The sequence below is a fragment of the Cololabis saira genome, chromosome 1 (assembly GCF_033807715.1).
Source record: "Cololabis saira isolate AMF1-May2022 chromosome 1, fColSai1.1, whole genome shotgun sequence".
Taxonomy (NCBI): Eukaryota; Metazoa; Chordata; class Actinopteri; order Beloniformes; family Belonidae; genus Cololabis; species Cololabis saira.
In genome coordinates, this window is record NC_084587.1 from 35,783,510 (window position 1) to 35,911,610 (window position 128,101).

General features: G+C 39.6%; 7 protein-coding genes and 2 non-coding genes across 21 annotated transcripts in view; 5 read left to right on the forward strand and 4 right to left on the reverse strand.

Annotated features, from left to right (window-relative positions):
- LOC133452670 (phospholipase A and acyltransferase 4-like) overlaps positions 1-4,943 on the forward strand; it is a 10,792-nt gene extending 5,849 nt beyond the window's left edge. Inside the window, exons 3-7 of the mRNA XM_061732188.1 lie at positions 531-599; positions 1,669-1,712; positions 2,412-2,520; positions 3,522-3,769; positions 4,308-4,943. Of these exons, the coding sequence (XP_061588172.1) occupies positions 531-599; positions 1,669-1,712; positions 2,412-2,520; positions 3,522-3,769; positions 4,308-4,403 (566 nt within the window). The 3' untranslated portion in view covers positions 4,404-4,943. The remainder of the gene's footprint in view (positions 1-530; positions 600-1,668; positions 1,713-2,411; positions 2,521-3,521; positions 3,770-4,307) is intronic.
- A 1,022-nt stretch (positions 4,944-5,965) lies between these two features.
- LOC133452671 (phospholipase A and acyltransferase 3-like) lies at positions 5,966-13,690 on the forward strand. The gene is made up of 6 exons (XM_061732203.1): positions 5,966-6,166; positions 6,290-6,353; positions 12,161-12,204; positions 12,350-12,458; positions 12,652-12,917; positions 13,460-13,690. Exons 2-6 carry the CDS (start codon positions 6,347-6,349, stop codon positions 13,526-13,528), a joined length of 495 nt encoding a protein of 164 aa, XP_061588187.1. The 5' UTR covers positions 5,966-6,166; positions 6,290-6,346; the 3' UTR covers positions 13,529-13,690.
- A 2,453-nt stretch (positions 13,691-16,143) lies between these two features.
- Positions 16,144-25,637, forward strand: LOC133444206 (phospholipase A and acyltransferase 3-like). 3 transcript variants are annotated; one of them, XM_061721798.1, is made up of 7 exons: positions 16,144-16,249; positions 16,360-16,416; positions 17,942-17,970; positions 19,525-19,568; positions 21,812-21,908; positions 22,884-23,140; positions 23,250-25,637. In XM_061721798.1, the coding sequence occupies exons 3-7, from the start codon at positions 17,949-17,951 to the stop codon at positions 23,343-23,345; spliced, it is 516 nt and encodes a 171-aa protein (XP_061577782.1). In that variant the 5' UTR covers positions 16,144-16,249; positions 16,360-16,416; positions 17,942-17,948; the 3' UTR covers positions 23,346-25,637. The 3 variants fall into 3 exon arrangements, with proteins under 3 accessions (XP_061577782.1, XP_061577790.1, XP_061577799.1); XM_061721806.1 differs by lacking the exon at positions 17,942-17,970; XM_061721815.1 differs by lacking the exons at positions 17,942-17,970; positions 19,525-19,568; positions 21,812-21,908.
- Positions 25,638-28,333: 2,696 nt separating this feature from the next.
- On the reverse strand, positions 28,334-35,066 carry nsmce1 (NSE1 homolog, SMC5-SMC6 complex component). 3 transcript variants are annotated; one of them, XM_061732222.1, is made up of 9 exons: positions 35,017-35,066; positions 34,339-34,412; positions 33,080-33,201; positions 31,670-31,791; positions 31,460-31,537; positions 31,085-31,231; positions 29,207-29,323; positions 28,836-28,962; positions 28,334-28,503 (listed from the first exon to the last, which is right to left on the reverse strand). In XM_061732222.1, exons 3-9 carry the CDS (start codon positions 33,195-33,197, stop codon positions 28,466-28,468), a joined length of 747 nt encoding a protein of 248 aa, XP_061588206.1. In that variant the 5' UTR covers positions 33,198-33,201; positions 34,339-34,412; positions 35,017-35,066; the 3' UTR covers positions 28,334-28,465. The 3 variants fall into 3 exon arrangements, with proteins under 3 accessions (XP_061588206.1, XP_061588199.1, XP_061588215.1); XM_061732215.1 differs by lacking the exon at positions 35,017-35,066 and adding an exon at positions 34,754-34,986; XM_061732231.1 differs by lacking the exons at positions 29,207-29,323; positions 35,017-35,066 and adding an exon at positions 34,754-34,992.
- Positions 35,067-36,338: 1,272 nt separating this feature from the next.
- On the reverse strand, positions 36,339-50,376 carry vps37a (VPS37A subunit of ESCRT-I). 3 transcript variants are annotated; one of them, XM_061721837.1, is made up of 13 exons: positions 50,184-50,376; positions 49,932-50,068; positions 47,165-47,239; positions 46,043-46,160; positions 41,626-41,729; positions 41,232-41,463; positions 39,570-39,640; positions 39,257-39,384; positions 39,109-39,167; positions 38,926-38,994; positions 38,072-38,215; positions 37,853-37,941; positions 36,339-37,719 (listed from the first exon to the last, which is right to left on the reverse strand). In XM_061721837.1, exons 2-12 carry the CDS (start codon positions 50,036-50,038, stop codon positions 37,861-37,863), a joined length of 1,188 nt encoding a protein of 395 aa, XP_061577821.1. In that variant the 5' UTR covers positions 50,039-50,068; positions 50,184-50,376; the 3' UTR covers positions 36,339-37,719; positions 37,853-37,860. The 3 variants fall into 3 exon arrangements, with proteins under 3 accessions (XP_061577821.1, XP_061577830.1, XP_061577811.1); XM_061721846.1 differs by having other exon boundaries at positions 41,232-41,460; positions 49,932-50,376; XM_061721827.1 differs by having other exon boundaries at positions 49,932-50,376.
- A 329-nt stretch (positions 50,377-50,705) lies between these two features.
- Positions 50,706-50,922, forward strand: LOC133454561 (small nucleolar RNA U3). The gene has a single exon (XR_009783385.1). It is a non-coding gene; the product is annotated as a small nucleolar RNA U3 (small nucleolar RNA).
- Positions 50,923-52,317: 1,395 nt separating this feature from the next.
- On the reverse strand, positions 52,318-52,533 carry LOC133454556 (small nucleolar RNA U3). Its single transcript, XR_009783384.1, has one exon. It is a non-coding gene; the product is annotated as a small nucleolar RNA U3 (small nucleolar RNA).
- A 1,561-nt stretch (positions 52,534-54,094) lies between these two features.
- Positions 54,095-100,126, reverse strand: micu3a (mitochondrial calcium uptake family, member 3a). Of its 7 annotated transcripts, XM_061721867.1 has the most exons (15): positions 99,846-100,126; positions 94,341-94,488; positions 85,697-85,728; positions 85,260-85,338; positions 82,750-82,797; positions 79,672-79,754; positions 76,877-76,948; positions 75,723-75,764; positions 69,855-69,950; positions 62,099-62,193; positions 61,852-62,023; positions 58,469-58,577; positions 58,200-58,357; positions 56,944-57,008; positions 54,095-55,352 (listed from the first exon to the last, which is right to left on the reverse strand). In XM_061721867.1, the coding sequence occupies exons 1-15, from the start codon at positions 100,098-100,100 to the stop codon at positions 55,346-55,348; spliced, it is 1,461 nt and encodes a 486-aa protein (XP_061577851.1). In that variant the 5' UTR covers positions 100,101-100,126; the 3' UTR covers positions 54,095-55,345. The 7 variants fall into 7 exon arrangements, with proteins under 7 accessions (XP_061577851.1, XP_061577843.1, XP_061577867.1 ...); XM_061721859.1 differs by lacking the exon at positions 56,944-57,008 and having other exon boundaries at positions 54,095-55,349; XM_061721876.1 differs by lacking the exon at positions 54,095-55,352 and having other exon boundaries at positions 56,940-57,008.
- A 7,992-nt stretch (positions 100,127-108,118) lies between these two features.
- fgf20a (fibroblast growth factor 20a) lies at positions 108,119-111,149 on the forward strand. The gene is made up of 3 exons (XM_061732254.1): positions 108,119-108,683; positions 109,670-109,773; positions 109,930-111,149. The coding sequence occupies exons 1-3, from the start codon at positions 108,356-108,358 to the stop codon at positions 110,173-110,175; spliced, it is 678 nt and encodes a 225-aa protein (XP_061588238.1). The 5' UTR covers positions 108,119-108,355; the 3' UTR covers positions 110,176-111,149.
- Positions 111,150-128,101: the final 16,952 nt, after the last annotated feature.

Here is a 128,101-nt window from a genome sequence, read left to right on the forward strand (position 1 = left end):
CCTGTCGGCTGCAGTGCCACCAGCGCTGCCGCGGCGAACCTCAGGCGTGGCGCTGGGGTGGGTTGCTCCGCGGGCCCCGCCGCCTCGGGAGCCGTCGCTTGGCGGCCCGCAGCCTCTTCTTCCCGGCCTGTCGGCTGCGGCGCCACCAGCTCCTCCCCCGCTGCCGCGGCAAACCTCAGGCTGCAAGTCATAAACACAAGACCAAGCCAAAGGAAAACCCAGGAAAAATAACCCAAACCTCCAGAAAGCAGAGACACTCAGAGGAGATGTGTTTTACAGCAGTAGTACTGAGGACAGAAGAACTCGAGACAACACAAATAACCGAAGAGACAACCTAAATCAAAACAATCACACTGTACAAGAATACATCTACTAATCACAGGCAGATAACATACGATCACGAAGCATCTGAATCTGCAGCAGGTCTGGTGGTTCGGTCCACTCACCTGAAGGTTGAACATGGTTTGGGACGTGGAGCTGACAGATGCTTCTTTGTCATTAAATCCTGGTATTTTCTTCTTCTGTTACAGATTTATTACTGTTTGTGACACTTCTGTCGTTCCACGCGGCAAACGCTGCTTCTCTGAATCAACCACAAGGTAACGAACTGAAGAGGAGAACGTTTCAGTCTGCTGGCTGGAAAAGTGAAGAAACTGATGTGTTGTTTTACCTCAAACTTTACATCTCCATCCATCCATCCATCCATCCATCCATCCATCCATCCATCCATCCATCCATCCATCCATCCATCCATCCATCCATCCATCCATCCATCCATCCATCCATCCATCCATCCATCCATCTGAGCACTCACCAATCTTTTCGTCCATCCATCTGTTCATTAGTTGGTCCGTCCATCATCCACCCACCAATACATCTATCCCTACATCTATCCATCCTTCCACCCATCCATCTTTCCATCCCTCCATCTTTCCATCCATCCGTCAATTTGTTTGTTTGTCCATCCATCCATCCATCCATCCATCCATCCATCCATCCATCCATCCATCCATCCATCCATCCATCCATCCATCCATCCATCCATCCATCCATCCATCCATCCATCCATCCATCCATCTGTGCGTACGTCAGGTGAAATATAAACTTAACCTGATTATTACAGTAGAATATAAACCGTCTTCATTGTGTATAGACAACTGTAATTTACAGTTTGGGTTTTAAAACTATGAAACCTCTTTTTTCCAGTAGCAACAATGATGTACCAAGGCTGATGTAAAGGAATGTAATTGTCTCAAATATTTAATGACAAATGACTAAAATCCGGGTTATTTTGTTAAGACACCTTAAATGTCATTTTATTTTCAGATTTTACTTTGACATTTCTCCACATATAAGAGTATAATATTTTAGAATGAATCTGCACTTTTAAAGTACATCAGTGATAGTGAGGTCTAAATCATACTGCAGTTATTTTGTAAAATTTCATATACTTCCGCTGTACTGTCCTGGTAAACAGAACCAGGTGGTTCATAAAATCCTTTTGTACGTCTAACATTCACTTATGCAGATGATGCTGACTTCAGTAAGGAAAAAGTGAAGTTTATTTGGTTGAAGAAGACACTTTTATAGCTGCTGATGATGATGATAAATATTTGAGTCTCCAGTTGTGTAGAAGGTTTTTGTGAGTAAGATCAATTGTTCTTCCAGACGCCACCAGTCAAGGATTTTCAGATGAAAGAATCACTGACATGGTAAGGAAACCACCATTCATTACATCATTAAATCCATTCTTCTGTTATAATCTAAATATTGTGTATTTGTGTTTATTTCTTCATGGAGGTCTGCTTGACCTGCTTTGCATGCTCTAACTTAAAAAAATCACCTGGCCTGGTTCTGGTTCTGCAGCAGCGTCTCCATCACTTTCTGCTGGAGACGCTCAGTTTTAGCACCTGTTCTTTAAAGGCCCACCTCCCAAAAGACCAGGCTGCTCTGATTGGTCACCCTTTTCAAGTCCTGCTGTTTGTGTCCATAATTTATAACATCCATATCCACTGCTATGCCGATGACACCCCCCTTTGCCTCTTTATCTAACACCAACTGTCCTCCTTTAGGACAGCTGTTTATGTCTAAACTTTGCCTATAACATCTTAGGACAATTTTTCACTGAGTCAGTCACTGAATAATGGTAAATAACATCAACGGATTGTCCGAGTTACCAAAAGTAACAGCTGAGGGGAGCGGGACCAACCGATAACCATCACTGTCCTTTTTCTAATGTGTCTTTACAGGTGTGTTTCAGATGTCCTTCTTTGTTGAGAAATGTACCTATAAATAAAATTCACTGTTATTATTGTTATTCAGTTAACAATAGATCCTGTTCTTTAATATCATTATTTTATGCTGTTATTACATTAATTAAAATGATTTACTTTCATTTCTTTGATTTGAAGAATGGAAAGGAACCAAAGCCAGGAGACATGGTTCAGATCCTTCGTGGCGTTTATGAGCACTGGGGTGTTTATATCGGTGGAGGTTATGTTGTTCACTTCATAGCCAATAGTGAGATTTACACACACACACACACACACACACACACACACACACACACACACACACACACACACACACACACACACACACACACACACACACACACACACACACACACACACACACACACACACACACACACTCCTGCTCTCCTTTTTGATGCTGTGGAGGAAGTGACTAAATATACAGCCCCTCATATGACCACTAGGGGATGTCAGCAGTGAGGCCGTCTCCATCAACCCAATTACTAAATCATGGTGTTGCCCGAACAAACAGATCATCTGAACCCCCTCCTTTAGTCCTTCCAGGGCAAACAGGTTTTTCCAGGCCATCTGGGAGCTATAATCTCTCCAGTCCGTTGTGACCTCTTCGTGGTAGGACATGTATGAAACTCCTCCTCAAGAAGAGGAGCAGTGAATCGCCTCAGTCTTTCCTAGATGACCGAACCTCTGGCCTTATTTCTTATGGAGAATCCAGTAACCATGTGATCACTTGTCCTACCTTGTTATTTTGGTTACTACCCATGATTCATAACCATGAGGGTAGGAACAAAGATCGAGCCTTGGCTGTGAGCCTTGCCTATTGGGTCAAATGTCCAGGTTTCAGGTCCGTCTCTTGCACATCTGGCTGCATAAAACAAGAATAGAAGCAGGTAAATTCCAAACTTTAAGCTTTAACATGGTGTCTTCCAAACCAGAGGGATGTCATGGTGGCTCGGTTAACCCACGGTCTGAGGTGACCTCATATGTTGGCATTTAACGAGTCATGTAAGAACTGTGCTCTGAAAATAACACATTTGTAAATGTTTAAGACAGTTTAATCCTCTGCTGTCCCATGTGCAGACACATAATATGAAGATAGTGCCGACAGACTGCTGCAAATGTATTATAAAATTTAACATGTAATGTTAGAGTTAGGATGAGATCTCTGCTAAGACTGCTGCCCCTGTGACCCGAGATAGGATAAGCGGTAGAAAATGGATGGACATGTAACACTTTTTGTCCCTGAAGGCTCCAGGCTCCTGGTGTTCTCTGGGGAGATGGGGATCGTCAAGAAGAACAAGCTGCGAGACCTGGTGGTCGCTTACCCGTGGAGAATCAGCAACAGCATGGACGACAAATACAAACCTCGCCCAGTCGAGGACATCGTGAAGGACGCCTGTGAGCAGGTGGGCATGAAGAAGCCCTTCAGCCTCATCGACTACAACTGCGAACACTTTGCCAACGAGCTTCGCTATGGCAAGAAAAACTCGTTGCAGGTATGTTGAGCTGAGTTAGTATTTATATTTCTGCATAGCAGCCACGCATGTAAGCCTGCATGGGGCCAAAGCCGTCTTTGGCTTTTATATTTCTGCGTTATTTGCGTTGCTCTGAAGTGAACAACGTTTCCACCACCAACAAAAACAGCCCATTGGTTATAACCACCACGGAAGATCTCGATCAGGTTTCCAGGTTTGGCCTCCTTTTGATCCTTCAATTACAAAAAAAAAAATATCAAGAAATCAATTCAATTCAATTCAATTTTATTTATATAGCGTCTATTACAACAGAAGTTGTCTCTAGGATCTTTCCTTTCGGTAATTACACCAACAACCACTAGGTGGCAGTGGAGGGTTTTTTTCTACAGCACCATAGCTCACAGTACCAAGTTTCTTTTGTTTTAGTTCCTGTATGTAGCTCAGACTTAGCAAAATATGTAATAAAGTATATTTTACATGTGTCTGGATAAAGGCCATGCAAAGTTTTTCAGAGTTTTGAACTTCCTCCAACTAAAGGACTTGTGTCTCATCTGTTCAGGTGCAGAATGTTGGACAAACTGTCCTGGCTGCTGGTCTGGAGGCCATCATCTGGGTGGGAACCGTGATCACCTCTGCGGTTCAGTCCAAAAACTAACTGGTTTAATTACAAGCATATACACGCCCACATCCATGATTCAGAAGAAAATGAGCATGATGTCAACTTAACCTCTATCAGGGGTTTGGAAAGCAATTAAGGCAGGGTGGTTTGAGTTTTAAAGACTTTTTTGTTTCCAATGTTTCTAAATTCAACAGAATAATAAAAGATACAAGTTTAACAAGGTTTTCAAAAGTGAAGGTCCTTAGATATCTATAAATGTATAACATACAGTCCTGAAGAGTGTAATGTGACACTGACGTGACCTTTACATGACCTTGAAATCAAAAGAACTGCAGGCCTTAGATCCTGCAGGTTGCATCATTATTACATTCTTTATTATTATTTCTGTATATACTCCAAGCCATGTTAAGCTGTGATATTTATTTATATTACGGCATCAAAAATCCCTAAAAAGGAGTTCAAAAGAGAAAAATCCATAATGATCAGTGAGGCATGATGACATCATCCGTCACTGCTGGAGACACTTCCTGATTTTATGCTGTTTCTTTCCCACTAAATGTTTATGTTAGGAATAAAGACTGATGTTTGTAATATTTAAGCTTGTTTCGTTTTTGGCAAGAAAATACAGCACAGTACTACTAAAAGTGAAGTTGTTTCAGCCACTTTTCTCTCATTTCGGCATCATCTCTCCCGGTCTTAGTGACGACTCGGGTCTCTTGTGTTGTGCCACAAAGGGGGGGCTGGTTCAGTTATTAGAGAGTTAATAATAATTTTCTTATGATAGTTATTTATAATTAATAAATAATAAATGGTAATTAAAATAAGTTTCCAAAGGCTGACAAAACATCCACTTCTGCACATAAATGGAGAAAGAGAGGTGGCATAAACCCAATTCATTAAACGTATCCAACACACTCCTGAAATATTGATACACCCCCCTCATTTATTTTCCTCGATAAATGTTCCTTTCGGGACGTTTACTCACCTCCGGCCGAAAAGCTGCGAGCAAATGGAAACTGAAACTTAAGTCCTGATCTTAAAAACTCCCTCTTCATCCTTTACTGTAAATACATCGAAGAAGATGAAATATTTGGACAAGATTTTAGCAGATGGGACCACGTCGGGTGACAGTGTATTTCTTCAGACGCTCATAATAAAGGAAATGCGTGTTTTTATTGTAATGAAAAACATTCAGCTTGTTTAAATAAGCAATTTTCTTACGACATTTGTAGTCAAACTCAACGATCACTCGCTTCACATTGATAGTATGAAGAAACCGTTATACAGTAGGTGGACACGCATAAAGTGTGGTTATTGTATTACTTATTATTATATTATACATTATTTATTTTATTTGAGAGCACGTCATATGTACTGACATGGATATGTGTTTTATTACTGATGAGAGCACACATAACGTGTGCATATATTATACTGTTAGTAATGTTGGATATACGGTACATGCTTTTAAATGTTTGTGGAGGTGTAACTTTCAGTTTTGTTTTAAAATAAATGTGGCACACCCAGTCTTTGCTGGCTATGCGCCACTGATCTGGACTTCCTCAGGAAATCTTCTCCATCAACTGTGAACAAACCCCTCCTCTTTCCACTCAAGTGTGTTTCATCCTCCATCTTGTGAACTTAGTAGAAAAGAACTATAACTATCGTTTTTCCAGACAATTGGTTCTGTGTTTACTTTTACTTCATTGTTATAAATCATAGCCGGAGTCCGTTTTCGGACCCGCCTCTCCCGCGTGTTAAACGACTCGTCGACGACGACCATCTCCGAGGAGCTTCTGGTGAGGAAACTTCCATAAAACAGACTTTACAACATGCTGAATGATTAAATGTTTATGTATTTAATCTCGTGTAGAAACTGTTAGTGTTTTAATTAAAAGCCAACCTGTTTTCTCTTATTTCAGTTCCGCAAAATCCAACCGTCGCTCTCATCTTGAAGTGTCAGGTTCATCAGCAGCACCATGTCTTGTAAGTCCAAGATCATTTACTTTTAATCTTCAGATAAACTTATTTGTATTTTTTTATTTAGTGGGGTTTTTTTTCTCACACAAAACAAGCCGTCATTGACGCACAGGTCAAACCCGACATTCCTGCAATCTTCTTTCGTTTATGAAACTTGATAAAAGTCCACAATTTACGGACATTTCTTCTTCCGGGGCTCCGATTCAAGCCCTTTCTGAAACTGAAGTGTGCTTTCTTGTCTTATATTATTATTAGAGCAGCAACAGGCAAGAAGCCTAGAGTTTTCTCATCATTGTATGAAGCTCATTTTTATTGATATATTTATTTAGTGAATAAAGAAAGTGAAAGTGATAAAATGGTATTTGAATGGGTTAGGTACTAATTTATGACCCCAGTAGCTCCAAGAATTCTTTCTGTTTATTAGAACATCATCTTTACAGGTTTACCTACTGATTTTGTCTGATTTTAATCTATTTATTCTTTCTTTCTTTTTTTAAATTTTAAATCATGGTCTTTATTAATGTTTTAATGTCTTTGTAAAGTACTTTGAATCATGTTCACGCCGTTGAATTGTGCTATGGAAATAAACTGGCATTGCCTTGCCCAGGCTTTTGATGTTTTGAAAAGTGGGATAACTTGTCACTGCCAAGGTCTATTTTCATCTAGCTTTACTCCTTTTCCTGTTACCAGTGTCCCAGGAATCTGAGTTTGTCTTTCATTAAGTGGCATTTCTTTAAGTTCAGTGTGAGGTTTGTGTTGCCCAGGAGATGGAGAATAAACAATATCATCAATATACACAAAGCATATTTTTCCTCTTACATCACCAAACACACTTTCCATGAGTCGTTGGAATGTTACTCCCACATTTTTCAGTCCGAACGCCGAACGGCATGGCTTGAAACTGGTAGAGTCCCAACGGAGCGATAGCAGCAGTCTTGACTTTCCTGCTGGGATCCATGGCCACCTGCCAATAGCCAGAGTATAAATCCCCAGTACTAAAACACTGGGCTCCATCTTCTTCTACTTCGGCCGGGGCTGCATTTACAAAATGTGAGCCTTGGTCTGGACTAATTAGGGCCCGAGCACTTGCAGTGCGAAGGCCCTACTATTGTATCTGTAGGAATTCTTCTTCTTCTTCTTCTTCTTCTTCTTCTTCTTCTTCTTCTTCTTCTTCTTCTTCTTCTTCTTCTTCTTCTTCTTCTTCTTCTTCTTCTTCTTCTTCTTCTTCTTCTTCTTCTTCTTCTTCTTCTTCTTCTTCTTCTTCTTCTTCTTCTTCTTCGTGTTCTGACAAAAGGAAGGCCTTTTTGCCCCCCTAAATGTGCCCAAAAAGTCACCAAATTTTGCACGCAAGCCAGGCCTGGCGAAAAATTTGATATTTAATGGTTTGCATTAATGGGCGTGGCAAAATGGCTCAACAGCGCCCCCTTGAAAACTTTGTGCCTCAAGCCCCACAATACGGTTTGACATACATGCACGAAAATCGCTACACACCTGTATCATGGCGCAACTTAAAGAAAAGGAAGTCAGCCGTTTTGAATGAATCGTGTCATTTTGCCATTCCTTCGGCAGTTAATACGGCCCGAACCGTAACGTGCACCCAGGTGTGTTATACATCAAAAAGCGCGCCCACCCTTCATCTGATTGGTTCAGACAGAAAAAACTTTGTACCTCAAGCCCCACAATACGGTTTGACGTACATGAACGAAAATCGGTACACACCTGCAGTGGCGATTTTGGTCTGTAAATTTTGGTGGGGCCATGCTGGAAAATCTTATGCAATCAGTATCAAGTGAGAGAAGGGACCACACCTTTGACCACAAAATTGCAGCTGAATAATGCCATCATCACACAAACAGTGCCAATCTAACGACATATATTATCATATCAATAGCGCTACCAAATGGGCAGTGTTCAAGAGCTCATATCAAATACTCAAGATCGAAACAGCAACGTGACAACAATAAAAACACAATGCACAAGCACGACCGTGCACGAGCATGGCGTGTACGGCGCACATGCAATACACAGCAATTAATAAAGCCACCACACAGAGTATACCACAGCCAAACAGCCATTTCAGCACCACAGACAGGTAAACAGCTCCATCAGCGTCGGGGAGCCCACGTGAGGTTGTTGTCTCCCCCCCACACCCACACATGTATCGCCAGTTGCGCATTACACAAAGTCCACTATAATTCAAAGAATATAAGTACATGGTCAGTTCCACTATAAAAATCTGTTAGACTCACCGTTGACGCTCCCGGTTAACCAGAGTTTCCTTTTGAACCATTCCTTATTAAATGTCCTCGTTTTGTCTTTTCCGGCTTGACAAATGGTTAAATCATCCGGTCGATGTGGTCCCAAAGTTTTATTTCCAACTTCTGCTCAATTGATAAAGTGCTAAATCGCACACGCACCAAATAGTCAACTTCATTCATTTTGATAGAATGAAACGTCACCTATCAATCAAAGTACGTAGCCGGCGTACGGCACGCATCGCCGCGTAACCTACGCCGTAGGTCTGCGTTGGTGTAACGCAGAACCATAAATAAGCCTTTATTCTGGCGCGGTTTGAAAAAGACAAGCAAGTGATTATGTACATTCACTGAGTGAATATTATGAAAGTAAAATATTTATTTCTCGCTAGAAATAGTTTTTTTTTATTCAGTCCGCAAATGACGGCGAAAAGCATTCTGGGAAATTCTGGGAACAGCCAATCACAAAGTGAGCTGTTTGACCGCCGGCCGACGCCGATTCAACATGTCTGCTTCAGTTCAGAGCAGCCAATGAGAGGCGCTCTGGGGCCCTGAGCTCGCGGCCCCACTGTCCAAGCTAATGTGTGCGCTGTACACGCGCACGAACGCGCAGCAGTTCACCAGTTAACAACATTACAGGCAGAGGGGACATCTCCGCTGTGCCCCACCGAGCGGAAACAGAGGAGGGGCTGGATCAGGCAGGGCGAACTATTTACACACAGTTACACTACAAAAAGTGTCAACAGATGAAATTAAGTTGCATCAAATGAAAACTGCGGACATTTCATTGGAGACAAATTTATTATGAACTTATGTTTAATGACACATAATCTTCCCCTGCGCAGCAGCGCTACCGCACAAAAGCGTTACCGTGGCGACGCTAGATGCCAAAAAGCGCGCCCCCCCTTCATCTGATTGGTCCATATTTGATAGTTCCCCAAAAGGCACCAAAATCTGGCACGCAAGCCAGGCCTGGCGAAAAATTTGATATTTAATGGTTTGCATTAATGGGCGTGGCAAAATGGCTCAACAGCGCCCCCCGGAAAACTTTGTGCCTCACGCCCCACAATACGGTTTGACGTACATGCACGAAAATCGGTACACACCTGTATCATGGCGCAACTTAAAGAAAAGTCTCTTGGCGCCATGGCCGAAACCGAACAGAAAGTCGGCCATTTTGAACATTTTGAATTAATTGCGTAATTTTGGCGGAATTTATGCCATTCCTTCGGCAATTAATACGGCCACAACCGTAACGTGCACCCAGGTGTGTTATACATCAAAATGTGCGTCTCCACCCTGCGACTACGCGCATTACTTTTTTCTCTTTCAAAAGTGTTACCGTGGCGACGCTAGACGCCAAAAAGCGTGCCCCCCCTTCATCTGATTGGTCCATATTTGATAGTTCTCCAAAAGTCACCAAATTTTGCACGCAAGCCAGGCTTGGCGATAAATTTGATATTTCATGGTTTGCATTAATGGGCGTGGACTAACGGCTCAACAGCGCCCCCTAGAATACTTTTCTCTGCCATAACCTTTGAATGATTTGACATAAAGAGTCGTGGGTGGTGTCATGGGACTTGGTATTGAGTCCTTGACCATAATTGGTGAAAATTAGCCCCGCCCCTTCTTTTGATTGGTTGTCCCTATTTCCTGCTATAACTTTTGAATGGTTTGACATAGAGAGTCATGGGTGGTGTCATCAGACTCTGTATGGAGTCCTTGACCTTCATTGGTTTGAATTAGCCCCGCCCCTTCTTCTGATTGGTTATCCCTTTTTTCTGCTATAACTTTTGAATGGTTTGACATAGGAAGTCGTGGGTGGTGTCATTTCTGATATGCTTATGGGGGCGGTGGCCGTGAGTGTGAGGGCCCGTTCATTGCTGCTTGCAGCTTTAATTCTGCTTGGAATGTCCCATCTGTGGTTAGTAGGGCAGTTAGTAGGGCCTTGGTAAAAGCATTGGCTTTTTTGGACGCATGGTTTTGGAAGCCATGTGTCAACTTAGCAAAGTGAGGAAAGAAGCATTTGGGCTTTTGATTATCCAGAGAAAACAGCTCGATTTCACGTCCATAAATGATTCTCTGACAGGCGAAACCGTGCATGGCACACTCAGCGTCTGGCGGGGGAGTCTGCAGAGGGCAGTAAGAGGATTCTGGGTAGTGGCCTGATAAGCAGAGTTTGGAGGAAACACTCCCACTGTGCTACATACCTGGTGTACTTGATAAAGCATCTGGTGAGGGTTCATGACCTGCGTGACAACGTTGGGGGATGCGGTGGGAGGAAGTACTTGACTCTTGTGGATGTGGATCCTGACAGGAAACGTCTGTTTAATGAAAGAAGAAATTCAACTTGGAAAGACAAAAACAGGATGTTATAGGGTTTTTCAGGAAATATTTGTGATAGAAGATTACAGTTAGGTGGTTCTAGTCATTACAAAACAATTAAATTAAATGTACAGTGGGGAGAACAAGTATTTGATACACTGCCGATTTTGCAGGTTTTCCCACTTGCAAAGCATGCAGAAGTCTGTAATTTTTTATCATAGGTACTCTTCAACTGTGAGTGACAGAATCTAAAAAAAAAATCCAGAAAATCACATTGTATGATTTTTAAGTAATTAATTTGCATTTTATTTACAAACTCACAAAATTGAAACAAAATTGAATTTTTTACCATTAGAATGCACAAGTGAAAAAAAGAACCCTTCAGGTCACATCACACATCTGAGTAGTAATGGAAATACATGACAGCAAAGTATCTAAATAATCACATTTAGGACGCTTCAAATTAATATATAGACTATAATGAATAATCGACGAAGCATGAAGTCACTTGACCTTTGAAGCGTCTCTTTCGTCGTACGGGGGCCCAGCCATGTTTCCCAGGAAGCTGATGGGAACACGCCCACAATAGGTCAATCAAAGTTAGCTTTAGTTACCAACTCTTTCAGCTGATCCCGATCGAAATAGACATATTCCAGTGGTGAAATCAATAATAACCGTCACGTTTAACTGACAATGGGTTAATATAAACAGGTGCTTGCTTCGCTAAGCGCGATAGTGTGATGATTACAGATGAAGAGGGGATAACTAACTATTGACTGAGCTGACTGTCAATCACTCACCCTAGAGTTTTATCTATTGTTTTTTATAAATTCTACAAAAGAAAAGAAAACATTTACCACGACATTTTAACATCAATGGAGGTTGACTTGCTTTTGCAGCCTCTAGTGGTCAGTTGAGGAACTGCAACACGTATGAGTTCAACATGAGACTCAACCTGTAAATTAGAAGGTTGGCCTTTGGACTATATGCAATATCCCAATTACTGGATGTTGCTTGGCTGAATTTGTAGCTTGGGGGGCCCCTAGTGACTAGGAGGACTCATGCGTCTGCTTGGTAAGAAACATTTGGATGAGAATCCAAGCGGCAACATTTACACATTCCTGATTTCCTGATTCCAGTTAGAATGAAGCATCATCCTGCTGGAGATCACAAGCTTAAAAGAAGAGACTGTTCTGAACTCATGTTTGGTGTCTGATTTTGTTTTTCTTCCAGTTTCTAGCAGCTCGTCCGCTTCAATCAGGAAATTCTTTGACACGGTTTGTAAATTTCATTTTTATTGTGCTGGCGTGTGTGTGTGTGTGTGTGTGTGTGTGTGTGGCGGTTGACAGTTTTGATCATTCTTTCAGTTGTAGTCATACAATCTCTTTATTGATTGCTTGAATGTTTTTTTTCTAATTGAAGGATCAAAGGGAGGTCAAACCTGGAGACCTGATCGAGATCTTCCGTGGTAGTTATAAGCACTGGGCTGTTTATGTTGGTGGTGGCAACGTCGTTCATCTCGTAACAACCGGTGAGTTGCCTCGTTCCTCCAACCTCCAACATGACAGACTGAAACAACCCCAAACAGCGTTTCAGGTTGTTCACAGCTGCTCAATGGTGTGAATCAGCAACAGAGCAGACGTAGAACCATGTCAGCATCTTTAAGTGTCAGCATCATCTCAGTGAGGTGCTGAAACAGTTTTCTTCGTGGTTGATCTTTTTAGGGGGAGGAGGCTCAAGCTCCAGCATCGCTGGTCGTGGCGATGACAGTGTGGGCGTCGTGTTGAAAGAGAAACTGGAGGACGTGGTGAAGAAGGACAGGTGGACAGTCAACAATCTCCTGGATAATAAATACAGATCTCGCCCAGCTAATGATATCGTGAAGGCTGCCTGTTCACTGGTGGATACAAACCTGCAGTACGATCTGTTGAAGTACAACTGTGAACACTTTGCCACTGAGATGCGTTACGGCAAGCCTGAAAGTCGGCAGGTACGTTAAAACTTGGTGGGTTTCTGTTAGTGAGGGTCCGGGGTGAAACCCAGGAGGCTGGACCTTTAAATGCTCTTAAGAGCTGCACGATATCTGCAGTTTTATTGCATTATTACAACTCACAGTACGACTTGGATCTGCGCAATGTTGGTTAAGACGTTAAGGTATATGCATGATGAGAGCTCTCGAGTCGCACAACAAACTAGCACAACAAACTACAACAATGGAGAAAAATGATGGTGATGAGATACTTCTAATTAATAACTGAGGGTTGATCTGAAGACAGGGGAGAGAAGAGGCTAGCACAAAATGTGCAAATCTCTTCCTAAGGTGTTTGGAACCAAAAACAACAATAATAATAATAATAATAACATTCTTACAATGGCAAGAATTACGTTTCTATATGGTCAAAACGTACAAAGACCGTTCAAATACAGTATTACAAAAGTAATCTGTAACAATTGGTACGGCCACAAGCAGCTGCAGACTAGATTTTGATGACTCTTTTGTCCATGTGAAACATGTTCTTGTTGCTCCTGCAGGTGCAGAACGCAACAGCGGTGGCCACCACCCTTGGCCTGGGAGCTCTGGGAGCAAGCGCCATGAGTTAACTTCGTCCGTTAAGACTTCTTCTGTCTACAACTTCAAGGACAAATATGTTTCTGTCTGTTTCTGTGTATGTTTCATCTTCTTGTCAAAGAAATGATTTCATATGACGTAAACAGGAATATTCTCGAAAGATGAATCAATAAAATTCATGTTTAAAAAATGAATCCTTTATTTCTTTCTATGTTATTTTAACTCACTTCAACTTTATATTATGATGTTTTTTGATATGTTCTGTATTAATCCTGGATTTCCTTATTATGAAAATGAATTTCCAACCATGTCCTAAAGTTTTAACATTTTTAATTCTGCTGCATCAGCTTTTACGTTGGGAATTTGCGTAATCTTCAGAATGTTATTTATAAAAATTAATTTCGACCTAGGACAGGTGAGATGAGGACAGGCGAGATTTCCCGCTGTCCTGCTGACCGAGTCTGAATATCAGAGGTGGTGCTTTAAATCAATGCTCTCCCTCTGGTAACCACGGTTCCCTGCAAGGAAACATGCAGTCATCATCATGTTGCACAAAAGGGCTTCACAGGCTCAGACATTGCTTCTGGTATGTTTGCACATGAATCCTTTATTGGATCCTCATGAACTTGGAGCAGAGCCGTGTTGTACAGAGGGCTTCAGGAAGCAAAGCTCTTCTACCCCTGTACATGGGAGGAAACGTGAATGGGAGGACTAAAAACCAAGCTCAGCAACTGCAGAACAGATTTGCTCCACTATTTAAGGACTCTGGATCCCTATCGGATGACCATCCATCCCAAATCAGCAGGGCAAGGACTGAAAAGTTCTTAAAGAGTAAAAGGCCACAGAGGCTAAAGGCTGGGCCTGAGACTCTGGGTGACTGCCATAAATGATAAGAACACCAAGTAGTATAATACCTCTAAAGCACTTAAGTTGGCTTTACTGAGGTCATTTGGTTTCTAAACAGGAATACAGTGAGCCACAAATATGTCATGTTTACAGAAAGAATTAATGAAAAGAAGGGAAAGAAAAATAAACATAATCAGATATAACATTGACGACTCAAAGAGCAGCAACAATGTGGAAGGGAAATAAAAGGGGAAAAAAATAAGCATTTTCATTCTGGTGATCAAATTGAAAATGTTCAATGAAGACACAAGTGTTTTGTGTCACAGAGGTAACAGTGAGCGGGCCTCCTATCACTGAGCACCCCCTGGTTTTGACCAAAATAACAGCGCTGCTGTGTTCATGGAGTGGACCCCTCCTGGTTATGGTTTTATCAGTGAGGCCAGTGTGAGCAGGAGGAGGGGGTCGCAGTGATATCTGACGAATCATTTCAGTGGAAGCAGTTAACTCCTGGAAGTGTTCAGTCTTGAATACACTACATTAGACAGAAATTGTCAAAATCTATTGGTATTATTTACAAAACAAGGGATCTGTTGGACAAAAAATGTTTGCATATATTGTATTTCTCTCTTATAAAGCCATACATGTCATATTGTGTGGGGATTTGGGGAAACACATACAGAACTTATACATACATTTTCTTTTCTTTCTTTTCTTTTGTATTACTGATAAACTGGGTTATCTTTTGGAAGGTACAGGGATAGGCAAAAAAAAAGCTTCGGCTTCAGCCTTCTCCTTATTCGTTTACACAGAGTTCGTGTGTTATTGTTTATTGTGTGAAACTGATTAGTGTAAATATGTATGATAACGTTTTGTCAGTTACATGCAAGTTGTATATAATGTAATGTAACAGAAATAAACTATTAATTAATTAATTCATTCATTCATTCAATACGTGGCTGTACAGCTGAAGGCCTCATCCAGAGTCCTGTTTCCGAATGTTTACAGCCCCCCCAAATACTGTGCAGACTTCTCTGATGACCTCAGTGAACTGCTGTATGTGATCTGTGTTGATGTTGACCATGTTGGTGAGTTTAACATCCATGTGGACAACCCTCAGGACAAAGGGACTGAAGACCTGAGTAACACTCTGGACAACATTGGGCCGACTCAGCATGTAACAGGGACAACACAATAGAGGGCAAACCCTAGACCTGCTGGGCTCTGAGGGTCTGAGCATCTCCAAGGTTACAATGTCTGATCACTCCTGGTGTGGACAATTTATATTGTCTTTTTCTTTCTTCTTTTTTAATCAATGTGTGCACTGTAAAGGACCTTAAATAAATGTAATGTACTGTCTGAAAAACCAAAGACAAAAAGTTGACTTATTTTTTAAGTAGATCAAGCACAATATCAGTGTATGCGCTCATGAGTCCTCCGAGACAAGAATAAACTACAACGAACTACTTTCGTTTCAGCCTCCATCTTGGCAACAGTGGGAAATAACTAGAACTATAGTTTTTCTAGACACTTGGTTCTGCGTTTACTAACATTTATAAATCCGACCCGGAGTCTGTGTTCATCTCCCGTGTTGAACAACTCGTCGACTGTTTGTGTATAATAAATGCGCCAGAGACACCAACACAGCACTCCCTGCTTCTCAAGCCTGAATTATGGTTCCGCGTTAAATCGACTCAGAGCTTACGCCGTGGCCTACGGCGTCGGGTACGCAGCCACGCGTGCCGTACTGTGCGCGTCGCCGCTTACCATAGGGCGTAGGCTCTGCGTTGGTGTAACGCGGAACCATAATTCAGCCTTCAGTCGGGCCATATCATTTCCATGCAAACGCTGGGGGGGCAATCACTAACAATCCCATAACATCGAAGGAGACCTTCTTCGAGGAGCTTCTGGTGAGGAAACTTCCATAAAACAGACTTTAAAACATGCTGAATGGTTAAATGTTTATTTATCAAACTGTTAGTGTTTTAATTAAAAAACAACCTGTTTTCTCTTATTTCAGTTCCGCAAAATTCAACAGTGTCATCTTGAAGAGTCAGGTTCAGCAGCAGCATGTGTTGTAAGTCCAACATCTTTCTTCTACTATCATAAGTGGGTTTTTTCCACGTGTTGTTTTTGAGTAACTGAGTTCATGTTCAGATAGATTTGGGGTGTGCGGATGTGCGCAGATACAGACGCGTCCCCGCACCGCTCAAACCCGACATTCCTGCAATCATTAAACACGATAGATAGAAGTCATCTATGGACGTTCCAGTGGCTCCGATTCCGCCGCACAGTTCTGCAACTAAAGGGTTGTTTTCTTGATCGGTGCTCGTCCAGAGCAGGAGCTTTGTACTAACATAAATGTAAAATTATGTTTTAAAAGTGGTCAGAAACGGAAAGAATGCACGTAGAAAATTAAATGTCCCAAGTAAAAAAATATGAATAATACGTTTGTAGTGAGGTGACACGTGTTAGTTTTTCACAATTGTTTAAACACATTTCCTGATAGACTTCACTAAATGGTATTTCCTTCTCAAATACATATGTATATGTGTGTGTATATATATATATATATTTTTTTTTTTTTTTTTTTTTTTTCTAATGTAGTTATTTTGTTTAGTTTTTTCAAATCTTGCACTATAGTGGTTACATTGTGTTACTGTAAAAGGGCAGACAAAATAAGCTTTGGCTTCAGTCTACACCTATCAAATCAAATCAATCAAATTGATGGCAGCACACATTGTTATGTTCCCTCCACGTTGGCCAGGGACCTCTGTGATGGCACGCTGGCCGATGATATTCCTCCCTCGGCACCTTCTTTTTACAACGTTGAACCCCGCTTCATCAGTGAATATGAATTCAATGGCAAATTGCTGATTGCATGTTGCACAACAGCCTTTGGAGTTTAGAAATGTGATTGACTGTGTGTTCTGTGTGAACAGCAAGAGAGGGAATTCAGGAAGAGTGTGCAGGATATTGGGAATTGTGTGTAGTGTTGTGAGAAATGTGTGGTATGGAATGGGAATTTGAGTCTAGAGCAGTAAATGTGCTTGGAGTTCAGCAGGATTGGTTCAGCCACCTGAAACATGAGTTTCAGGTTGTGCACATTGTGTCTGATGTTCCAATAAATGTGTTTAAACAATTGTGAAAAACTGTAATTACCTACGACCCCAAAAAACAATAATTAACAATACAAATAAGTGAAAGCATCCTGGAGTGATTTCTGTTGTGGAAAAGAAATATCTAAGTAGAATTACTGTTTAACCGCCAGGTGACTGCAATATCTAAAAAAATAAATAATAATATTGATGACGACTCAAGAATATCTCCTTTTACATCTTTCAGCAGTCACCCCATCACCCCATCACTCCATTACCCCGTCACCCCGTCACCCCGTCACTCCATCATTCCATCTCTACCCTCCGCCTGCATCAGTATGATCACGCTCGCCAGAATCACCCCTCGATCTGTTATAGTTCAAGGGTTTAGAGACACGTGGTTTGTTGTTACTGACGAGACTGTTTTGTACCGTGTTGCAGCCATGATATATGTTTGATTATTGATTGTTTGTTGTTTATTTGTTGTCGTTTATTGAACGCTAGGTGGTGTATGGGTGCAAGAGGTAATTTAGGTGAGCTCATGGGTGCAGGTGAGATTGATTGCAGGTGATTGAGACCGGGATGAGCACACAGTTTGTGACCGCGTAGCCATGCACACGTCTTTGGATGTTATACTGGAATAAACACTGTTAAAATGCGACAGAAGTCATGTGTATTTAGTTCACGCGTCCAATCTTTTGTGTCCCAGTAAAGCAATCTCTTAGGGACTGTTCGAGTAGCAATAGTCATCACATACCGTTATTAATGTTAGGGTGGAGACAGATGATGTTTTTGAATGTTTGTGCAGCTGCAACCCTCAGTTTCTTGAACATCAATTTGGCACATCCAAAATCTTTTTTCTGACTTCGCCACTGGTCAGTACAATAACCCCAGTAGCTAAAAATAAACATTCCAAGGGTTTATATGATTTTAGGTCTGTTTCTCTGACTTAACTATGGAAAGACATTTCATTCAAAATTAAATAAGTACATACTTATATTATTACATATTCAATTAAATAAATAAATACTGTAAATATGACAAATAATTCAAAAATGTATCTTAAATTAATATGAAATAAGTTGGCATGACAATGAAATAAATGCAAAATAAACGTTTATCCTGACTGCTAGGCCAATGCCACGCCTCCGGATCAATGTTCTAATTATTAATTAAATGTATTATTGAATATTATTGGTGAGCTGCTGGGCCAGCGCAGGGTCAACCAGCAGCTCGGGGATGCGTGATTCATTTACGGCCTTGATGGTGGTGATCGGCTGCTCATTCATTCATTAAGTAGTTAACAGACTTCACATGCAGCTTTTTTTCTGCTTGTTTGTTTAAAAAACATATAAAACCCCGCCCCTTCATGTGAATATAACATCATGAAATAAAAAGAGCCATGAAATAAAATAAAAGTATGCAAAATAAAAGTGTCATGAAATAAATATACCAACATGAAATCATATGTCATGAAATAAAAAAAGTTGCCATTTAAATTGTTTTAAATTAATTTCATATTTATTTCATTGTCATATTAATTTATTTCACTGTCATATTAATTTATTTCATTGAATATTTATTCATTTTGAAATAAACGGCATTCTAGTAGAGTTGTTGAAGGAAAAAAATGCTGGAGATGGTTTAAACAAAAAAATCAGTTTATGACCTTACAAAAATCTAAATGTGTCAAAAAATAACCTTTTAGGCCACAAGACAAACAGCACACATCTGGGGACTAATATGTAACTGCATGACAGCAAAGTATTGAAATACTACAAATGAATACATACTATATCCCAAATACTGGATGCTGTGAAGCTTGATTTGTAGCTTGAGGCCCCCTAGGAGGCATGGTAAACACATCTGGACAAGGTTCCAAGCACTAACATGTAAACATTCCTGATTTCTGAAAGAATGATTATACATTATTTTCATTATACAACATGAAATCATACATAAATAAAAAAAGATGAATGTTTTAATTGAAGAATGTTTACTGTTGGAGATCACAAACCTGCAGCAAACCGCGAATCTGGATTTCATGTTCTGAACTCACTTTGTGTCTGATTTTGTTTTTCTTCCAGTTTTAAGCGATTTATGGGCTTCAATCAAGAATTTCCTTGGACTGGTTTGTACATTATGTTTTATTTGGTAGGGAAGAGTGAACTTTACAGCAGTTTGTATGGACCAAAAACAGTCTCAATATTCACAATTTACAAATGCACAGGATGTTCACAGGTGCGTAGGACAATATTCACAAATCTATTTCTGATGCACACACATATATAGCCTGATTTACAAACAGCTTGTGGTCACACGAAATGATCTGCAACAAATCAGATATATTCCTCGTTTCAGCCAATCATGGAAACGCACCCCATGTGGGGGACGGTTTACTCATAAGCCTCACACTAAGCCATTCAAACACGCATGTGGATTTCACATGGGAGCGCCCAGTGAAACGTCTAATTTAACATGTTTGGCTAGCTAATGTTTGTTATAAGAAGTGTTTAGTTATTAATCTTAATCGCTTTAATTGGTTGCAGATCATACCATGTTTGACATTTGTAGGTTGATGCAGGTCTGGGGAGGCTCAAAAATCCACGCACAAATGCAGCAACATCCACAGACTACAAGCCGTTTGTAAATCAGGTTATATTTGTGTTGAACCACAGCCCTGTGATGAACATGGGAAGACTTAATTTAAATTCTGAGGCCCAACTCTGAGGCAGGCCTCGATTTCTTAATGTTGACTTCATGGTTTAAAACAAAGGTATCTCCATGACTCAAAACCCCAGAAGGATTTGCATTTATGGCCCTTCAGTGATAAGGAATAGCACCCTCATTGGGCATGAACCCCAAATCGCAGGAGGTGCCGCTAACAATTTATTGCAGCCCAGGCCCGGCTATAAAGAGACGGCTCCCCCATCTCTTGGCTCTCTTTCTACCAAGATCTCTTCCCCCCCTTGCTCCCAGGGTCTCTTCTACCTCGGACCTGACCATGGTCCCATGGAGTTTTCTGTGAGCTATGAAGAAGGCCACAGCTCCTATTTTAGCATGAAGAGCTACTAGCTATGGGCCGGCCTTCTCCATTATTGTGCCTGAAGAAGCGTCTGGTTGCCTTGAAATGGAAACCACAGCCTGCAGCGCTGCAACGAGTGACCCGCCAACGTTCCGAGCCCCAGATGAGCCGAACGAGGGACCCTTGCATGCATCGACGTGACCGACCTGGAGCTGAACCAGGCCCAGCTCTAGTACCCATGATGCACCACTCATCCACACGGAGACGAGGAGAGCAGGAGAGAGAGAGACGCTCTTCACCAGGATCACCTGTGGAGCGTAACCATCCAGCTGTTCACCTGCGGAGCGTAACCATCCAGCTGTTCACCTGCGGAGCGTAACCATCCAGCTGTTCACCTGCGGAGCGTAACCATCCAGCTGTTCACCTGCGGAGCGTAACCATCCAGCTGTTCACCTGCGGAGCGTAACCATCCAGCTGTTCACCTGCGGAGCGTAACCATCCAGCTGTTCACCTGCGGAGCGTAACCATCCAGCTGTTCACCTGTGGAGCGTAACCATCCAGCTGAACGATGACCGGCCAGACCAAACCACCTTTTTCTTCAACTACCAAGATCCAGGTAAGAGGCTGTTTTGTGTCCGGGCAGACCCCTCCCCCCCTCCCCCCCCCAAGTTTTGAAAAGCGCGCGTCTGCTATCTCTCTTTCAGGTCTTACATGATGACGTTCGCCATTTTCCTTTTGGTCCACGTTACGTGACGTTGTCCTGACACACACATACTGACGCAAACACACACACGTTAGTTGTTGTTTATGTGTAGTTTAGTGTATTTTCATTATCTTGTATGAATAAATTCTGATTAAATTGAATGAGAGAAGTTGTTTGTGTTTATTTTATACATATTTGTCACAGCTGCTGGTTGCAAAGGTCTGAGCTCGGACTCCTTCCTTTCATTGTTATCCTGTAACCCACCCCCGGCAACAAGCTGGCACTTATGGAATAACAGCTACTTTGAGACTGATTTAGCTGTTTAGTTATTATTTCCTGATAAGTCAGGTGGTGCCCTGTTTTGATTTTGATTATTAATAACTCTCTAATAACTGAACCAGCACACCCTTTGTGGCACAACATTTGTGTGTGCATCAGAAACACATTTGTGAATATTGAGACTGTTTTACCTCCATAGTTTTGTGTCACGTATGAAGGCATTTTCTTCATTTGCTTGCAACTCCAGTTAAAGCCCCAAACTGGGCCCACTGGTTTCTGAAGGATCTGTGTTTCGGGTGTAGTCACACAATTTGTTTTACTTCATCTTTTTTTCTTTCAATTCCCTACTTGAATGATAAAAAAAAAGGCCAGTCCTGGGGACCTGATCGAGATCTTCCGTGGTGCGTATAACCACTGGGCTGTTTATGTTGGTGATGGGTACGTCGTTCACTTCGTAACACCTGGTGAGTCGCTGTTCCTGCAACCTACAACATGTCAGACTGAAACAAGAGCAGTCAACACTTCAGGGGTTTACAGACGCACAACTGTGGGAATCAGCAACACAGATGGGGTCACGTTACTCCTTGACCTGCCTCCCTTCTCCATCCCCCGAAAAACTCATTATAAAACGTTCTTGGAACATGAAAATCAGAGAGGGCCTGTCTTAGCGCAAGAAGAACCGGTTCCAAGGTAGCCACAATTCTTTGCTGGGCTCGAGAACTGCTTATGTAAGCGGAGGGGGGCGGGAGACTGGGAGACGGAGGCATTTTCAAATAAGAATTAATCGGGATGCAGTAAAAGCATCATGGGTCTGAGGAGGAAACAACCTGTGTTTTAGAGATATGGTCCACGGAGCTGCTACGTGGACCAAGTCCTATTAGAGCAAATACCTTGTTGATACTTCAACTTTCACACAAACGCAGCGACGTACAGTACCTGACATTTGCAGTGACGTAATGACATGGCTCCCCTTAGCACCCGAGTTGTGGAAAAACAAACCGGCTGGTTCCAAGTTGAACGAGTTGTGAACCAGCACCAGCACCGGCCCAGAACCAGCCCTGGAGCCGGTTTGGTGGAAAAGGGGTAACTCAGGAAAGGGGGTTTGAGTTCTTACTAAGATCACTTGCTACTTTTGCAGTTCTGATTAGATGCCACATTGCATCTCGTTACCCTTTATTTGTGTATTAAGTGACAATAAAGTTGAATCTAATCTCTTTACACTGGTCTGTCAAATGATTGATTTCAACATACTACTTTTACTTTATAAAGCAACAAATGGTCACGGGTCAAGGTATCTTTTGGACCATATGTGAAAACCGCTTAAGGCAAGCTATAAAGCTTTTTACCCCAAACTACATCCGTTTTAGTCAGAAATATATTTTTGCAGTATTTATTACTGAAATAAACATACAATTGTGTCCCATGGCTGATCGTTTTAGGGTTGGGTTCAGGCTCCAGCGGTGTCGGTGGCGGTGATGTCGGCATTGTGTTGAAGCAGAAGCTGCAGGACGTGGTGGGAAAGGACGACTGGAAAATCAACAATATCTTGGATGATAAATACTCTCCTCGTCCAGCTAAGGATATCCTGAGGAGTGCCGGCTCACTGGTGCGCACAAGCCTGCAGTACAGCCTGCTGCACTACAACTGTGAACACTTTGCCACTGAGATGCGCTACGGCAGGCCTGAGAGTCAGCAGGTACGTTAGAACCTGTTTAACCTGGTGGTTTTTGCTGGTGAGGGTCCGGGTGACACCCAGGAGGCTGGACCTCCGTCCCTCTTCTTACAGGTTCTTGTTCCTCCTGCAGGCGCAGAAAGCAGCAGAGACAGCAAGAGGAGCCGCCCTGGTGGTCGGAGCTTTCGGAGTTGTGGGAGCTCTGCTACTACGTGCTATGAGAGACTAATTTATTTATTAATCCATAAGCAGGGGTGCACACAAGCCGGGACTCGAGGGCTAGTCTACTGCATGTTTTAGATGTTTCCCTGTCTTCAACACACCTGATTCTAATCACTAGTCGTCATCAATAGGTCATCAAGGTTTACACAACTGTTGGTGACACAGCCTTCTCTATCAGGGTTGTGTTGAGGCAGGAAACATCTAAACGTGCAGTAGACTGGCCCTCGAGTCCCGGTTTGTGTGCACCCCTGTCCATAAGAGTTATTTTTATAAAGTTTAAGATGACCTAACTTCAGAAATGAAGGTACCAGTTCTGATTTATTAGAAACAACTTAATAACAATTAAAAAAAAAAAATAGGCTGTCAATGAAAGCAATCAACATGTCACGTAGTGAACGGCCGTTATGGCTGCTGCCATAAAGCTCAGTGTAGAATCCTAGATTCCGCTATGTACATCAAACTAATACAAAGTCATGTAATTTCTGTCATAAAACCAGGTCCAGTTTTGCTTTATAGTGCAAAGTGCTCCTAGTAAACGTGTTTCAAACCCAAACGTTATATTTACCTGAATAAACAGGGAAAAACACGAGACAGAGTCAGTTTGAGTGTTTTTCGTTCGCTCTTCCTTGGTCATCTGAAGGGAGGATGTTACTGTACATCGCACCTATCTAATCTATCTCTGAAAGTGCAGGGGCGCCACCTGGTGGCGGAATGTGGAATAGGTGTATTCCTAGGATACTAATCCCTGTTTATTCTTAATGCCCATTAAAGGCTAATCAAAGTGCAAGAAAAGTATATAATGTAACAAAAATGCGACTACACTTTTGTGTATGTCACATGAGCAATTAAAAACTTGTGACGGGGCATACATTTAATAATAATACTCAAAGCTAAAAGTATAGACAACAAGAAAAAATGTACTAAAATCTGTATGAATAAGGGCATTTAAAAAGGGAAGAAAAACATTTACAAAGTTGCAGGAATGTTTTGACCAATGTGCAGAATATACATATGAAAATGTGCAAAAAAATGATGAGCTTTTGTGCAAAGAGTCAGTTTTTACCCTTTTTTTTAAGTGCGTTTTGCGGAGGAAGTGTGGGAAGTCTGTTTGTTCAGTAGTCAGATTGCAGAAAGGCTGTTAGTTTAGTCTGGTGGTTCGTGCATGGAAGCTCTGACAGCGTCTACCGGGACGAGTCTCGGAGAATCCTCATCTAACCTCAAACATGCTCTGAGGAGAGGGGGGTTCAGCCAGGGATGTGCTCAGCTGTCTTCACCTCCTTTGGAGATATTTCCTGTAGCAGAGTCTCTCCAGGAGGCCCCATGTATATCTGGGCAGCGGTCCTTCCGGTCGTCTTCCCACCGGAGTCTCTCATCACCTCCTTTGTTTTACAGATATTGTGTGAGAGAGCAACAGCAAGCTATTACGAGTAATCGACATAGCCGACAAACATCGATGCATACGTTTAATTGTCAATTATTAGCTGGACGTCATCACACGTCCTTTTCATGCTGTGGATTGCAACTCACAACCCTTCTTACAGGAATAATGGCGTTCACATTTCTTTTAATGACATCAGTCAATATAACAGCTTCAAAAAGTAAAAAGAATAAATAAATATATATATATATATATATATATATATATATATGTTTATTTTTATGATTCTGACATGCTCTCTGTCCAGTGGCGAGTGCGTCACCTGTGAGTCCACGTGTCTTTGGGAGGTCGTATAACTGGTGGAGCTTCCACAGGCCATCCGGCTTGTCAACACACTGAGGAACATTATCGAACCCCTTGTCAACACATCCGTTGAAGAAGAGTGGTGATAGGTCGCATATAAGCTATACACTATAGCCAATTTATCATATATTCTCTATAGTTTTATATCAATTTATGATCAGCAGTTTTCGACTGTTTTTAAGGAGATAAATGTCTCCATCTGTTGGTGAATTTAATTCACAACAGTTTTATCTCTTTTGAGGAAACGTTACGGAGAAATACTGGTTGAAATGAGGAACTGATGCTTTTGCTGACGGAGGGAACTAAAGTTGAAATATCAGTTTATTTGATATTGAATTATGTTTTCTTACGACTGTAGTCCGTGCATAATAATAATAAAAAGAATAATAATAACAAAATAATGATGATAAAAATACAATAAATATAATAATGATGATATTAATAGAAAATTGTAGCCAAACTTTTACAAACAGCACCCCATACTACTGAGGGATCTTGATTTAACACCCACCTTCTTTAAAGATATTTATAGCCTAAAGCAAATTTCCCCTCTGGGGGACAATAAAATGAAGTTGAAGTAAAGTCGTGAAGTTTTTCCCTAATGCAATGATCTACTGATGGTGATTTCACTTTTGATGAGATACTGGTTTGAGTACTACCACACTTGTTATTTTGAAATGCAAGTTGGAGGATAGTGCTGACGTTCATAATTAAGTTTTGTTATGCCTCCTCTATGGTCTTTAGAACAACTCATTCAACAACTATTTTCTGTATGACTGGCATGTAAAATCAAACCCGTGGCCTGAATCAACAGGTTTGTTTTTTTAAGTTGAGGGTATGCATTGACGTCACTTTCCCACTGGACCACGCCCCCTTACTCGCACTGAGTGGCAAAAACAGCTGCAATTAGTAGGGGAAACTGTGGAGAAGACGGAATAACAGCCGATTATCGGCTTAAATTAAAGGCAGTTGGACTTGACAGTGACCCGTACAGTTACCTGAAGAGCCAGGGGTCCATGGACATTAATATTTGGCCACGAATCGATTTTCCTGATATTTATATGTACTTAATTTTCTACGCCGGGGAAATACACGAAGCAAAGCTTGAAGGCGTACAAAAGTATTGGTGCTTGGTCCTACTTCAAGGCAGGATTTGTTGGCGGAATTAAAGTAATGAGGACACCAAACTTTATGATTTGACCGTTTAATATTAGCTACCCAAAAATCCAACATTACCTGATACAAAATGGAAACCGCAAATCCACATTTCGGTGCCTGGAATCCAGTTGTTTCTGCGAATTGCAGCGATCCATTTGTCTCTCTTAAGCTTATTTTTCGGCAGTCTGTAAAACGATAACTCCGATTTCTTACTAAATCTATGAGTACAGTCGATCCCACAACAGCTCTTTCCCATTTTAGATGTTTTCGAGTGCTCAAACTGAAAGTCTACGCTGCCACTCAGTCTTTCTGCCACTCAGTGGGCGTAACCCGCTGTGACGTCATGTGCTATCCCTCTATTGCAACAAACCCAAATCTTGCTTCATACATAAGGAGAGACAGCCAAGAGAGAGAGGTAGGAGAGACTTGTGCGCTCTGAATAGTACGTCCGAATTAATGCACACTACTGATATTTAATCAAAAGTGTGCCGAACTTAAGTATACTTTTTAGTATATACTTTTTAGTATGGCATTTCGGACGCACCGATGTTTTACATGTTTGAAATGTGAAATTTTATATATGTTCATGTTGCATTAAGCTGCTGCTATTCATTTCATGCCATTCAGAATGTTGCACTAAGGTTAAGCCAAAAACCATTTTAATTTTCTTGTGTTTGTGAGTTTGACTGGATGTCATTCAACTACCTCTTTTGAAGTTAAAGCAACACTATGTAACTTTTCCACCTTAATATCATATTTCCAGAGTCATTGTGATGGTACATCAACTTCCAACAGGTTTAATGACACCTCTGTCATGGTCTGAGGGAGTCTGCATCGCCTTCACTGGCACTATGTAACTTTGAGGAGCATGGTAGGAACCCTGCCACACTAAAAAAACTACAAATCTTTACGGCTTTTACTGCTTTACGGCATACGTCACTTCCCCCTCCTTCCCGATTCGCAGTCGAGATGAAAATGGGCGGGACGTGGAGCGAGAGCTCAGGAGAAGCTGGTAACCCGTTGCTGCGTTGTAGCTGCAGCAGCTCCACACAACAGACGTGGGGAAAAGATCCCAATGGTTTAACTTTTCACCGGTTTCCTGCTCGGAGGCAGAACCACGCACGCCAAGTATCTGATATAACAGAGTGAAAGAGTCGTCGGCTCGGTTGGATCGCGGCTGTAACGACCAAACACCTTCCACACAGTAAAGCCTGAATTATGGTTCTGCGTTAAATCGACGCAGACCTACGGCGTAGGGTACGTGGCGACGCGCAACGTACGGTCCGTGTCTCCGCGTACCCTACGCCGTAGGCTCTGTGTCGATTTAACGCAGAACCATAAACAGCCTTAAACCACAAAAACTCACGCAGACCGGGTCGGATCAAAACACGGGTTTTATTCCCCACTTCGCCAGCTAAACGCAGTTGCTGGCCAGCTCTCTGCAGTGCAATTAACCCCAATCTTCAGATAAAACTAGGAACTAGGAAAACTAGGTTGAGGAAATTAATTTGTAGCTGCAGAGGAAAAAAATAATCTCACGAGGAAAAAAAAAATATTGCTCACGCCTCGGAGCCTCTCCAGCATAATATAGCGGTCAAAAAAAAAGAAAAGAGAAGTAAGAGGAATACAAAACATGTACTGTATGTTGTACTATTATACTAATTTATTGAAACACATGGCGAGTCAAACATTTACCAAAGCAGCTGCCAAACACTCCTAAACAAGGTAGCCGGAGACGGTGGTTCTGCAGAACTGCGGCAGTAAATCCTTTCCAATCCATAAAGAGTGGCGCTCCGACGAGGAGCTCCATTCTTCAGTAAGGATTTCATATGGATCCAGACCGTTAATAATCATTATTTTCTCCATATACCGCTCCCTGGCTTCCTTGTTTAAGGTATCCCGGTAAATTCCAGTTCCTTTCCAGCAGTTTAACATCTTTTTTTTTGCGTTCCGTCTGTTCACTTGGTGAAACAGAAAAGCGTCCCGTCTTCTCTCATCAAAACAAATGCACGCGACGGGACAGGAGTTTTCACTGTGCTTGATTTCCTTTTCATTTTGATAAATGTGTGGAAATACACAAGATAACAATCCATAAATGAAGCTAAATCAATTTTATTTATGTCAAAACACTGAAGATATAACAAATATAACAATAATCAATTCTTGACTGTTATAAAATTGTGTTAAAAAAAACTGAGCAAATTCATTAACGTTCAATGCTGAAGTCCTCATCTCCTAGACTGAGATGAGGTTGCCCTTTGGATTTCTGAAAAATGAAAGAGAATAAAGAAATATGAGTTTTATACTTGGAGGCAAGATGTTCTCTGACTCGACCAGTAAATCATTTATATACAGTCTAAAACTATAGATGAAATAACAGTGATGGTAATCAATGCTTTTATCCGCTTCTGTGTATTCAGTTTATTTATATTTCCAGTTATCCCGTTCAAACAGCATATCAAAATATGACACCGTCATTTACGAAATATATAATTTAGCTCTGCTAAACAAAGTCTAAAGGAAGAGTGTTATTCATCAAATATTCTGTACATGATCTTTTTTTGTGGATGTTCTATGTGCACAAACAGCATCTCATACCGGGGATTTCATGCGGCCAGAAGTCCTCACAAGCTGGACATCGTGGCTCCGTTCTTCCTTTGAAATATCTGGCCACACATGGATTGTGTATTTTTATGCCACATACGGGATTCTCACAAATCTGGCACTGGTGCGGAGAGAAGATATTCAAATGTGATAATACAGTTTCATTATCTTTCAACTGTGAAAACAGGAGAGGCGGATGTGTCGGCAGTTCAGCAGCCGCTATGTTTGGCCATCCCATTAACCTACGGACTTTACAGCACTTAAGATATTTTTATTGGAAAACTAAAACAGCACCAAACTTTAATTTCACTGTTCAGGTATGTCCAGACAGTACAAAGGTGTTTTAAAAACAAAGTAACATTTACCTGGAAAGCAACGTTGTGACAGATGTGGCACACTTTGACCTGGTCTTGATACATTGCACGGATGTACGGCTCCATCTCTATGATACATCGCGTGGACAGAGTGTACTCTCCCCCTTTCTAAATTCATGAAGAAGAAGAACCCCGTTAGACTCACACATCAGCTCAGAGGAAACAGACCACTCCAACTTCATCTTGCTAGTCAGCCTGGGAACGTAACTGCATTTCAAATTGTCACCCTATCGAGCCATCTCACATTTACTTCATGCTGTAAACAATAAATAAAATTATCTACTTTTAATCAATACTGTAACATGTTGTAGTTGTTCACTAATCTTTAATGGTTCACTGAACCACCTTCATCGCTCCCACTACCTGTACAGATACAGACTGCAGAGTGACAACCAGGATTAAACAAACATAAGTAAAAAAAAAAAAAAAAAGCAGTCTTCTGTGATGAAGAGAGAGTTAACGATAATTTCTCATGTAACGCAGCAGAACTACATCTCTCTACACAGTCTTAGGCCCTGTCCCAATACTCCCCCTAGCCCTCGTTTTCATCCCTACCCCTACATTTTGCGCGTTCCCGTGAGGGTAGTGGTGTCCCAAATCCTCTTTCCACCTAGGGGTAGTGAAGAAAAGTAGTGTAGTTGCTATGGATCTCTCCCTACGGACGTAGGGATTTCCGATCCTCACAAAAAAAAAAAAAAAACATGGCGGACATTTCTTATTTTTTAGTGAATAAAATCAATATTTTGAGTTAGTTTCTGCATAAAAATGCGTTTTGATTACATTTCTAGCGAGAAATATATATTTTACTTTCATAATATTCACTCAGTACATAATCACTAGTTTCCCGTTGTTCGCGAAGATCATGCCAGAATAAAGGTGATTTATGGTTCCGCGTTACACCAAAGCAGAGCCTACGGCGTAGGTTACGTAACCTACGCCGTAGGCTCTGCATCCATGTTACGCGGACCCATAAATCAGCTCCAGAGCCGGTAGGCAGAAATCTCGTAGCTACAACTGTTAGATTTCATCTATTAAACCAACATTTATCTTCCTAAATTATTTATTTCAGCCAGCAGTAATTCTCCACAGAGCTGCAGGTTTCTCCCCGGGACGACGGTGCAGCGCGATCACGTCTGTACTCCGGCTGCTGCTGCTGCTGGGCCCCGGTCTCATCATCGCCGAAAATATCAGATCAAATTTCTTAACAGGCGTTATTTGGATAAACTGAGCCCAGGTTGGGGATCTTAACGGTTACTTTTACGCCTGAAAAAATATTAAAACTTAATAAAGTGGCATATTAACAGCGCTACAGCTGAAATTAAAACAGATTTTGGCTCTCAGCTTCCTGATTAGTGGTGGTGCTAAAAAGTAGGAGTAGTGGGACAGGCCCCTGGGAAGATTTCAAGTGCCCTAAAATCTGTCCCTTCTTTTTTAGGTGCAGTGAAAGAAAGTAGGGGGAGTATTGGGATTGGGCCTTAGTGTGAAAACCTAGTAAGCACTGTTTGTGGAGGATCTTTCCTTGTATTATAAACACTGGTTGAAATTGTACATATTCATTAATGAATAAAGCTTGGCGGAAAAAATGGTAATGGTGGATTCTTTTCTTTTCTATGAAATGTGCCAAGATATTTCCAGCTGCTCCCTCCGGCATTTAAAAAGAACAACACTGGTGTTTACAAGCGAAAATGAGATGCATGTTTATTTGCAAACAGAGAAGGAAGGTCAGATCCGATCTGACCACTCCATCCACACGTGGGTGCACATTTCAATGCAAAGTGCGAACAACACGTGTTAAGCAATGGCCACTTGGGATTTGGATTCATAGAACACATGTTAATGCCAGGTCTGAACCGGGCCAATGTATCTTACCTCACAGAACCATTTGTCGTTTACAAGTCGGCTCAGCAGGTTCTCCGTTTCGCTCTTTTTCAGCTTTTTGCTGGTCATGCTGTCTGTGCTGTTCAGAATATCGGTGGAGGAGGCTTTGCCGTTCTCAGAGTTAACGATCAGGTCCATCTGAATTCAAGGTTCCCAATAAATGTTTAGCGTTAGTGGGAAGACTTATAGAATAAGCTCAACACTCACAAATCAAGTTATCAAATATTTACCATTTCTACAGGGACTTGAATCAAAAACATGACAATGAAAGATGATTGTTTAAGATGCAATATGTTATGTCATCAACTGTCATATATAGAAAATCTTCTCAGAACTGTCTGGTAGAGGTGTGAAAACCAAACTCACTGTTTTTCTGAACAACTCCAGTTCATTGTCGGCATAATTTGATGACATTCTAGTGACTTCAGTTTCAGCCATATTCACCTGGACAGGATTAGAGCAAAACCATGATTAACAATATTTAGTTCTGTAATCTTCACCACTATTTATCCATCCAGCTATTCATTAGGAAAAAGGCCCGACACTGCAGACCTCTCTGCACTGAAAGTCACTAACCAAGACGTAGTACTGGTGGCCATTGTCCTCAGACATCCCTTTTCTAATTTGCATAAACATTGGCTGTAACTTTGAGTTGATGACATCAATGAAATCATCCAATTTGTCAGGAGCAAAATGTGCTGCAAAAAAAAAAAAAAAAAAGAGACATGACTGTTTGATGGTGCTGAAAGTCAGACATTGCTTTGGAGTTGTGGTTCAACAGAACGAAGAAAATAATGAAACGAGCCTGGACAAATTAGTCGATACGTCTAGAAAATATGTAAACTAATGTGACCATAGTGACATGTTAACTAAAGTGTGTCCTGTAACAACCATCATAAGTGTCTTTAATCTTCAGGCAGTCAGTCTGACGACTTAAAGAGTGAAAAGTCACCACTCAGCTGGGTGAATGTGAAAACTGGAGCTTTGTGGCAAGTCACATCAGCTGCTCTGAGTTCACAAAGAAAGAGGCATTAAAAAAAGGGAAGACTGCAACTACTGTGAAACACGGAGGAAGCTCGCTTGAGTTCAGGCTGCAGGTTACAATGAAATCTCAAGACTATAAAGTCCTTCTGGAGCAAAATGTCCTGCCCTCCAAGAGGATAATGACTCAAAACCATACACCTAAAACACTGGAGAATGGCTAAGAACAAAACATTTGACTATTCTGAAGTGGCCAAGGCTAGTTTCGCACTGGAGGTCTTAATGTTCAAATCCCATTTTTCTTACAGAAATCCATTTTTTTTTTTTGCATGGTTATTCGAGTGCCGGATTCTGTTCAATTTTCAAAAGAAAGAGTCTGAATCTTCAACTGTTGATGCCAAAGCCGATTCAAGCCGCTGTTAATCCTCACCTGCACCCATCTACAGTTTACAGCCACATTACATTGCCACTCTGCAGCCATCATGTTAAGCCCACCCAGAGACTCTCTACAAGGATAGACAGATTTGATTGGGTCTCCAAGACCTTTAAGGATATTTAATGAGCTCCAACAGATGGTACTTAGATATACCTGCAACACAAATGTCAATTTGCTAGCAGTAACACTTAGATTTCAAGGCTGGAAGTGTCCCTCTGAGCTCTGATCTAAATCCTATTGAACATCTGTGGGGAACGCTAAAACAAGCAGTCTGGAGAAGAAACCCTTCAGACCTGAGACAGCTGGAGCAAAATACCCATCTACAGGTGCAGGAGTCCCATTGAGAGTTACAGAAATGGCTTGAATGCAATGATTGCCTGAAAACGGTTGTGCAACAAAATATTAAAAAGAGGACCCCGTCATTGTTGTCCACAGCAGGTTCTTTGTTTTTTTTTTTTTGTTTGTTTTTTAATGATTTTGTTAAACCACAAATCAAAAGCAAGCTGATTACAGGTTTTCATTAGTTAATGTACCAAGAAATGTGTCAATGTGTAATAAAGAGGACTCACCACTATGCGTTTCACAACAGTACTGGTGGAGGGCCTTTGCGCCCTGCTCATCGATGATGCAGTTGGACATCATGGCTTGTAGAAACCTTCGATGGCCGTTTCCCATCTGTCGTGACATGTCTCTGCACAAACAGAGTTAGAGTGATTATGTTTTCCTTAACTTTTACCAATTGTTGGCTATGGAGTGGTCTCTAGTAAAAGCAATTACATGACAGTGTTCATGGAGACTAGAGCAGAGAGAGATGAGAAAAAAATAAGGCCAATGTGTGACATGTGCCGTTTCAACTTATAAGAGATCAAAATACGGGAAGGAGTTTAAAAAAAAAATAATCAGAAAACAAAAGAAAAGCATTGTGATGTGTGTAGATGATAGAACAGCCCTGGAGCTTATTTTATCTATCTGAGATGGATAGATCTGATTAGTGATGCACCGAATGTTCGGTAACCAAAATTGTTCGGCCGAAAATAGCAACAAAAAAAAAACACTTTCAGTGTTCGGTGGAATAAGTGGGGAAAAAAACGAACAACGACGTGTTTAGTTGACGCAATCAAACAGCGAACAGCGTGGAGTGAGAGGCGTGCGGTGTTAAATGCAGCAAACATGTCAGCTAATAATAATAATAATAATAATAATAATAAAAATAATAATAATAATCTGTATTTAACATAAAAGCAATAAAACAAAAAAGCACTGAAGAATGCTTAAGAGAAATGGAGATATGATACAATAATATAAATAATTAGGTAGACTACTTGTATGAGAAAGGGATTGATTTTCTTTTTCTTTATTTTGTTTTATCCACTTCTTTTACAATGCACTTTAATACATTAAATGCATTTTTTTAAAGGCCTATGTTACAATTTTTCAGCGGTCAGTTATAGGCCTAATGTAAGCTCAAAGATAGCCAAAAAATTATTTTGCTAATTTATTTATTTTAAGTTATTGTGCCTTGGTGGTATAATGTCTGCTGGAATATTTAAAAAAAATGCTGGGAAATTAAAAAATGTTCAAAAAAATATATCTACCTTGTAATTTCGTAAAATATGTATTTCTTTGAAAAGCATGCCTGAAGCACATTTATTTGATTTATGCAATGGTGAAAAAATTGGCAAAATAAATGAAAAACTGCGAAGAACCATTGTTCGGTATGTTATTCGGTATTCGGCCAAGTGTTTAATATTATTTTCGGTCACAAATGTTCATCTGGGTGCATCACTAGATCAGATGGATGAATCTGATGGAGGAGCTGCAGACGGACCTGGAGGTGAAGGTTGTCCTCTCAGCTTTTACATAGAACCCCAGGCTGGCAGCTGGAGGGAAATCTGTGGACACCTGTTGAAGGAAACTGGGATTCAACAGCTGAAGGCAAAACCTACACAAATCCAGGTGAGTAAAGTTTTTTAAACACAGTCACACAGAGTCAGAGCTTTGCGACATTCAACTGAGGAATAACAGCAGCGCGACTTTAGTTAATGTGCAGCCCAAATTCAAAACACAAACGTGTAAAGGCTGATTTATGGTTCCGCGTTACACCAACGCAGAGCTTACGCCGTACGCAGCGCGTCGCCGCGTAACCTACGCCGTCACCTACGGCGTAGTCTCTGCGTCGATTTAACGCGGAACCATAATTTAGGCTTAAGTGGCTACACAGCCGTACTTAGACAAGAACTCACCGTTTTTCCTTTTACAAGGATGTGAGCAGAAATTACTCTCAAAAAGTGCGTACAAAAGCAAACGACAAGTTATCAACTTGATGGTCAAACTTCGTTATAAACTGTAGTCAGGTCTCCACAGCCCGACGTCTCACCGGGAACGGTTTTAACTGACAACAGCTATGCGCCGAGGCTGACTTATAACCTGTTATACTTTAACATTGAAATGACACTCCAACCTCCAGCCTCCCGAGTGTATCCAGGTGTGTGTGGAGAACATTTACCTGCTCTCCTGTCAGCGCTGCTCCGTGTTTCGGTTCCCCGCGTTGCTCGTGTCCTGTGTGGGAGCTGCTGCCCCCTGCTGGTGCGGAGGAGGATCAACACCAATGATGCACAATAATATAATATAATATAATATAATATAATATATATATATATATATATATATATATATATATATATATATATATATATATATATATATGCATGCATTTGATATGGAGGTAGATTTGTGTCTTAACTATTCAATCAAAAAAGATTGCTTCAATCGAAAAATATTTTCAATAAAAAAAAAAATCACTTCAATCAAATAAAATCAATCAAAGAAAAAAAGTGTTTGAATGCAAAAAAATATTCTTTTATATTCTTGGATAGGAAATGTTTTCTTTGATAGAAGTGAAGTTTATTTTGTTTGAAGCAACTTTTTTCATTGAAGTAGTGTTTTTGTGTTTGGGCCATATTATGGGTAGGACATTTGTGTCTTTATCATTTAATCAAAAAAGAAGTTGCTTCAAAAAGAAAAAAATATTTTCAATAAAAAAAAAAAATCACTTCAATAAAAAAAAACGTTTTCAATCAAAGAAAAAAAGTGTTTGAATGCAAAAAAATATTTGAGACCCTTTTGAACACTGAACACTTTTTTTTGGATTTAAAATATTTTTTTTCGATTTGAAGTGATTCTTTTTTTGATTGAAGTGAAAAAAGTTTTGAAATCTTTTTTTTTTGATTGAATCATTTTGACACAAACATCCCACAGTGGGCAGATGCTTCCCCATTGGTCAGCCCATAGACAGACATGACAGACAGACACAAATGTCCTACCCATAATATGGCCCAAACACAAAAAACACTACTTCAATCAAAAACGTTGCTTCAAACAAAAACTTTACTTCTATCAAAGAAAACATTTAAAAGAAAAACAGTGTTCAAATGCATTTTTTTGAGTCTCAAATATTTGTTTGCATTCAAACACTTTTTTCTTTGAATCTTTAAAATCATTTTCTTTGATTGAAGTGTTTTTTTTTTATTGAAAATATATTTTTTGATTGAACCAATCTTTTTTTTGATTGAATAATCAAGACACAAATCTACCTCCATAATTTGATGGCAGATATTGTACACCGTAATCCTCTTAATCACTACCTTGACTCAACAAATGGAGGCACTGGCTGTTTATCAGGTTATTAGGGGTATTATGAGGCTTAATAATTAGAATACTTTCAAAAGCAGTCTTGTGTACACTTGAAAAGTTGGGTATGTAATACACATGAGCACTAACGGCACAAGTCATATGTGTAATTAATATTAAACAGGAAATTGACAAAGCTTATTTTAAATGCTTTATTACTCTAACAAATTAAATAAGAACATATTATACAAGGTGTCCGAATCTTTGATTATGATATAGTCTAGTAAGATTTGAATACAGTATCTGATGTCAAACTATATCACAGCATTTAACCTAACATTCCTCAACATTATCCCATTTCATTTGAGGCCATTCATCACAAAGTTCAAGTTTAAAGGTGCCAGAAAGAAGTTGAGCCATAATAAAAGGGCAAAGTGGTGATCAGTGTGTTTGCATGCACACAAGTAACTCAATTAAAGAAACAGAACTACAGTGATAGTGCAGCTAAATTGGCAGCTTAAATGTCTTCTCTTTAGAAATTCATTGAGCTGAGTTCAATAATTAGCAGAAAACATCTTCAAAGTCAATAACTCAAAACTCCTGTTACTTGACTGCTGTTTGGTTTGATGTGAATAAAAATATATATTCATATGTATGATGGATGAATCATATCTATATACTTCCAGGGTTATCAGGGAACTGCCTTAATGTGTTAGATAAATGTGTCATTGTCTATGCAAACACACTGATATAAAGACTGTGTTTAGGCTTTCCTTAAGGTGTTGAACTCAATAACTTTATAAATAATAAACCAATTTCCACAGTTTTTGTCAAAAGATCGTGAGACAAAAAGTCGCTGCCAGCATTGCCCTGTCTATGCTCCAGTTAATCGTTTTAAAATCCTAAATTTGCTTTGTTAAATTGAAGAATAGCCTGGACAATTCACTTATCAATATGACTCTCCCGGTTGTATTTAACCATGAAAACGCCAGCATCTTTGTAAAGTAAGTAAGGAGGCCTATGAGGCGACCTAAAGCAATGACTGGACAATTATCTCAGAGAGCAAATACACCAACCTTAGCATTCCATGTTTCTTATCAATACTTTCTTATCGATAAGGGTTACTTTCTCACTGTAGAATTACAAAACTGTACTGCTGTGCACTAAGCATTTTTTACTTTCTTCAAAATGTATTCCCAACAAACGATCTAAACATGAGCAGGTGTTCTTCACCGAGTAGTGAGACATGAATCACAGAGACAAAACTCTGCCCACTGTCAAATCAAAACTTGACCAATGAAAGCGCAAAGAGAATTATCCACAAAGTGATCGATCCTTAGTAATCCAGTCATGGATCAGCCAGGCATGTGTCCTGATGCCAAAGAACCCATTCTGGCCTCCTGTGGTATTTTTTTTTTCTTCTTTTTTATTTCAGATGGTCACATCTTTTTTCGGCCCAGCGGTGCCATCACCATCTTCCTATTTCTCCAAAGTGCCCTTTGTTGAATGTGCTTTCGGCCTCAATCAAGTGTCTTTTTCTTTCTCCAGTCAGCAAGAGTTGGGTGGGAAAACACCAAACCTGAGGACCAAAGAAATGATGTAAACGTATTAATTAAATTAAATGAAGGAATCACACATTTGGTCAGCCTGTTAAGTGTCAGTTAACACAAAAGTGCAATAGTAATTTGCTCTAGTGTGAGTTTATCTCCTACCTAGTGTTCTAGTGACTGACTGGAAACTGTCCATGTGTGTTTATGGACTGTTGCAACTTCTCTTCTTTGGCTCTTCTGCTGTGGCAAAGCTGCAAATATTAGAAGAAAAAAAATACATGAATAACTCTTTCCCCTTCCAAACTGATTGACAATATTCTTGGAAACATATAAAAAGACAAAATGTAACTATAATAGACATCAATTGTGCACTTCTCTCACCGTCCTCTTCTCCATGAAGCTGGTCAGGAATTCATCAATGTCAGCGCGTCCCTCCAGGAAGTTTTCAGCCGTCTCCTCCGACTCTTCTTCTGCTTGGTGAGCTGCAACTTTTAACCGAGCCTGTAGAGTGCTTAAACTGCAACTCTGGTGGGGAACAGAGTTCATGACAAGATGAACGCATCTTCAGTAGATAGTTTAATAACATCAAGTCCTTTAACTTTTCAACATTTCCTTATCAGATTTGACTGAATATGACATGGCAAAAGCAGGGTGAACTTGCCTCTGTGAGTGCATAAAGGACTCGTGAGAACATTTACACGCTCAGTTAAGTGGAGTTTCTGCCTGACTAGCACATCCAGATGGATTTGTTTCTTCGTCTCAATATACTGTACGTGCAAGTGAAGGACATTGATCTCCGCATCAAAGTATGTCTTACCCCACCATGACAGGTGACATTAGTGCATGCTTTCAGCTTGTTAGCATCAAGCTTTTCTGATTTACCTTTTGTGCCACACACCAAAACAACATACGGTATATATGTTTGGTTTAACTGGTGGCAGGTTTAGTTACGGGGTGTATGCATGCATTATATGGGCCCTTCTTAATCAAAGACAGTATGGTTCATTGGAAGTGGGAGAACATTCCAGTCAAACAAGAGAAAAAAGACAAGTGCATGTGTGTAGAAAGAGATTTTTTACTTTTTTTGTTCTAGCTTAGTGTAAGTTGATGGTGTTGCAACGTTTTGGGGGCTATTATATGCACATTGCATGTAACATGCATATGAAATTAGAGGCCTATGTTCAAAATTTGCATCAACACAAAAAAATATATCAATGAAACAAATGGTTACGTACCTCACTGAGGTCATGCTGCCTTTGTATCTTTGTCTCAAAGGCCAGTTTCATCTGAGTCAGCTGTTCGTACTGTTCACACAACAGGGGAGAAAAAAATGAGAGTAGTTGAGCAAACAGCCAATGGCATGAATCTGTTTATCTGTGCATATGAATGTATGAAACAGTGTCATGTAAAAACCAAACCTTGTAGAGCATCTCTTGCCTCCTTCCCTCTAGCTGTGGCTCCATTTGAAGGTTTTTTTCTGAAAGTGACAAAATGATTTGTAGGTGTTTATAAAGCTCGACTCAGTTAAAGTTCCTTCATCATGAATAGAACAGGAGAGCAACTTACTGGCCATCTCTACAATACTGGTAACTAGTTCTTCTTTATCGCCAGTGACTTGTTTGAGTTGTGGTAATCTCACAAAACACTCCAGCAAAACATCCTCATTTTCAGACATTTCCGATAACTGGGTCAGACTTGGGGAGGATGAAGAAAAGTGGACAAAACAAGTAGAGTATTAACAGTGGATCAGAGATAAAAAGAACCTTTGTGTTAAATTTATATTCACAACAATTATGTTAATCAAATTCTCAGAAACTCGTGCTTAAACAGTGTCTCAACAAGCAAGTAAAAATGAAGGTGATATTCTGAAATACTTTACTTCAGATCACAGAGTTCAGGAAAGGACTCTGGAATCTCAGGCATCTTGTACATATGTCCATTCAGTCCAGCCTGAAAGAGACATGTATATCATAACAAACGCACAACTTTTATTTATTTTGTGCTTAAAGTGGAACATAATTTGATATAAAATAAATTCTGTCACATTTTCTTAAACTGTCACTATGCTCCAACAGTTTCTTTAAATAACACAGACATGCAGTATTACGTCCTCTTTTTTTTTTAAAGTTAACACAATTTCCTGAGATCTTAATAAAAAGCCTGCGACACGACCTGATAATAATACCACAGAGAAAACAATCCACAACCACCCTGAACAGAATGTGTGACAACAGCTCTGTACACGGCTCTCAGTTTTAAGGGGTTGAGTGAGGTACCGCTCCTCTACAGGGTGGGCTTCTTTTGAAATGAGCGTTACAGCTTTGAGCTTTCCATCTCCAAGGTACAATACTGAAAATGCAGGATGATGAAAAGTTGACCAGGTGTTTCTTCAACTTCCTCTCATCTCGAGCTAAACAAAGCTCCACGGTAATCCTTAAAAGGTTTAAGATCAAGGGCAACTGAACCTCTTTCTTTGTTCTTCTTAGACGTTTGAACTGCCATCCAGAAGGTTTCCCCAATTAAAACTGACTGGTGGGGAGTTTCAAGTTCTAAGCTTCAGGTCATATGCAAATCACCAACCCTCCTGTCACTCCTGTGGGTTGCTTTTAGCTTCTTTTACTCCTCTCTCTGACCAATTGTCACAATTCTCACTGCAATGGACTACAAGGAACTACAGTTTCAGTTCAGGTGTCTCATCCTTAGGGTGAACCAGTGTTTGTTCAAGCATTGTTAGGTTTGTGCGGAGATGCGAGGGGATGTCATGTGTCAATGGTCTCTGCTGAGGGAGGTTACTGGCCTCCTTTCTTAGGATCAGGTTGGATGGAGTTCTTGCACAGGGGAAAAGTTGATGTTACCTTCATCCCTCTGCCCCAAATGTTGTTCCTTTCCAATGGCGTTCCTGACTAGACTGAATAATAATATTGCATTTGCGAGAGGCTACTGGCCCAAGACCCAATGCGTGGGTAATGCTGGATAATGGAACAAGACAATAATCCAATTTAATTATCAATTATTAATTCCCAAAAGGAGTTAATAAAGGGAATCTTCAAAGAGAATTAATAAATAATAATCCCAGTATTAATAATCCCCTCGACACCAGTAAATCTAAGACAGACTGGGTGAAAAAGAAAAGAATCCAGGTATGGCAGTGGTCTAAAGTGCAGACCTCATCCAGATGGGATGTTGTAGCAGTAACTTAAGAAAGTTGTGTATTGGCAAAGACCCACTGTCCACAATGATATGAAGCAACACTGGAAAGAACAATGGGCCAAAATCCCTCCACAATGTGATGTGAAACACAGATAATATTACACAGAAAATGATCATTTTTAGTCACTACTGTAACAGTAGTAACTAGAAACAGTAATATTGTTAAAGTTGCTAAGGACTTTGTTCCATATATTTAACAACCATAAAGCTACATAAACAATGCATGCTTCTTCATTAACAAAACGTAAAAGTCACATGAAGGACCTTTGTGTTTTTGTGTGAGAATGGTTGTTTCAAGCCCACTTTAGTAGCTAATTGATCAGCGGTGTACCTGCAAGTCTCCGATAGGTACAGGCAGTGGCAGGTCAGTTATTAGTCCATATGGGGCCAGAGCTCGAGGGGGCCCGTGACCAATATCAAGCCCTGGGTGAGGCATCGGGGCCGGTGATGGGACTGGGCCAGGACCAGGAGGCGGCGTCTGACCCGAACCCGCATGGTGAGGACCGTAATGGAAGGCTTGAGTCGGGTACGGAGGGATTCCTGATGGCTTGTACATACTACTGCTGCAAATTGGAGTGTAAAAAAAGAAAACATCTGAAATTACCACTATCATTTTTAGAACCATTTCACAAATAAAAGCAGTAAACATATTTTCAGAAGGCAGATCAACTGATATTTATGAGAACAACATAAATAATGTCTAATAGATGTTAGAGGAGACTCACTATGGAAAACCAGCAGATCCAGAGGACATCAAGGCAGGAGGACTTTTCCAAAACTCATCCAGGAGACTCTGAATGATCTTACCTAGATCTGAGTGCATTCCAAACTATAACATAAGAAATACAAAAAAAATAGAACATGTATAAGAAAATCTAGGTAAATCACAAGTGCCAAAATGTTAATAAAATATGTGAATTCTATTCGTTAAGCACAAAAACAAACACAATTAGACAATTTTTTTGTGTAATTATGCAGAAAACGTGAAGAAATCTAGAGATTCTCTTTGCTTCCTGAAAGACCAGCTTACATACATGTGTTCAGCAATGACATCCCTGTCACACAAACTAACCATTGTGTCTGTGTCTGTCCTCTCTCTGTTCTTCATTTTCTCTTTCTGTTCTCTCATTTCTTGCTCAACCCAGCTATCCTCCGGCAGGAGGGTCCCCCCTTATGAGCCAGGTCCTGCTCAAGGTTTCTTCCCTTTTCAAGGACAGTTCTTCTAGCACTTGGGGAGTTTTAACCTGCCATTGTTTATGTAATAATTGCTCGGAGCTCATGTTCAGGGTCTCTGGAAAGCACCTGGAGACAACTTGTATTGCAATAGACGCTATATAAATAAAATTGAATTGTTTGAGATAAAAGATCTGGTTCAAAACTGATTCATGATTTAAATGTGGGTCACAACAAAGCAGCAGGGCATCCTACATTATGAATAACCTCAACCACCCTGCATCCTGAGTGTTCCCTCCCCCTCACTCAGGGGCTTTTAGATAAGTGGTGGGCACTGTGCTCCACTTTCAAATTCATTCATTCATTTCTATGTGCTGCACGACACAAAAACATATCTGTGCTCAGTCAGCATGCTATGCATGCACACTGCACTTAACATAAAAATATAGTCAACTTGTGTGCAGCAGTCTGTGATCACACCTTGACCTGTCCGGTGATGGAGATCCTGACAAATTACAACATCTCCCATCTCAGAAAAACTGCGTTCTGTCGTAGTGATAAACAGCTTGAGGCTCGTCCTCATTTTTGTGTGTCTTGCTGATCATCTACCCGATAAACTGTCAAATGTATGTTGAACTCAGCCTAAAGTACACCTTAAAACGGTCAATAGCCCCTTTTACATTGGCGGACACCTCTTGCTCAACGCGCGGATCTAGTGTGTCATCTGTACTTTTTACATTGATCAACAGGTGACGCGGGCACCACAATAACTCTCCTCAGAGAGTACTCCTAACCGCAGGTCAGGTCTAATGTTAACAGGACTAATGCAGGGTGGCGGGTCGTAGGAGGGGTTTGTTGATCAGGCAACCCAGTACAACCCACCAGGGAATTTTTTTAAATGTATTTATTGTTATCATTTTATAAAATAAGGAAATGGCTGACGAGACTGACAACCCAGCAGGACGTCACAGGTAGGATGTATATTTGCAAGATGAGTAACTGGGGAGACGAGGAGATCCGCGAGCTACTCAAGTCTCTCAGGCCATAAACCGGCGTATGTCCAGATCCAGGATGGTCCATTGTTTGAACAAGTGGACACAAAAATGACAAACCGGGGCTTCGCAAGAAGCAAAACCATCCAAAAAACAGTCACCCCGATGTTCATCCATCCTTGTTTTTAAAATTACACCTGTCTGATGCCACATATTACCCTGCTGATATGTGGACAATACGTCATTCTACACACCCACACAGGTTACGTTATGTTTTGCGCAAATGGCAGCATCAGAATAGGAACATCAAGGCTCAAAACCAGCTTCTATTTGCAGAATTAGACTCAATAACTCCCTACAACCATGACTGACCGTATTCCCTTTGTTCTTTTTGTCCTGCTGCAACTAATGCTCTACTCTGTGTTTCATATGCTATTTTCATTTAGACTTATTGACTGATTTTATGTAATCTGATTTAAAGTTATTTCTAGATTTAGCTCATTAATTTAGAAACACTGCCACTGTATTCTGTTGAACCTGAGTAATACATTTTTCCTCATATGGTTGTATGTTATCACAATAAAATGAACCTTAAACGATGACAACGGTACACATTTTTGAATCTATAGAAGTCCACTTTGAGTAAATAAATCAGAAATAATCTTGAAAAGCAGTTTAAAGGAACAGAAATAAAGGGAAATATTGATTTTTGTTGTTATTTAAAAAGATTAAATCAAAATTAAACAATACAAGTACAGTAATTGTTCAGCTAAACTATGCATGTTGAAATGTGTAATATATCAGGGTGCTTGCTCTTTTTCCAAATTAAAATTCCAGACTTTTCCCAGACCTTTTTAAAACTGATATTTTTTTTCCCAAGACCTTAACTTTACATACTTGTATACTTGTGTGCCTACTGCCTAATTCATTGGTTGAGATTGTACCAATTGTGTTTATTAGAAATGTTTGTTAGAATTTTTTATAGGCTAGTATTCAATGAACGAATGCATTATTCACAGTAAATTATGTTTTTACTGATGAAAACGTTTCGAAACATGAAAATCACAAGTACATGAATTTCACATCAAACAAGTGTCACAAAGACTATCTATAAAAACACATGAATTGATGGATGAATGTAGGTAGAATTCAGTCTCTTCACTCGCATCTTATTTTTTCTGTCCTTGACATGACTGATCTTATCTTTGTTATCTCATTTTAACTTCTGAACCAGCTGTATCACAACACAAAAGTGCATATTTGACCTTGCTCACTTGGTAAGAACAAAAACTAAACTCTTTTTATATTTTATAGTTAAATAAACTATAGGTTTTATAGCCTACCTTTCTATTTCTCATTTCACAATGCCTTTGAGCATACTGTAAAATTCTATACATTTTTTCCCCATACTTTATTAAGACTTTCACACAAAATTCAAGACTTTTCAAGGTCTGGAAAACAGTGTTTCAAAATTCCATACTTATTAAGACTTTCAAGACTTGCGCAAGCACCCTGTATATGTGTAATATGAATATAAAAACCTATGTGTATAACAACATATGCCTGAATTGTGGCATGTTTCTACATTTTTTTAAGACAAGTAACCATGACAACAAAAAAGCTACTGACATCTGACACTGATTAGATGATTGAGCTTCCCAAAGCCCAAGTAATTACCAGAATAAAACCCCAGATACAAACAAGTTGACGATGATCCGTTCCGGATGAAGTTATTCATGATTGAAGCTTTCATGTCAAACTAGTAATTTACGTCTGCTGTAGCTAAAAACCCTACATTGTAACCTCCACCGTAACATGACCCGCACCACCCCAGAAATGCAACTTTGTGTCGGGTTGACACAGACGCAGTTACATCTGATCGGCATGCTTGGTAGCATTGTATTTCCATCTACGTATTCCCTGCTGCTAGTACTTCTTTATTGTTTTCAACCCTGATAGAATGCTTTATACCAAGCTTTCAAACTAAACATGACTGGTCCAGGAGAGCGGGAAGAGTAAAGGAATGAAGGACTGAAGCGCTTTTTAACAACAGATGGTGTAATCCTGAACACATTACAGAGATAGTGTCTATACAGTCAAATACTGAACTGCTGACTGCAGGTTTCCCACCATGTTTTTTACTCAGAGAGATTATCTTGTTGTATACCGGCACCACATGTGATGTCATCAGCTCAGTTGGTGCCAGGCCCCAAACACAATGCTCAAATGCATTCATGGTGAACCCAGGAGAGTTGAACCAGTTTTGTACTTTTTCATTTACAAATGATACGTAAACAATATAATTTCCCTTTGAAGTGCAATAACTATATGATATAATTCAATTCCCAGTGAGCAATGAGAACATACAATGAGCAAATTCTATGCAACTGTTCCTTATCAGAAATAATAATTTTTGTTAAAGATGGCTTTACAAGCTTTTGAATCATGACGAGCACTTAAGTTTTTCTGTTTCTGCGTTTTAGCCTGGTTTTAGTTAAATAAATCACAATATGGTTTAATATGTGCTGATCAGAAGTTGTACTCACCTAATTTTTGGACCTGGTAAGGAACAGATTATTTTTTAAGAAATAGTTTTTGTAAGAGTTTTGCAGCGTCATGCTGATTGACTGAGAACTGTGAAAAAGGAAGTTAAGTTTAGCATGGACTCCCATTCAGATTCTCCCTTTACAAAGTTAAAACATTTTGGGTTCGGAAGGCATGTGCTTTGGAAATAGACTTTTCCAATGTCAATTTTTCAAAAAATGTTAATTCATTTTGGATCATATAATTCATTTTGGATGATAAAAGGAAAATCTTGATAACCTTTTACATACAAAACAATAACAAGAGCAGCATTTTAATTCTGACTATCCAAGACACACAGTCCTCTTATTAGTGTACATTTGCAAATACTGCATCTTTGCAACAAACCAATAAATCACTCTGGAAAACTCTTCGACGCAAGGCAACTACTTACATTAGTGATGAGGGGGCTTGAGATCATGGTGCCATTATTGCTGTCAACTAAATGATGACCCACAGGCGGGTAAACACTAACCACTGGCTTCTCCTGAGGGAACTGAGGAGGCAGCAATCTGAAAGAACGAGAAAGAAAGTCAGAGCGCCTTGTGTGTTACAAAGCATTATTAACTCAATAAGCGATAGCACAGTGAAAACACATATGTAGACATTCATACATATCTGTCAGATATTAAAAAAAAAAAAAAAAAAAAAATCGATTTGCTGTATATTAACAGAAGAATGAAGATAGGGACCACAACATAGGGTACAAAACGTATGCTTAGGGTGGTTTCTAAGTATTTACTGAACTAGGATACGCCTGGTGAGTGGCCATGATAAAATGAAAATGCTAAAAATATAGTATCTTTGCAGCATTAAAATAACACCATCATCATACAGTTAACTTTGGTATGGCAATATTTTATTAATCAACACAAAATAGTGTATCACCATTAATTAATGGATTGAAGTTGGGAAAATATTATACAATATTTGCCGGATGCCTATGCATTTTTCAATTCTAAATTACATACGACTCAAATTACAGTTTTCAAGGCTATTTTTGACATCCAAGTACAGACATTTAAATAAATAATAAATGGCTTTACAATCCAATTGTTTAGGGTTGAACCTTTTCTTTGACTGTGTCACGTGCTGGAAAACCCTAGAAAATAAATCCCAGATGTTTTCTAGTTTTTAAAACTGCATAGCAAACTGATAAAGAAAGCCGACTCTGTGCTGAAGATTGATCTGTAGTCCCTGGAGCTGATTTTTTACGAAAAGGAATGTTGATAGACATGTTGGGTGTGATCCCCGTTTGCTTCCCAAGCAATATGGCTGCAAGCAGTACGAAGAAAAAGAGGTTTCAAAACTGTTCTTCAGGGACCAATGGGTCACATGACTTAATGCTTTGTCTATTGTTTTTATAGTCCGTGATGCCGACCAGGTTTAGCTCTAGATTTAGATCAGTGGAGACATCGCCACGTTTGTTTAATTAGATCAGTGGCTTCCCTGCTAAAGTGCATTGCTCACTGTTAATTATTTTCAACCATGATTCTATGTTTGAAGATGTACTTACATGTTAACACTAATTGTGGAGTTGTTGATTGTGAACGGTATTCTGTATTCCACATCTTTCTGGATCTCTGCAAGGCTGTGGACAAACAGGAATAAAAAGGTGTCATATCTGATGTTGAAACTCCGGTCATGTTCAGGACTTTAGGAAAAGGGAAAAGACAACTGCTAGCAGTGTTTTTGAAATTTTTGATAGTTGGGTGAGAAGGAGCGAAGTTCATGATGGCAAGTCTTTTCTTAAAAAAAACAATTTCCAAAAAAAACAGTTTCCAAGACAAGTGTACATGCAATAATGTAAGATAAATGGGTATAAAAACTGATTTTAACAGCAGTTTCAATATATACGGTGGCAGCAGCAGAATGGACACATTTAAGTGTAGCAGCTTTTGGCAATTAAAAAAAAACAAGTCTATTTGATACAATGTTATTTTGATACCAAGCTGTGTATGTGTACCTGTCATACTGTGTGAGACTGTCAAGGAACTGGTTCTAATAAATGTTTAAAAAAAAACAAGTCTTTCTAGGTATATTATACTAATTGGTATTCATTGATATATACAAAAAAAACTTGTAAACTTGAGAAGCATTTGTCTATTTAAAACTATTTGAGTTTAGTTCAGTTAGCTTTTCAAACTAAACCTTTTTGTATTGTTTTCATCATACAATTATGAAATTATGACAACTGAAAGGCTTTGTAATTTCTTGTACTAAACTGAGATTTTTAAGTTATAGCTCAGATAAAATCCTTTAAGAAGTTAAACTTTCAAAGCTGTGATGTGAAAAGTTGATATGCTTTTGTTTCCAAGTTTCTTGTTTCTTTGCATCCCCACAGTAGTATGAGAAGCATTCACTGTATCACATTAGCTCATGAGATCCCATGAACTCCATGTGATGCTTATGATTTCCATACAAAATGTGTGTAATCTAATTTAAGTAACACACACTTACTATATTTATGTAACCATGATTCCTTACATACCTTACATGCGACATAAAAATGAAATCAACAGAGAGTCTTGTTATACCAACAGGTTGTGTCCCTGAGTTCACCCATAAAACTGTTACTGAGGTATCACATCTCATAGTAGAGTCGACAAAGGCTAATACTTTAATCTCCATGAGTAACAAGCTCATCCTGAAACTACACGCGTGACGAACCCTGGAACGATCACAGGACAGGCAGGCTGGCTACAACTTGTGTAATCTGCCCTAAAAATAGGCCATAACAACTTTCAGTGACGGACGTGACGAAAGTATAGAGCTAAGACAAACACACTAGCAAATTACAAATATAATATAGCTGTTCAAAAGTAACACCACTAGTACCAAAGAAGTGATTGTGGGTTAGTTAAAATCGTGGAATATAATTTTGACACATTTACAGTGGTTAAGTAACAAATTGAAAGCATAATAAACAATAAACTTGTTCTGAGCCTTGTGTACTTTTTTTTGTTAACGATTTTTTATTAATTTTCTGCCAACTTTAAAAAAAAAAAAAGTCACAGACACAGCTCTATACATTTTGTTGTAGCAGCATGTCCACTATACATTTGAAAAGAACAAACGCAAAAAACAGGGGCAAAAATGTATTACAACAGTTAGAACAAAACAAAAACATTTCATATACTGTACATATTTATGCTTGTCTGTCTCCTCCTTGACCCACATACACGCTCTCACACAAACACACATTCACATCCACACGCACACCCTCGCATACACATCCCAATACTAGCAATTAATCAACAAAAACAAAAAGAAAAACCCTCCCATCCCAGTGAGTGATCTGCACCATCCCCTCCCCGTTACCCCCATTTATAGGCAAGACTTCACACTAACCAGGCTTTTAAGGTCTTTTCTTTTGCTCCATGAGACCGTGCAACAGAGAGCTCTAGGGTTAAAATATCCATCAGAAGATCCACCAGTGATCCAGTGATAGAGTATGTGGTGGTTTCCATCGTACTACCAATATTTTTTTTTTAGCAGCAGTTAAGCCGGAAAGCCAACTTCTTTTTTTCATGTATTGACATCGAGAATCGCTAATTATCATTCAGCAAACAAAGTACGGGGCAGCATGGAACCTCCTTATTTATATACTGTAATTATACTCACACACATACTTATACATGCATACATACATACACATATATAGAAATATTCAACTATGTGTATGTATGTATGCATGTGTATGTGTGTGAGTATAATTACAGTATATAATAGTAATAATAATAATAATAATAATAATAATAATATTAATTAGCAGTGTGAGTACAGTGTGTGAATAATTATAAATACAGGTTAAATGATCAGTGAATGGGGGTAGGACTAAATAAGTTTACACTTCTTCCTACTCCTTTTTTGGCACATGCAAATCAAGTTAGCAAGTTTTAAAAGGATGAAATTCCTTGTTTTGTTTTGTTGTTGTTTTCTTAAACTTCTCATGAAGTATTGTCTCTTTCTTTTTTTACATGTACAAAAATAAAATAAATCAAATCAAAATGTAAGATTTTAGATAAAGATTTGATGACTTGTAACCAAAACAACTGTACTCCAGGGCATTCCCAAAACATATGTGTAAAAGTACCTAAGCAACCTTGTGTACTTTTGACTCCACTGTCAGCAGGGTGGCCTCAGACAAACACCAGCTGTGTGAGTGTTTTACATGTTCCGTAAGTCACTCTTACAAAGTTGCTGCACGTTGAATATAAAGATGTTGGATAAAACAGGCACATAGGGACGGGTTGTGGGCTGGGGAGCACCGGTCGTGTTACCTGGGGTGTGCGGCTTTGAGCGACTCGATCTGCCGCTGCCTCTGCTGCTGCAGGCTGTTGAGAGCAGGCAGAGCCCCGGAGCCCTTGGGGGGGAAGAACCAGTTCATCCTCTCCGGGACAAACCACGGATAAACTCCCTAACACAGTGAAAAGGCTGGAAAAATCAGAAACGGAGGAGAAAGTACACGGGGTGGATGTGTGTTGTGCTAACCCGTGTTAGCTGACTAAACAAACACTCTCCACGAAGCTTACTTTCGATTTACGTTACAGAATCAGGTGGCAGTTCCTGCTGTGTTGACTAAAAAAAGTAGGTTCCGCTCTATTTCCGAGAACTTTTATGTAATTTTTGAGCTGCCATTTGGTATTTCTAAAGCAGGAGAGGGTCTGCTAAAGGAAGACAAGCCAGGTAATAACAAGCTGACGAACTTATTTACGCAGGACGTCAGACAGAGCCGACGTAAACGCAACTTCCTGTTCCTTCAAAATAAAAAGTCGACGTAAACGCAATTTCCGGTTCTTTCAAAATAAGTCGCTCTATTATAGGTACTTCAGACAGAACATCTCGTACAGCGATTTAAGAGCCAGCACAGGACTTCTTTTTCATATACTGTGTGTGTATATATATGTATATCTATATACATTAACTAATAATAAAACAAAGAGTTTTAGTGTGTATTAACTTGCCGTTTTGGGCCTACTCGTCAACAGAATTGCACCGTCACTGAGAAGGATGTGTCCGTGAATGACGTTCTGTTGCCGGGCGCTGAGGAAGTTAAGACTATACTTTCAGGGATCATTTCTATAGTTCTTGACTTGAGAAATGTTTTTCCAAAGTGTTTGGTCTCGCTATCCACGATGATGAGTCGTGATACCCCCTTTTGAGCGTGAAGCGGGCAAGAAATAATGATTTATTTCATACGTTTCTTGTCATTGATGACCGTTCTTTACTCCTCTTCGGGAGTATTGAGGGAGGGGGTATGATCAGAGTGGTAGTTTATTACTGTTCAAAGAAATTAATATTGGTGTCGCCAAATTTGCTTTCATAAAGAAGTACTGTCATAATTTCATGAAGCACCATCATCATGTATGTGATGTATTTATAAAAACAAGAGACTCCGGAAGACAGACGTATGTCGTGTCATTGTAAACTAGTATTCATTGTTTTTTATTTTGCCAGTCAGGCGTTAAATGTCCGTCACAAGTATTTATATTCCTTCAGTTCAATTTACAATGTGATTGAATGGCGGTGCCGGTTTTTAAACTGAACAGCTAGACTGGATTTGTATATTTGTGAATCTGTACTTGTTTTCTGCTAAGTTCATTTTTCTAATTACTTTGATGTTTTTAAGTGTGCATAATATCCTTCTTCCTAGATCAAATGTCATTATATAACATCAATACAGCAGTCAACATTTGAAGTGGAACAAAACTACACTTATACCAGTATACTACATATATATATATACTACACTTATAAGTTTTTAATACAATTTTTAACTTTAACTTTGAAGAAACGTTATATGTATGTGTGTGTGTGTGTGTGTGTGTGTGTGTGTGTGTGTGTGTGTGTGTGTGTATTTTAGAAAATTAGAATATAATGGAAAAGTAAATATCACAAGACATTTCACTTAAAATCCACACAACCGTTGTCGCAAAGGATTGTGGGTTATCTCTAATAGAATAACAAAATGTATTTATATATATATATATTATTTTTGACTTTACATTTTGCTGAGGGTATCACTTACTTTATTGTACATACCATGTTTTATATTGCAGTTCATGCATGTTCTGACTCCACCTAGTGGTTGACCACAATCTTGTTTTTTGTCTGTTTTTTGTACCTGTCTTTATAAAAAACTGAAAATCTTAATAAACAATGTTTTAAAAAAAAACAAAAAAAAAACTTGCATGGCATAAGTGTAGTTTTGATCCACTTCAAATGTTGACTGCTGTATTGATGTTATATAATGACATTTGATCTAGGAAGAAGGATGATGACTTAAAAACATCTAAGTAGTTAAAATAAATGTAACTGAGCTTAGCAGAAAACGTACAAAAAAGTACAGATTCACAAATATACAAATCCAGTTAGCTGTTCAGTTTAAAAACTGGAACCACCATTAAATCACATTGTAAATTGAACTGAAGGAATATAAATATTTGTGACAGACATTTTAACGCCTGACAGGCAAAATAAAAAACAATTAATACTAGTTTACAATGACACATGAAAGTATATACGTGTTCCACAGTCTCTTTTTTTTTTTATAAATACCTAATTTACATGATGATGATGGTGCTTCATGAAATTATGACAGTACTTCTTTATGAAAGTAAAACTTCCGGTAGCACTAGTATTAATTTCTTTGAACAGTAATAAACTACCACTCTGATCATACCCCCTCCCTCAATACTCCAAAGAGGAGTAAAGAACGGTCATCAATGACAAGAAACGTATGAAATGAATCATTATTTCTTGCCCGCTTCACGCTCAAAAGGGGGTATCACGACTCATCATCGTGGATAGCGAGACCAAACACTTTAGAAAAACATTTCTCAAGTCAAGAACTATAGAAATGATCCCTGAAAGTATAGTCTTAACTTCCTCAGCGCCCGGCAACAGAACGTCATTCACGGTAACATCTTTCTCAGTAACGGTGCAATTCTGTTGACGAGTGGGCCCAAAACGGCAAGTTAATATACATTAAAAAATAAAAAACAAACTAATAATTTTGTCTCGGTCTGAACGGTAACGAAGCAAATAAATTACATTTTGTTACTCTATTAGAGATAACCCACAATCCTTTGCGACAACTGTTGCGTGGATTTTAAAGTTAAACGTCTTTATTATTAGTTTTAAAATATGTATAAGCCTTAGCACTGATCTCCATGAAAATAATATTTTAACTGATGAATGATAGCAATTATTAGGTGGCAGGAATAATAGTTATTTTAGGTTTACATGCCTTCTACGCGCTTACACGGTGCGCCGTTTTTCATATTCCTGACAGCAGGCTGGTAAACAAAAGGTTCCGCTTGCCAGCAGTCAAAGGTAGTCGACTAAAGCCCCATTTGCACGGGAATTAAAATCATCTGCGGACCTGCGATAATTTGTAATAATCACAGAGGACGTCTGTGATTTTAATCCCGTCCAAAGCGCCATGTCTGTGATTTGTAAAGTAAAAAAAAAACTACAAGGAGGGAAACATGTCCGTATTTCCCAGGCTGGGTTTGATAATAATGACTCATGAGATAATAATCTCGTCCTTTTCTGTCTCGTAATTGTGGCAATTGTGGGACATAGTGTGATATTATATTACGAATTCTGCCTATATCCACCACATACAATATAGTGATTTGATATTCTTTGATGAAAGACATTCATAAATGACACACAGACAACTATGATGTCCCAAGAAGGACCAAAGGTATATTTAGTCTAGTGCAAACTAGTTTTTTCATTGTAGATAACAGCAATTAATCACCGGAAAACACGTTCTTTTTTAGAGCCAGCTTAATGATCCAGGATGCCCAGAATACACCAGAATACACCAGTATTCAGCAGCAGTCTAGTAGTGCAACACACGGGGGCAGTATTTTGAACCAGTTTTTGAACCAATTTCTGTTTTTTATCGGACCTGAAGCGGGTAAAGAAAATGGGTCCATCAATCTTGCATCAATATTGTTCCCATAAAGGACTGAATCCCCTTGAACTGTGCTTTATAAATACACTTTTCTTTCCTTGACTGTAAAACGCTGACCATTGAACAAACAACTGCTTGTTTCGAGAAAATGTGATAATGTATGTCTTATTTGGTCTCAAAATATGTATTTAAAATTCATAAACCTTTAGCTAAAAGAAATAATGAAAAAAAAAACATGAAATCAATTAACGCCACGCTTGTTGCAGCGTTATTACTGTACTGTCTGGGGCTAATATCAACCCCAGATTAGTCGTAAAACTGTGTAACTTGTGTCTTTACCATCGACAGGCTTAGAAAAACTTACCGGATATAGACGTGGGTTTATGATTATATGTCCTTGAAACATCAAAAATCAGGTTGGCACGAAAGTTCAGCCGGTGAGGAGCCCATGACGTTGCGCATGCGCAATGAAAGCTCGGACTTGGCAAGTATTCATAAAATAGTTTATTCATGCACGAAAATTCATTCACCACATCCAATCATCACACAAATGCGAGATTATTGCAAATATTTTTATATATAATTAACTTAGATCCAGCATAATTCACAAGACGTTAAACATTTTCATGTGAAAGAAACAACACAGAATTCAAATAATCAATGCATGTTGCAAAGTTACTTTGCTACTAACAGCAACACAATGTGGAATTAATTTATCTAGACGTCCGGGTTTCTAAGTGACAGTTCCTTACAATGAAACAGGAAATAGTTAAAAGGCACCCATCTCTGTAATACATGCAGCTATAAGCATAAAACTCGTCAAGACATAAGGGATTAAAATGATATATAAATGAAATATATATATATACACACACATGTATGTGTGTGTGTGTGTGTGAAAGTCATCCAAAATGCTTTGTAATAAGAAGTATTTTGAACTGTAGCAGCAGTGATTATGAACGTAAAACAAGCAGAAACATGTCATCAAAAAACTTTAAATGAAATAAGACTGAGGTGATCAAAATTGGACTAGGCATCATCAAAATACCTTCATTTAATAATATTAATTTAGTGCCATTCAATTTTTATTCTGCATTTTGTTACTAACTTCAATGTAACAATGTTTCTATAACAACACAGACTACTTATTATTTATTATTCTTGTGCTCTTTAAGCTGTTACAATTTATAGTCCAGCATTTGAAGTACAGGTCCGTAACAAATATTATCATTGGCTAATTAAAAATGACTTTTGATTGCTGGAAGTTCAATAATACCAAAAAGTTGTGTAATATAAATAAGTAAGGCTTTAAAATAATCAAGTAAATTACTCAATTAAGAAAAAAAAAAAACAGTAAATCTCTCATTTGTTGAAATGCTCATCCCCTGCATGACCATCACAGTTTTCATCCAGTGTGTCTTTGTCCAAATACATAATTTATCATATTTTGGATGACTAGCATCAGATCATGACGTATGATGGAGAAAAACAGGAACCAAAAGAGGAATGATTTTGCTTATAACCAGCATAGGGAGCCTCAGCCAGTGTGGTCATGCTTGTGATTTCTGTCTTGTGTGGAAGCTGACTCGAGATCTGCGCTTGAAAACACTTTGCTGCGCACTCAGATTGCTGACGAATTGAAGTCAGCAGTTAGTCAGATTTGACTCATCCTCTACGGCTTCTCCTTGTATCTCTTCAGTAGATGCTTTACTTGTTTTCTGGCCTCAGCGCGAACACAGCTGGAAAAGGAGGCATGAGCTTGGCGCTTCACCTAGTGAACACAAAACAAAAATAAATGCCGTTTAGTTCAGCAAGTTAACTTGAATCCATGAATCTTTGATTGTTTGGTTTTTGTGGTTTAGAGGAAAATTTGCAAAAACTGAGACTTTTCTTTTTGTTTGTGTGCTGGGAAAATGAGTAGTCAATCAGGTGGATGATTTTTTATCTGTCGTAAATGACAAGGTGTCAGGGTAAAAATGGCCAATTTAGTTCTAGGAGATATTTCCAATTCTGTGTTGGAAACATCCTTTCTTTTTTCAAGGTTGCGCTCCATGCAGAACCATCTCACCAAGGGGCACCAAGGCTCTGGAGAGTGCTATTGTTTTAAGAGCATTTTTTCTGTTTGTTTGGGATTTTTTTTTTCCACTCTTAAAGGGTTTACTCATATATTCAGCATAAGGCTTGATTGCCGGCATAATTTAGAAAAAAAAAGTTTTTTTTTTTTTTAAACAGTAAAATTGTGAGAGCTTCTTCTTAACATGTCAATGTGGAGTAAATGAACCGTTGTGGTTTTGACTGAAGCCATCCAGTCTTGAAATAATCAAAAAGGAAAACAGTTACTCATTCTGGATTATTAAAATGAAGAAATTCAGGAATCACAACTGAAACCCTGTATATTCAGATACATGATAAAGTGAAAATAAAAGATTTGCTTCCGCACAGGAAGTAGGAGCAGTTTGTATAATGAGTGTAAACTGTGAAAAACAAAATATGACATCACATGTGTCTCTGAAGGAAGGGGATATTGTGAGTCTAAAGGCGTTTTTAGATTGGATCCCACTATAATCACTGGATGATGAACGTGTGTTTAAGGCACGTTGGGTAATATAAACGCAAGGCGTGTTATTTGTCACCTCTGGCCTGAAGGCGAGTCGGGAGGCATTATCCACCAAACATAACATAACCTGTGTGGGCGTGTAGAATGACGTTGGATTTGACGCAGGATTTATACGCCATCAGACGGGTGTATTTTTCAAAACGAGGATGGATGAACATCGGCCTGAGTGTTTTTTGGAGTTTTGCTTCTAGCTTATGGCATCCTCGGCTCGGAGACTGAGTAGCTTGCGGATCTCCTCGTCTCCCCAGTTACTCATCTTGCAAATATAGATCCTACCTGTGATGTTCTGCTGCTGCAAATAATAAAACAATAAATAAATAAATAAAAATTCCCCGGTGGGTTGTACTCAGGTTACGTGATCAACAAATCCCTCCCACGACCGTCACCTTGCATTAGTTTGGTTTACATTAGACCTGACCTGCGGTTAAGACGAGCCTCGGAGAAGTTATTCGCAGGGCAGCTTGACACGCCACTCCGCGTTGGTCAATGTAAAAGGTGCACACGACAAGCTAGATCCACGTGTTTTTATCGCGGGGTATTCACCAATTGAAAATCAGGTGATGTAAACCTATTCAATTGATGGAGTTAATTGATAACAGGTAGTGACAGTCAATATGCTACTGATAACAGTGACATGCCAGATAAGTCAGTTAAGTCACCTTTACATACATTTAACTCATTTTCAAGAAATAAACTGAAACACTTAAGTTAATACAACTCATTTTTTGTTAACTGTCATGATACTTATCTGCTCGCCAGCTCTTTCTTCAGACAGGATTTAAAGGAGGTGGCTCGCTCCACCGCTTTATAGCCCTAAGATGTCAGTAGATCGTCATCAAGACAGAAGGAAAAAAAGAGTCAGACATAGGAAGCAGGAAAAATGGAAACAAAGAGAGAAAAAAATACATATGCAAGAAAATTAATTGACATTGGTAAGAAGGAGAGGGGTTAAAAAGGAATTCCAGTATTCAGGCGGGAGAGGAAGAAAGAAAGAAATGGAAGAAAAGGGAACATTGTTAAAAAGCCAAGACTGTAAGGCCAAGATAGTATAGAAAAAAAGTCCATCAAACATTGACATAATACTAGTTTTACTGTCATGCTGTGGGTGCAGGTTTTTTTGCCAAGAGCCCAAATGCCTCTAAAATCAAAAGGGCTCTAAACTGTGGTAAAGTATCAAACACACCACCAGAGGGCAGTGTGGTATGGGTGATAACGCTACTGTAGGCTAATGACTTGGTCCAGCTCCAGTATGCTTAGGAATTTACATTAAATCAATGCAATGATTAACCAATAAAGTATTTTGGTCAATGTTTGTAAATAATTGTTGATTCTGTCATTTAAAAAGCTTAGCATCTTCTAAACTACCGATCTTTCTTTTTTCTGTCTTTTTCTAACAGAAGCTTTGAATACTTTTTTGAATATCCGAAAGGATGAAATACAATAGTTAAAAAATAATTTTATTTGGTAACATAACTGCAGCTAAAGAAAAGCTTTAGCTGCAATAAACTCCTTTTATGGAAATATATGGATATTTTGGAAGAGCAATAAAGATGGCAGCTTTGTCTAAATTAAGTTTTTTCCAAAATGTGTCAACCCATGACACAAAATGCAGCACATGCAATAGAATGTGAGAGGGTTTCACTTAGTGATGAAAACTCAAACTGTTTTCAGCACTTGACTATAATGCAAACAGATGTTTGTGTAATACTATGTCTCAGCATTTGCACTGACAACATTTATTTGCATATTGCTTTACATGCGTCAGGCTTAACATGAGGCATAGTTGCAAGACAGTTATTCCTTTAATCTGATAGTGACTAATACTCTGGCTCAGGTCTCAGGCACTAAATCCAAATGACAAAACTGTGTATATTTCTCAAAAGAACATCAATAAAATATCACTTTGTTTCCATTCCCTTTTGTTGAAGCTGTCATTTAATTTGTATTAAATGAAAAAGTGTTATCTGGAGTTATCTGGGCCAGAAACCATTTTTCTTTTCTCACCCTGGCTCCCCTGTGCAGCCGGTCCTTCATGATCCCGATAAACTCCTTGTAGGACAGCTGGTCATCATGATCCACATCAAAGATCTTGAAGATGGTGTGCACAAGGTGACGTGTCAGCTTAAGTCCTGTGGCCACATACACTGCTCTTCCAAACTCATCTAGTAAGAAAGAAAATAATTATAATAATTGATCATTTTGATTAACTGCACTAAGCCAGAAGATGTTATTTTCAGCATTTCCAGCTCCAGCTTTGACTAGTTTTGAACTACCTTGTCCAATAGAACGAGAAGCAAAGTTGTACATCTGCATGGCAATGGCAAAGTCTTCAAGGTTGTTGAGGAACTGGAAGAATGATCTGAACTCATCAAAGGTGATCCCCTGAAACATGGAGACAGACACACGTCGAGTGAAGCAGACCAGAACATGAAAAAAGGAATAGAAGCAGTGAAGAATATGGTATCCTCTGGAGAAAGAAGCTTAAAAATGAGAATAATGAGTGATTCAGGCTGCTGCAGTGTTTTAGTTCACCAAAGGGGCCGCATGTGCATACAACATTCCCTATGGGACATCTTTCCTATTGTCTGAGAATACAACGAAAAACAAACACTGATGCTATTGATCAGTTATCAAGAGTTTCCATGAAGTAGCTGCATTAATGACACAAGGCGGAGCTCATGACAGCTTTGCATGCATGGTTTAACAAAACAGCAACTTACTTGCAGAGTTGCATCTCGTTTGAAGTAAGCTAAAAAAAAAACTTAGCTGGCAACGCAGATGATGTGTGACTCTATAACTGTAGATGTAATGAAAAAGCCAGACCTGAGCATTATTTCTTCTATATTCAGTAATTATATATCCCATTAAGTAAAATGAATGAACGAAGCCCATGAGAGTAAACCTCGGGATTATCAAGGTTGTGCTTTAAACCACATGCTCTTGGCTGTGAATTCATTTCAAACCTGCAAGACACAGACTACTAATTAAATGATTCCAAATAAAACATCTGCAACTTTTAGCAAAAATGCACTTTGTTGGGTTTACGTGAGCAAATATGGGTGAAGACAGAAACAATGATGAAAAACTGGCAGATTGAAACTGAAGGTTGTGCATTTCATGAGGCGTAGACAAACCTCCTGCTTCTTCCACAGCATGAAAAGAGAGGAGGGACAGAAATAGAGTTGGACTGCATACGGACGTAAGGCTCATATGCCAAGTATACCTAGCTGGCTTACACAGCTTGACAGATAGGTACGTGAGCACATACATACAGAGAAAAACATTCACATGTAGCTGGAAGTGCAGTCAAATGTGTGTGGGGTTGTGTGGTTGTGTGGTTGTGTTGAGGTTAAGTGAAGCTCTGGAGCACTGAAGTGTGGAGAGCGACAGTAGCCTCAGGCAGCAACAACAGTGGGAAACTGCAGGTGCTCTAGATGGCTGGGAGGCAGGAGCACCAAAGAGGAAGGAAAAAGACACTTAACAGATGGGCAAAAATTAGGAACCGTATTAAAGGGAGCATATTATGCTTGTCCTTGTTTTCTAATTTATCTACAATGTTATAACTGAATCATCTTCTCACACATGACCGGCGGCTCATACAAAGAGGTTTATGTTTTTTATAGCAGAGCCTGTTTATGAAATGCGCAAGACAAGACAAGAGTTGTGAAGCCTCACAGATCTTAGGTTGTGAGAACTTCTCGAGATCGCCGGTTCTGTTTTACGTAAGATAGAGAAGAATTTCTTCATAAGGTCACGATCTCTCAGCAGTGTGCATTCATATCCAGTCCATCTGCCACCAGCACGGGTGGGGGTGGTGGCAGAGTGGAGTGTATTGTGGTGAGCTATGGGGAGATTAGCATTGCATTGGTATGTGTGTTTTATCCATCCATCCATAAATATATATTTTTTAATATAAGGCAGACTATCCTGACTTTATAGTGTCATTACCATTAAGTAATGGCAGGGGGAATACTGCACTCTGAGGATCTTATGTGTTTTAGAGCTAGGCGCGCCAGCTGGTACATTTTGTATCTTTATCAGATTGCTAATAAAAAAGCATGTTTTGGTGAGTGGAAAAGTTTAAATTTTTCAGTTTCCCTTAAAGGGGACCTATTATGAAAAACACGTTTTTTCTAGTTTTAACATATATAAAGTGGTCTCCCCTCACCCTGCCAGCACAGGGGAGACAAAATACCATGAATTTCTGCAAGGTCTCTAACCCCCGCCGGCCAGAGTCCCCCAGTGTCACGTGTTTTTTTTTGAGCCGATTAAAATCTGCTCCCGTCGTGACGTCACGACGGGACCGGCTGAAATTCCGCTGGTCGGTCCCCGGGAGTCCCTGCTACCAGTCCAGGCCGGTTCCTGCGGTCCCGGCCGGTCGGAACCGGTCAGATTCCCCCGTTTAAGCCGCAGTGATGCGCGCTGCTCCAGCAGCGCTGCTCCCGGGCGCCCGCCGTGGCTAGGGGGCCAGCGTTCAGCATCCGCCGGGTAGATCCGGCTTAAATAGTGCATAAATGTTATTTATATACAACTCATATTTTATTTTTTTAACAATAAAGTTTCCATTTGTGAAAATTCAGTGTTGTGATAATTTACAGGCTCGGGCTGCTCTGGCGGAGCGAGGTTTATGCTCCTCCCCTGCTACCCGTCATTCAGGGAGCCAATCAGCACAGAGCCTCATTATCATACCCCCCCCTTCCCTAAAAATGAGGCGCAGAAAAAGAGGTTAGAAGCGGTAAAACTAGTGACAGGGCCCACAGGCTGGATTTATGATTTATGTAGAAAAAACAAGCTTTAGATTGTTTTTAAGACATTCAAGGCCTGTTTAAAATATACATTAAATGCCATAATAGGTCACCTTTAATATCCAGTAACTATAGCAAAAAATATACTATTACATTTCCTAGGCCAGTACCAGACGAGCACTAACCTACTTGCTTATCTGAAACACTTCACAATTAACCGGATCACTAACAAGACTTAGTATGAAGAAGGATTTGCAGATAGACTACGTCTGAAAGTCCATGCAGCTTCAGTGCTAAAAGGACGAAAACTCTGAAGTCCAAGCAGTAAGCAAAAGTGTTTGAAATGTGTATGATTTGTAAATAATCACAATATGCATGAATATATGCACATATTTTAGTATAGCTGTTATGTTAGCTGTTATGGCATGAGATTTGGTACATCTGAGCTGATTTTGGTTTGGATTTTTATACTGTCAGTGGCAGACAAAGCATAAAAGAGATCATTCTCATGTCTAAGAATGCTTCAAAAGTTGTCAATTAATAAAAAGTTAATGGGGGCGAAAGTTCTTTGAGCAAATACATTTGTGTATTGAGCGAGCGACCAAAAGGGTCCATTTGATTCTTGCTGCACCAAACCTTGGAGTTTCTCACCGAAGGGACAGGCTGTGTGCCATTATATGCCCCTTCCCCTTACTGAGCCTTGCTGGTGGCAGAATCATCTCATTTTCAAGAAGCTTTGGTCTTTGTCTGAAATAATTAAGATCTCCTGATAATTATATTGGGTGCAGAGCTGCTCTAAAGGTACCACATTAAAATCAGATGGCTGAAAATGACCATCGTATGGCCACTTTTATATTACTATCCCCATAATCTTTGCCACATCAAGATCTATGTGCACATACGCGCGATACCTTTTCATCAGGAATGCAGTGGCGGACATTCTCCAGGTAGGCATTGATGTTCTCCACATTGGTGAAGCGCAGCAAGATTTTGGCAAAGTCTTCCTCACTGATGGTGGTCATCCCTTTTGAGTAGGTCAGAAACTCTATTTCCAATACCTCTGTCTGGATGTTATCCATAAATCTGAGTGGCAGAAAGGAGTAAGATGTTAAGGAGGAAAGAAAAATAGCACACGGTCAATATTGCAATTTGCAGTACCTGTAAAAGTCATCAAAGGTAAGCTCTGCCTTTCCTTTCTTTCCAAAGAAATGGACCAGCAACGTGGTGTCAATTGTTATGTTCTCATCTGATCGCTATCAAAGATGGAGGAATGAGAGAGACTGTCAGCAATGCATTGATAAAAAGCTGAAACACTGTAGTTGGAGGAGAAACTGTGGTCAGGACGAGTCCAATGCTGATCCAACATGGCCACGGCTGTGCCAAGCTAGCAGGAAGCAGGATTCTGTGCAACAACAAAATGTCAATGAAAGTTATCGGTTCAGTCAGCAGCCACCATGACACCAAACATTACCAGTCTAGGCCGCAAAATTGTGTCATAACAATTTTTATAAGTCAAATTGTATCCAGATATAAACATTTTTAAAAGAGAGAGAGAAAGTTTTGCATCTATTTCAGTTATAACAGCCAGGATAGGGATGGGCGGTATGGACTAAAAAATGTATCACGATCATTTCTGGCATTTATCCCGAAAACGATAAAAATGACGATAAAAAAATACCAATTCAACTCCACCTTTAACTATAAATCTATCTCGCTCTCAGATCCGCCATGTTTGTTACACAAAAACGTCATGAACGGGAATTTATCCTTCTTTCTTTCTTTCTTTCTTTCTTTCTGGCTCATTTCTTTCTTTCTTTCTTTCTTTCTTTCTTTCTTTCTTTCTTTCTTTCTTTCTTTCTTTCTTTCTTTCTTTCTTTCTTTCTTTCTTTCTTTCTTTCTTTCTTTCTTTCTTTCTTTCTTTCAGGCTCATCTCATTTCCTTCCTTCCTTCCTTCCTTCCTTCCTTCCTTCCTTCCTTCCTTCCTTCCTTCCTTCCTTCCTTCCTTCCTTCCTTCCTTCCTTCCTTCCTTCCTTCCTTCCTTCCTTCCTTCCTTCCTTCCTTCCTCCCTTCCTTCCTTCGGCGTCGATTTAACGCAGAACCGTAAATCAGTTTTACACAAAAACGTCATCAACGGGAATTTATCGTTTTTACCGCGAGATGACAAATTCTTATAGTGGGGAATTTTTTGGACGGTTTATCGTGAACTGTAAAATATCGCCCATTCCTAAGCCAGGATCATCATCCTGATTGACATTTGGAACAAAAGCAAGATAATCAGTTTAGAAGTGGGAACCAAATCGTATGCAGTCTAGACTGGTGAGGACTTTTTCTACAGCAGAATGAAGTACAGACTGATAGACTGGTGAACAGAAGACGAGTTCTCACGTAGCATCCCAAATAAAGATACAGAGACACAATGAAAAACAAAGTCATGCCTACATTAATAGTGTCGGCAGAAAAGTACACATGAACAATGTCAACACATTGAAACGGTTGAAGAGACTTGCAGAAGTACGACTGAGAGCGGCAATAATGCATAATGTTAATGTGAAGCTGCCAAACACATGGACACGTTAAAGCCACCACGTTACATGCATATCTCTGCAAATGCCACACTGAGACACTTATACACAACATCACAAACGCATCACATCACAGACAGCAGCACTAAACAAAACCCAAAGAAGCACAGATGCAGAAAATCTTTGAGCCAATTCCACCTTTTTCCGTCAACTGATGAGAATCTTGGCTGTCACCTTTGTAGCTTTGATGGTATTTCCCTCCCTTTTTTCTCTATTTTGTCCCCTCACCTCTCTCAAGTGTTTGGAGTGTGCGCTCACTCAGTGATCCTGATTGTTTGAAACTGATCCAGTGGGCTTTAGGCTGTAACTTCTGTTTACTCAGCCTGTAATCTGCTGCTGAACTCTTCTTTAATCCCTTTTAACAACAAGGTGACGTCGGCCATTTTTTAGCCCTCGAAAAAAAAAGAGCCCCAGTATAATGTTCATTATTTGTTTATGCTTGCTGACCTGTACGTACCTCAGAAAAAGGTGACTCCACTTTTAGCATCAGGACAAATAGGGAGAACTTCGAAAGCCTATCTTTTTTTTTCACTGCCTGCCATGCCCCACCTAGCCAATCCCAGTATCAAATCTGTAGCCATGCTGAGAAGTATGCAGACATCAGATTGACTTAAATCTCATGTCACTCTAAGGAGAAGGAGCATCAATGCCATTTCCATCATCATCATCATCATGATAAATATCATCAACACCACAATGCCATTCATGGTTCTACCTCCAGGGTAAAATCCTAAAGTCCAATGTGGGACACAAGGAAAATGTCAGACAAGATGACAGATTTATATGAGGAAAACAAGTCAACACGCAGCCTTTGTTGTGCTTGTTTGGTGTGACAAAGTGTGTAATCATAAGACATAAATGACCAAATGACTGAGCGGAAAGGATAGAGAATAGATAGTGAAAAGATAGAGAAAAATAGTGATGTGGTTAAAACATGTCTGTTGAATGCTAGAACACTTTCTAATGTGATCAGGACAACTGCTTAGAAAGTGAAATGAAAATGTCCCACTAAATATTTTCTACGACTGATTCTGTTTTTCGGTATAAAGTACCTCCCAGTCAACACATCTAGAAGCCCTTCCTGGGTCTAGCTCTGCCAGAGGGTTTTCCCTGTTCTTCCTTCCCACAGTCACCGGGTGCTTTTTCAGGACGGGGAATTGTATCAGAGAAAGGTTTTGATGCAATCTCTTGTGATTTGGCGCTATATAAATAAAGCTGAATAGAACTGAGCTGAATACCCCAGACTATCGGTGCAGATTATCAACCGTGTTGCTATGTAGTAGATGAATGTACTGACCAGATTCCAAACATGGCCTTTAGTTACCTCTGTAACTGATGTAGATTCATTTATCAAAGGAAAGTTTTATACATTTACCGACTTCCTAACATTGGGCATGTTTCTAATGAACTTTGTGGCTCAATCCGTCTGTTTTTGTGTAGAGACAACAGATGACTTCTAGTGTTACAGACTAATCATGTCAGTGTCTTGTTTTCCTCTGTCTCACTGGAGGGTCTTTTCATTTAAGCCTCTGATTATGGGCAAGGAGCAACAAAATTATTTTCTTCTTTTATCTTTAAACTGACGCATTCCTGTTGTCTTTATGACACATGAGTTGTTCAGACAACTAGACAGCATCCAGGTGGCAAGTCTCTATCTCTCTTCCCTCGTGTGGATACCCTCTCATTCTGTGTCTAGTTTCAGACTTGTACAGTATATTTTGTTCTTAAAATAAGAAATCTGTATACCTTTATGATTATATGTGTGATGAAGGAGTTTATGATAGCTTTCGTTTTATTAGCTTGTCTGGAGAGATTTACAGTTTTGTGCATTAAAAATGATCAGGACATGTTTTTTATAATATTGGATATATGTGACATCTCATATAAAGGTGGCATAGCCTCATTTTGGGGGCACAATCTTATTCTGTGAGTTATATTAATATCAAGGCGGGCTAACAAGAGCATTCACCGGGTCAAATCATTTAAGAGAACTAGCTGGGTATTACTTTGGATGATGGATCTATTAAGGTAAACACTTTTGTATATTCATCTTAACTGAGGTACTTCACTCATTAGGTCTAACGTATGCTTTTATTATTACTACAACTCGTTACTTGTTATTTATTGTACATATTTATTGTACTGAATTTATGCAATTTTATATAACGTGTTTTATTTCTAGCACTCCCCTCTCCCCTCTCCCCTCAAATTGCTTATGCTCTTTGTTCAGGCTGCATTTGTAAATAAGAATTTGTTCTTAAATTGCTTGCCTGGATAATAAAGGTTATATAAAAAAATAAATAGTTGGACCTTTAGCATATAGAATTTTTCCGTGGAAGAACTTCAATTGTAGGTCTTTGTTTCTGAAGTTTTTTCTTTTCCCCTTTTGTGAACTTATCATAACAAGTTTATCATTCCTGGAAGTCTGACAGCGATGATGTGGGCCAGTCATCCTCCTAACGACGTAATGTTACCACGGCTGTGAGGCACGAGCCAACACCTGGTGTATCCATGTGTCTATTTGTCCATCTGTGTGTGTGTTTGTGAGCTCCAACCGCCTTTGATCATGAAGCCGAAGGTAAAAACAGTAATTACTGATGTAAACGCTAAATGTTCTTCCTCGCCCTCCCTACGTGTGAGTAATGCTTTAGAGGAAGAGCTCATTGTCGGTCTTTAGTCAAGTCAGTCAGTCTGTCAGTCAGTCACACCTTCCAGCTGTAAAAACAGCCAACTCTTCTGTTCGTTTTCTACGTGCAACTCCACTTCCCACCCTCACTTTTTTTTTCTTTCCCTCCCTTATCGCTTCTTTGCTTTCTTCTCCTGTCCCTGTTCTGACTACTCTGATTTCCTTTCCCCTCATTCTACCCGTCAGTACCTCCTTCACCTGACAAACATAAAGGTGATTTGCTCTTTCTTATCCTCCCTCTCTCTCTGCCTGTCAATCAGTCCCTCCTTCTCCAGACAAAAGCAAAGAGGTATAATGGTGACTAATCTGTTGAGTAAACACATCTCTCTCTAAATACAACCCGCTTCTTTCTTTTCCCCTAAACGTACTTCCCAAACCTCTTTTCTTCTCACCCACTTTGTCCCTTAACATTTGTTCTGTCTGCTGACCTGTGTCACCCGTTTATTGACTCTCTCAGATCTCTTCCTATTTTGCTTCACCCCGCGGTTTTCCTGCTTATCATATCAAATTCTTATAGATGTGTTATTTGTAGGGTTGCAAAGGGGTGGAAAATTTCCGGTAAATTTCCGGAAACTTTCCGGAAACTTTCCATGGGAAGTTAAGCTGGGGAATTTTGGAAATATTCCAAATTGGAAACTTTCCATGGGAATTATGGGAATTTATGGGAATTATTGGGAATTTATGGGAATTAACTGGAAATTGGGGATAATTTAAACAAACTGTATCATATCCAAACATTAGCACCTAACTTACCAGCTAGCTAGCTACTGTGTTAATACATTTTTATTTAATATTTGCAAGTTAAACAATAATACCATTATAGATCAAATATATTTACCCCATAATATTATCAAAACTTACTTGACTTTATATAGTCCGCGGGCTCAAATGTGTGGCTTCAATAGTCTTGTGCTTTGAGCTCAAATGTGTGGCCTCCAGGCTTCAAGAAATCACCTGTGCATGTGATGGAGGAATGCACAGTGCATGAGGGGGTGTGGCCTCAATAGCCCTGCAGTAAGCTGTGTGCATGTGATGGAGGAATGCACAGTGCCTGTAGGGGGCGTGGCCTCAATAGCCCTGCAGTAAGCAATGTGCTGTGTGCATGTGATTGAGGAGTGTACTTGCATTAAATCTGGTTGTTTTAGCCAAGACTATGCTACAATATATTTCCCCAAACTATATTTAAGTTCCCTGTTAAGGGCCAACCTTCAATTCTGTAAATTTCTTATTTATTCCCGTTAATTCCCATATATTCCCGTTAATTCCCATATATTCCCGTTAATTCCCATGGAAAGTTTCCAACTTTGAAAATTCCCGGAATTTTGCAACCCTAGTTATTTGTAATTTTTGAATTTATACTTTTTTCCTGCATTTTTTTTTTCCTTTTTAGTTGATCGCTTCAGTTATATAGAATTTGAAAACGTCTGCAATTTTTATATTGCTCTTCATTTTCTTCATAAGCCCATCCCATGTGTCTGATTCGTCTGTTCTGTCCACCTTACATCCCGGCAGATGAAAGACTACTCGGTGTAACTACAAGGACAGGCCCATTACGCCGCTCTATCATTACCTCAGCCTTGGCTTCCGCTGCCACCGCACCACCCAACCTGTTATTTGTCAGCTAACCACTTAGCGCCAGGTTAGCTGTTACTTATCATTACAAGTCTTCATCCTAATTTTTTGTTGTCAGAGATTTGTTTTTCACAGATTTTAGCCACACTAATAATGTCAGTCCACCGCTTTGCTACAGACACAAATATCTCAATGGCTACGAGATTTAAAGGTAATCTTGATCCAGAAGATATAAATCCTGCTGGCTTTGGTGGCTGCCTGATCATTTCTGTAGCGCTTCTCTCTGAGGGCATTCTAGATCTTGTTCACCTCATTAAATCCTTTGATTTAAAAATAAAAAAGTGTCTTTAATGCAAATAACAAAATACTTATCATCTAAAATAGAACTATGATTACGAACATGGAAAAAAAAACACCTTTTAAGTCATGTTGGCACTAATTCAATTGTTTTTTTTTAGTTTTTTGTTGAGTTTTTTGCACATAGAAAAGATAAGGCAAGCAAGACAAACTGCTTGCTTCACATACCTTTGATTTTTTTTTTTTTTTTAAGTATTACAGTCAGTCCACACAAGCAGAGATGGAAGCATCATCATTTTGCCAAAATGTTTTGGTGTAGCAAACATTTTACTTAGATGAACATGACTATGAAGAATGTTTTCTCTTTTTTTGCCTCCGGTTTGGTTTTATTATGGTCTAGTAGCCACTTGACTAAAGCCATCTATAAAGTAGCAAATACTCCACATTCACATGATTCCATGAAACTTCGCTTATTGACTCCAAACAAGGTCATGGACGAATGGATACCATTTTATATCTACTTAAAAATGACATCTATCATCAAATGGCAACATGCTAACTTAGTATTTACCTCAGCAGTGTTGTCATGGAGTTTCTGGAGGGTTTGTTTTTCCTGTGTTGTGTTATTTATTATGTGTGTTTGTGTGTTTTTGTTTGTTTGTTATTTTTCTTCGTGGTTTGTTGTTGGCCCTGGTGCGTGTAATTGTGTATTTGCCCTGTTGGCTCCTTAATCTTATTTCTGCTTTCAGACTTCTTGAATTCTGTATGATTTAAGGTGGCTGTGCAGTACTGTAATAATAAGGTGATTTGTATGTGCTCCAAACTTCTCATCACTGTACCAACATATATTTGGTGTGAAGTGAGAATTATCTGACACCAAAGCTACACTTGCCACAACACAACACAGCACAAATACACAGACCAGGTACAGAGAGACCAGATGACTGATGGCAGGTGAGAAACAGAACAGGTCATTAGAAAACAGATATTATATTTCCCACTTTACAATTTTATCAGGGATCATGTCACACACTGAATCAATAATATGATCAAAATCAAATTATCAATAAGTCGGATCATATATAAATACATATTATTGAAAAATGTATATTATTTGCTAGTTGGGCATAATTTAATAACACAATGTGTTGTGTTACAATGAAAATGCGAATGAGAAGGCTCCAATTATTTGAAAATATTTTCTAATGTGTCAAGAAAAGACTGAATAAAAGATTCCCTGGACTGGATGTTTTGGGGCTCATTCAGACATTGGAGACCAGCGGTATCTACACTTTACTGGGAGATTCTGATTAATCTAAACTAATGTGATAGGGAGATTGTACACAAATACTGATATGGGACAATATTTCTAATTTCTAATAGGTGAGAGTGCATATTTGAACATGTAAGACAAATAAAAAAAAGGGTACAATGTAAGTCTACATGCATAGTAAACATCAAGCCAAACCAGAATGAAAATCAATTGTACCAAGGCTCTATTTTGTTTTATCATATTTAAAAAAGAATCAATTTCAACACTTCAGTTTCTCATTACAGCCCTCGTGGTCAGAGATTAAGGTCTCCAAGCTTGTGCATCAAGTAAAGCTTTTCATGCTAATACTTGTATTTATTCTGGGCAAGCTTGATGCAGCTAAATTACCCTGGACCTGTGTGGATGGGCAGAGTATATGTACATCTTAAATAAACAAAACTGAAGAACAGAGAAAGAATGAGGGAGTAGGAGTAGAGGGATAAAGGGTCAATTAGTTCATTGTACCTCCGCCAGGTCAGAAAAGAGGACTTGACTCGCGCCTCGCCTCAAAACGTCCCAGTAACTTCGAGCCACACACTCCTGACTGTCTTTTTTTAGCACCTAGGAGTGGTCAAGCAGGGCCAGTGTCAGTTCACCTCCAGTTCACCAAAAGTAGACGTGTAACATTTGCTTTCACCATCTTCATTAGAAATAAACATGATGAAAGAAACACATTTTCACATTTATATTCAAAGCACAAATACATGTGATTGTTCGTTACCAGTCACACACAAATTCGTTTGAAACACATGTCCCTACACATGAAACCCCACTATTTCTTCCTGATCAAGACTGCAAATAAGGCTGGACGTATTATCAGAAATTAAAACTGCATATTTAGATTGTCACTGTAAGCAGCCAAGAGGCAACGACTGATGCCAGAAGATAAACTCTTGCTTTTTATTGTACTGATTTACCTGATGCATGATATTTATGGTCAACAGCTACAGAGAAATCCAATGATACCGATGGGATTATGCATGAAGGATCTGCAATTAAACTACTACGTTAAAATCAACACACAAATTATTATTTCATTTTTTTGCTTTGTTTTTTCAAATATCAGTGTATTTGAGAGAATATTTGATTACTTTTAGAAAGTTTTGTCTACAGATATCACTACCTCCTGTCCCTATTATCAGCAAAAACCACTCAATATAAATCTGGACATCCATTTCGGTCATCTGTTGCAATCACTTCATACCGCTTTACAGCGCTGTCACACGTCAGCAACAGAAGAGAACTCCCGGATCTACATTGGACGTCATAGCAGAGAATACTTGAGAAAGAAATGACTGATCAGAAAAAAGTGACCAAATAAGAGACCAAACCAAAACAAATCTTGATCAGTGTTGCAAAAGCTTAACCTCCATGCCTATAGGGGGAAAGTACTTTCAATCTCTACAGGTATCCAACTTTTGCTCACTTTGCCTTTGTGACGAGTCAGCAATAAAAATGGACAAACCTTTGGCTAAAATCTCAATTAAAAAGCATGTAATCACTTTCTGGAAGAAAAAAAAACATGACTCCTACTAATAAGGCAAACCATTTCTAACTCATAACAAGAGAAAACAGCTGCTCCTGTTCGTACTCATTGTAGTTAAATGAAGCCTCAGTGGTGAGCGTCTGACCACCCACCTTGCCTTGTCTCTCCAGGGAAAATGCCTTGGCAGCCATTTCACTGTGACCCTGTACCGCTCTTAACTTCACAGTGACAATGCAGCTATCCATCAAACACTGACAGCCAACGTGCAAGGTGTGTGTGGTGTGTGTGTGTGTGTGGGTGTGTGTGAGGGAGAAAGAAGGAAATTAACAGACCAGAGAGAGTGCTCGGGAGCGTACAGGACTGAAAACTCGTTCCTGACATTTTCAATTCATTAGAAATGCTAAATCAGGAAGCCATCAGTGATAATTACCATAGCCATGGTAATTTTTTTTGAAACATTTTTTTGCGCATGGCGCACTTAGGCACCAAAACGTCCTCTATTTTATGTTAATCTTACTCTTTTTTATTATTATTTTAACAAATTCTTTTCAGCCATATATTTAAGGCTTCTTTTAAAGAACTTCCATTTTTCTTCAAGAAGAAACACTTAATAAAATTAAATAAAAAAAATAATTTTGAATGGCACAAATGATACATAATTGTTTATATTTTTTTTTTATGGTGAATGTTGTCAACCAATAAAAACAACTTAATGTTTGTAGCCAAGGCCTCCTTCAATTAACAAACCTTCCCCCAACAGGACACACACACAAACACACACACACGGACACACACACATTGTAAAACAGCAAAAGTCTTTAAATGGTCTAAAATGGGCCGCGTCTGATTGTGCTTAGAGCTCCGGAGACACTCAGGTCGTTCTAAATCATATCACTCTTTTTGTGAGAGTTCATCTCTGCTGACCCCTTAAATCTATTACTTTTTTCTGCCATTCATCTGTTCATTCACCGTCCCGCCTCCACCATCCCTCAATAAATCAATCAGCTGACCCGACAGATGGACACAAATTTTAAATCATTCTCTGTTGCTGTCAATTTACAACCATCTATTCAAGGAGCTCAGAGTCAGTGTTTAATGATAACAGAGGATGAGGTGGACTGGCTGAGCTTTAAAGCTTTTAAAGTGACCTGGTCAGTGGATGGTAGGGGCATTCAAACATTGCCATAGTTTATATCAACCACTGCTCAATACAAGAGATATCAAAATCTATAAATAAAATGTACATCGTATACTTTTATATGAACCTGTCAATTATACCACCCTGTATCTGCTCAGCAAAACCTTTTATGTGCTAATTCTTCACCACATGAGGAATTATTTCTGTCTCTTTGACATCTTTTCATGAGTTAATTACAACTTTTACACAAAACATGGAGCTAAAGAGCTGCCTTTGCAGGCATAAAGACTGGTAACAACAGGAAAGTAGAGGCTTGCCTCTGTCCTAAAGTGAGGTGGTGATGATGATTTGAACTGGCAGTGTAATTTAACTAATGAGCCTCTGAGTAGATTTGTATGCATTAATGACTCAAGAAATTATTATTAATTAATCTGTGCTTATTATCTTTAGTCTGAAATGCTTTACTTCTCTTATATTTAAGGCTTCTTTCCTTAAAAGGTTCACTCAGCTCTGATTGGTCAAAATTAGGAGGGAGAAAGGCAGATCAAACAACTTGGCCACTGCAAAGTGCAGCGCTGACTTGACATGATGCATGGGCTTCATGCCCAGCTCTTACAAGCGCTGCAGAACATAACCACTGTTTTTCCACTGTTTGGTGTGTTTCAACTTGACCTGACGCTACTCAACTCAACACTTCCCTACTTTGCCTCCCACTGCTGTATCTTGTCGACACTGGCAGGATCAGCTGTTTATTATCAGGGAACATGTTAAACCGTGTGAGACGGGAACAGGACGGCAAAAACCTGCCTGTGTGAGCAGGGTTATGATCACCAGTGTAATCTCACCTCACAAGGTGCAACTGTTATATTTGTTTATAGTGCAAAACCATAGCAACGAGGCTCTGACATAACCAAATTAAAAAAGTGACAGAACTTTAGGGCTTAAAATGTGGTGTTTTTTTTGTCACAGACCACAGCTTAGCGCTATCAGCTAGGTTAAAAGTGTCATGTATAATAATGTTCACGGCATTTGCATGCTCTGACATTTAACCACTTTCAAGATTTGAAATTGATATCTTACAATTTTTCCTTACTGCTAGTTCAACTTTGGAATAAACCGTTTGTTACATGTTCAGGAGTTAAGGCTGCATTGTGGTTATAATGTATTATGATCTGAGTTCAGAAAATAATATTTTTGGGCCGCATGAACACAGATCTCTATGCTGGGAGCCGATTCCAAATGTCTTTTCTCTCTTCAAATGACAAGAGTGTGACGGTGATTTGGGACGTCACTGTTGCAGAAAGGTTGTTGTTGCCCTCACAGATGAGAATGATCTCTATTTTCATGACCCATTTAGTCATGCCTCAGCTTTTAATCTGACTGATGTTGTACAATAACGGGTACCTGAATCCAGCTACACGTAACTATGGAAAAAAAAAAAAAGAGAGAGCAACGTTGAGTCCAACGGAAAAAGGCCAAAAATAACATGCTGTTAAAACCTAACAGGAACAAGATTGCAGCATTCAGGATGAGGTGACTCTCCTCTGGCTGCACTGGCTAGAAAACAGCCCTCTGACACACAAGTTTGCCCTGAAACTATCCAGGCTTCCTCGGACTGCATCATGTGTGATACGGTTTTTTTATTTTTTATTTTTTTTGTTTCCTGAAAACTTTAGCTCATTTATCTTGTGTGATTGCTTCTCATGGGTACACAATTCAATAACATTTTTGTTCAACAGTCACAGTACTGTCATTGTACTAGAAGCAAAAGTCTACATTTGTCATCGTTGATATGTATTTTTTTGCAACTTCCTGGAGAAATGACTTGATAGCACTCTAAAGTCTGTGGCTGCTATTGCAGACATTCCTGTGAGCTCAGGCAAACTGACTCAACCTATAAAAATGTGTTAGACACAGCCACGCATGAAGTCACCGACAGTTACACTGATGATCTAGATAGTTGCAGTCATATGATTACATTTGTAGGGCTCCAAACAAACCAATGCTCAGCTATTATGTCATTTTTGTTTTATCTTATAAACAACATGTAGACAGACAATAAAAGCCTCTTGAAGAGGTTGATTTTGCACTTGGCAACACTCTGTTTGCGTTGGTATTTACCAACAGGATGATACACAACAGTACGATTGTGCCTTGTTAATGAGAAACTCAGAGAAAGTGATATTTGTGCCTGGCTGTGCAACATAACAGTTTGCCTTTCCTCCCAAAATTACTACTGTAGATTGATTTACTAAGCTTTGTGTTCACAATTCATGACATACTGCATAATTACCAACTATGGATAAAAGTGCACCTTAAATGTTGTGCTTTATGAAGCTCGAACAGTTGCTCTAAGGAAGGCACATAGGTCTCACACCTTTAAAATGAACCACACAACACATTTCAAATATTTGAACTGAACAGGGAATCAGGTTTGTTACAACCAAAAACGTAATAATGGCCAATAACGTAATAACTGCCAATAATGTAATAATTTTGGCGATTTCAAATGTAATAAAGCCAATAGTGTAATAATGTGCCAATAATGTAATAAAACTTTTGAGTCAATAATGTAATAACTTTTTGCCGATAATGTAATAATTTTGTAATCATTTTTTAATACCAGGCCAATAACGTAATAACCAGCCAATAATGTAATGCCTTATTACATTATCGGCAAAAAGTTATTACGTTATTGGCTCAAAAGTTTTATTACATTATTGGCACATTATTACACTATTGGCCTTATTACATTTGAAATGGCCAAAATTATTACGTTATTGGCCATTATTACGTTTTTGGTTGTAACAAGGTTCATGTTTATACGAGAAGCGATGTAACAAAAAGTAAATAAATTAAATGAAAACAGTCTCAGTCTATGTCATTGGTAAATTGCAGGCTCCTGATTATGAACATATCAGTTCTAACCTGCCCTGTTTCTGCTGGTCAAATGAACTAGTTGAGCCTGCTTTGGTAAATTGGAGCTGGAGCTGGAGATTTCATAGATCAACCAGAAGTAGACATGACATTATTCTGGTAATCATGTGAATCTGCTCCTTGCTGGTGATGCTTTAAAGAGATGTCTTCATCCAGCCTACACCTACAAATAGACTTCATAAACTTGTGAGCTTTAAAGACCCTAATCCGATAGACCAGGGAATCTCAACTGGTGGCTCGGGACTCAAAAGTGGGTTATGGACCCATTTTCAGTGGGATTGCCTTAGGTAAAGTTGTATATTTTTCTCTCCTAGTCTTGTCATCAAGGTATCCCAAAGCCAGACCAGTTGAGAACCACTGCTAGACCGTGCAAGGCTTGTTCTTTCTCTATTGGCTGGCTGTTGGATACAATCTCTCATTTTGCCAACAGATACGACTGTGGAATTAACTCTCAAATAACACTTGACAGGAAAGGGAATGATTAATCTTTAAATTGTTTGATGATATTTTACAATACTTACAAATATGTAAATGTCCCAGTGATTCAGAAACTGTTGAAGGCAGTTCCAATCGTGCTAAAATGTCTGTCCAGCCTTACCACCATTTCATGTTCTCCTACGTGTTTTGCGATCCTGATATGTTTCCTACCTAAGCTGTGAGGCCCGTAGTAAACACACTGATGCACAGTTCTGTTGTTCATCATGTCACCAACTTCTTCATATATCTACAGAGCAGGACAAGAAACTCGGGTGTTATGGTTTAGGATACATACGCTGTTCATGGGGGCAACCTGATATCCATACAGCTGCATACTCTAACACACACAGAGAGAGATACGAGGAAGAGAAAGAAGAGTAGAGAGCATGCAGTCAGAAAGGAGGAGAGAAGTGGAAATACATATTAGTACATGCGACGAAACAAGATGCGTCATTTGCTACACATCCGCGAATACATTTAGGAACCTACACTTTGCATTACAACACTGTGCACTGCACTTCCCAGAGATATCGCAAGATGATGCATGACAGGGAGGCGTGTCAGTTGTATCTGTTGGTAGTCTTTCATGGGAAGCCAGGTCTGAATTGCTCCGGGGTCATGTTCTGGCTCTCTGGAAAGCACCTAGAGACAACTTATATTGTAATAGACGCTATAAAAATAGAATTGAATTCAATTGAATTTAATTTAATTTTAAGTGCTATGACTGTCAACCTTTTACAACACTGCTATAAGACTCAACTATAAGGATTAGTAAGATGTTGAGAGTATATACACATTTTAATAATAACTATGATGTATGTAAAATAGTAAAACCTTCATTTGAAGCTAAAAGCGTTGCTTGAGTTAAACAGTATACAAAAGATTCTGTGATAAACGTATATAAATCCACTTCTAATTTGTCAGAAGCATGAAAAGATTATGAAATGGCTGATACCTGCCTGCAGCTGCACACATGACTGGCACAAGCAGTGTAGTAATGCAAAGTGATCAATTGCTTGTAAATGTCAATCACAGACGTGCTTAGAAAGACACATTTTGAAAGCATATCAAATATATGACAAATACAAAGTAGGGATCACTGTAACGCTAACAACGGAGGAGTTACCACATTGTCAAAACCAGTATCCATGAGGCAGCATGCACTCAAAACTAGTCAGTCAAAACTAGTTTCATACTTGCTTATCTATGGATGACAACTAACTTGGGTGATGACGTGTCACTTTGAACACAACCACATGTACAGTTTGAAACAACTCATATCTTTAAAATGAGGTGTTGTGGCATCCCATCTCAGTTATAGTTTTTTTTAATGTTACAAAAAAGCAGCATTATCAGTCCATTAAGAATATTTTCTTTCCCGGTTATGAGGCAACCACATACACCTTTGTTCTCGGTTTTTTAAAAAGTCTATATATCTATCTTTCTTACCAACTGTGCTGACTTCTCAGCATCTCCTTTCCTTCCTCTCTTCTCATTTTTCTTCCTGAAGATCTCCTGAAGCTGCATTGATAGAAAGGATGAGAATCTCATTAAGAAATCAAAGTTATATCTTAAAGTGCTGTTGAAAGCCTCAACACTGACCTGCACAAACAATCTCCGAGTTCAAAAGCTCATTTGCGCTTTCATGCAAAGATTATGATGTAATTTGAGTCCCGGTCCTCTGGCAACATGATTAGTTTTGGTTTCCAAATGTGAATTAATCCTTTATTTTCACAGGTATTAAAGTAAAGATCCATACTGAATGCAAGTTTATGTCCTGTGGTGGTTTGTTTGCATGAACTTGCAGCACTAAATCAAACAGCAACAAACTCTTAGGGAAATCTGAAGACATTTTCAGTGCTGTAACCCAAAGACAGAAATTGTGATGGACAATGTGATTTATTTAAGTAAAATAATTCCCTTCACCTAATTTTTAATGCCACTGGTTTGGATAGTTTAGGGAATAAAGCCTCTACTGCCAAACACTGAACGTGGGGGACTTTCTTCAGTACAACACCTGCCTTCTCTCACAGGATTTAAAGCTGTTACCACTCCCTCCTGATGATGTGCCAACCCTCTCCCCTGAACTGCTACACGGATGCTCATCCCTTCCTGCCTGCAGCAGTGTTTTCAGTTGTAAACCTGTTCCACCCGAAAGAGAAAGTAGTGTGAATCCCTCAAGAAACCCACAAACCTGCAGCATTGGATAGCTCATCCAGAGAGCTAGAGAGCTCGGTCCTCTCCTCATATACAGAGGCTAGTCTGAGTCCTGGCCTGTGACCCTTTGCTGCATGTTATCCTCCTTTTCTCCGCCCTTTGTCCTGTCGCTACACACTTTCAATAAAGGTTGCCAGTGCCAAAACGGCATACCCTTCTGCAATGGCTCTTTAAAATGGCAATAATACTGACTGTTTCGAGGAGTCAAACCTTTTTCAATTTTGTAGCATAACTACGCAATGAGCAAAACATATTTGGCCATTTCTTTACTGACATATTCTCTATTGTAATTTCTCCATGGGTATTAATAAAGAATCATTCATTTGGAAAGAAAATCACATATTAACACTATATCTCTTTAATAAAACAGACTGAATTCAATTTAGATGGTTCAAGTATTAAAAAAAAATGGATATTAAAGAGGACATTTTCATATTTTTCCCCACTTCACAAAGGTTGATACAATTTTCTGATTTTGGTTCAATAAAGTAATGAAAAAAACTAACTGATAAAACTGACCTGGACAACAATGATGGGGGCCTAAGCTCAATATTTTGTTCCACAACATCACTTTAAAGGAGCTTGAGGCCAGATTGTGGCAAGATATATGAAAAAAATCTGTATACATTTTAAGTTTTCTAGTAATAATGTCAGATGAAGCGTTCCAAACCCAAAAGAATGAGCCCTCTAGTGTATCTCTCCTTTGCCTGGAACAGGCAGTGTGCTGCAAAATGTGCTGCAATTCGGTCCCAAATTTCCCGCGCTGGGCTGCGGATGTGACGTCACATGACGCTGCATGTGCGTTCTCCCCGTTCTCCCGTGCCGGCTTCACTGTTGGCTGCAGTACCCCCAACGGCCGTCGTGGTGAAGGGTGGCGCTAGAGAGTCTCATTTCTTAAAAGGAGCCTCAAGCTCCTTTAATCAACCGATTTCTGTAACTTTCAATGAACTTCCTGCACCTGCAGACAGATATTTTGGTCTTCTCATCATGAACTAACTGCTCCAGCAGTCTCAGCTTTTTCCCACAACATGTTCAATAGGATTCAGATCAGGACTCATAGAAAGCCACTTCGGAATAGTCTAATGTTTTATTCTTAGCCATTCTTGGGTGTTCTTAGTTGTATGTTGTGGGTCATTGTCCTGGATGTGGTATCTGATGATATCTGATGTGGAGTCAGATATCATTCCACACCCATCTGGGGTGTGGCAGTAGTGTCCTATCCATTGCCAAGGTACAGATAATGTGGGATGATATGAAATTCGGTAAAGATAAAGATGGGGAATCACATTTATTCTACTTTTATCTGAGATGTTACAGTTTCCTGTAAATCTGAACCCCTGATGCAACGACATTACTTCGGACTTCACTACCCCGAAAGTAAGTGGCAGGGTTGTTTTATGGGTTTTTAAGTTGATATTCAATTTAGTCCTCCAAATATAAGCTTTCAAGCACAGTGAAATTGATGTTTTCATAATGTAAGCCCTTTAAATAAAAAGGTTCATCTAAGTACATTTAGCCTATTTATCATTAGGAATACCATGTCAGAGTCACATGTTTGCATTTTGAGATAAATGATGGACAAGAGAAAGCATTTCTAACCTTTTCTAAGATTTTAATATATCATAGTTGGGCATGACACATGCATGAGTAAACGCCTACTTCATTTTGAGCTTTGTAAAGGACTTCATACAGAACGTTGTGCTGAGTTGAGTTGAGCTAAAGCATTTAATATCAGCTCTTCAAATTTCCAAATTTTGAATATCATAAGGTTCTGCCCTTGACTTTAATAAAGACAAAGCAATAATGTGTGTAGGCTCTAAGATCTCAAACCTTAAAACCAAAACTAGGATGATTACAGTTTTAGAACGGAAGCTTTGATCTCATGTCTCATCGCATGTAATCACCTCATGGTGGCTTTCGGTATGTTCAATATCCTCCAATACATCTTACACTATGATAGCAGCTGAAGGGGCTGTTACCGTTAATGTGCAAATTCATGTGTGTACCTCTCAGTACCAGCAACTCACCACCAAGAACTCCCTCTTGTCCACCATCTGGTTGCCGTCTGCATCAAACATATTGAAAGCAATCTTGAAGCCAGCATGAGGCTCTGGAAACAGATAGGAGAACACATACGGTGTGAGAGTGTGCATGTGTTTATCAAAAGGTAATTTTAAAGCCATAAATAGCAAGGAAAAAATTGGCACATGGCATTGAGGGGAGGGAAGGTGTGACAGAATTAACCTTTAGGAATTGTTAATTAGAATTAAAATGCAGATTTCTATCCTCAATGATCAGCACAATCTATAATCCTACATTACCTTCAATATAACTTTTTCTCTCACTGCATCTGTCAAGAATAGAATTTTATCTAAGATAATTATTAGATTATTTGTATTTATGAAAAATCAAAAGCTGACACTTTAGATTTCTTTGGAAATACAGGTAACACAGTTCACTTTTCACTGCTGAGATTCAAATCTTTTTCATATTTTAATATAGGGTCTATAGTCCACATCATCACTCCCCCTCCTGGGATTGTGCTTTCACTTTGGTTATTAGACAGGATTCATGCAGACCTGAGCCCATATCTCATCTATAGATCTTGATGTCATGCTTGATGTCTCCCTCACACTTGCTATTTAAGAGATTTGACATTCCGCTAAAGTAAGATTATTCATGTAGTGCTCTAGCTATGCTCAGATTTTAGGAGGGAGCCCAGTACAGCTCTCACGAATCGTATCATTGCTCACAAGTCTCATTTCCATCACACTTTTGCAGAAAAGAAGCTCAAGTCTCTGTATTTGCGACTAGGGGTGGGCAAAAATATCGATATGGCAATATATCGCGATACTTTTCCAGCTGATTCAATATCGATATTCAAAATTTGAATAGTGATTATTTTTTTAATCCCCGATTTTTTTCCCATTATATCACCCAGTGCTCCTACCTAAGTGACAGTCCTGGGCATTGCCACTCTCTACCAACCCTGGGAGGGCCCTGCACTGAGCTCAGGTTTTATTTCACGTTTTATTTCATTTTATAATTTATTTTTTATATAACACAATTGCCTGTCCTTAAAAAATGAAAAATAATGGACAGAGGTTTATTTATTTATGGATTTATATCTATACTGACTGATCACTGTGCCTGTCCTTGGTTTTAGTACCCATCTTTCTTGTGTTTATCATCATTTGCCACATAATTAAAGCAACCTCATACTAAATTTAATGTTAATTTCATATGATGTAAATAATATGAAAAACATATACAAATAAGTTGTAACTTTAGCTTGTATAGTTATAATAAAACATTGTTTTGACTCAGTTTGTCCCATGAATTGTCACTATAATCTGATGAACGTGCAACTCGGATTTTAAGATCCATCACTATCATCTGATGTACATATGTACAACTTGGATTAAGATGTGTAATGCATTTTTAAATTTTTCGGTGAACTATGTAGAATATAATAATCAGGATATCGCATAATCGGGATATCGCAATGTGTATCGTATCGTGGCTCAAGTATCGTGATGCGTATCGTATCGTGAGGTCCTTCCCAATACCCACCCCTATTTGCGACTAAGGTAGCGCTGCAGGGCGTCAGTGTTTCCATTGAACAGTGTTTTTTTAATACAAGTCTCCATATCTCGTCTTGTGAGACTTCTCTTCAAGTCTACTTGGCGTCTACTTGGGGCCATTACTAAATATTTTGACATTTAACCTCATCATTTTTTATTCTAATTGGATTATAACAGGAACAAGGTGCTACCTCAAGTGGAGGAGTTCAAGTATCTCGAGGTCTTGTTCATGAGTGATGGATGAATGGAGCGGGAGATTGACAGGCTGAAGTTGGTCCAGCGACTGCAGTAATGCAGACCGGTCTGTTGTGGTGAAGAGAGTTAAGCCAAAAGGCAAGGCTTTCTGTTTACTGGTTGATCTACATTCCTACCCTCACCTATGGTCAGGAGCTGTGGGTAGTGACCAAAACAATATAAGCAGCTGAAATGAGCTTCTTTCATAGGGTGGCTGTGCTCTCCCTTAGAGCTAGGGTGAGCAGCTCAGTCATGTGGGAGGTGCTCAGAATAGAGTTGTTGCTCCTCCACATCGAGAGGAGCCAGTTGATGTGGTTCTGAATCAGGTGAGGATTCCTCCTGAACGCCTTCCTAGGTGTTTGGAGCACGTCCAACCGGGAGGAGGCCCAGTGGAAGACCGCGACCCGACCTTGGATAAGCGGATGTTAATGAATGGATGAATGGAAATAAACTTATTTAAATAGCCTGCACTGTTTACTCTCTGTGTAAAAGTGCCTTGAGATTACTTTTGTTGCCAATTAGTGCTTTACAAATTAAATGAATAGACCAGTTTTTAGAAGAGTGTGTTTACTTTTGTTGTAGACCACAGAATTTCTATGAATCATCATTGATGGAGCCAAAGTCATCCTCATACAGGAAGTATTTATTTAACTTTTGTTTTATTCAGTTTATAAATAATGTTAATCACTAGAATGAGTGTTTATACTGTTTGAGTCCTGATTTGTATTCCTGGTTGGAGGTGAATTTATGTAAATAAAATATGTTTTAAATGTTCAATGACAAAATATTAAATGCAATCACAAGTTAGAAGTAAAGATTTTTCTTTGTCTCTGATGGTATGTGACTTTCAACGATGGTTGAAATTACAATTACACTGCATAAAGTTCTGGGTACATTTTAACTTCCTTCGCAGCGCTAACAGTATATTCCTGAAGTAAAATTTGATTGATGTTAAAAAAAAAAAGGGGGAGGTGTAACCCTATTATTACTAATGTTATTTTATTTGTGTACTTTTTTTTAATTTTATTTATTTATTTATTTATTTTTTAATTTAATTTAATTTTTTTTTTATATCTTGTTTACATATGTTTTATTGCTATTATCTTCTTTGTATGTGGGAACTGGGGAGGGTGGGATATATGTGGGGTTGTTTGTCTTAAAAAATATTGAAAAACCTTATAAAAAAAGTTATTAAAAAAAAAAAAAAAAAAAAAGGGAGAGAAACATTTTACAAAGTGATGATGACGTTAGGTGAGCGGAGGATGTATAAAGACTGAGCTGGCTCACTTGTCAGGATGCAGAGCAGGAACAGATACTCTGTGTAGGAGATGATGCCTGGTGGGGAAATCAAGACAGAAAGTAAAAAAAAGAAAAAAGGTCACATTCAAGACACTCCTGCACAGTGTTTACAGATGTTCAAAATCCATGGGCCTCTCAGGCTTCACTCACAGCCATTTACACTACAACACATAATCCTTCCTTTCATGAAGATAACATCTCAGATGCAGAGCTGCTAACAATCATTAGGCCACACACCGTCTCTTTTTCTACACCCTAAGTAACCAGAGTAAAGACACAAGTTTGTGTGTGTATCTGTCTGTGTGTGTCTGTGTTTGGATAAGCAGTTGAAAAATGTTCAAGGAGGGGATCCTTCCTTGCCTCAGGCCCATTTACAATCTTTGTAGCTCCAGCTCAGCTCTCTGTCCTTTTTCTTGCTTTCTGTCTGATTGCTTAGATAGTTCAGGGTGACTCGCTTGAGTGTTACGGAAGACTGCCTGCCCATTGGTGTGTACGTATGCATGAGTGTGTGGAAGGTGAACATGACACCAGTAGGAGCCAGTGTTAGCCTTGTGTTTTGCGGATGCCTCGCTGCTTTGTGTAGAGGAGCTGATTTGGAACTGAGTTCTCTTTTCCCAGTGTAGCCTGAGCGCTGCGGAGGCCTGAACATACACTCTGAAGCTACTCACGTTTCCTCATACAGTCTACATGTTTACAATCCCAAGCTTTCAGCGACATACAAATGAATGTAGAGTGGTCACATTCAGCTCCAGATGGTGGAATACGAGTATAAATAAATATACAATAAAATACAAACACATTTTATTTAATTTTATTATTTTTTTCAATTACAGTAATCTTAAAGAATTATACTAAATAAAAGTTATTCATAATGCAGGGTATGTCTTAGGAAATTAACAATAATCAGGTACCAGAAGTAAAAAAAAATGAACTTTTTCATCATAAACTGCATTTTGGCTTACTGAGGTATTAATGTTTGTTGTGTAAATGCACAGATTTATATAGTTTTAATGATGATCTCACACTGGTGAATACATCATTTCTAATACAATTTAATAAAAAGATAAACTAAATAAATAGATAAACTTGTCCACAATGAGCTGACTCCAACAGAAAAATATGTTTACTTTCATATTGCATGATGGATGTGACAGTAGTAGAAGTATCAGCAATGAATAAATAAAAACACAAGTCTCTACTCTGCCTGTCTTTTATATTTTTTTTATTTGATCCATTTTCACATTAGTCCAAATCTTTCCACTTATTTAGATGATGTCTTTTCAACTTCCTAACTTTTTACTGGCTTCTTAAACTGAGGACGGCAGTCTTCCTGGATACATGACTCCACAGACTCATTCAAACCCACACATAAGGTACAAGATGAACATATTCCTGTGATTAGGAGAGAGGGATGTATCACACATGGTGTGCTATATTTAGCATCTCTCAGTAGTCATGTGTGTTTTAGTGTAATTATCACTATGGGGACTTAGTCCCTGACTGTGTGATTCCTCTGTTACATACTCCTGAAGCAAATACCTAATTAGGGTAGCCTCATCTCATCCTCCTTATTTTGGTGCAGAGGAGAGGAGAGGAGAGGAGAGGAGAGGAGAGGAGAGGAGAGGAGAGGAGAGGAGAGGAGAGGAGAGGAGAGATTTTTTTTTCTTCTTCAGCAGATTGTTTAGCTACAAGGAGGGACAGCGTGATACCAACCTCGGATTAGAGACACCTACAGCGATACACTGATTCACACTCACTATTTAATCTCAAACTGAAAAGTAATCCGTGTAGGTGTTGAAGCACATTACTGAACCAACGCAAAAATCTAGTAACGCTTAGGAAATAAATGCAGATAGTCTTCTACTTATTTACTCATAATAGCACATATTTTTAATAGCAGATACGTTGTTGTGAACTTAAACAGATATTTGATACATTATTAAAGCTAAAAGCTCTAAATCATAGTCAATCATCATTCCACAAACATGTTATTCAACTCTTACTGCTTAACTCCGGAGACTGTCCTACCAAAATAACATTGGGGTCAGTTGGTCAATAAGTTATTATAAATCATATTTACATTTCAAAATTATACAATCTTTAGCATTTCTGTGAACCCATATGTGAAATCTTCAAGTCAAATCAAGACAGCTATCCAAAATGGCATGATACTATATGACATTGACTCTTTATCAAGCTCAAACCATGATGTCTTTCTAATCCAAACAAAGTAGATTTGACGTGTGATTGCAAAGAAAGACAAACCTAAACAGTGAGCAAATCCAAAGGAAAAAAAACAGCTTCTGGATTGTGTTTTTGAGCTTGAGCATTGTGTGGAATAGTGGACCACAAGAGTCCTACTGTGGTCAAGACTTGTTTGTTTTTTTAGCTTGCATGAGAATTAGGAAAAGGAAAAAACAGGAGTGTGTGTGTGTGTGTGTGTGTGTGTGTGTGTGTGTGTGTGTGTGTGTGTGTGTGTGTGTGTGTGTGTGTGAGACCTCGTTCTTTCAGGTTGCGGAACAGTTTGGACGATCCTCTCCATACTGGGGGAGTGTCTGACAAGATCTTCTCTAGCTCCTGGTGCTCACACAGGCACACAGACGACCAATGGGCAAAAAAAAAATCACAATCAATATTATGATGTACTGCAAAGGAAACAGCCACATCGAACAGAAAGGTTATTCTTTTTCAGGACATAATAACTACAATTATCTTGTAATCCTGTATTGAATAACGGTTAATAGTTGCTCTATGCTTATATTAACAACTCTTCAAAAAGCAATTTAAAAAAAATACTAATTTCAATCATTCACCTCAGTAAAATAGGATCTAAAGTTTGCAGTGAATATAAAGCTTTTGGCAGATGTTACATAACAGATGTCCGATTGCAATGCAGAGGAGCATGAGAGAGAGGGATTTGAAATGTGTCTCCCACCTGTTTGGTCAGGGACCTCCAGGGCCTCTTGTCTGCCGGGGAACGAGACAAAAGAGGAGAGAGAGAAGGGAAAGAGGAGAAGAGAGTTTGGGTGGGCTCAGTCAGATAGCATCTGTATGATCTAGAAATGGGTCTTAATGTTCCATGTACAGTCACAACACACACACACACATACACACACACACACACACACACTCACTGTATATATACTCATCATCACCGGCCCATTTGCCCCGTCTAATGTGCTCTTGCCTTTGTAGTATGTGGAATGTCCCCGTTAAAGCACATACTACTTTTGCTCAGTTTTATTCAACAAAGTTCATCTAATTCAACTTCAAAGGGGGCATTAGAGGTTGCTGGCTGCTGAGAGCATATGAGCGGGTGTATCCTATGACACCAAGATAAGAGTAGACGTAAACACACATAAAGGTGCACACAGTTTGCATGCAATCCAATCATATGTCCATTTTTCAGATATAACCTTAATGTGTAATGACATTTTTAGAACAGTGTTAATCCAGGAAAAAAATGAAGTTTATTGTCCAGTTTAGATATTTGCTGGACAGATCAGAGGGAGAGGGCACATAAAAACAAATGGAACGTGCGTCTGTGTGTGTTTATGACTAACGCTGACTTCAGACTAAACAATAGCTGTAAAGCCATCTGCTTTGAGGCTGGCTGGCTGGAGCTAATCTGTTACAACTGGCAGAGGGCTGAAAAAAAAACTGTAAAGATGTTCTTAAACCCAGAACTTTGTAGCATTTTAAAGTTCGCCTTCGGCATTTGCTAATCCTTTTTTTGTTTGGGAGAGAGAGAAACAGGTTGGAAGGGAGGTGTAAGAATGGGATAACTCAGCTATTTAAATTATAACCAAAACAAAAGAAAAAGGAAGCTAAATTATTAAGTAAAGATTAAATGAAAGTAGGCTAGAATACTAACACGTTATATGTTTATATTTCAACAATACGTTAAGTGTATTACTTGTAACCTGCAAACAGCTACTTATTTCAGTGAGTCCTCACAGGGCGGGGCATGCAAATAAGTGGAAAGCACTTTAGTACTTCACAAATACTTGATTCCTCCAATATTTACATGGTACCTACAGGTTCTCAGACATCACCTTTATGTGCATGGTGCTCTTGATGGTATGACATTTAAAGTGTAAAAAAAAAAGAAAAAAGGAAAAACAATTTAAAGACATGATAACAAGGGCAAACTGGATTTTTACCATAAGGCAGGGGTCTTCTGGTCCTTAAGGTCCACCGTTCTGCATGTTTTAGAATCTAACATGCAGGACCTGCACGATCTCGAGAACCAGGGCTGAAGACCACTGTTTTAGATGCTTCCCAGTTTTAACACACCTGATTCAAATGAATCGATCTCTATCAACTCAGGACCTGCACCAGTGTGGTAATAACACGTTGAATTAGGTGTGTTAGAGCTGGGAAGCATCTATCATAAGGGGACATAAAAAATTAAAATGAAGTGGCCAGTGTTTAAATAAAGTAAAAGTTGTAAGCAAAACATACTTTGATGCATATAATTAATCCTTTTTGTGGTCATGTTTTGCATTTTGAGACATGAATGAGACTTTTATTTGCTTTGGAACGATGAGGACCAAAATCCTCTGGATCTTCTGTTCTTGGCAAGAGTGTGATACCTGGAGAATACTGAAACGTTTTCATCCATTTCCTGTCGACTGATGCAGTTAAGCAACATCTCCGCTCAAGTAGCTATGAACAAATGAAGCTTAGCTGTCAGAAAAACCAGCATTAGCACTGCTTTCTTCTCCCTCTGGTTCCGCACACATTTTTCAGAAAACATTGTACAGAAGTCTGCCTAAATGATAAAAACCCAACCTCATGATAGAACTTGAAATAGCTATGCTGGACCACAGCACAAAATGTTGCACCTTCACAATAAAAGCCTGAACATTGTATAGATAGTATTGTTTCCTAACTGTTTTCTCTACACATGTACTACTTAAGTTTCATTAAGTCAGCATGTCAGTGTTATATACCATGTCTGTGTAAAAGTGGACATCATGTCCTATGGTGTCCAATATCTAAATCTCACTTCAATTCTATATTTTTCTACCCATTTTTCATCCACCAATGTTAAGTTGCAAAATATATGGTTAAGCATATAACACCATAATGTTGTGTCCACATTATGGTTTGCACACATTAAAACCTATCCAGTCATATCAGAGAAAAAGAAATGTGTTGGGATAGGTGACTAACTCCCAATTTAAAATGATTGATGGTGATATTTCTGAATTTATTTATACATGTACAAATGTAATCATTACATTTATACATAGATGGTTAAATAAAAGTATCCGGGAAATAATAAATGTTGTATTTTTTTGTTCTTATACTACCACAGGGAATTTGAAATAAAATAATCAAGGTGTGACCAAAGTGTTGACTTTCAGCTTTAATTCACGAGGATCATGAAAAACATGACATTTGCAAATTATAAATTATAGCCATATTAAGCAACGTACCTCCGTTTTCAGGGGTTCAGCAATATTTGAACAATTCCTGAAAATAAGTTATTGGCCATGTGTGGGGTCACTTCCTCGTTACTTTAAGATGAATAATTCAGATAAACTGTCTGGAGTTGATGTCAAGTATTGAGCGTGCATTTGGCTGCTGTTTGACTGGAGATACACATATACAGTCCAAGAGACCTCATTGTAAACAAAGGTGGTCAGATGGCGGACAAAAACAACGTAAATATAATTAACATAAACATACATAACAGCAACTCAATACTTTTTTACAGCAAAGAAATTGAATATTCTTTTTTTTTTTTTTTTTTTTTTTTTTTTTTTTTTTTTTTTTTTTTTTTTTTTTTTTTTTTTTTTTTTTTTTACCTTGTCTGCACACATATTATTGATTGATACCATGACGGTAGAAACCAAAAGTGTATATATGTGCATTATTACTATATGTAATATATACATATATATACGCACACATATGCGTACACATACCTAAATATACACATACAAACCCAGTGTTTTTTTTTTTTTTTTTTTTTTTTTTTTTTTTTTTTGTGGGGGGGGGAGGGGGTGGGGGGGGGGGGGGGTGACGACATCCACTGCCAATCCAGGAAGCAGGAACACACGGAGACACACGTCAAGCACTGGAAATCTGCAACAAAAAACCACAAACAAAGCACGAAACCGGCACGGAGCCAACCAAAACACGAACAGCAATCGACCTAAATCTTGAGATCTGATCGCAGTCTGAGCTAAGCTATCGCTACCGCTACCTAAACCCAAAAACTAGAGAGCCAGCATGCAGGTGAACAAGCCAGTGTGTATGTCTAGGTGTGTGTGTGTGTGTATGTATATGATCATGCGTGTGTGTGTGTGTGTGTGTGTGTGTGTGTGTGTGTGCATGTGACTAAATGACTATATGTGTGTGTGTGTGTGTGTGTGTGTGTGTGTGTGTGTGTGTGTGTGTGTGTGTGTGTGTGTGTGTGTGTGTGTGTGTGTGTAATAAACCAAACAAAGCTCCACCTGAAGTGTATCTATAGTGGGGGAGGGGGGGGAGCGACCCCGCCACCCGCGAGACCAGAGGCCGACAAGGAAGAGCCCGGAACCCAGGCCACCGGCAAACCCCACAGAGGGGAGAAGTAGGAGGGAGGCAACCCACCGCCTGCGAGGCCCCCCCCCCCGCCCGGCGGCGGCCGAGGGGGCCCGCGGGCGGGGCCCCCACGGCGCGGAAAGAAGCAGCCAGGGATCCCGCGGCGGCGGACCGCGACCCAGGCAATCCCCGGCCACCCGGTCCGGGCCGGACACGCGGCCAGGAGGCCCTCACCCTTCAGGCCAACGACCCCCACCCGGCAGGGGGCCAGCCTGCCCGGAGAGACAGAGCCGCCCCGGCCGCCGACGCGGGCAGGCGCACCCGTCCCCCACGAAAGTGGCCCTCCAAGACCAGAGGGGCGCCCCGCCGTAGAGGCAGCGGGGGGGACCGGAGACGGGCCCGGAGAGAGGGAACCCCCCAACAAGGCGACACCCGCGCAGGCCCGACAACGGAGGGCCCCAGACCCAGGCATCCCATTCATTCATCCATTCGCCTATCCGATACCTATACTAATAATAATATAATATACTATACATAATAATAATAATAATAATACTAATAATAATAATAATAATAATAACCATCTTTGTATAATATAATATTGATAAATTATTAAGTTTTTGATGTCCTGCCAATGGAGGCTCAAATCCTCCATGGCAGGACCCTTCCATACCGCATTCTCACCGACACAGACATACAATCACGCACCGTTTCCCCCTCCCCGGGGGGGTCCAGCACCGCCAGAAGGCACCCCAGGCTGCACGGCGGGCCCCGCCAGGCCCGGGTAACCCGACCCACCCGTCCGAGGCCCAGGCCGGTGAGGGAACGCGGGTGATGTGGGACCCCCTCCCGCCCCTTGTGTTGAGTGCATGTGATTAATGCCATAAAAACAGGGAGGAGGGAGGGCCAAGTATCGATTGACACCGACCCCCCCCCCTCCCGAACTACGTGTCCTTGTCAAGTGTATTTATAAAGTGTTGAATGTGCAGTGTCTAATTTGCTGTTAAAACCGTGAGGCGGGGAGTGCCGGGCCACGCGGGACAGTGCCCCCCACGACCCGGACCCCCCGCCTTTCGCCTATGTGCGTATGAATCGTGTAGGGGGGGCAAGAGGGGGAGCGGAGGCCGAAGCCAGGAGGCAGGACCAGCAAAGCTGGCCCTGATAAGACACCCGCGTCCCCCCACCGGCCATCCAGTAGACGGGGGCCGGCCCCCCGAGCCGGGCCAGGGCCCCACCGTACCTCCACGGGCGCCCCCGGAGCCGCCGGAGCCCCCAGACGGAGGGGGAAACGGTCCAACATCCTCCCATTCATACTGACAACATAAGACATAGATACCTGGGAATGGCGCCACCCCCGCCGCCGCGCCCGCCCGTGCACCCCCCGGTCAGGGGAGGCCCGATCTCCGGACCCGGCCCCACCCCCCCCCGAGGCCACCCCGGCGGACACCCCAAGGGTCACGGAGTCCCCACATCCGCAGGGGCACTCGGCCCCCGCCCAGCGACGGAGGACCAAGGCAGCAATGCCCCCCCAGCGCAGACAGCCACCCCCCACCCAGGCAGGACCGGGCCCTCCGGGTGGGACCCCCACGTCCACGGCCCAGCCCCCCCCAGGAGGCCCGGAGACGCCCAAGCCACCGCCCCCCCGCCCGAGCCCTCCCCAGCCACCCCCCCCACCGCCATGAGGTACCCCCCCCACAGGCCCCCAAGGCCCCCACCGGCCAGGGACAGGACCCCGCGGCCCCACCCACCGCCCCCCAGGGGCCACCAGAGGCCCGCGCCCCAGACCCCCCAAGCCGACCCCCAACCCCAATGGCCACGAGATCACCCCCCCCCCGCCCCCACTAGGTAACGAGGCCAACAATCGGGGACCACAGAGAGTGCAATTCAGCCGAGTGTTGTTCAGTGGAGGCAGACATTATCTCACTACTAATATGATCTGATAAAAGATTCCTAAAATGGTTAATACATAAACTGGATTTTTGTTTCCAATTTACTAGAATGGTTTTCTTTGCGATACATAAGGCAGTGAGAACCCGGTGTGTCCAATTAGGATCTATTTGAGTGTCTCCCAGGTGACCTAATATACACACCGTGGGGCACACTGGGATTCTGTGGTCGATCCATGTGGATAAATCCTCACAAATCTCCTTCCAGAACCTCTGTACCGGTGTACAGAACCATAAAGCATGCATATAATTATCTGGGGTGTTCTCTGTGCACTGTGAACAGATATTAGAGGTGACAAAGCCCATCTGGAACATCCTTTGTCCAGTATAATGTATTCTATGAAGAACTTTATACTGTATAAGTTGTAAGTTTGGGTTTTTAGTCATAGTAAACGTATTTAAGCATATTTGTGACCAAGAAAGCTGGTCGGTATTCAGAGAGAGATCCGCCTCCCACTTGGAGATCGGGAGAGAGACTGACTCGTCCAGTTTAGACACTAACCTGTAAAGTTTTGATAACAACTTTAAATTGCTTAGATTTAATAAATCTATTATCTTAGCGGGAAGTTGTAAGTCTAATTGTCTAATTTTGTATGTTTTATTTATTATGGCCTTGAGTTGTTGATACTCTAAAAATTTACTCCTGCTAACTCCGTATTGAACCATAAGTGTATTGAAAGGTACAAACTGTCCTCCTACAATTACGTGCTGTAAATACCGTATTCCTTGATCTCTCCATTGAACGAAGTTAACCATCTTTTTATCATTTTTCACGATGTCTGGGTTGTTCCATATGGGTGTACGGTCACATGGAAAAAGTGAAATTTTAGCTACTTTAAGAAATTCCCACCAAGCTGATAAAGTTGTGCTAATATTAGTGCTTTTGAAACATTGATGACGTTTGATACTTTGACTAATAAATGGTAACTCTGAGATTTCTAGTTCGTTGCAAAACACTTGCTCTGAGTCCAGCCATTGACTATCTAAAGGATGATCCTTTGACCATTTTACAATATACTGTAATTTATTGGCAAGGAAGTAATACTGAAAATTAGGTAGCTCTAAACCTCCATATTCTTTAGATTTCTGCAATGTCTTTAAACTAATGCGTGGAGTTTTATTTTTCCACAGAAATTTTGAAACACCTGAGTCCAGCGATTTAAACCAGGAGGTAGGGGGTTTGAATGGTATCATTGAGAAAAAATAATTTACTTTTGGTAAAACCATCATTTTAATGGTGGCTATTCTACCCATGAGTGAAATGGGGAGAGAGCTCCATCTAGCAAGATCATCTTCTATTTTCTTTATAAGCTGAACATAATTTAATTTTATTAACTCTGACAGCCTAGGGGAGATGTTTATGCCTAAATATCTAATGTTCCCTGATTGTAATTGAGTATTGGATATATTCCTAAAATTGCAGTTCACGCACAAAACGGTGGATTTAGACCAATTAATAGAATAATCAGACAGAGATGAAAATCCCTCTATAAGTGCAATTGTCTGTGATAGTGAAGATCGTGAGTTCTGGAGGAAGAGGAGTACGTCATCCGCATAAAGACTTATTTTGTGCTCTACTATTTTGCATTGTATACCTTTAATATTTTGATTTTGTCTAATAGCTGCTGCTAAAGGTTCGATAAATATTGCAAATAATGAGGGAGATAGAGGGCAACCCTGTCTAGTGCCTCTTTGCAAGGTAAAACTTGTAGAGATTTGATCATTTGTCCTTACACGTGCCTTGGGAGAGCTGTATAATATTTTTACCCAGTCAATGAAAGATTCACCAAATCCAAATTTATGTAAGGTTGCCAATAGAAACTTCCAATTTACCTTATCGAATGCTTTTTCCGCGTCTAAGGATATAATAGTAGTTTCCTGTTTATTGATACTGGAATAATCTATAATATTTAATAATCTGCGAATATTAGTAGAGGAATGTCTACCTTTAATAAAGCCTGTTTGATCCGGATGTATAATAGAAGGGGTGACTCTTTTCAGACGTTCAGTAAGGGCCTTGCTAATTATTTTAAGGTCTACATTTATTAATGAAATTGGGCGGTAGCTCGATGGGAGCAAGGGATCTTTATCCGGTTTTAATAAAAGACTAATATTAGCAGAGTTCATATTTAAGGGTAAGCTTTTATTTTCCCTAATATTTAGAATCATTTTATAAAATGTTGGTGCTAATATGCTCCAGAATTCCTTATAAAATTCAGCTGGGAAACCGTCTGGGCCCGGAGCTTTATTATTGGGCATATGTTGAAGAGCTTCATGGAGTTCTCCTATTGAGAGTGGTGAATCTAAATTCGTAACCTGTTCCTGATGTAACTTTGGCAGGTTAATTTCTCCAAGAAACTCATTAATGGATTGATCAGAAATTGAATATTCTTAAAAACCATTTCCTGATCTCAACCCAGCAAGCTCTCAACCCTGAAGACAAAACCGAAGTGCAGACTGGCCCACAAACAAGCAGCAGCTGATGATTACTGCAATCAAGGCCTTGAAAAAGATCTCCAGGGAGAAAATTCAGAATTTGGTGATGTCCATGGGCTCCAAAGTTCAGGGAGTAATAAGATTTCCATCCAAGTAAAATAGTTATTTATTAGCAAATATGCCACTTTGTATAAGAATATTTTTGAGGCCCTGAAATGGAATTAGCTTCTGTAAAATGGCCGTAATTCCCAAATGGCAAATGCAATAACTTTGTGAAACCTCTTAAAATTAAAACTGAACGTCCACACTTTGATCACATCTTGATTGATTTATTTCAAAACCATTCTGGTGGTGTATAAAGGCAAAATCATAAAAATGTGCGTATTGTTTAATACTTAATGAACCGAATTGTATACAAATGTAGTAGTTGTATGTTCAGCCTAGTCTTTGGTGAATCTAAGCTGTAGTTACATGTTCATGCTTGATGAGGTTACAAATTCTTATATAGATAGATCAAATTGAAAAGTGCCTTAATACTAGTAAAATAATATTTTTTTTTCCAATTTATAAAAAAAGACATGACATGTACAGCACAAAAACACCAATAATGCATCCAAGTTTGAAACCAAGCTTTAAAAGCTCATTTAAATGTCTGATACGTACCTCTTGGTTCACTCATGGTAACAGATTCGATGAAGTTCTGTGGAGTCATGTACAGTTGTCCGTCATACTCCACGGAGCTGAACATACGGAAACGATACTCATGGGAAGACATGTACACGTCACCGTCATCAAAGTCATATGGATGTGCCTGCAGACATGAACACAAAATAGAATATACTGTTACTTTGTGGCTTGCATGAAAGCTTGATGAAGAAACCATTTGTTAGGATGTTGACAACACTTTACATTACATGCTGGATATTGAAATATATTTTAGTGAGCTTGAGAATATTCCTTTTAATTCTTTAAAGTGTGTATGGAGTAAATATAGCTATATGTGAAAAAAAAAATCACATTTCATTTTCATCACAGAAAGCAACATACAATAATAGCTGATTTCCTTAGTCGTCATTCTTTGAGTGTACAGTACTGTACTGCATCTCATATGGACAACATAATCCAGGCTGCATGTCCCTCCTCAATGCTTTTGAACTTCTGTAATGAGCATATCCATCTATTCTTGGCATCAACTCTCTCCATTTAGCTCTCTGAGAATATAAATAGAGTCATCACATCTGCTGCAGTGAAACAGAAGAACAGGGGTACACACACACACACACACACACACACACACACACACACACACACACACACACACACACACACACACACACACACACACACACACACACACACACACACACCAATTCAACTTTTTGCTTGATTACTCTCCCCACTGCTTTCCTTCTGAGAAGCTGGGACTACAGCTTGATTATCTGCATATATGAGAGCTGTTGGGCAAGCAGATTGTGTAATTAGCAGAGAGGTTTCCATATTTAAACCTGCTCTGCTGTGGGCCCCAGCACACTGAGGTTCCTGCTCAGATCAGCTTTGATGCTGGTTTTACAGAGGGAGCTCTAAAGGGCACGAATAGGAGATGAACATCCGGCTTTATGAGAATGCACAGTAATCAAGTTTAAGAGCACTCTCCCCCATGGGTCTGATTCTCACTAATGAATGAAGTGTGTGAAGTTCTGCAAAGGCATCAAGGTTCACGTGTATGTAGCTCAAGTTGAAGTAAAAAGTAAACATGTTACTAAAAGAAAAAGCATAATTCTGTGGTAGCAAGTAGAGTTAGTCTGTTACACTGTGTGTTTGTTGTGTATTCACAACTAAAGCTGTTTCTAAAGCAAAATCACTGTTGCCTTGTATAGTTATGCTCACCCTGCAGCAGATGCTCCAGGTGTTTTCCCCTGAGCCAGCCTGGTGTTTTTCCTCCACTGCTGCAGATTTCTAAAAGTTGTCCTCAGTCTAACAGTCTGAACTGTCTGTTTCTTCAGAAATCTTCCTCTAAACTTCAGATATTCAGTTCAGCTGTGTCTGAGATTGCTGACCCTATTTGTCTGTTTGTTTTCAGGATTGCTTGGCATCATAAGATATTTATCAAATATAAAAAAAATACAACAGATGTTTGCTTTACCTAGGCTCTAAAAAGGTAGACACATAATTTTAATATATAGGTGTGGGGAGTATGGAGTAAAGCAATCAATAAATTGAAATTCATTACAAAAATCCACACTGGTTTTTAAAGCAAATGGTAATTTGGCACAATATTTTGTGCAAAGTACTTCATATACAGTCAGTCCGGAAAGTATTCAGAACGCTTCACTTTTCCCACATTCTTTTATGTTACAGCCCTATTGATAATAGGAATAAATTAATTTTTTTTCTCAGAATTCTACACAAAATACCCCATAATGACAACATGAAAGAAGTTTTATGATTTTTGTAAATTTATAAAAAATAAAAAACTATAAATATCACCTGTGCATAAGTATTCAGAACGTTTGCCATGAAGCTCAAAATTGAGCTCTGGTTCATTCAGTTTCCACTGATCTCTCTCAAGTTGTTTCTACAGCTTAATCGGAGTCCACCTGTGGTGAATTCAGTTGATTGGACTTGATTTGGAAAGACACACAACTGTCTATATAAGCTCTCACAGTTGGCAGTGCATGTTGCAACACAAGCCAAACATGAAGTCAAAAGAATTGTCTTCAGACCTCCGAAACAGGATTGTTTCGAGGCACAAATCTGGGGAAGGGTACAGAAACATTTCTGCTGCTTTGAAGGTCCCAGTGAGCACTGTGGCCTGCATCATCCTTAAATGGAAGAAGTTTGGAACCACCGGGAATCTCCCTAGAGCTGGCCGCCCGCCTAAGCTGAGCAATCGAGGGAGAAAGGCCTTAGTCAGAGAGGTGACCAAGGACCCGACGGTCACTCTGTCAGAACTCCAGCGTTCCTCTGTGGAGAGAGGAGAAACTTCAAGAAGGACAACTATCTCTGCAGCAATCCACCAATCAGGCTTGTATGGTAGAGTGGCCAGGCGCAAGCCCCTCCTTACTAAAAAGCACATGGCACCCCGACTGGAGTTTGCCAAAAGGCACCTGGAGGACTCTCAGACCATGAGAAAAAAAATCCTCTGGTCTGGTGAGACAAAGATTGAACTATTTGGCATGAATTCCACGCGTGGTGTTTGGAGGAGACCAGGCACCGCTCATCACCTGGAGAACACCATCCCTACAGTGAAGCATGGTGGTGGCAGCATCATGCTGTGGGGGTGTTTTTCATCAGCAGGACCTGGGCAACTAGTCAGGATTGAGGGAAAGATGAATGCAGCCATGTACAGAGACATCTTGTATGAAAACCTGATCCAGAGTGCTGTTGACCTCAGACAAGGACGACGCTTCATCTTTCAGCAGGACAACGACCCAAAGCACACAGCCAAAATATCAAAGGAGTGGCTTCAGAACAACCATGTCAATGTCCTTGAGTGGCCCAGCCAGAGCCCAGACCTGAATCCCATCCAACATCTCTGGAGAGATCTGAAAATGGCTGTACACCGACGCTCCCCATCCAACCTGATGGCGCTTGAGAGGGTCTGTAAGGAAGAATGGGCAAAACTGCCCAAGAATAGGTGTGCCAAACTTGTAGCAACCTATTCAAAAAGACTTGAGGCTGTAATTGCTGCCAGAGGAGCGTCTACAAAGTATTAAGCAAACGTTATGAATACTTATGCTCATATGATTTCTTGTTATTTTTATTTTTAATAAATTTACAAAAGTCGCATCAAAACTTCTTTCATGTTGTCATTATGGGGTGTTTTGTGTAGAATTCTGAGGAAAAAAAATGAATTTATTCCGATTATCAATAGGGCTGTAACATAAAAAAATGTGGGAAAAGTGAAGCGTTCTGAATACTTTCCGGACTGACTGTACACTCCCCGGCCACATCATTAGGTACACCTTGAATACTAGGACTCTATTGTATGCCTTATGAAGGTATTGTGTGCCTAAGTAGGAAAAAGTAAATACATTCTAATCAGTTCTCAAGTTTCACTTTAGCCTTGATTATTCCTGCATGACCATTCTCTCAACTTCTTCATCTTACATTCAAAGAATTTCACTTGGGAGTAACCTTGACTAAGCAACTGTTTTTTTGTTGTTGTTTTTTTTGGGGGGGAGGGGGGGTGTTTGTTTCCCAGTCCGCTGTCATGGCCTTGGGATATTCTGTCTTTAGAATTACAGCACCATTGTTGTTATTTTTTTCGAAGATTTTTCATATTCTTTGCACTTTCATTCACACAACACACTCTTATTGTGGATGAATTGTGAGGAGATCCATTCATTTTGTGAACAATAAGCTTCTGGAGGTGCATGCACACGCCTTTCCATGCGAGCGTGCACAGTGTGAACCAGAAGGCCAGGCCTTAACAGCAGATAATCACCATCCTAGTTCCAATTGTTTCTGATCCCGGTGTTCCTATTTCTATAGCCAACTCTGTAGACAATTCTATATCCTGGAATTGTTTTGTACTGGAAAACTGCATTTGTTATAGAGGATGTCATGATTTTGCAGAAGTAGCTTTGTGGTATACCCAGAGCTATACCACAAACCAACTCTTGCAAATGTCATATTGCATCTGGAGCTATGCCATTCCCAATCTGTCTGGCACTGTTCCCAAAAAACATATAAATCAAAGTCAAATTACATTAAAAAGAGAAAGAAAGAAAGAAAGAAAGAAAGAAAGAAAGAAAGGCAGTTGTTAAAGTGCTGAGTCACTGGGAAGTATGTTGTAGAGGTTTTTCACTGTGTGCTGAATAGCCAAGAACGTAATTTGTACAACCTGTAAGGTAAAAATGACAGCAATAACCAATGTTTTTGGGATAATAAACTTAATCCAACAATTATTACTCTGATGAACATGCTAGATATTACGAAGGTATCCGAGACTAAAAAAATAAAGCTAGTAGAGCACACAGCCTGCAGGCTCCACTAGAAAATCACAAATGACAATGACAAATCACAGCCTCCCCAGCTGCACACTAAAAAAAATTAATCTAAGCGCATGTAAATATAACATATTTAAATCTGTGATATTAACAACAAATACATCTAGTTTTGAACTTAATCTGCATTTGTTCAAAAAACAAGACATTGTGAATTTTGCAGGCGACTTTTTCGCATGAGATTTTTATGTAGATCAAGAAAGACTAGTCTTTCTATAAACTAATCAATTTTTTGTATGTACAAAATTAATTTGCAAGTAAAGTCAACTACATTTTTGCAAGTAAAGTCAACTTAATAATTTATTCTTTTTTTCCTTTTTTTCCTTTTTTCTTGTTTTTTTCCTTTTTTTCTTTTTTCTTTTTAAAGTCAAATTAATTTTGATAAATAAAGTAAACTTAACACAATTAAGTTGACTGTAGTTGACTGAGATTTTTATGTAGATCAAGAAAGACTAGTCTTTCTATAAACTACTCAATTTTTTGTATGTACAAAATTCATTTGCAAGTAAAGTCAACTAAATGTTTGCAAGTAAAGTCAACTACGACGTAGCCTACGGCGTAGGGTGCACGTCGCTGCGTACCCTACGCGTTGTTATAACGCGGGACCATAAATGAGCCTTCAGCCTCCCAGGCGGCTGCTGTTTCAGCACCAGCCCAAGCGGAGAGCGCCGTCCCCGCATCTGCGCAGCTCGTCCTGCAGCCAGACAGGGAGCGGACTGTTTCCACTGGGTGTAGCTGGAAATTGGTGACATGGTTTATCCGCTCCAGAGAAAGAAAAAAAAAAACGACAACATAGCACACACTGTTGGCTGTTTAGGACTAATAAACAAGAAAGGTAAGCACAATAAATGATTCCCTGTGCAGTATTTTTTGGCGAGACTTTACCAATTTATGGCATGGTATGAGTTGCATATTGGCAAAAAATTTAAAATTAAAATCACGTTGGTGTCCCCCCCAATCCTGACATCGGATCTGCACCCCTGGCTGCAGAGCAGACGTGGACTCCTCTCAGCGTGTACAGGGAAGCGTGAAAACGATACCCACGGGTTGCCCTTTTCTCTCGCCCCAGAGGCCCTTGTGTCAACAATAATACATTCTTGGCGGACAAACCACCTTCTCGCTACGTGTCACTAGGTCCTACTAGCCTCCAGCCCCTCACCTTCTCCTTGGCAGTGACGGTGGGGATGGAGAAGGTGATGGGGAGTCTCTTCATCCTCCTCCGGCCAGCGCCGCTCCTCGCATCGCTGCAGAAGTAAAGCGCCGCGACGCCTCCGGCTGCAGCGCACATCCCGACGGCCAGGCAGCTCCGTGTCCGAGTCCTGCTCGCCGTCTGACCCGCGACTAGTTCGGATCTTGGCGCCGACCACAGGTTCAGCTTTCCGGCCAGTGCTGCCACTCTGCGGAAAGCGGCCATTGCTGCCGTCGGTGCCGCCGCTGCTGCTGCTGTGGTCTGAGTTGGGGGGCAGCTCCAAACTATCGCGTGTTTTCCTGGTGTCATCGCGAGATGTGCGGCCGCTCTGACCAGGGCCAGGCTGGGAGCAGAATCTGATTTATCCCCTGAAAATGGGTCTTTTTCAGTGGCGTCAATTCAGTCAAAGCTAAGGTATGGCAAGGTTACGAGTCACAGAACTTAACTAGAGATCAATCAACACGTCCAGCAAATACTCATCACAGAAGTCTGCTATGTAGCTAATCTGTGTGGTCAAGAAAATTGGAACTTTTTCAAATGCAGGCTCACTGCAAAAACTCAAAATCTTACCAGGAATATTTGTCTTATTTCTAGTTAAAATGTCTCATTTTTAGTCAAAAAAATCTCATTACACTTAAAACAAGAGTATTACCAGAAAAATAACTTGTTATTTGACCATTTTCACCGGTTTCAAGTAAATTTTCACTTGAAATGAGTAGAAAAATCTGCCAGTGGGACAAGATTTATCTTCTCATTACAAGCAAAATGATCTTGTTCCATTGGCAGATTTTTCTACTTATTTTAAGTGAAAATCTAGGAAAATCTCAGGTGAAAATGGTTGTTTTTGAGTCTTGTCTTAAATGTAATGAGATTTAAAAAAAAAAAAAAAAATGAGACTAAAAATTAGACATTTTAACTAGCAATAAGACAAATATTCTTGATAAGATTTTGAGTTTTTGCAGTGTATAATAACTATTGAAATCGATCATGTTGTTCTTATTTTGCATTTGTAGTTATTCCATAAATGTATTTAAAAAAACAAACATTTACATTTAACCCTTGAAGCCAAGGTGTGGCGGCTGCCGTATCTTGCCATACCCAATTGACGCCCCTGGTCTTTTTACCTGCCAAAAATTGATTGAAGGCCAAATACAGTTAATGAAAGGTTGTTTCTGCCTAAATATGATTTGATCTCATTCTTGAGCTTCATAATATAAACAATAGAGCTCACAGGATTGCTTTTAACTCTTTTAAAGGACAATTACAACACAAAATAGGCCTTTTCACCTGCCAAAAATTGATTGAAGGCCAAATACAGTTAATGAAAAGTTGTTTCTGCCTAAATGTGATTTGATCTCATTCTTGAGCTTCATAATATAAACAATAGAGCTCACAGGATTGCTTTTAACTCTTTTGAAGGACAATTACAACACAAAATAGCCATTTTCACCTGCCAAAAATTGATTGAAGGCCAAATACAGTTAATGAAAAGTTGTTTCTGCCTAAATATGATTTGATCTCATTCTTGAGCTTCATAATCTGAAAATCTGATGTTTTAGCGCTATCGTTCAACGGGCTGCTGTGCACGCTCCCGCGGCCAGAAATCAGAAGAAATCAGATTCTGGCAGGCAATCACTTTTTGGCACAACAGCGGTACTTCAGTGAGGGAGATTTGTCTCATCTACAAGTATGAAACCAGAGTTCAGAAAGACAGGAAAAATAGATAAACAACAGAAAAGTTGTCTAGTTCTAACAAAAATGTGTCTCCCTCACATATACAAATAGAGATAAATGGTAGAGCTATCGAGAGGGTAGAATTTATTACATTTTTGGGAATATATGTGGATGAATTTTTAAACTTTATTTTATAGGCTGAGACATTTTCTTCCTCTTGAAGCTTTCCTAACTCTGTACCGGTCTGTATTTGAGTCTCATTTAAATTATTGTAATGTTTTATGGTGTAATACATATCCAAGTTATGTTGACAAATTACAGATCTTACAAAAGAAAGTGATCCGAGTTATATCATGGAGCAAATTTAATGCTCCCTCTGATCCTCTTTTTTATGGATATAACTAAGCTTCTGAAACTTACTCAGTGTAACATTTTCAACAATGCCTGTGTAATGTATAATGTAATGTTTAAACTCAATGACAGACTCTCATCCCAATTTATGCTCACATTCATTCATGAACACGCTACAAGGGGAAAACAACTTTTAAAGGGAAAGAAAAGGAAACTGAAATGTACAAGTTTCAGTGTAAGCCTAGTCTAAGGGTTTTATTGTGTGTTTTTTTTTGGTTTTTTTTTTATTTAGGTTATAAGGTTATGTGTATCTGTGTAATTTATAGTTGTTTTGCTTTGTGACTGGGCCCCCATTCATAAGCTACAATTAGCTTCTGGGGAGTCCCATTTTACAAACCTCAATTGATTGCTACCTGTATTTGTGTTTTTTTTAATTATTTGTGAATAAACTCTGAAATCGAACTCGAAAAACCCTCCTTGAGAGTGCATAAAGAGCCCCGCTTGGTCTTTCAAAAGTAAACATAGAGATGTTTACTGATACAAATAATATTTTTTTTTTCTCCTTATATATTACATGTACCGGCACATAAATATTGCATTACTTACATATTACTGTGATCCTACATGGCTGTGCATACACACATGATTGATATCATGTTCCAGCTGTAAGTAAAACTGTATCTGAAATTATTCTGCACACCAAGCGACACAGTTGTGCTGATAAAAAAGAAAATCTTTACTCAAATGTACTTACTTAAGTATGGTGTGTTTTGCCTCCAAATGAGAAAATAATACAAAGACATATCAATACAACAGTTTTGTAATAGCTATTAAACTATAACTGATTTACCGCAATGTACAAATGTCCCCTGGTCTTGTTATTTAATCAAAGTTTAAATGAACACCCATATAGATTTTTCTGCTTCGATAACAGAGGTAGACTGATTAATCAGTTAGCCAATTATTGGCCATTTTTTAAAATCATCGACATAGGTCACAGAAAAACCCACACGCCTATTAGTGACCTGGATAGCATGTACACAAAAGGAAATGACACAATGATCAGAATTGATTCATCTATGAGAAATAGTCAGTATTTAGTGTGACCTTCCTCAGAAGCACAGATTTAATCTTGTTTCATGAGACTGTCTGATACAGATATTTGTGGTGTTTTTAATCAATGTCCTGTGCAATTAATTATTAATTAACTATGAGTCTATTTAAAAGAGCCAAGTTAATGTATTTTCTGTTTCTATCTTAAATAGACTGGAAGATATGGATGTCACTTAAACTTTAAAATAAAATAAAATAAAATAAAATAAAGACTATGGGTTCTTCAGAGTTTCATACATACAATATAAAAAGGCTTGAAACACCTCTGTACATTTTCTCTTTGATTGTTCAGTGTTCTATATGATTTCAGACATCACTAAGTAATTATCTTGAAAATCCTCTTGAAAAATGAAGATATCATTCTAGGTATTTGCTTTTTGTTATTTCTCAACATGTGTTGCCAGCCCGAGACCTGTTAATCTTAAATTCAGTCACTGGTGTTAATTCAGGGAGGAAGAAGCCAAGTCAGTGTTGTTTGCAGCTATCTATATTAGATATTTGGCTTTGCATGTCTTTAAGCCTGAGCAAACTGTTCTAATATATATCATTGAGGATATGCAAAGCAACAATAACCAGTTATGCTGCTGCATATTTTAATGGAGAAGTGGTCTCTAAAGTAGGTAAAACTGTACCAAAGGTACCATTTCCAGTTCAACTGCATGACTGTATTCTGGATTTAACATGAAAGACGTATCGGTTTACATGATGGTGGGTGGGGGGAATTTTGAATCACCAATCATTTAAGCATTTGTTTAACTTCACTTTTCACCAAAGGTCAGTGTGGTATCAGTTTTCCACTAGTAAGTAGAAGATCAAAGCAGTCAATACAGAGCAGATATCAAACAAATATCAAAGATGAACTCTTCATTTAAGTCTTCACATACAGGACTAATGTTCACCTGATGGGGCTTTTCTCATAACTTTGATGCTGTGAGAATAAAGGGCAGAAGTCTAATGGATGGGCCTGTCACCTGTTCACACATGAAGCACAGTGGATCACTCTACTATTTAGTTGAAAATAGATCAAACAATAACAAAAACCACTTGATAGAAATAAACTATTTATAAGATTGAGTGTGGCTGTTAAACCCTTAATTTGTCTCTTTGTGTTCTACATTGCTATGAAACTTAATTTACTCTACTTTATGGTAGAGTAAATGTTTTCTCTCTTATACATTTTTTGGGGACAAATTCCGATTTATGAAAAATGTTGAGGGCCCAGTTTGTAAGATAGATCCTGCACACCCTCGTCTTTAACAATTGTAAATGCCACTTACTGAATTGTCATATTAAAGTCCTAATTTGGATTGGTGTTTCCAGATACAGCATATGACACACACACACACACACACACACACACACACACACACACACACACACACACACACACACACACACACACACACACACACACACACACACACACACACACACACACACACACACACACACCTGAGACCATAGTTTAGAGACCACTTGCATTAATTACCTCGAGGCTACTTTTTTATCCCATTATCCAGGCATTTGATTGTAAGCTGTAATTTATTTGTGTGCGTGTGCGCCGGGGTGTGTGTTTATGTGAGACCTTGTTGGGGTGGAGGCGTGTAACCCTTGGGGGCCCCTCCTCCACAACATCATCATCATCATCATCATCACTGTCCTCCTCACACTCTGCTCATGCTCGTCTTCCCTCTGTGACCACAAACAGCTGAAAACCTATATAATATAATGTAAGGCAAAACATGTGATCCTGGGAACTAGTCACTTGTGAGTGAGGGTGGGGATGGAGGTGTTGACGTCTTCATTCAAGCCGGGTCGATATCCAATACATCTGATGAGCCCGAGGCCATTTCGGATCGATCCAATTCTTTCAAAAAAGTTATGTGTGTTTGACTTGGTCATAAATACTAATGAACCGAGGAAAAGAGGGAGATGTAGGCCTACGCATGACACACACGGGAGTGAGTCTCCGTTTCAACCTTGCACATACTTGAATATGACCGCGTGTACACTTAAGTCAAGACATATTACATTTATGAAAAACACTTGTTTTCTCATATGATGCAAGAAACGTGTGTGCAAAAAAAAAAACAAAAAAAAAAACGTGGTGCGAGTGTTGTGGCCACAGCTCATTCATCAAGGGGACTCCCAGGAGAGAGTTAGGGGGGGTGGAGGGTGGGAAGGTGGGAGCCCGTGCGTGTTCGTGAGGACGAGTGTGTGTTAGTATAACTGGCTAAATCGATGCCATGTAAAGGGCCCCCGATTGCAGTTCAGTATCTTACATAAATAAAAAGCAGGCAAAAAAAAAAGAAGCATATTGTAATTTGCCACATTTTTTAAAGACATGCAATCGTGCACAATGATTGGGCTGTCATCATGCAAGCATAAGCTATTCGTTTACATCATTTTGATAAACTTGCACGCAGGGTTTTAATTTTTGTTTTCTTCAAATGCCCTATTCTGCATGTAGCCTAACTTCTGTCTAATCTGCAATATATATATTAATACTAATACTACTATAATACTAATACTAATATAATACATTCATGAGAGTCAGAGACAGGGCCCAAGTAAAAAATACAGATACGCGCATCAAACTCAGTTTATTTTCAAAAGAACTGAGACGCTTTTTTTCTTAAGTCCTTCAAGTGTCGGGGTATTTTCTGAGTTTGCAGTTCAAACAGGTATAACTTCTAGTTGTTATTGCCTGATCCCCTTACAAGATCCCCGCGCTTTGAAGCCTCTGTGTCTTTGATTCGACTTTTAAGACCACAATTAAGGATATATATGGGCTCCTGCGCCGTTCAAAGCATCGTGGGGAGATCAATGAGAGGATTGACAGTCAAGTGATGTCGTTTGCACAGGTGTGTGTGGGTGCGTGTGTGTATGAGTGTATGGGCTACGGGCCACGTTTGTGTTTGTGCGGGCGCTGTAAAACGTGCTGCTGGGTTACATAAAACAGGAGCAATAAATCAACAGCCGAGTGTGAAAATGACGCAAATGGGGGCTTTCCTCTGTTTCTCGCTGCACCTGAGACGTTTTTGAAACGGAGCCGCTAAGTTGTAAAGGCTGATTTATGGTTGCGCGTTACACCGACGCAGAGCCTACGGCGTAGGGTACGCGGCCACGCACAGCGTACGTTGCGCGTCGCCGCGTACCCTACGCCGTACACTACGGCGTAGGCTCTGCATCGATTTAACGCGGAACCATAATTCAGGCTTAAGACGTTTAGGATGGTGGCTGTTTGTCACAGTGGCTACACATGGTCTCCTTCGCTCTGCCTTTGTTTATTGGATTCACAAGTTGTTAAAGAGTTGCGCAATCCTCCTGCGACCCAATGGTTTGCGCTGCAGTCAAAGTGCTCATGAGCACTGCGGCGCATCTGAGCCCAGGGGAGCAGTTGCGTCGCTGGAGGGGAAGTGCTAGAAAATAAGTCTGCCATGCTCATTTTTATTAGTAGTCTATTTGTAATTTCCTCCCAAAGTCCCCTCTCTCTCTCTCTCTCTCTCTCTCTCTCTCTCTCTCTCTCTCTCTCTCTCTCTCTCTCTCTCTCTCTCTCTCTATATATATATATATATATATATATATATATATATATATATATATATATATATATATATATATATATATATATATATATATATATATATATATATATATATATATATATATATTATCTATCTCTCTATCATCTATCTCTCTGTCAGCTCTATGCTCAGGCCAATATTGCCCGTAGATTCCATATGTAGTCGGCTGCATTTATGACTTGACCCCAAAAAAATTCTAACAAAAGGTTTTTCAGTGGATTATTGTAGTACTAGGTGTACTTAATGACATCCTAAAAGTCTACCAAAATCTGACCACCAGAAAGGTGTATTTTTCAAGATGGTGACCAAGGTGGCCAAGAAATCCCAGGTGAATAGGGTAAAATTTTTAACAAACAGATATCATCATGAAACTTCCCCAGTTAATTACTTACATGAAGACAAAAAAAAATTGCATTGGAAGTTTTTTGAAATTGTATGTGTAACTATGCAAATTAGGCGTATCTCATTGAATATGTGCCAATTCGCATAAAATAACCATTGCTCCTTATTCTTTAACAGAGGCAAGCATTTTTGGTGCCAATCCCCAAGTTTTTTGATAAAAGCATCTAATTAGAATATTTAAATTATAGTGACATTATTAGCCATGCACATTTAACATTTAATAAAACGGTTATGAAATCGGTTATGGACATATCTATATTAAATGTACAATTTCCAGTTTCTTATCCTGTATTGTAATGTGCACAGCTGATGTTAAAGTAAATCTATTCAGAGCCTATTGTACACCTCTTTACACAGCTCAATTATATCACCGCCAAGCTAAAGAAGTTGCAGGTAGCATATAATGATGCGTTCAGGATCCTCCAGAGAAGGTTCCAAGATGGACAAGTGCAAGCACTTTATTTGTTAATTGTTATGTCCCCACCTTCCATGCTCTGCTGAGGAATTTCATGTTTAAATGTATGTGTCGACTCCATGAGTCAGAAAATTGTCTAATAACTGCACTCACTAACATCAAACGGAGTGATACAAGGTACACATCTGGACTATGGAAACATTGGAACAGATGTTTGCATGTATTTTAATGTGTGACCTGTAATTCTTATGTATTTTTATGTATTTTATATGGAACCTCTTGAGTCTGTAATAAAGTATTCATTCATTCTCTCTCTGTGTGCTGAAACTGAACATCAAAGATGATAAGACAGCAGAGCAACGAGCCGGAGGATGAGATGCAGCTAGGGGAAGCAGAAATGAGCCATAAAACGAGGGGATCGGGGCGCATTTGCATAAAAAGGCAACTGGGGGTGAATATGAAGCAATGCGCTCTTGGAACTGGTTCGGGTCTGTCACTGCGCTGCAGGAGCCGAGCCGGGAACACGGAGTGCAGCTGAAATCCATGCAGGACCTGGAGTGAAATGAGCAGGAGACAGAGAGGGAACACCGCTGCTTAGGAAAGGGGGAGTATCCCCAAGCGAGGAGGAGAGAGAGAGAGAGAGAGAGGAGGGAGAGAGGGATAAATAGCAGAGGAGATGAGATGATAGGAGAAAAGAGGAAGGGAGAGGAGTGACTGACTACTGCAGCCGGGGATATACAGCATATCATTTTTAAAGAAGGACTTTGATCCCACTTAGATCTGATTTGCAGTGCGCTAAAATACGCACTCACTGGGGATTTTGCCTGCACGCATGTCCAACTTTTCCATCCGCTGCTGACCCACAGAGAGACTCTCTGCTGACTGCACTTGGGACTGGGCTTGGAAACGGGGTCGGGTGCTTCATCTATATATCTGTGATGGGGGCAGCGGTCGAGGTGGGGAGCTTCGCCGCCGGGTTTTTGGACAGCTTCGGAGCCGCTCCGGCTCCCGTGGGCTCTCAGTTTGTTCTCAGCCCTGCAGCCGGGGCCGTGGACTACAACTCCGCGACGGGACTGATGCTGGGAGGAGCGGGGCAGCAGCAGGAGCACCTGGTGTCCGCGGAGAGGCTGTCCCGGAGCCTGGCCGACCTCAGCCATCTCAAAGGCATCCTGAGGCGGCGGCAGCTTTACTGCAGGACCGGCTTCCACCTGGAGATCCATCCCGACGGAGCAGTGCAGGGCACCAGGAAAGACCACAGCAGATTCGGTACAGAGCCTTTATTAATAATAATAATAATAATAATAATAATAATAATAATAATAATAATAATAATAATAATAATAAATAACGATTGTCATTGCTCTTATCTATAGGGTTATCTTAAAGGTGTAAACACTGACTTACACAATGAAAGCTTAGAAATGATCAATACTGAGAGTTTTAAATGAATAAATGAAATGGAGTTTGTCTGATGAGTCTAAAGCCTAAATTAGGGTTCCGCGTTAAATCGACGCAGAGCCTACGCCGTACGGTGTGCGTCTGCGTACCCTACGCCGTAGACTCTGCGTTGGTGTAACGCGGAACCATAAATCAGCCGTTACCCACATTGTAAGGGCATAGATGCATCACTCCAATCGCCTAGACAACCTATAGGATGCAACCACCTTGCCAATACAGGATATTATGATTAATGTATACTTATAACAAAGTATCCAACTGAATATACTAAAAAATGTTGGCAAATCTGCTTGATTGAAGGTTACTGCTGCAAGACACATCCATTGGGCTAAATATTTGTTTCAAGACAGATCTCGTAAAGTAGTACACAACTGTACTACTATCACATTTATTCTTTTATATTTTCCCAATTTATATCTTCAGCTATGAATAAATATAGCAGCAGTTTCTAAAGAAGACTGCGTTAGACAATGTGTACTGCTGCAAGTATGGTGTTCTTTATGTGGTGAATTTAAGATTTTGAGGTAACCTAATGACAGAAATCACTGCAGTCTTGCTTGTTAGTTTCATCTGGGGATTATGCAGCACAGTTGGATACCTTGGTATAATTATGGGCACAGGTAAAATGTAACCCCAGAATGCTTTATGTATTTTACTTAAAAATACAACATATGACTATAACAGGACCAATTCCAGATTGTTTAAGGATATATATCCAACATTTAAGATGTTTAAAATGATTTCTATTCATTTATTTTCTTCTGACTGGAATGTAATGTGACTTGTGTGTGCAGGTATTCTGGAGTTCATCAGTCTTGCTGTGGGACTGGTCAGCATCAGAGGGGTGGACAGTGGCCTCTACCTCGCCATGAACAGCAAAGGAGAACTGTATGGTTCGGTAAGGATGCAATCTAATTTTGTTTTGACTATTTGTAAAATGTATGCTGTGATATATGTATATATTTTTGTGACTGAGGTGCACACCATCATCCAGTAGGTGGCACTTTTGGTTCCATTAAACTTACCCGTTTTTCTCCTTGGTTTCTCTCTGAAGGAGAAGCTGTCAGCAGAATGCGTTTTCAGGGAGCAATTTGAAGAAAACTGGTACAACACCTACTCTTCAAACATCTACCGGCATGGAGAGAAAGGGCCATTTTACTTTGTGGCTCTGAACAAAGATGGGACATCTCGGGATGGAACAAGATCAAGGCGGCATCAGAGATTCACTCACTTTCTACCGAGGCCTGTTGATCCAGACAGAGTCCCAGAACTGTACAGAGACATACTGGTCCAGAGCTGAGACTGAAGGAGTGCTACTTTGACCCTGGCAAAACAGGTCTGTGCTAAGAGGTGAACGACGTGCACTTAATCTCCTCCGCTTCTCAAGGAAGATGGAAGAGCTTGTTGATCCGGACAAAACAGGATCATAGAATTTGCACCAAAATCAACACCCCACACCACTGGAACAGAGGAAGACAAGAAAAGCTGACAGGTCTGGGAGCTGGAATAGCGCCAGGAATCTTCTGCAGATGGTGTGAGGAACCCATCAGATAAACATGGATATGGGCCTCAAATTGTCCCATGTATTGGCCTATGCAAAGGCCCTGGTGGCCAAATGTATGGTTTCAGGATCTCCTTTTGAGTTCTACTAATGAAACCCAAAATATGTGCTGGTCCAGACTGCATGTTCACGGGGACGCAGTGGACCTGATAGTTAAGATTAACAACTGGCTGCTAGTAGCTCTTTTTTTTTTTTCTTTTTACCGCTGTGACTGCTGAGTCTTATCAGTTCTACTGTTATCAGTATGCTTGTTTATTTCACCAAACATTACTGAGGCTGCTCAAGAAACAATTAATTACATGCATTATCTACTAAAGACATGTGGCTGGTTTACATTAGAAAAAAAAAAAGAAAAGGTAGTTTTATGCACTGGAATGCAGCCATGCTTGTTCTGGAAAACAGATGTTGCTCAGAAATCATGACTTTTCCTCCGAGTACACCCAGAAGACGAGAAGGACAGTCTTTACGGAGCTTCATAATGACTTGTATTGTGGTATCCTGCGATGGAATACTTTGTGTTCTGCGGAGAATCATTCTCACACCCAGTGAAGGAGTTCAGCTGCTGTCCGACTGACTGCAGACAAACAAGCATGGGACTGACAAGGACACCTTTACAAATATTTTGATAGAATGTATTCTTATTTATGTTTTTTCCCTACCCTAGGACAAATAGTATATTTATTTCTTATATTTATTTATTTTGAGAATCTATTTTTACAGGTCTGAGATAAAATGATAATAAAAAAATATCCAGAAAAATAAATGCTTTTTTTTCTATTTATTAAACTGCTGTTTTGTGTTCCGTGTCCACTTTCCGTGACTTTTCCAGGCTTCATGTCCACACTAGGACCGTGTTAAATGATTTTGAAAACATAGACTTTAACCAGTAACATCAGTAATCTCAGTATTTGATGGAGCCATCTGTTTCCTAGCATCACAGCTCTGTATTATTGCCTTTAGTCCGTTTATCACGTGTCTGTTAAATCAAATTTGGTCAACCTGAAATGCATATTGACAAAATAAGGTAAAATGTTTTAGTTATTCTCTTCTTCTATAACAACATGTATTAAATTATATTGTACTACAAAACAAATATCCTTGAGCTTAAATCTCTGTAACGTTCATGGATACATACATAAACCAGTATAAAGTTGTAGTCAGTTACCCGACACACTGTATCCCAAATTTTTTTACGGTCAACATCACTGCCCTCTTTTATTTTTTGCCCACAGCTACTGTAAGTTAATTATATTTATAATGTCATGATAAAATGAACATTAAATCTTTCAGTCATAGTTCATGATGTAAATGCTCTACTATACGTCTTGCTCCATCTTTCATGACAGACTTGTAAGGAGGATGAACGGGTTATTAGAGGAATCAGTCCACCGATCACCAAGGTGAAATAACAAGTTTGAGACCCATAATGTTTTTAACTGTAATTTAATTTTCTAGACTGTCCACTCTTTCGTCTCCTCAACTGTCTACTTTCCTCAAGCTCTCAAATGGTAGGGCTAAGGAGTTCAAACACATGGATAGGGTCAACATTAATATCCATGGTTGGTTTTCATGTTACTAGGCGGTTAAGTTTGAAAACAGTTAGGATTTATACATGCTACTCTTAACCGCCTCAGTTCCCATAATGTGTCATGGATGCTGCCTAACACAAAACAACAGGATAGGGATACATTGTGATCTCACAATTTGTAACCATTGATAAAAACATGACTACAATTTGGGAATATGAACAAATGGATGCATTACAAATTTCAAGTTAGATGTAATGGGAAGGGTGTAGAAGAATAACATTAAATTAGCTGTATTGGGTTTGTTACTGTTGATAGATACAGCAATTAGACAAGGGACTGGTAAAGCTCTGCTGCATTCTTTCTTTCTCCCCTTCATCGCAATTGATCTACTTTTAGCCACTCTTCTTAAGGGAATCATCCTTTGGTCTTATAGCACTGAGACTGATGTAGACATCAGTCACTGTGGTGCAGTAGAGACATACTGTACACACACACACACACACACACACACACACACACACACACACACACACACATATATATATATATATATATATATATATATATATATATATATATATATATATATATATACTGTATATGTGTATGTATACGTATATATACACATATGTATATTCGTACAATACCAGTCAAAAGGACACGCTTTCCAATTCATTTGTATGGGAAAGCGTGTCCATATATATATACTGTATATGTGTATGTATACGTATATTTATATATATATATTGTATATGTGTATGTATACGTATATTTATATATATATATTGTATATGTGTATGTATACGTATATATATATATATATATATATATATATATATATATATATATATATATATATATATATATATATATATATATATATATATATATATACATATATATATATATACACACATACAGTATGTACCATGCATATATATACAAATTAGTAGCCATTATGCTGCAGAAGTATATTCTATTCCAATTCAAAACTTCTTCAGTTCATAAGTGTTTTATTCTTGATGGATAGTCAAACATTATACAATCCAAGAGCAACGCTGTCACCTGACAGGTATCTAAGCCATTTATGTCAACAAAACATGTGGTAATGGAGAAAGCAAGTGATGCAAGCTGTTTGTACTATAATTTGTTTGGAACACAAATGGAACTATAAAAGACAGACAACATGGGTAGATGGATCAGCACATGCAGGACGCAGGGGTCATCTGTGCTTCAGAGGTGAAATTGAATAAAAATTCTTTTGAAATGGAAAGGTTGCCGCCTGCATGCAATGTGGTGCATTTTCCCAATTTTTCAGGTTCCCCTTTAAGGATTCCCTTCCCCACAGTGACCTCACCCAGGGCCTTGCTCTCTTATTGGCTGTGACTCGAATAGCATTTTCACCTGTGGCTCCTGATATCTGACCTCTACCAACAGTGGCTCGGAAAAGTGATGGCAAACGTCTTGGAGTTGTTCACACTTAATTCGTCAAAAAGAGCCATCAAGCTGGCAAATTGGGCAGAAAATCTTGTAGTTTGAATGTGCCCCAACAGCTTTAACAGGCTTCAACTTACCATTGTGACACCTGTAGGACATAGTTGGGATAGGAGCAAAAAAAGACTCAACCAAGGCTGAGTGACTTTACCAAGGGAGCAGTCTGTGCTGTCTGTCAGCCAACAACATCTGGCCAGTGTCGGCCAGATGTTGTGGAAATAACAGCCCGGTGAGATTTGTCTGTACAGCTGCATTTCACATCAAGGGGAAAATTGTCATGCATAGGTTGGAACAAGCATACAGGCTCATCAGCTTAGCAACATGTTACAGATAAGATTACTGAGTGCTTCGTTCGTATCTGCCCAGTCGCACAGGCAGGAGCATGGCCACATTGTGTCTAGTTAGGACATGGCTCAGTGTGTGTATAATTCAATGATAGGGGCGTACAGTGTGGGATGAGAGGGATCATCAGACAAGCAGTGCCTGAGTACCAGCATATGGAGCACTGACCAAGAATGTATGCCAGACATTGATCTTAAAACTAGGGAAGAAAGAGAGACATATTAGTTAAAGTTTGTAAGAAACAGGTGGGTGTCTGAAAAGAAAATTTAGGGGAAAAAAACCCAAAACAATGTGGGTCGCTGGTGTTAGGCAGCCTGTTAGGTTACAATCTTACTTTGAAGTGTGTGTTTGTGTGTGTACATTAGCACGGAGAGGGAGGCATGTTTATGAGAGTCAAAGTGGCTGCATAGATTCATGTCAGCACAACGTCTGAGTGTGTGTGGGTGCGCGTGTGTCTGTGTGTGATCTTTGAATCTGTGTGAAGGTGAGCCAGGGGTTCTCCTGACTAGAGGGCTGTCTGACTGATGTGTGTGTTTGTGTGTAGTGCCATACCTCCGTCCCCTCTCTTCTCTCTGTCTGTCTTCTGTGGGGTTTTCCATTGACCGGTTAAATCTCCACAGTTGAAGCCAGCAGGTACTGTAATGCTCCACGTAGAGGTAACCACAGCAAAAGCTTCAATCGTGTTACGCATTCGTTATACATGTCGGTAAAGTTGTGATTGTTAAAATATTTTTTGATTGCATATGTTTAGTGGAAAAAAAACTATACATTTCAACTTGAAAAGTAAAGTCTGTCTGCAAGAATATTTAACGCATGAAAACAACATTGAGAATTTCGATTTAAAACATCAAGCAATGAATGATCAGTGGGTATTCACTGGACCCTTTTCAGTCCATGTCCCTTCATAATTTTATGTTTTATGGATACAGCAAAGTGTGTGTATGCTGGTAAAACGACGGTGCACACAGGTGTTTTTCCTGCAGCCGTCAACACACTCTCTTAAGGGCATGCGTACAGTCTGTCATCACTTTCCTGTGTGAGAGATTACTGGTTCTATGAATGACTCAGCTGTGGTGAATTCAGACTAGAAGAAAAAGGAGAGATTTCCTTTCCCAATTCTTACATATATTCAACAGCTATGAGCTCATCCAACTTTTGATAAGCACAGTTATCAACATTTACATATTACATATTATTCATACAGTTTTTACATACAGTAAAGCAAATGCATTTATTTGGAACTCTATAAATAGAGCTCCAAATAAATAAATACATAATAAATAATACCAATCGCTATCTTTATCTCAGATAAAATTGTCTTTTCTATTTATCTTTCTCAACCATAGTTTTATATTGTCTTTTCCCAGTACTTCCGATCAAAGCCAGGGTGGGAACCATGACGCATTCATCCCGTTTCAGGGCCTGTTTCAGTCCAGCTCAATGTTAATGTTAATGTTTTACAAATGTAATGCACCCTGCATGTACATTTACATTTACATGCAGGGTTTTTAACCACTTATGACTAGTAAAGGTCAGGGGGATTTACTGGAGCCTATCCCAGCTTTGGGTGAAAGGCAAGGGGTACACCCTTGACATGTTGCTTGTCCATTGCAGAGCCACATAGACAAACAACCAGCACATGCTCACACTCAAATATGGGCAATTTCGAATCACCAAATTAACCTCACATAAACTGGATGACCTGGTGAAGCAACGGGAGAATGTGTCCACCGTGAAGCTCCAACACATTTTAGACTTGGATGTACAGTATATTAACAATCTAAATAAATCTGATGAATAGAAATAAAAAACTGAATTCATACTGTCTGCAAGGGAACAATAGGTCCAGGAATTGCTGTTTACTTAACCTTTTCTTTTTTTGTATTTTCTCACTTTTCCTGATTTGGTGTTTGTTGTTTGTTTCAGCCCTAAGAATAGTTAGACTTTAAAAGAAAGTAGAAGAAGAAAACTTCTGAAATAAACTTTTGTCAAATAATTTCGGAGGGTACAATACAGAGTAAAAGTCCACCACTGGATGATGGAGTAACCAAATGTTTATGATGTACACAAGCCCACCCCCCTGCTCTTTCTCTGGTTTCGATGAAAGAGTGTAGCTAGATTATTACATGTGAAATGTTTACACTGGTGACACCTATTTCTAACTCTGTTATCATTAATTGTTCTTAAACAGTTACTAAATATATATGTAAAAGGCAAATTCTTTGAAAGTAGCTTACCAACTACCTTCAACTTATATTTATAAATCTAATAATAATAATACAAAAATTATTCCAAATATGAATTAGACATTAAATGGAATTGGGCCATGAAGGAAAGCCACTGTTCTGCAAGTCTGCAAGTAAAAACAACCAAAAAACCTCCAAACTCTTAATGATAATTTATATTTCTTTCTTTTTTGTTTCTTCGTTAGCACAATAGGGTGTTGGCAGAAAGATTTATGTGAGCCCCAAAGTCAAAAATGTGCCCAGCTTATTAACAAACCTATCTTTCAAGTCATATAAACAAATCGGTGCACCATAATTAATGGCGGGAAAGATCGTAAAATCAATGGTTTGTTGATAATGGCAAACATTTTCTACTTTAATTAATTTAGTTGACTGAATGATGTTTCTGGGAGCTCTTTACTTGTGTGCGGAGCTACAAATGAACCACAAACTCAGCCGAAGCGGCATGTTTGAGAATACAATCAAAAACAGCAGCCTACACATTTACTAACAGGACCAATGAGAATAGCAGCACTTCAAAATAACTCAAAAGACAAATCAAGTCAGACAGAATCCTTTAAATTACATTTTTTGTACAGTCTCCAGATTATTGAAAATGTGGGGAAAAGACAAAATGCAAATGGTCTGCATTTACTTATAAATGTCAAAAACCCTGTAGGTATGCAGTAAATATAAGTCCTCAGACTGGGGAAGGTTACACAAGAACAATTTAAAAATAATTGAAATACAAACAATTCACTGTCAGGCAAACTGGTGCAAATGGAAGAAATTCTAGACCCTTGTTGCCCTCCCCAGGAGTGGTCAATCAACAAAGACCACTCTAAAGGAAAGATTTGTATTTTACACAAGGTCAAAAAGGAACACCGGCTGGTGAGCAGCAAGAAGCCTCTGACGCTCACCGATCCTAATTCCCGTGAATATGGTAAACCTGCAGGAAAATAGTCACTGCTCTGTAGGAAGACTATTCTGGCTCATTTGCTGATGATAAAAAAAATGATGCAGGCAAGCTGATAGGTGAAAAAATGAGACAATGATACAACTTTTTGATTTTAATGAGAACTGCTATGTTAACAAAAAGGGGAAAAAATCCAGCATAAAAACCTTGTTCCATCTGTGAAGTATGGCATTAGTATCATAAAAAGCCACAACGCAGGAATAGAAAGACATAAAACTGCAATTCCATCCGAAGTTTGTACCAGGAGCCTTACAGTATGGCTGTGCAGTGACTGTGCTACCCACTGCTATGCTGAACAAACATACTTGGCCAACAACAGCCTGTTACCTCTTTATTAGTGCTGTTATAGTGGTGCAACACCACCTCCACCTTTAAAACCAAACTTAAAACGTTTCTGTTTAGTAAAGCCTAGTTAGTGTAAACTCCAGACTGTTAGGGTCAGTAGTCGTAGCTGCAGCTACAGGACGAGACTAGAGCAGCTCGTCTTAAACGTAGCTTTGTCGTAGATATGCTGCTATAGACCTAAGCTGCAGGGTGACACCAACATGATCCACTGAGTGCCCATCACCCCTTTTCCTCTCCTCTCCTTCTCTGTCTTTTTTCAGTTCAATCGTCAGTTATTAATTATAAGTATCTCATAACCATCATTGTTCTCCATTGTTCTAGTTTGTTATGCGAGTCCCTCCTTTTCTCTTCTGTACATGTTTGCAGGCCAGAGCTTCAGGAGCTGCATGCTGACCTGCAGTCCCGCCCCCTGACCATCCCAGTGTCTGCTGTCTACCTGTACATCTGCTTATATAGTCACCCCTGTAGTGCACCAACTAACCATGTATCAGTGATATTTACAAAGAACTCTTAGTTCTCCTGCTCATGGATAATTAACACTAATATATGTAGTCTTTTGTACCTTGACAATATATCTGTGCCCCTCCTCTCTCTGTTCTTCATTCTCTCTTTCTGATCTCTCTTTTCCTGCTCTAGCCAGCTGGCCTTCAGAAGGGTCCCCCCTTATGATCCAGGTCCTGCTCAAGATTTCTTCCCTCTTAAAGGGGAGTTTTTCTTGCTTCTGTTTGGCTAATGGTTTTTCTCCCACTAGGGAGTTTTTACGTGCCATTGCTTATGTAATAATTGCTCAGGGGTCATGTTCTGGGTCTCTGGAAAGCACCTAAAGACAACTTGTGTTGTAATTAATACAATTGAATTGAACTGAATTTTCATATGAAACAAAACATATGCATGTTATAAAAGAAAACCCAACCATGTGATGCTTTTTGAGCCTTGAAAGTTGAACAGTTTTATAATATTGACTACATGGTAACTTCAATTAAACATAGACTGTCATAATTTCAAAAGGCAGACAAAGTTATGCAATGATTATTTAGGAGTCCAGAAAGTGTTGTAATTTCCTAATGTTGTGCCTTTTCTTATAAAACGTCATTATCCGCTGAAAGTGGATGCAGCTGTCAAACACATGGGTGTGAGATCCTTAGTTGTCATCAGTTAGTGATGCAATTCTAAATTCAAAGCTGAAAGAAACAAAGTGAATTTGTTGAAGTTGGAATACCAAAGTGATTACAATCATTTTAGAGAGGAACACAGAAGTTAATTTCTTTCAATCACATTTGATGAAATCCATGTGTGGACCTCTCTTGAGAATGATGGGAAAATGATCAAAATACAGTTCCAAAGTGGAGAGAAAAAACAAAACAAAAGAAACACACACACGCACTTCAGGTATCAGGCTTTACATATCTTTACATCACAAGTTTATTTGGATTTTATTGACAATATGGTGGGTGTTTATAAAAAGGCTTTGATAAAGGGTTGCTCTCATTTTTGAGCTGCTTGACTTAAGTATACTCACGTTGTACCAAAAATGATCTCCTGAGCTTTTATCTAAATATCTGGGCTATTAAAAGTCAGTCGTAGTAAAAAAGAGGGTCAAGCTGCACATGGATTATGTTGTCAGAACCCCTTGTTTTTTCAAATCATTGAGGGGGGGTTCAAAATAAAGTATATATGTTGTCAAGCTCACGCTAGTGTTTTGAGTTTTATAATAGTTACAACCATTGTTGCTGCTTCTGGGACATGTGGGACAATATTATGTCTTTTTCCTCTATAAAGGCTGATTTATGGTTCCGCGTTACATCAACGGAGAGCCTACGCCCTAGGGTATAATAATAATAATAATAATAATAATAATAATAATAATAATAATAATAATAATAATAATAATAATAATAATAATAATAATAATAATAATAATAATAATAATAATAATAATAATAATAATAATAAATACGTTTTTCCTTGTATACGTTGGCAGATCTTCTGGGTAAGATGTTCTGACTAACTTCCCGGAGCTTCTCTGATGAAACCACAGAATTTTACATTAAAAAGAACAACAAGCACCGCAAACAATTTAGAATTCAAGAATTTAAGTTGACAGGAGAATCTGAATGCTTTTACTATATACCCAAAAACAAAATTGGGAAGTATCAGATCCTGCAGAGCCTGCTGTGAGTACAGCTCTGTTCAACTCTCATAAACTCTTTATGACACCTACAACCTGGACGTAGAAGGTTTTCTTGACTTTCTTAGATAGATTGTTATGCTCTAGAGTCTATACAATGGTTTTGACATGAATCAATGAATGACATGAAATAAGTTAATTTAGTCTTTTACCCAAATAATAAATGTTATTCTAAATTTTTTATTTTTTCTTAACCATTCATCTACCACTAGTCTGTCTTATTGTGAAATGTGAAATGATTATACCTTTTTTTTTTTTTACTATCCACGAAAAAAAATAAAAGCACGTTTAAAGCCATACACCTACTGTAGGATTACTTGTATTTCATCCAGCTGTTTCGTTGGTATGGGTGTGTATAAACATGGTTATCTGTCTTGTTTTTTTTCATTTGACCCTCTGATGAAATGCGATAACTCCCTCTTGTGCCTAATGACAGTTGGCATCATCTCCAGAAACCCTCCCTGCCCTTGTGACACCGGACAGGATGATGCAGAAAAGGGATAGATGTTTCTGCAGTATATGAACCATGTAAGCCAGAACTTTTCCCCGGGTAGGTAAGAAAAATAGGTTTCTAACAAACATCAGGTACAAGGTAGAAGGTAAAAAGACTTTATTGTCATTGCATGTCAGACATAAAATGAAATAATACAATTGAATTGAGCTGATGTGGCACGGTGGCTTATTGGTGAGAAGTATTGCCTCACAGCAATAACGTTCCTGATTCAGCTCCTGGGCTCGGCAGGAGTCTTACTGTGTGTAGTTTGAATGTTCTCATGCTTGCGTGGATTTCCTCCAGTTACATACACACTCACTAAATTGTGAGTGTGTATGGTTGTTTGTCAAGTATGTGGCCCTGTGACAGACGAGCAACCTGTCCAGGCTGTACCCCTGCCAGCAGACCCCTGTGTCCCTGTGCAACGCGGGTATAAAAAAAGGCAGACCCTACAATAAGAAGAAAATTAAAGAGGAAAAGAAAAAAACGTGCAAAAAACCTCTGAATTCCATACATGTTTTGTTAAAACACACCAACATTTTATGATCGTTTCACAAAACCTTGTACATTGTACCATGTACCTTAAAGCTGTGTCTCTAAATAAATGAGGAATAAAAAAGAAGAATGTTTCTGAAAACAAACTAATTCCAACTTTATGGACGACGCTATGTCTGTCTATCTTTTTTTTTTTTATCCCCGTTTTTCCCCCATTTTATCACCCAGTGCTCCTACCTAAGTCAGTCCTGGGTATTGCGATCCTCTGCCAACCCCGGGAGGGCCTAAATGAGCTCAAGTCTCCTCCTTACTTGAGGAGTGAGCAGGCCGTTTCTTTAAACACACCAACATTTTATGATCGTTTCACAAAACCTTGTACATTGTACCATGTACCTTAAAGCTGTATCTGTAAATAAAATGAGGAATAAAAAAGAAGAATGTTTCTGAAAACAAACTAATTCCAACTTTATGGACGACACTGTGTCTGTCTCTCTATATAGATAGATAGATGTACTCTATACTGTATATAAATGTTTGAATTACCAGCAAAAGTGCGTTAAGCAGCACAGTACCTAAACCATTGTAGAAAAAAACAAAATCAATGTTACAACAACAAAAGAGTTAAGTAAAAAAAATCACATGAAATTATACCCATTCAATAATGGCTAAAGTTGTATTTTCATTATCAGTGTAACACCAACCAGTCTCTGGAGGTGCACACGCACGCATGCACGCACGCACGCACGCACGCACGCACGCACGCACGCACACACGCACGCACGCACGCACGCACACACGCACACACAAGCACACGCGCACACAAACGTCCAGAGTGGAAGTAATTAAAGCAAGTGAAGCTAAATTGAAGTATATTGAACTCATCTCTCACACACTCCCACTCTGTCGATAGATCACTCGCCAAGTGCTATCGACCGTTGCAAAGACCTCCCACTGCAAAACCGTCTTCTCTGCAGTGTGCATTTGAGGATGTCAGCTGTTAGCCAGGACATGGCAGTATTATATACAGTATATATATATATATATATATATATATATATACATGATTTTAAAGTTGTCTTTCTTTTCCCCTTTTCTCTCCCTATGATCAGTTTCATCTTTCCTTCCGTTCTTATAGTCTTGATTTATGTTTTTTCTGCTACTTCTTATTTCTCTAAAATTCCAAATTTCTCTATCTTTCCCCATCTTGTTGGATGAGTAATGGTTTTAGCAGAATGAAAGTCTTGCACTTCCCCGCCCCACTATATCAATGGATCAATGGAACAGCCTTTGTGTGTTCATTGGTGGGGAGATGCCTCCACGTTTTGCTTCGTCCACATAGACTGTACATCTTTAATCGTCAATAATTCACGCAACTGTTCATCGTAGCGAGGACAAGTCCCTGGAAGGACAAAAAAAAAAAAGAAGACTGACAGAAGAGATTTTCCACAAACAGCAGGGGAGCAGGAGCCATGGATCTTTACTGAATAATCAGTGGGGATTTTCCACAGAGTGTTGACATGACAAATGTGTGTCAAATGCAACATCAATGGTGGAGGAGAGCAAAACTCTATTCCTCTGTTGAAATGCCCTCTCCCTGCCTGATGTGAATTTGTTTGAAGATGAATGGATTATTTCCTATTTGCGATCAATTCTAAGTGAGTTTACATGTATTTGCCTTTCACTGTGTGATTGTGTATCTGTTCATAAGAGGCCAAGCACCCCCTCTACCCTCCAGCATCTTCTGTGGGCCACCTTTCTCCACTCATTTTGAAGCCATCTTTAAAATAGACATGTCTGAAATTGACCATCTTATTTTCCTTAATTCATTCATTCAATTATTCATTCATTCATGAATCTTCTGCAGTTGCTCTAAACATGTTTAAGGTTAAAGGTTTGAGGAATTAGGGAGCCTGCAACTTATCCCGACTGATTTTTCTCCAAAACTTGTAACGTAAATTAGCCATTAACCCATAAAGCTGATGTATAGAATACAAGGAATATCTGAAATCTGCACATCCAGAGTTACATCCAACACATTAAAGCAGCACTATGTAACTTTTCCACCTTATAATATCCCAATATAATATTTCCAGAGTCATTGTGATGGTACATCAACTTCCAACAGGTTTAATGACACCTCTGTCATGGTCTGAGGGGTCTGTATCACCTTCACTGGCACTATGTAACTTTGAGGTGCATGGTAGGAACCCTGCCACACTAAAAAACTACACATTTTTTATGGCTTTGACTGCTTTACGGCATACGTCACTTCCCCCTCCTTCCCGATTCGTAGTCGAGACGAAAGCTGGGCGGGGCGTGGATCGCAGAGCTCAGCAGAAGCTGGTATCATGGCCGAAGCAGCGGAAAAAACGAAGAAAATAAAAGTTGTATTTATTTTTATTTTTTTCCTTTCATGTCTAACCCACCTGTACTTAGATATCAGTTGTTTTCAGCGGAGCGTGGCAGTGTTCACTGTTGGAAATTTATTACCACACTGGATGGTTTAAAATATGTTGCTTGTGACTTTGTGGGGGCAATATACTCCTTTGCAGGCAGAACCTAACTGATTATTGGTAATCAAGCCTCAGCGTCTTACCTCTGCTGAGGTATACATAGATCATGAATGATAACAAAGTAGCAAGAACCCAATAGAAGCTAAACAGTAGCACTGTTACTAACTTACTGTATCACAGTAAGACACTGTCACTTTGTAATCCTGTGTGATTTAAACTAGTGATGCACCGATTGGTCGGTAACCGAAATTGTTCGGCCGAAAATGGCAAAAAAACACTTTCGGTGTTCGGTGGAATAAGTGGGGAAAAAAACGGACAATTAATAACGGCGTTGTAATATATAGAAATAGACTGGCCGCTCCCGTAACGTTGCGCACTACATAAATCGTTGGCCAACCAAAAAGTAACCACATAAGAATTTTACATAACATTCATCAGGAGGTGGAACCAAAACAACATAAAGCTGGGAAATTAAAAAAATTTCAGTTTTTTATGTTCAATAAATATTTTCTACCTTGGAATTTTGTAAAATATTTTTTCTTTGAAAAGCATGCCTAAATCAAATTTATTTGATGTATGCAATGGTGAAAAAATTGGCAAAATAAATGAAAAACTGCGAAGAACCATGTTCGGTATTGTTCGGTATTCGGCCAAGTGTTTATTATTATTTTCGGTTTCGGTTTCGGCCACAAATTTTCATTTCGGTGCATCACTAATTTAAATCTACCCAGAGTTTAGTCTAAACAACTGACATTTGACTCCCCCCATATTCAGTAGTGATGCCTGTCAAGTTATAGCCCGTTACAGTATATATTTGCAGCAGGTAGAATTAAATATGGTGATTCTCTGCAGTTTTAGGGATTTCATAGGCCTTCATACCAACCTCTTCAGCAGCTACTGTCAGTGTTAAACGTAGACCTGTAGGCTACTGGAGGTTTGGTGGTCCACCTCACCATAACCTTAACCACAAACCCATCGCCTGAAGTAAGGCAGGCTGGATTTGCTTGTGATCACGATGTCCCACATCTCACAAGATTCCAGCTGCCTCAGAAGGTGAGCCTCACTGGGCAATAGGACCTGACCTGTACACAGATGCAAAAACCATGCACACACAGAGACACGTCCAGACATGCTGTGCGAAGGTTTCTGCACAGTGCGGAGGGCCTATCAAAGCATGGTGGTTTCCTGCTGTTAGTGTGACAGCTCTTAAGCCTCAAACATGAAAGACAGGCAGGGAAGTTTTGTTCAAGTTGCCCTCAAAGCAAGTGTGTGAATACATGCCTGTGACTGTGTGTATCTATGTGCATGTGTGTGACTATGTTCTTTGCTCAGAGAGGTGTAGACAGCGGCCAGGCTGAAAACGTGCCAGGTTTTCAGAGCAAAACATGACTGCGCAACAACAGCAGCCGTCCTCGGGGCACCAGTCTCTTGCTCTTTCCTGAGACACCGAACTGAACACAACTGACGAAAACACGGCCAAAGATACACAGACAGAGATCATTAAGGTGGCATTTTGAAATATTCTGAGCAAAGCTCTCGAGTTTAGAATGCGTTATGTGATATGGGGTGCAATAATAAGTCCTTCCAGTTATGATTTTTATAGTTGAACGTGAATATGCTCCATCTTGCATTAAAGGTCTGAGCTGCATCCATGAAATTTTATCATTATTGAATAATGCAAGTACACTCACAACTACACACACAAGTAGATGTGATTTGATTTTATTGTAGTTGTGCTACCTTTGTTTCAGTGCCATTTATGTCCCTGAAAGGAAGGAAGCTTCAACAAAGACGCAGAGATAGACAGAGAAAAGTGCTTGCTTGTGATGACAGTACCCATACCTGAGGAGTTACAACTTGTGAAGGTGACACATAATGTGAATGAGTGAGTGTTTGCAAAAAAAAGTGGCATATGCACATTGTAGCAGCTGAATATGAACACAGACAGAAACTATGGCAACAGAAACCATTTAAAACACTAAGAATCAAACATATGAATGCACTCACATTTATTATCAGAAGATCAGGATGTGACTGATCACTGCCTTTTAAAGCCAGGGAGTTTCCTTTCCTGGCTGCTCTATGAAATTACCGTGTGTGTGTGTGTGTGTGTGTGTGTGTGTGTGTGTGTGTGTGTGTGTGTGTGTGTGTGTGTGTGTGTGTGTGTGTGTGTGTGTGTGTGTGTGTGTGTGTGTGTGTGTGTGTGTGTGTGTGTGGATGCGCACACGCGCGCACTCTTTACCACATGGAGGAGTTTTAACTTGCTAGGATGTAACTATTTCAAATGTCATCTCAGAATATTTATTGGTTTGTGATTCTTCTTTTTTGGTCATCAACATCTTGTGTCATTGAGGATTTAAATGTGAATTTTCATAATATGAAGTCGACTGAACCAGGAACAATTTCACTGAACTGAAATGTAGAAGTTTTGTGTATGTAAAGCTATCAAAGTAAGTTATTAGGTCCTAAAGGATAGTTCTCGTTTAGGAGCATACTCTTCACCTCCTAATGGAACAGAAAAAGAAACATGAGTAGGCGAAAACAGGAAGAAAACAATATTCCACCTAGCTCGACCACGACTTTGAGCTTCTGCGACAGCATCCAACTACTTGCTTCTTTGTTTCTGTAATTGCTACAGCCACTAGAGGCTGCAGTCACAATTAAATGTAACTGTGGGTGGTAAGCTGCTTGCACAACAGCCTATGGAGCTATGATTAATGGGGAAACAATCTCAACCTACCATACTCTTCCAAATACCTCTAATCTTTGTTTTCTTGACTCCACTATTCGAGGTTCATCGAGATGTTTGTTTTAAAACAGCAAAAAAATGTTAAAATTCACCTCATTTAATAATTTCCCAGGCATACGTTCTGACAAGTCCCCTCATTCTGTCTCTGCAGAAGTGAAGCGTATCATGTGTTCATTCTTTTCTTAGAATTTCTGGGAATAAAATGAAGCATTGTTCCCACGTCGAAAAACTCATTCAGTGATTCTATCACAATAAAACTGGAAATGATAATTAAGTCAGCCACTCTGATGCTTCGATGGAGATTTGCAGGTGAAGACACCATTTGTTCTGGAAAGTGACCCACTTAGTGTACCATATGTTATGTTATGGCCATGTTGCTGCTCATTAAAATCCTCAATAAATCCCCACTTTTGATTCCATTATAAGATTAATGAAGTCTGAAATGGTTTCGGTGTATAAATAGCAATAACATAACTATGATGAACTGCATCAAAATGCATATAAGCACATGGTAACATTTGCTGCTGTCAAACAACATCATTTCCAAGCTAATTTATACTATATTATTCAACAAGACAATGAATAACCATTATCAGCTCTCATTACAAAACTATGGCTGAAGATGAAGGCGGTGTGAGTACTGGTCAGCCCTCAGTCCTGATTTGTCCCCAATAAAGAACGTGTTGAGAGTTTTTAAATGAAAAATACAACATCTGTACAGCTGCACATCTTATGGTGTGTTTATGGTAAGAATGAGATACAATAACATTTAAAGAGACACTGGGCATCCTCAATACCAGAGTGTCTTTTAGGATTTGTGGGAAGAAAACGTCATATTACAGTGTGGCAAAATTCAAATTAAAAAATACTTTATTTATCCATGAAGGGAAATTAATTGTTGCGGTAGTCATGATTGAAGTCTCTTCAGAGATTCAGAGATTCCAGTCTGTTGTCCAGGTCAACACTGGTGTATTTATACTCCTCCATGACCTCCACTTCCTCTCCTATGATGGGAAAACTATCTGACTTAATCCTGGCGCTCCGTAAATCCACAATCATCTCCTTTGGCTAGTTCACATCCAAGATGAGATGATTGTTAACACACGTTGCAACAAAATCGTCCACCAGTTCTCTGTATCAGTCCCTTGTCCATCACTGATTAACCCCACAAATGCAGAGCCATCTGAATATTCTGCAAAAGCTTTGCTGCCGCAACTGTTTTTTAGAGCGCATGGGAGGCCTGAATTGCAGGGATGGTCCATCCATCCATCCATCCATCCATCCATCCATCCATCCATCCATCCATCCATCCATCCATCCATCCATCCATCCATCCATCCATCCATCCATCCATCCATCCATCCATCCATCCATCCTGTACAGCAGGGGGGGCACACTCCAGTCCTCGAGGGCCGCTGTCCTGCGCGTTTTAGATACTTTCCTGAGTCAATACACCCTGATACAGATGACTGTGTCATTAACAGACTTGTGCAGACCTTAGTGGCATGCTGATGATGACCATTCATTTAAAGGGGACCTATTATGAAAAACACATTTTTTCTCGCTAACATATATAAAGTGACATTCCATGTCCCTACTGTGAGGGTTTTGGTCCAGGGATTGGCTAACTCCAGCTAGGAGTAACGTGTATAAAACAAGTTATGTGTTCAGCTACCTGTTACAGGAAAGCTTCCGATTTTTGTATCGGCTCCATTAGCCGGTCTCTGTATGATCGAAGCAGGAGTCTGGTTCGCATTGCCGGCAGTAAGTCAGATTTCCCAGTGCATGTTGGACTCCGGCAGGGAGTCACCGGTCCAGTTCATAATTTCTATGGACAGGATTTCTAGGCGCAGCCAGGGGCCGGAGGGGATCCGGTTTGGGGACCTCAGGATTTCATCTCTGCTTTTTGCGGATGACGTTGTCCTGTTGGCTTCATCAGACCGGGACCTCCAGCATGTGCTGGGGCGGTTTGAGGCCGAGTGCGACGCGGCAGGGATGAGAATCAGCACCTCCAAGACCGTGGCCATGGTTCTCCATCGGAAAAGGGTGGCGTGCCTTCTCCGGGTGGGTGGAGAAGTCCTGCCTCAGGTGGAGGAGTTCAAGTATCTCGGGATCTTGTTCACGAGTAAGGGAACGATGGAGCGGGAGATTGACAGACGGATCGGTGCAGCGTCCGCAGTTATGCGGTCGATGTACCGGACCGTCGTGGTGAAGAGGGAGGTGAGTCGAAAGGCGAAGCTCTCGATTTACCAGTCAATCTACGCACCTACCCTCACCTATGGTCATGAACCTCGGGTAGTGACCGAAAGGACAAGA

Excerpts from the sequence above, each read along its gene's own strand:
- nsmce1 (XM_061732222.1), bottom strand. The coding sequence starts at position 33,197 with ATGTCACGACAGATGGGAAACGGCCATCGAAGGTTTCTACAAGCCATG. Across the intron at positions 31,792-33,079 it reads CTGTTGTGAAACGCATAGTG|CACATTTTGCTCCTGACAAA; the intron begins GTGAGTCCTCTT and ends TTTTTTTTGCAG. Across the intron at positions 28,963-29,206 it reads GTCACAACGTTGCTTTCCAG|TGCCAGATTTGTGAGAATCC; the intron begins GTAAATGTTACT and ends TCTCCGCACCAG.
- vps37a (XM_061721837.1), bottom strand. The coding sequence starts at position 50,038 with ATGAACTGGTTCTTCCCCCCCAAGGGCTCCGGGGCTCTGCCTGCTCTC. Across the intron at positions 39,641-41,231 it reads TACCTATCGGAGACTTGCAG|GCTGGACTGAATGGACATAT; the intron begins GTACACCGCTGA and ends TGTCTCTTTCAG. Across the intron at positions 39,385-39,569 it reads CCTGAACTCTGTGATCTGAA|TCTGACCCAGTTATCGGAAA; the intron begins GTAAAGTATTTC and ends ATCCTCCCCAAG.
- LOC133444206 (XM_061721798.1), top strand. The coding sequence starts at position 17,949 with ATGGGTGCAAGAGGTAATTTAG. Across the intron at positions 19,569-21,811 it reads TCAAGAATTTCCTTGGACTG|GCCAGTCCTGGGGACCTGAT; the intron begins GTTTGTACATTA and ends ATAAAAAAAAAG. Across the intron at positions 23,141-23,249 it reads GCAGGCCTGAGAGTCAGCAG|GCGCAGAAAGCAGCAGAGAC; the intron begins GTACGTTAGAAC and ends TTCCTCCTGCAG.
- LOC133452671 (XM_061732203.1), top strand. Across the intron at positions 12,205-12,349 it reads TCAGGAAATTCTTTGACACG|GATCAAAGGGAGGTCAAACC; the intron begins GTTTGTAAATTT and ends TTCTAATTGAAG. Across the intron at positions 12,918-13,459 it reads GCAAGCCTGAAAGTCGGCAG|GTGCAGAACGCAACAGCGGT; the intron begins GTACGTTAAAAC and ends TTGCTCCTGCAG.
- fgf20a (XM_061732254.1), top strand. The coding sequence starts at position 108,356 with ATGGGGGCAGCGGTCGAGGTGGGGAGCTTCGCCGCCGGGTTTTTGGAC. Across the intron at positions 108,684-109,669 it reads GAAAGACCACAGCAGATTCG|GTATTCTGGAGTTCATCAGT; the intron begins GTACAGAGCCTT and ends TTGTGTGTGCAG. Across the intron at positions 109,774-109,929 it reads AAGGAGAACTGTATGGTTCG|GAGAAGCTGTCAGCAGAATG; the intron begins GTAAGGATGCAA and ends TTCTCTCTGAAG.
- micu3a (XM_061721859.1), bottom strand. The coding sequence starts at position 100,100 with ATGGCCGCTTTCCGCAGAGTGGCAGCACTGGCCGGAAAGCTGAACCTG. Across the intron at positions 75,765-76,876 it reads CTGAGAAGTCAGCACAGTTG|AGTATGCAGCTGTATGGATA; the intron begins GTAAGAAAGATA and ends TGTGTGTGTTAG. Across the intron at positions 62,024-62,098 it reads ACCTTTGATGACTTTTACAG|ATTTATGGATAACATCCAGA; the intron begins GTACTGCAAATT and ends TCTGCCACTCAG.